Raw genomic sequence first — 144,179 nt, 5'->3', positions numbered from 1 at the left:
CTGCGCCACCTAGCTGCCCCCTGACCTCTTTTCTTTCTACTCACACAGCTACATCCCTTGTTCAGGTCTTGATTACCTCCCCACCTATTGCAACAGACTTCTCATTCATTTTCCTCCCCATTTTTCTTCTCTTTCCAATCCTTCCTCCTCAGAGCTGCCAAAATGATTTTTCCTAACCCACAGGTCTGATCATGTTACTCCCCTATACATTAAACTCCAGTGCCTCCCTATAGGGTGCAGGATCAGTTTGACTTTGAGAGCCATTTACAACTGGACCCCAACCTACCTTACCAGTGTTCTTACACATTACTGTGCTTCCTTTCCTTCACTCTACCATTAGGCCAAACTGGCCTTTCTGTTCCTCACACATAACACTCCTTCTCTGGTTTCTGTGTGTTTTCTCTCACTGTTACCCCTGTCTGCAATGTACTTCCTCCTCATCTGTGACCCTTATTTTTTTCAAAAGTCAATTTAAATGAGCCCTTCCCTGATGTCCCAGCTGCCAGTGCCCCCTCAAATCTTCCCTTACAATTATTTTGTATATAATTATATGTTAACTTCTTGAGAACAAGTACTGTTTCATTTTCAATTTTCTTCTTCCTAGACTAGCACATCACCAGGCACATAGTAAGTACTTAATCAATGCTTGTTGATTCATGGATAGAGTCAATATCTTCTCATAAAGAAATGAGGATGTGGAGGCTCAGAGAGGCTAAGTTTAATTATCATAGAATTATGGAATTTGAGAGTTGAATAGGACTTCAGAGGTATTAAATTCAATTCCATAAGACAACTGGAAATCTATTATCTAGACTTCTGTGCAGTAGAGTGAAAATAAGTGCTGACTCTGGAGCTTATGAGTCGAAGGTTCAAATCCTGACCCATAGCTTGCTAACAGTGTCACCTTGGGCAAGTCCTTTCATCATATCATTCAATAAATAATTGGTAAGAGGGCAGCTAGGTGGCAGTGGCTAAAGCACCCGCCCTGGATTCAAGAGGATCTGAGTTCAAATCTGACCTCAGACACTTGACACTTACCAGCTGTTTGACCCTGGGCCAGTCACTTAACCCACATTGCCCTGAGGGGAAAAAAACAATTAGTAAGAACTTTCTAAGTGTCTGGGACCTGTGCTGAGTGTTTGTGTCCTCTTTCCCCATCTATAAAATGAGATGATTAGACTGGGTGACCCCTGAGGGCCCTTCCATCTTTAAATCTATGATCCTTTGAAAGTTTCTCCACCTCTCCCTAACAAGGCATGTTTTAAAGAAAAAGATTGATTAAAAACACGTAAAAATCACTGACAAAGTTAGTTTTATGGGTGGAGGGCATGACATTTCTGTTTTAAGGAGGGCAGAAAGCAAACTTCAAACCATCTCTTTGGGCTTCAGCCACCAGACATGGGTGGAGATGTGTAGGGGAAATGTGACTGGGCAGATTGTGAACAGCTAGTAGCTACTTCCCCTAAGGTCAGACATAATAGTGACAGGACAAAGAAAAAACACAGAACTTGTGGTCTGCTTTCCAATGGATTAGGTGAAGGAAAAGAAGCAAGAATTCCATGTAAAAGCACCAGTCGCCAGTGATACCTCTTCTGTGGACAAATAGAAACCCAGCAACCCCAGAATTTATTTGCCCTGGCACATTTCCTTCCTGCTAAGGGAACTTGGGAATGAAAATGATAATGGGAAGGAAGGCTGGCTGATCCCACTGCAGACCAAACATGGGAAGACATCCTGATAGTGAAGTGTTGTGGTTTCTCTGTCAGAGTGGTGTCAGGGCCTTGTCTTTTTTCTTCTTCTTTTATATTGCCATGTCATATGCCACTGAAATAAAGGTTGGACTTTTGCTCAGAGCCGTGGGCAGCTGGATAAGCCTTCGCTCCATAACATTAATAACTCCCATTCTGATCATACTATCTATAAGGTCTCCCATCCATTTGGATTGAGAATAAGAGGAGAGACTCCAGACTTGTGTATTTCCAATCAGAAAGGGTAAAAAAGTAACCAGATGACTTCCAAATGCTTCCCTGTGTCATCTAAGAACCATTACTCACACTGCTCAGAATTAAGAATTTATTTGATATCTTGTTCAGATAAACAGTTATGCTGACTGAATAGGCCAGGGACTGGATGTTTCTCCTTCTATATTTCTTAAACCATGTCCACATATCAAATTGCACTCTTCTCTTCTTGGCAAAGAAAAGAGGGATTTGCCCAGAAATCCCTTAGTCCCCCTTCTGTAGCCTTCTCACAAGAAGATCAGGCAGCAGAGTGAAATGCCCAGATGAAATTGGTTGATGGCAAAGAGCAAAGTGGCCAGATCTGCTTTACTAACCTTACTTGTATTATTCCAGCAAAAGTTGTTCGGCTATCATTTATCTGAATAATTGCTATAGTGTGTGGCCTTGATTTGTTAGCATACAGAAATCCCTTCTCACAGGGATTTTACTTGGTGATTTTCTTTTTCAGGTCAGATACAGGAAGCCCCACATGGAATTAGGTTGCTCCAGATAGATCAGGAAGCCTGATAGCAAAGAATCTCAGGACTTCTTGGCCCCTAGCTATAGGGAGGGAGGGAGGGAAAGTGCCATTTCTAGCTCTCTTGGGAGAAGAAAGTAAAGCCTTATTAGGAGCATGTAGTTTAGTAGAAAGAGTCCAAGGGGGCAGCTAGGTGGTGCAGTGGATAAAGCACCAGCCCTGGACTCAGGAGGACCTGAGTTCAAATTTGACCTTAGACACTTGACACTTACTAGCTGTGTGACTCAGGGCAAGTCACTTAACTCTCATTGTCCTGCAAGGGGAAAAAAAAAGAGTTCTAGGCTTGGAGTCAGAGGATCTAGGTTCAAATTCCAGTTCTTCTGCTCCTTTCTGGGTCTGTTTTCTCATCTACAAAATGAGGGTAAATTATAGATGCTCAATCTACCTTGGTCAATGATTTGTATATTTAACAAGCATTAATTGATTACTATGTACCTGGAATTGTGCTAGGTGCATCATGTACTAAGGAAAAAACCAAAAATAGTCCCTTCTCTCAAGGAGCTTACATTCTAATAACTCTAGATGGGAAATGCCATGTACACTGACCTCACAAGGTTCTTATGTATGAGAATCAAATGAGATAATGTATGCAAAAGCTATTACTTTCCTGCCCTAGGGAAGAGAGTAAACTAGATTAGGGAGGCATTGTTCTACATATTTTATAAATGATAATTTACTCAACAAGTAATTGCTATTATTACCTGCTGTGTGCAGGGCATTGCATGAGGTCCTGTGAGGGAGAAAGAAGGGTGGAGAGATGGGAATAGAGAGTTGTAAAAGACTTGATCCTAACTCTTAGAGAGTATTCATCTCATAGTGTTGTAGGCAAAGAAGTTTGTAATCCTTAAAGTATTATATAATGTGAATTTGTATTTTTAGTGAGGGACTTAACGTCTTTTTTTATTTTGGAAGGTAGGGGTGTGGTGGGGAACAAATCTGTGACTTCATTGGTACCGAGCTCCCTAAGAGGAAAATCCTTCTAACGGTGGAGATCTCTACCTGTTCTGCAATCAATAATATTACTAAGAATAGCTAACATTTATATAGTCTTTTATTTGTAGTCTTATAGAGTTACCTTGGGCACCGAGAGGTAAAGTTACTAGCCTGGGGTCACACAGACAATAGGTTTCAAAGATCATATTCAGTCTCAAACCTCATTGACTCCAAAGCCAGCTCTCTATCTACTATGCCATGCTAGTTGGATCAGAAGTGACCTTAGAGGTTATATAGTCCAAATCTCCCTTCATTTTGTCACACCCAGGTCAGCCAGATGTGGGTCAGTGAACAATTAACAGCAGGGTCCCCAGCACTGAGAAGCTACTGAACAGCTGCAAAGGGCATGGGAGAGGCAAGGAACCCAGCAGGGAGAAGTAAGCAGCACACAATGAGCTAAGGAAGGGGTCGGAACCAGGGAGTCACAGTCAGTTGAAACACCATGCTGGACAAGATAGAAGACAGCCCGGGTCAGAAATTTTGATCTGGATCAGTGTAGGAGCCAAGAGGTCAAGATCTAGGCAAACAGAGCAATGCTCAGAAAGAACTTTCACTGACTATTTTCATACTCAGCATGCTCAGGCTATTTTCATACCCAGCATGCTCAGGCTACAAAACCCTGCATGTTCCCTTGTAATTTCGAAAAGGCAAATGTGATCAATTGGTGGATCCACATGTAAACTTTTGGTTTTATCTGTGGTCTCCAAAATTTTTTGATTACGTATCACTATCATTTATTTTCCTCATGGGTCTGCTGGGGGTTGGGGTGAAGCTGGGAGATTTTCTCAGTGACACCTACGTGGTTCCTGCTGTGGGTACCCACCCAGTGGGGTTAGGTTGTAACTGCCCTAAGGGGCCCACAATCAGTTCAGAAGGAAGAAGTTGTAGCTTGAATGGCAGTGGAAGGGTGTGAAATGGGGAATGTTAGATTGCAATGGGCAGAGGATAGATGTGGTTGTATTGGAGAGGAGCTCCATGATTGGCTGCAGCAGGGAGGGTGCGATGCAGCTGATTTTCCTGTCCTCTGCTTGGCTAATCACAGACAGTGGGGTCAAACAGATAGTACTTAATGGTCTTACTCTCCTCCACTTTGTTCTAAACTGTCCTTGACAGATTGCCACCCAATCTTCTGCATTAGTACTTCCAGAGACAAGAAGCAAACCATCATTTCTGTTGATAACTGATTATGAGAAAGGTCTTACTTATATTGGGCCCCAATCTAGTTTATTTGGATCCTACTTCTGACTTCTGGACACATATATAGAAATAAATCTAATACTTTTTTCATATGACTGCAATTCAAGTCCTTGAAGACCACTATCATATACCCTCAAGTCAGAACTCAACCTTTTTTGTGTCATGTATTCCTCTGGGTAAAACCCCTCAGAGTATCTCTGGGTACTCTCAGAATTTTTTTAAATGGATAAAATAAAAGTTTGGATTACAAAAGAAACCAATGGGGCAGCTAGGTGGCGCAGTGGATAGAGCACCGGCCCTGGAGTCAGGAGTACCTGAGTTCAAATCTGGCCTCAGACACTTAACACTTACTAGCTGTGTGATCCTGGGCAAGTCACTTAACCCCAATTGCCTCACTAAAAAAAAAAAAAAAAGGAAACCAATTATGTTAAAATGAAGTTATGAACATATACTTTCAAAAAATTAGTAGATACAAAGTTAAGAACCCTTGCCTCAAGTCCTTTCTTTTCCAGGCTAACATCTCTCATTCTTTCAACTATTCTCTAAAGAATTTTTCAGACCTTGTTTTCCTATTCTGGATATAGGGTTGTAACTAAGACAGGGTGATAAGGGGTTTGTTTCATTAACATCAGTGCAAGTGATGCTTCCTCCTTGTTGTGGTCCCTAGATTATAGCCCTATGCTTCATACCTTGAAGTCCTCCACTAGCCAATATTTCTGTGCATGCTGAGGAGGAAGTCAGGCCCCAAGAGATGGCAAGGGAGTGGGGTCACCAGTGGTTGACCATGAGAGAGTTTGAGGAGAAGATAGTCCATCCCCTCTGGCTACCACTATACCAGCACATTCCCCGGCTTGACTGAATTTGCCATAGGTTCTGAAATTCCTACTTTTAGTTCTGTCTGGAAATCACCAGTTTGTCATCATTCTTCTTAAATGTCTAGTTGAATACATGATACATCCTGCCTTGAATAAGCTCAGTTAGCCAGACTTAGGTGAGCAGGAAACTCTTAAGAATTCCTGGGGCATGGGAAGCTAGGTGGTACAGTGGATAGAGCACTGGCCTTGGAGTCAGAAGTACCTGAGTTCAAATCCGGCCTCAGACACTTAACACTTACTAGCTGTGTGACCCTGGGCAAGTCACTTAACCCCAATTGCCTCACTAAAAAACCAAAACAAAACAAACAAACAAAAAAGAATTCCTGGGGCAGCTAGGTGGCGCAGTGGATAAAGCACGGGCCCTGGATTCAGGAAGATCTGAGTTCAAATCCAGCCTCAGACACTTGATACTTACTAGCTGTGTGACCCTGGGCAAGTCACTTAACCCCCATTGCCCTGCAAAGAAGAAGAAGAAGAAGAAGAAGAAGAAGAAGAAGAAGAAGAAGAAGAAGAAGAAGAAGAAGTCCTGACCCAGCCTTATGGGTAGAGCCAGTCAACAGATGTTGGAGTTTGCAGTGAAGTATACTGGGAAAGGGCCAGCTAGATGGCTCAGTGGATAAAGCGCTAGGCCTGGAGTCAGGATAAAATTGAGTTTAAATCTGGCCTCAGACACTTATTAGTTATGTGACCCTGGCAAGTCACTTAACAGTGTTTGCCTCAGTTTCCTCATCTGTAAAATTTGTTGGAGAAGGAAATGGCAAACCACAACAGAATATTTGCCAAAAAAAAAAAAACCACCCTCTGACAGCATGGTCCATGGGGTAATGAAGAGTAAGACAAGAACAAATAGTGGATAAATAGTGTTGGATTTGAAGTCAGGAAAGACAGGTTGAAATCCTCCCTCTAGTATTTACTAGCTATAAGACCATGGAAGACAACTCAATCTCTCCAAGCCTCAGTTTTCTCATCTGAAATTCAGATTATAATACCTGCAGTATCTACTCCACAGGGCTGTTATCAATCTAAAGCACTTTATAAACCTCGAAGCACAATAGAACTAGTAATTATTGTTGTTCTTACTGCAATTTAGATTGGACTGGAGATGAAGGTTTAGACATGGGAGTTGTCAGCTAACTAAGGGTCAGAGCTGTAGGAGGTTTGCAGCCAAAAGAAAAGGAAACAGATGGTGTAGTGAAAAGAACACTGAATTTGGCATCAGAGGGCCTGAGTTAGCCCAGGTTTTGCCAGGTACAACCAGACTTGAAGGGTCACAGATGTATTTCTCTGTGCTTATGGTCTACTATTCTGCCCCCCCCTCCGCCCCCTTGTTATCTATTCTATTTAGCCTCAACCTATTCCCTAACCTAATATTCCAATTGTCTCCCTGAATGTCCCCCTACTCACCTATCCCTTCCAGGGAACTGGATCCATATTATTTCAGAGGATCATAGGATTTAGAGATGATATGAAGCTTAGAAATTACCTAGTCCAATCCCTTTATTTTATAGATGAGGAAATTGGGTTTTCAGATATATTAAGTGACTTGCTCAAAGTTAACACAGGAAGTAAGTTAGCAGAGCTGGAGTTACTGTTCTGGGGGAGCGGAATGTCTCATTTAGGCTGTGTTTAAGAAAGTCATTGAATGTGTGGCCAATTCTTTTATCACAGATGAATTGGCCTTAGTGATAAAAGAGTAGTCACCCAACACCCTAGGTTAGTAATTCCAACATAGCCCTGCACACACAATGTGCTTAAAGTGGCACTAAGATTTTTAGGACATCTTTAATACCTTTCAAGAAGTCCTCAGAGAGGCAGTGTGGTATAGAAGAAGGTGGCCAGCCTTGAAGTCAGGAACACTTGGGTTCAAGTTATACTTCTCATAGATGATAGCCATGTGATTATGGGCAAATAAATAATATAACTTCTTAGTGCCTTAGAAAATTCCCTGAATTTGAGTTACACATGAGCCCTTGATTTGCATAAAAGGAATTTTTACATCAGGACTTCCTCATCCAAAGAAATCAGAAGACTAGATTCATACACTCTCCCACTTTTCCTTAAAGTTGCCTCCCTTTCATGGTCTGTTAGTCAAGAAGCATTTATTAAGTGTTTTAGGAACTGTGCTAAATGCTGGGGATATAAAGTATGGAAGGCAAAAACAAAACAAACAAAAAAACCCAGTCCCTGTCCTCAAGAAGCATACATTCTAAAAGAGGCACCAACAGGTAAATATCGAGGTACATAGAAACTACATTCAGAGTAGATGAAGGTAATCTGAAAGAAGGAATTAGCATCATGGGAGTGGTTACTGGCATATATGTCTCCTGTATCCCCACACTGGTGTGCTAATCTGGTAGTCTCTGAAGGCCTCTCCTTTTGTGAACATTCATTCCATTCTAAAACAGGGATGAACTGAAATAGTTGGCAGAAATTCAGTAGCTGCACAACCAAAGTCAAATGACCACCCAGCTCAGCTGTATACTTATATAACATATATAAGCTCTGTCTAAATATAAAGATGGCTTGGCCTGCTATAGCATGAATAGCTGTCTGATTGGGGAACTGGCTCATCCCTCTCCAAAGTAGACTGGAATTTCTGCTTTTGTGAGTGGTGAGGGAAGAAAGTGGGAACTTGCATACCTCCAAGAAGGATACCGAGATAGAATTATATCTGTACATCACACCATAAACATTGGTTGCCCTGGAATACAACTTTTTTGGGGCGGGGCTGTAGGAAATAGATAGTAAACTTCTGAATCAAAGTAAATAATAAATAGCAATCAAGAGAAGTTATAAAGATTATGGTAGGCAATAAAATACACCAGGAATAAATGAGCTTTCAGCTTGAGAGCAAGATCAAAGTGTTTCAATTCAACCAAGCAGAGATGGTCTCACTGATCTTACTGGGGGGGGGGGTCCTGTTTTAGAATTCTTTAGGGTAGCAATTGCTGGAAGTAAAGGGACTTTTATAGACTGGCTCCCCACACATGTAGAACAACAAGCTGTAATTCAGAAGTGTGAACCCCACTCTTGATTTCTAAGTCTCTGAAGACTGTCCCTTAGTCAAGTAAGCAACCATCCTCTAAAACCTATTGGCAGGGGGGGCAGCTAGGTGGTACAGTGGATAAAACACCAGCCCTGGATTCAGGAGGACCTGAGTTCAAATCCAAACTCAAACACTTGACACTTATTAGCTGTGTGACCCTGGGAAAGCACTGAACCCTCATTGCCCTGTCAAATTTTTTTTAAATTAAAAAATAAAACCTATTGGCCAGGGGGCAGCTAGGTGGTACAGTGGATAAAGCACCAGCCCTGGATTCAGGAGGACCTGAGTTCAAATCCAGCCTCAGACACGTGACACTAGCTGTGTGACCTTGGGTAAGTCACTTTACCCTCATTGCCCCCCCCCAAAAGAGAATGTAATTGAGTATCTGTTTTAATAAGGTTTTTGACAAGAGGGAATCTGGCATTCCTTCCATCTAAGATTCTGAGAAACAGAATAGAATAGTAACTAATCAGCTATCATAGACACATTCTATTTAGAAATTAAGTATACTTTAAGTCTAAAGTCATGAGAGTATGTTAAATTTTTGTACTTTAAAGGTAAGTACAAAATGAAGTATTTTTTAAAAATCATTCAGGACTTTAAAACTCAGTTCAATTCCCCATGTTTGAATTGGTTCCAGTCTTTATTACCATCCACTTATTTTTTAAATGTATTTTATTTTTATTTATTGGATAAAACAAGCATTTTCATATATAATGAAAAAGATCACTTCACATGAAACTGCAAATCTACTATGTACAACTTGCTATTGCTTTTAAAAATACAACAAAGTTATCATGTAAATTTCTTTTCTTTTTCCTTTTTTTTCTTCCCCACCCCTAGAGATGGCCACCATTAGACACAAACAAGTATAAATATATAAAATTATTCTATCTATACTCATATTTATCGGTTGTTATTTTCTTATAGTTATCTCAATACCTTTTTGTTTCCGCCCGTATCAGTAGACATCTAAATGTCTGTAGCAAATATGGTCAACTGATTTTCACAATACACATTCTGAAAAGATGTTTAATTTTTTCTTGATGTTGCTGGGTATCTTTTATTGTCTTGGCTCCTCTGAGTCTTTGGGATACCTGGATCTATGCTAAATTCTATGGCCAACTTATAGAATTGTATCTTAATTCTGATCCTGGAAATGTTCTGGACATGTCCACTTCATCTAATTCAACTTCATCTACTCACTCCTATTAGAGAGGAAAGCTGGGTTTACTGGGTTACCCAATGCTAAACAAGTTCGGGCTAAGAATTTGAATTCTGGATGTGACATTAGTTTATTATTTTCCTTTGGGGTTCTCTGCTTCCTCAAATCTCAAACAGGTACAATTATTGCAGGGTGGTTGTTGGAATGAAAAGTAAGGATTGAAATGATTATAAAGCTGGGACACAGGGGCATGTGAGGTAAGAGGGGGAAAGAAATAAGGATAGAATAACAAAAAAAAAAAAGAAATTAAAGAGAGAGTAATGGGATATATGGCAACTTTTTAAAAAGCAGAAAAGGAAAGCTTAGAAAAAAAGGATAAGCAGGACATCTTTGAAAGTTATAGGTCGGGGCAGCTAAGTGGTGCAGTGGATAAAGCATCCTGGATTCAGGAGGACCTGAGTTCAAATCTGGTCTCACACACATGACACTTACACACATGACCCTGGGCAAGTCACTTAACCTTCATTACCTCGCAAGGAAGGAAGGAAGGAAGGAAGGAAGGAAGGAAGGAAGGAAGAAGGAAGGAAGGAAGGAAGGAAGGAAGGAAGGAAGGAAGGAAGAAGAAAGAAGAAAGAAAGAAAGAAAGAAAGAAGAAAGAAAGAAAGAAAAGGGACAAGAAAGAAAGAAGAAAGAAAAGACAAGAAAAGAAAGAAAGAAGAGAAAAAGAAAGTATAGGTTGAATTTATTATAAGCCTAAAAAGTAAATGATTTAAAATCTGAGGTTTCAAGAACAATCTTCTTTTCTATAATATAGTAGATTGTAGATCTTTATATTGACGTGGTCATTTTATTTTGTGTTTGTTATATTAAGGGAAAGTAGAATAAAGGAAGAAATCAATCAAAAAAATTGGCAGTGTGATATTAGGATGTTTAAGATTTATGGCATGGAAACTCAGCCTTAGTTGCATCTTCAATAGAGGCAAATCAAAGAAAGGTAGGGGCTAGAGGAGATTTTTGGAGCCCAGGACTCATCAAAAACCTGGGATGGTTCTGTCTCTCCCTTCTTCAATCTAACTTAGAAATCATAGTGTTGATTCCCTTCCTCAAATACAAATATCATCTCATCACTCTCATGCCTAGAAACCTTCAGGAACTCCCAAATACCAACTGTATCCAATCCTAACGCCCAAGATCGACCTTTATCCTTTACCACTTAATTGATCACGCTTTTAATACCACTCTGAGCATGACTTCAGGGGAAGGAGAAAATTGTGGACCTCTGCTCCAGAAGAATCCTGTCCTTCTATGGGAACCAGGTAGCTGGACAGTTCCATGGGAAGAATGAAAAAACAAACTGTTTCACCTTAACACACTTCAATGTGGAGGTGATCCTTAGGCACAGCAGTGTCTGACAAGCTGGAAAGACTTTGAATACTCCCGTGGAGTTGCTTACCCAAAGTCTAGACTAGCAATGGTTGGAAAGGCACATCATCAGAAAGATCCGCTATTGATTTATGATTGTTTTTCCAACAGTGATTCTAGATTCTCTGCTCAGACAAAGATGGCTTGTTACCTACCTTTCTTTGTGTCTCTGACACTTTAGCACAGTGCCTGGCTCAGAGTAGGCAGTTAATAAACATTAGGTGACTAACTGACTGCATGTTAGAGGGAGGACCCATATAAAACAAAATCAGAGACCCATGAAATATTGGAAGAGATAATAATTGACTGAAAGTTTGCAATATTTCATGGGAATAGGCAATTTTTTTCCATACTGATATTGAGCATAATGATAACAAATAAAGGTCTTTTTGCTCTGGCCTGTACTCTCTAGAGGGCCTGACTTAATTAGCCATAGATTACTTCACCAACAATTTGATGGATTTGTCTTTCAATTGCAGTTAGAAATTATAATGCAAACTTACAACCTGGATCAGAGTACATACAAATTCCATTTTCTTTTACATTGCCACCCCTCCCCCTCCCCCCCAAACCTGGCTCTTATTCCTCCAACATATGGAAGTAATCCTAAAGTGGTGCTGAGCAATGGAGGCTCAGGGTCAGTATCCATTGTCCTTACTGGGTATGAATTCTATATTTCGGCAATATTGTCATTTAGTCATTCTTGTATTATCCAGGCTTTGAGGATATTAATAAGTGCATTAGCTCCATAATGAGGCTGTGACATGTTGTCATCATATAATCAAGGAAAATTGACTTCCAATTCTAAACCAAGAGCCTCCCAAATCAGTATGCTGTTCCCAGTTTGAACTATCAGACTATCCAACCCTGGAGTTGGAGTCAGGAGGTATAAGGGATAAGACATAAGGGCTATGAAAGAAAAGATTTAACTGGTGAGAGGATAATGAATTATGACAGTCATTATTAAGAATAGTAATGGGGCAGCTAGGTGGTGCAGTGGATAGAGCACCGGCCCTGGAATCAGAAGGACCTGAGTTCAAATCCAGCCTCAGACACTTAACACTTACTAGCTGTTTGGCCCTGGGCAAGTCACTTAACCCCAATTGCCTCACCAAAAGAAAAAAAAAAAGAATAGTAAATAATATATAATAGTTACATTATATAGCACTTTAAGGTTTTCAAAGAGCTTTACATATGCTACCTCATTTAGTTTTCACAACAACTTTGTGATATAGGTGCTATTATTATCAACAGATTGAGAAAGGCTAAGTGCCTTGTCTGAGAGTCACAGAGCTGTAAATGTGTGATGATAATGGCAAAAATGTCTGAGGTGGAATGTGTGGAGACCAGGCTGTTCCTCCAAGTCTAAAGTAAGAGTTTCAGGGATTAATATTTAATAGTTTGAGAAGGCAGTAAATAATTTCTTTGACATATATTTACTCTAAAAGGATGCCAAAGTAATATTTAAACATGGAAGGAAAAAAGTTGAATACATGATACTCTAGATAGAATCCTTCCAATGTGACCTAGAGAATCACTAAGAGCCCTCCCAGCCCATCCCAATGAGAAGAAAAGTTCTGACTTCTGATTTTATTGGGCCTTTCTGATATTTTGTAGGCCTTGTGTATAGGGGATGTATGTTTATTGAAGAACTATGTTACTATTGTGTTTCAATTGGGGACAAATTGCCTTGAATCTAGGATATAAGGATAGTCCATTCTGTATGGAGGAGTTGAGAAGGGAAAAGGAACACATGTAGGTGTATAATAAGTTTAACCTTGTAGTGAACTTTCTAGTATGTGAGCCATTCCTGCATTTTGACTACCCACCTAAGGGTAAGTTTTCAAAGGGGTACAAGGAATTGACCAGTCATGACCCTCCAAAAAGGGTCTCAGAGCAGAAGTCCTTTGAAAATGAAACATATTATTTTATTGTGAGTAGATCTGGCAAATGCTCACCGGAGTCAATATATTGCTGTCTGGATTCCAACAGCAACACTTGCAGCCTGTGGTCAGCTCTTGGTCTCCTGACTACATTGGAGAATGGCATCAGATTCCACTAGAGGTACCCAGCTTTTGATTTTCTCCTGCCAGAAATCTAATAGGTCCCAACAAGAGCACTGGACAATTTAACATAACAGTGATTAAAACCACATTCTCTTTAAGAGTCTCTGGTGTCTGATAACTAAGGGAATGGAGTAGTAACACTTTAAAATCCACCCCCGTATGCTGTTTTCTGAGTAAGATCTTGCCTTCATCATTATATGCTCCTTGGCAGGTAGAGAAAGAGTATAAATGAAAGTCTGTCTTGATTCTGTCAGTCATACTTGCTTTTGATGTTTGCAATAATGTGAAGAGATCCCTTGAGAGATGGAGATACCTCCCTACTTTCAATAAACACCTTTGTAAAAGACTAGAGATTACTCTGTGAGCAAGAGCCAAATCCAATGACCTGACAATGATGTACTGCTCCCAGGAAGCATTAGTAGTTGGCAGGACTCCCCAGCAGAAGTAGCAGAGACCGCTCCAAGATGCCCTCATATCACCTCCAGATCTTAGTCAATATTATGACAGATTGGCAAAAGGTCTGTGATCTTGGAGGTTGGGCTTAAAAACAAAATCATATTCATGTAAGATTTTTAAAATTATAATAAAATTGTTGAGGTAACTAGTATTAGTATTGTCATTCCATTTTATAGATGAGATGAAAACGAGACTCACCGTGAAGGAACCTGCTCTGGGTCATAAAACTACTAGATGATGGAGCCTGGGTTTCAAACTCATGTCCCTTTTGACCACAGGTCTAAACGTTTTCCCCATTATACCATTTGACTCTACACTTCTTCCCTCTACCCCCCCCCGATCCCTTGAATTAGTCTTATAGAGATAAATCCTCTTTAATATATCCAATATGAAAGCAAATTGTAGATTGTCCTTGAATTTTTTAAAATTGAGCTTGGAGTTGGAAAGGAATTTGGAATACATCCACTTTCACACACCCTCATCTGTAAGATGAGGAAAACAAAACCCAGAGAAGTTAAATGATTTGGGCTCGATCTCACAAACTAAGTTAGCAGCAGAACATCCATATTACTTGAGTGCTGCAGCCATTGTTTCTCTCCACCATACTATTAAATAACTGAAATTGCAGATGCTGCTATATGCTGTTTAGCACAGTTATAACAGGGTTTCTAAACCCTGGAGTATGTCCCCTGAAACTGTGTATGAAGAAGAAGACTCCTAATCGGTGGAAGAGAATGTTGAACATGTAAAGTTGAGCACCTGTTTAGGGGTCGGGGGGTGGGGTGTGAATATTGGCTGCAAGAGCTTCTGGGAGAGACATTGTTCCAGGACACACTCTTCAGGACAGACATAAGAAGACTTTGGAAGCTGAAGGACATGGAGAGGAAACTGATTCTTCAACCATATACCTGGTATGTGGACATTCATGTTTTATATGGGCAGAGAGAAATTTTACAAAGTATAGGACAAGAAATTAATTTTAATCTAAGGCCAGGTGGATTTATCCTATGATTCCTATAGTCTTGAGGGGAAGAAATGTAAATATATTTATGATCATTGGCACTGGCTAATTCATTTTATGTTACTTCTGAGCTTTGATTTGGAACCTAACCACACTGGGATTAAATTCAATGCCACAATGATGTATTAAGCTCTTACTTATTAAGCATTAATATTAATTATTAATATTTCTTATTAAGCAAAGTAATGAGGAAATAAACAGTCTCAGCCCTCAAGAACTTATATTCTCCTGGCAGGTGGGGATGAGGAGGAGAAGAGGCAGGAGGCAGGGTAGAAGCGTGTAGACAGATAAGTAAATACAAAGAGGGAGAGGTCACCAACAACTTGGGGGATAAGGAAAGACATCACAAAAGAAGTGAAAAAATGGCAATGCATTGAAGGATGCCAGGGATTCTACCAATTAAAGGGGAATAAAGAGTATATTCTAGAAATAGAGGACCACCAATGGAAAATGGCTGAGGTTGGAGTAAGGGTGAGATAGAATTAATTCTGTTTTATACATGTAGTGTATGCTTCTGCGTTCATTTTACCAACCATATTCACACTAGCATATTGGGTCCCCAGAGCATTGTCCACTTGAGGGGCTTGATGTGTCTCTCACAAAACCTTATATAATATGTTTCCCCAATAAAATATGACTGGTTAACATCTCCCCAATATCAACTAACCAATTAACTCATTAATTATTATTAACAATTAATCAACTAATTAATCTATAGCCTTTACAAAGGGTTATTTCCTGTGAAGTTATATCAAGATCCCCAATGGAAAATAACATTCCAAACCAGGGGAACACTTTTCCCTCTACAAACCTTAGTCCCTGGGGAGAGTGGGCTCAAACTTAATGGGTTGCTACAAATAATTCTCCCATTGAGGATATTTCTGGGTGTGGCATAACTGATGGATGAGTTTCCTTTTTGAAGTACATGATGTCCTGACTGCCAAGCCAATTCAGTGTTAGACGGAAGTCAAGCAGATCACTTCTCAGGGCTCGGCTCTCATCAGACTGGTGCTACTGTTGATATTAGCTCTAAGAGTTGAGGGGGCCTTTGATGGCTACTCTGACCTTTTGAAGCTCACCAGGTTATAATTGATCCATTCTATCTCTAATATTTACCTAAGATAGGGAAAAGAATAAACACAAAGGAGAGAACAGAAGAAACAGAGCAACTTGCCTTTGTGCATGGAAGCCTGTACCAAGTTGGAGGATAAGACAGAGAGCAGCAGGCAGAAGTCAATGTGGGTTCTGTTGCTCCTAGTGCTTCCTCATTCCAGAAGTGCCACAGCAGTTATTGTCTAACTCGCCATCAGGGAAAAGAAAGTGGTTTTTGTCTATTCAGGCCTTTTGCATGCCTGTTAAGTTCTTGCTCAGCAGCTAAGTAAGAGGCTTGTTTTAAAAAATCACCATACAGTATGCCAGGAACAGGAAATTAAGAATACCTGTGCTTCTTCTGACAAAGTAAGAAAGGAAAGGACCCCTCCAACCATGCATTTCTGGAAATGAGATCATCTGGTATTCAGGCAGATCATGCAGCATGTAGAGCTCATGCCCAGCTCTAACGACTGGGCTTTCATTGGCCAGTCCTCCCACTATGGATATTTTAAGTCTGAGATACTGTAAGATATTCAGTAAAGTTATCTAGCAGACATTTCATAATTCAAAGATAGAATTCAAGAGTAGGGCGGAATATATAGATTTGAGAGTGATCTATACAGGAAAAAGAGTCTTTGGAAAGTTTCAATATTACAAGGAATTAATATGGAGAGAGACTAGAAAGGGATTCGGGAAAAGGCCTAGGGAAAATACTTAAGTAGGAGCACTACGGTGATCTAGCAAAAGAGACTAGAAGAAACTAGTGGAAGGTAGGAAGAAAATCAACGAGAGAACCAGTATCACGGAAGCCAAGTTAGGAGACAGTTCCAGAAGGACGAGGGTGATGGGCAGTGTCAAAGAAGCTGCCCAAAAAAAAAAGAAAGAAAGAAAAAGAAAGAAAGAAAGAAAGAAAAAGAAAGGAAGGAAGGAAGGAAGAAAGAAAGAAAGAAAGCTGCTAAGAAGTCAAGTAGAATGAGGACTGAGAAAAAGAGCATTGAAGCAAGCAGTTAAGAGATATTGATAAAACTAGGAGAGAGCTATTCAGTAGAGTAGAGGGACTGGAAGGTCAGATGTCAAAGGAATGAGAAATGAGGTGCAAGGTACCAGAAGCAGGGGCAACGGAGTATAGATGCTTCCTTTGGATATGAAAATTACATAGGATGGTAGCTTTAGTTGATAGCAGCAGGTCAAGTAAAGTTTATAACAAGACATATTAATCACAAGCATATTCATTATACTTACATATAAAACAAATGACTGGTATTATCAGCAGAAGAAAAAGTAACCTAACCAGTATTTGGGATATCTCTTTCCCACCTTATCTATGCCTGGAGATCTTGCTCTACTGTTTTTGCCATTGAATTTCATTCACTTCTGAGCTACCAAGATGAACTCTGCGCTCCCTCTTGTGGCCACATCTTTGAAGAAAACAATTGCAGAGATCATCCTTTTTGGGGAAGATTTGCTCTTTGAATAGAATTTAAATTCTCTTGGGACCCCAGATCTCTCTGAAAGTGGGTTGCTTCCATCCATATTTTTGGTACTTGTGTTTGTTTGTGTTTTTGGTGAGGCAATTGGGGTTAAGTGACTTGCCCGAGGGTCACACAGCTATAAGTGTCAATTGTTCCGAGGTCACATTTGAACTCAGTTACTCCTGACTCCAGGGCTGGTGCTCTATCCACTGCACCACCTAGCTGCCCCTGGTACTTGTGAAGAGTACCACGGCTCTGAATCCCTAGTATCCTTCAAAGGACTGTTCAGGTGCAAACCTCCTCCACAAGATCTTTCCCAATAACTCCCCCCTTCCAGGTGTTAGCGCTCTTTCTCTATTGATATCACTCTGTATCACCTTTGATGATTTACATCTCCATGTATATACATCACCTCCTCACACCTCACACCCCACATAATGGAGACTCCTAAAGGTAGAGAGATCTTTTGTTTTTGCCTTTGACTCCTCAGAACCTAGCTCAGTGCCTGACACATAAGCTTATGCTAAGTAAATGTTTGTTGAATGGAATTCCTTTTTGTTGAATTGTCAACTTTTACTCTCCAAGAACCCTCATGTGCTTATATTAAAAAAAAATGCCATCTGCTAAATACATCAGGGTTTTATTATTGGTTAGTTTAGTTGTAATTTCTCTTTTGTTCACAGCAAGGATTTATTTCTGAAGTTCTATTAGGTAATCTTTGGGTTTTTTATTTTTTAGTTTGTTTGTTTGTTTTTAGTGAGGCAATTGGGGTTAAGTGATTTGTCCAAGGTCACACAGCTAGTAAATGTTAAGTGTCTGAGGCCTGGATTTGAACTCAGGTTACTCCTGATCCCAGGCCCGTGCTCTATCCACTGCACCACCTAGCTACCTCCTCTATTAGGTATCTTAAAGAATATGAGGTAAGATAAACAAGTCAGGGGTTATTGGATTTGAACTGAATGTAAGTATAAAGAATGAAATAATCCCTACTCACAATAAGTTTCAATCATCGTGGGGGAGACAAGAAGTATATATATACATATATACATATATATGTGTGTGTGTGTGTGTGTGTGTGTGTGTGTATGTGTATGTGTATATATATATGTGTAAGCACACACATATTATATAGATAGATATGGGCATATTTATATATTTATTTATATAAATCTTATGCTACTATGATACTTTGTGTTGCCTAAGATTTTATGTGTATATTTCCATGGGTATAAGTATAGCTTAGTGTCAGATGGCACAGTGAATAGAGTGCCAAGCTTGGAGTCAGGAATACTTGAGTTCAAATTCAGTTTCAGACACTGGTTAGTTGTGTGATCTTAGCCCTATTTGCCTCAGTTTCTTCATCTGTAAAATGAGCTGGAGAAGGAAATGACAGACCACTCCAGTATCTTTACCATTTGTTCAATCTAATTCTTAGGCCTGGGAATGAAACTAGATGGAGTTCAATCAGTTCTCAGTCAATTGTGTTTACCAGAAGCTTGAACTCCTTTATTAGAATTGGAGGCCATATTTCCTTCTGTTGTTATTTCCCCTACCTGGCCATGTATCTCCAGGAGGTCAAAGGAAAGAAAGTCACCATATGTAAGAAAATATTCATAGAAACTTCCTATCACTCAACCAATAAACATTTCTTAAGTGCCTCCTATGTACCAGGGGGGGAGGTAGGTGGTAAAGTGGTTAGAGCACTGGCCCCAGATTCAGGAGAAACCTGAGTTCAAATCCAGCCTGAAACACTTGACACTTACTAGCTGCGTGACCCTGGGCAAGTCACTTAACCCTCTCATTGCCCCAGAAAAAAAAATGGAGGCTCTGGGAGGAACTCACCATTGGGAGGAAGGTGACTAAAGAGGAGAAGGGATCACCCAGTGTGAGAAGACCACAGTGGCAAAGTCTGGAGAACCAGGGGTAAGAAACAGGAGGAGGGGATCTGTAAACACCTGGAATCTGCAGGTCAGTAGCTCTAGGAAATAATGCCAGTTTCCCCCACTACACGAAAGGTTTGAGTTATCTAGACACACCCAGGCTATCAGAACCCTAAGTCTTAAAAGCATTGCTTGGCTTTGTTTACTTACACCCCACAAAGTTTCCTTAGTTCTTTGACCTCCAGTTCCCTTTTCAAAACACAATACTTCAATGGCTTTCCCCCCATTTCCATGTACTTTGGTAGATTTATAGTAGCAGCAGCACATTCTGGTCTATTTGATTCTATTTCCAGAAAGAACCAATAGCAACAAAAGAAATTCAAAGAAATCTGTTTCCTGCACTGGAATTCACAGAAAATTCACCAGGTGATTTTTTTCCCCCCATAGCAACTCTAAAGGACAATCTATTCTCTAATCTGAGTCAATAATGCTAGCCCTCAGACTAATGAAATCATGAGTCTTTGGAAGAGACCTCTATTGGATTGTCCCATCTAAAATGGAATTTGCCTGACTGGATGAATAGCTCTCCTTTGTCTAAGCCATGGGAAATAAGGCAGCCTGCCACAGTGTCTTCTTGAGGGCCTAGAAAGAAATATTTCTCAGAGAATGGAACCAAATTTTAATTTTTTAGGGTCACAGGATTTAGAGCTAGAAAGGAGCTTAGAAATCATCAAATTGTGGCTCATAGATTTAGCGATGAAAGGGGACCTTAGAGGCTATAAATCAACTCTCTCATTTTACAGAAGATGAAACTGAAGTTGAGAGAGGTGAAGTAAATGGCCCAGGGTCACACAGATAGAAAGGTCCAATTATCTCACTTTCTCAGACATTGTGGTGGTACTGGTTGGAATATTGGAATTAGAGTCAGGCAAATATGGGTTCAAGTCCAGCCTGAGGCAACAGTGATCTGTGTGACCTTGGCAAGTCACTTACCTCACAGTCACAGGTTTCTTCATCTGTAAAATGGGGGTGATATAGCATCTACCTCACAAGCTTGGTGTGTGTGTGTGTGTGTGTGTGTGTGAGTGAAATGAGATATTTGTAAAGCATGTTGTTGTATGCTGATGAGGGAAACTGAAACTCAGAGAGATTAAGGCAGCTAGGTCATGCAGTGGATAGAGTGATGGGCCTGAAGTGAGGGAGACCTGAGTTCAAATTTGACCTTAGATACTTACTAGTTGTGGGACCCTGGGCAAAATCACTTAACCTCTCTCAGCCTCAGTTTCCTCATTGTAAAATCGGGATAATAATAACACCTAAGCACTTAGCACTGTGCCTGACACATAATCCGTGCTGAAGAATGCTTATTCCTTTCTCTTCCTTTAAGTAACTTGACCAAGGTCACACACAGAAAATTAAGTAACAAAGTTGGTATTTAAAGCACTGATTCCAAATCCGAGTTCCCTTTTTCATGCCCTAAAGGTCAGGGGGCAAATTAATGTAGCATAACTTTAGGACTTATGCATACCTAGTTTACTTTTGCTTGCTTGATTCAATCCACATTTCTGAGCTTTCTGTGATTAATAGGGACAGGTATGAACCCCCACCATGACATGCCTTTTCTCTTCGATAAGTCCTGAAGAAAACCTTAAACTGAAAGACATATTAACTAGAGAATATTGTGAATCAAGCATTTGGTAAATTAAGAGGCTGTAATTCAAAGCCAGTGATGACAGTACCTATAGCAACCATCACAAACATAGGATCTCAAAACAGAAACTCAAACCATGGGATTCAATAAATGAGGACAAACTAGATTATATTAAAACTTTAATTAATCTATTTATTTAATGCAAACCACACCTAGTGAGTTGCTAAATGAAAAGCTGTCCAAATGCTTTTTTTTTTTTTTGCAGGGCAATGAGAGTTAAGTGACTTGCCTAGAGTCACACAGCTAGTAAGTGTCATGTGTTCAGCTGGATTTGAACTCAGGTCCTCTGAATCCAGGGCTGGTGCTTTATACACTGCACCACTTAGCTGCCCCCCCCTACCCCAAACGCATTTTGATATCATTTGGGCAAAGAGAAAATAAGTTGGCAAGAGACCTCATTAGAATCACCAGCTTTTTGGGAAACACATTTTTGAGGCCAGTACTTCTGATAAGGCCTCATCTCTAAAATATATAGGGAAACTAATCAAATTTATAAGACCCAAGTTCATTCCCCAATTGAGAAATGGTCAAAGGATATGAACAGGCCGTTTTCTGATGAAGAACCAAAAGCTATCTATTCCCATATGAAAAATGCTCTAAATCTCTAATGATTAGAGAGATGCAAATAAAAAACAACTTTGAGGTACCCACCCTGACACCTATCAGATGGCCTAAAATGACAAAAAAGAAAAATAATAAATGTTGGAGAAGCTGTGGGAAAATTGGAACACTAATGCATTGTTGGTGGAGCTGTGAACTGATCACAACCATTCTGGAGAGCAATTTGGAATTATGCCAAAGGGCGATAAAGCTGTGGCATACCCTTTGACCCCAGCAATACCACTTTTGGGTCTTTTTCCCAAAAGAGATCATGGAAGGGGGAAAGGGACCCACCATGTACAAAAATATTTATAGCTTGCTCTTTACGTGGTGGCAAAGAATTGGAAGTTGAGGGGGTGCCCATCAATTGGGGAATGGCCTGGACAAGTTTGTGGTATATGAATACAATGGAATACTATTGTGCTATAAGAAACGATGAGCAGGAGGAGTTCAGAGAAACCTGGAGGGTCTTGCATGGGCTGATGATGAGTGAGATGAGCAGAACTAGAAGAACATTATACACAGTAACATCAACATTGAGTGTTGATCTACTGTGATGGACTATATTCTTCTCACCAATGCAATGGCACAGAAGAGTTCCAGGGAACTCGTGATGGAAGAGGATCTCCAAATCCAGGAAAAAAAAAAAAAAAAGAACTGCGGAGTATAGATGCTAAATGAACCATACTATTTCTTTTGTTTTTGATGCTGTTTTTTTTTCTATTTTGAGGTTTTTCATCATTGCTCTGATTTTTTCTCTTATAACATGACTAATGCAGAAATAGGATTAATGTTATTATGTGTGTGTATATATATATATATATATATATATATATATAACATATATCAGATTACCTGCTGTCTAGGGGAGGGAGGGAGAAAAATCTGAAATTGTAAAGCTTGTATAAACAAAGGTTGAGAACTATATTGACATGTAACGGAAAAAAAAATACTTTATTAATTAAAAAAAAAAAGAATCACCAGCTTTTGAATTAATGCAAAGATGCTTCTTAGCTAAGACTTATTTCCAGCTGTAGTCTCCTGCTTCTGTGTCCCCTTGGTGAGTATTGTAGTTAGGCTTAGGGTATATGTATCCTATAGAAGAGGCCTGTCTCTAAGGATTGAGGTGGAGGAGAAAGGCATGCCTGGGTGGCTCAATTCCCTGCACTTTGCCTACCTCCTTAAAATGAGCTGAAAAAGTCTACTTAATTACCTACCTACCTACTTAGCTGCCTGCCTGCTCTCCTCTTGTGTTTTCAAAAGGAGCTACACTCTAGGTTTTGTTCTCTCTCCCTCAGCATATAGGGGTTGGCTGGTTGTTGGTCAGCCACATGGCTCTGAGAGGCTGCTGAGCCTCTCAGATCCACCACTCTGGCTTAAGTGGCAGCTGCAAATGATAATTTGGGTAATTTGGATGCTTATTTTTCAACATCCGTTGACTTATTTTAAATACCTTTTTTTTTTTTTTAGTGAGGCAATTGGGGTTAAGTGACTCACCCAGGGTCACACAGCTAGTAAGTGTTAAGTGTCTGAGGCCGGATTTGAACCCAGGTACTCCTGACTTCAGGGCCGGTGCTCTATCCACTGCACCACCTAGCTGCCCCAGACTTATTTTAAATACTACTCCTTCATTCTGCATGAAGAGCCAGTTGAGCTTAATTTTAAAGCCCCCGTCTGTATGGGAATAAATAACACAACTTTTCTACCCTTCCCTTAGAGGTTACGGAGGCTAGTAGATTCACATTGGGACATGAGAAGTGATGTACATGCAACCAAAAGAAGCTATGGATTGTTTTCTCCAAAGTGAATGCTAGGGACAATCACAGGCATAGAACTGTGCATACCCTTTGATCCAGCAATACCGCTGCTAGGTTTATATCCCAAAGACATCAAAAAGAGAAAAAGACCTATTTGTACAAAAAAATTTCTAGCAGCTCTTTTTGTGGTGGCTAAGAATTGGAAATCAAAGCCATGCCCGTCAATTGGGGAATGGCTAAACAAATTGTGGTATATGATGGTAATGGAATATTACTGTGCAGTAAGAAATGACAAACAGGATGACTTCAAAAAAGCTTGGAAAGATATGTATGAAATGATGTATCAGGAAGTGAGCACAACCAAGAAAACACTGTACACAGAGACAGCAATATTGTTCAATAAAGAACTATGAATGACTTGACTATTCTCAACAATACAATAATCCAAGACAATTCCAAAAGAATATTGGTGAAACATACTATCCACCTCCAGAGAAAGAACTGATATTGATGAAACAGACTGAAGCATGCTATTCTTCACACTCTTTCATTAAGTGACAAATATGGTGATATTTTGCATGATTATAAATGTATAGCCCCTAATAGATTGTTTGCTACCTCAGGAAGGGAGGAGGGGAGGGAGGGAAGAAGGGATAGAGATAGGAACAGAAAAATATAAATAAAAATGTTTAACCTGAAAAAAAAAAGAAGGTGGGGGAGGGGTGTGCTAGGAAGGGTACAGGATGTATATATGTATCTATATATACACATATAAATATATATAGTGCATATATGAGTTATTTAGGTCTTATTTATATAGTAATTATATTTAAACAAATTCGTCATAGATATTATTTATACGAATTGATATACATATGTTATTTATAAAACAGTTATTTACCTGTATAAAAAAACCTGCTTGTTTATTTTTTAAAAAGAAGGATTTAAAATACTAAATTAGGGGCAGCTAGATGGCGCAGTGGTAAAGGACTGGCCCTGGATTCAGGAGTACCTGGGTTCAAATCCGGCTTCAGACACTTGACACTTACTAGCTGTGTGACCCTGGGCAAGTCACTTCACCCTCATTGCCCTGCAAAAAAAAATACTAAAATAAGTGTACTAGAATATAGCTAGGTATATCTAAATGTAATAACATAGAAAATATCCATTATATATGTCATATGTGTACATGTATATATTATAGCTATGTTTTATATATGTATAAATTTTAATTATATATCACCAAAAAAAATAAATAAATAAATAAATGAATGAATGAATGAATAAATAAATGAATGAATGAATGAATAAACAAACAAACAAACAAATAAATTAATTAATTAATTAATTAATTAATTAATTAAGATGGTCGTGCAATACTCTCAAAATGTTTTTACCTCTTCCACATGTACTTTGGCCCATCTGCTCTTCCAGGTTTTGATGTTTGAATGTAACTTCTCTATATAGTAAGTGAGGGGTTGAATACAAATATGGTATTTTCACCATCAAGAATAAAAATAGGTTGTAATAGAAATATAAGCTGACAGAATAATTCCATTTTTCATCTGTTTGTTGTTCTCCCACTTTCATCTATAAATGTTTGGAATGTTCTAGCTTATTTGGATTTTATACTAACTTTTCTGCAGATTTATTTTGCTTTCCTTTGCTCTTCAATGTTTTGTGAGATGCTGCTACTCACAGTTTTCCCCCATTCCCCTTTGAAACATTGTGAAAATGATCCCTATATCTCACTGTTTAGAGATAAAATGATGTAGTAGTTTAAGTGCTAGATCTGGAGACAGGAAGACCTGAGTTCAAATTCCGACTAGCTTTTTACTAGCTGTTTATTAATTAGATGACTGGTTAAGTTACTTAACATTGCTGGGCCTCAGTTTCTTTACCTCTAAAATTGGGAATTATGATACATATATAGTATGTAGTTCACAGAGTTTTGAGGCTCATTTGATATAATATCTGTAAAGTGCTTTGCAAGACCTGAAGGATTATATAAATGACACATATACAAATTTTGGCAACAAGATCAAATGTTTCCATGTTGAGATGGTTTCTGGGCTCTTCTGGCCATAATGCTGTAATTAAAAAAAAATCAAGGGGGCAGCTAGATGGCACAGTGGTAAAGTACTGGCCCTGGATTCAGGAGTGCATGAGTTCAAATCCGCCCTCAGACACTTGACACTTACTAGCTGTGTGACCCTGGGCAAGTCACTTAACCCTCATTGCCCTGCAAAAAACAAAACAAAAACAAAAAAACAAACAAAAAAATCAATCATTTATTTATTTATTTTGCCAGGGTTTTTTCCTTTAATTTTTTTCCCCAAATTACAAGTAAAAACAATTTTAGCATCGATTTTTAAAACTTTGTGTTCCAAATTCTTTTCCTCCCTCCCGCCTCACCCCCACTTAAGAACACAAGCAATTTAATAGGTTATACATTTGTAGTTATGCAAAACATTTCCACATTAGTCTGGTTGTGAAAGAAAACAGACAAAAAAAAAACTTAAAAAAGAACTAAAAAAATTATGCTTCAATCTGTATTCAGGCACCATTAATTCTTTCTTTGGAGATGGATTGCATTTTTAATAAGTCCTTCAGAGTTGTCTTGGATCATTGTATTGCTGAAAATAGCTGTCATTCAAAGCTGATCATCTTACAATATTGCCGTTACTTTATATATAATACATCTCACCTTGTATCAGCTCATGTAAGTCTTTCCAGGTTTTTCTGATAGCATCCTTTTCATCATTTCTTATACATGCTGTGATTATTGCTCTGTATTTGTTGAATAAATATGTTGTCCCAGATCACAGAACTATTTCTTTTTTATTTTGCTGGCTAGAAATAAGCTAGCTAGAGCCAGTATCTATACTTGGATAAGATTTTTAAATGTCATAGGTTTCTCCTACTTCCCTCTTCTCCTACACTTCATCCAGACACACTGTAGCAGAGAGAAAAGGGAATTAACAAGGGGAGAGAGGAGAGGAACAGACAGAGACAGAAAAAGAAATGAGCAGGATATGATGGGGAGGTAGGAGTTGTTTGTCAAAAGCTAAAGCAAAAATTATATAAACTATAAATGGAAATGGACCTATTTGAAGAAGACTAGATAATTTTAAATTTGTAGCTGTTTATATATTAGTGATATTTTTTGTTTCTCCTTGAATGTGAAAAGTGAAAATTTTACAAAATGTACAGGACTTTTCCCTCTTCTTTTGTGGAGGAGTTATGAAAAAACAAAGAAATCATGAGATAAAGTCTGAGAATTATTCACTTGAGAAAGATGATCTTTAAGGTCACTTTCAGCAATGCATGTCTGTGAGCTTAACAGTACAATCTTAGGCATAGATTCAGACAGAGTAGGAACCAATCTGGGAACAAACAGATCTTTCATTGTCCACGTCCCTCCTTTCTGCCATTGTTGTTGTTGCGTTGTTTCATTTGTGTGTGACTTTTCCTGATTCCATTTGGGATTTTCTTGGCAGAGATACTGGAGTGGTTTGCCATTTCCTTCTCCAGCTCATTTTACAGATGAGGAAATGGAGGCAAACAGGATTCAGTGACTTACCCAGGGTCATGTAGCCAGTAAGTGTCTGAGGCCAGATTTGAATTCAGGAAGATGATTCTGCCTGAATCCAGGCCTGGCACTATATCCACTGAGCCACCTACTTCCCATCATTTCCCCCCCAATTCCATCTCCTTGCTACCATGCACACAACTAACTTATTTGAAACCTCCAGTGCCGATCATTTACTCATTCATGCAACAAATATTAATTTAGCACTTACCATGGTCAAGGGATCCTGGTGGGAACAAAGATAATGCCTTCAAAGAGCTTACAGTCTAATTAGGAAAAGTAAGACAAATGCATAAATACTTATAACCTGAAGAAGAATATAAGAGCCCTCAGAGAGGAACAGAAGTCTATAAAGATTCCAGAGAGGTAGAAGGGGAAGGGGGAGGGGAAGCAAATAAGTATTTATAAATAGCCTACTATGTGCCAGGCATTGTGCTAAGCACTTTTTACAAATATTATCTCATTTGATCCTCACGACAACCCTGCAAAGTAGGTGCTATTGAAGAAACTGAGGCAAAAGTTAAGGCTGTGTGTTGTCCACAGCTAGTAAGTATCTGAGACTGAATTTGAATTCGGGTCTTCTTGACTCCAGACCTTTCTACTACCTAACTGCAAAATTACATCTGTTTGGGGGGGTGAGATGAAAATCAGAGAAGGCTTCTTGATAGAGATGGCATTTGGAATGGATTTGGAGTGAAGGAAAGGTAGGATTTTCAACAGGTAGATGTGGGATATAGATATTCTAGATAGAAAGAACAGTATGATCAAAGGTGCAGAGGTGGAAATTTTCAGAGTATATATTCAGGGAATATATACTTCAATTTGGCTTCAGTCTGGAGGCACATATACATGAAGAATATGAGATAAAGCTTCAAAGATAGCTACCTAGAGCAAGGTAGGATTTTAATATGAGACTAAGGAGCTTGGACTTTATCAAATACGTAATTCACTGAAATTCATTGAAAATTTTTGAGCACGGGAATAGAATGATCACAGTAATAATAGTACTATATGTGATGTACATGTTATATATATTATATATGTATGTATATGTATACATATATATGAACTTATAAAATACCTTCATCATAATAACCCTGTAGTGTAGGTAGTATGATTAGTGCCATTCTCACTCTGAAGATTAGGAAACTGAGGCTTCTATTCATATAATCCTGACAGGACACTGGCTACCTGTTAGGTAGCTAAAAAGCTTCACCAGCTTACTGGGGGATGACTGAAATGCCACAGTCAGAACTTGCTTCCTTTAGTTTAAGAATGGTCACTGTTGGGGCAGCTAGGTGGCGCAGTGGATAGAGCACCGGCCCTGGAGTCAGGAGTACCTGAGTTCAAATCCGGCCTCAGACACTTAACACTTACTAGCTGTGTGACCCTGGGCAAGTCACTTAACCCCAATTGCCTCACTAAAAACAAAAAACAAAAAACAAAAAAAGAATGGTCACTGTTAAAATAGAGATTCCTCTGAGGATAACATTTTATTAGCAAGCATTTATACCTCAGTATAAAGCTGCTGAGGGAAAGATTGAGGATCAGAGAGAGCAACTTTTGGGGAAAAAAAGGCAAAAAGGTACTTAGTACTTGGCAAACAGTAGGGGGCATCTTAGGAGATGAAAAAGGGATGTCAAATACATAAAGTGTTCATGGGCAACTATCACAATGAACTAGAGTTTTTGAGGCAAGGGAGCAAATTTAAATTTGCAGATAGATATTACTGAGATTAGGTGGAAAGAGACATGATTAGAGTAAGATTCTGAAAGGGTATGATTTATTCAAAAGAAACAGAAATGGTTAAAAAAATGTGTGTGTGTGTGTGTGTGGGGGCAGATCAATGGAGTAGCTTGTGTATTAAGAAAATGAATCCATGGAAGGAACTGCAGGAATCAGAGGGGAAGTGTAGCATAGAACATTTTGGGGAAGAACATTGGTGGTAGGAACAGAAACAATTTTGTCATTGGGATAACTGACAGACCACCTATACAGAAAGAGGAAGTTGATAAGATCCAGAAACATCACAAGCCTGACTTAGGGGAATGATATTTTAGTGATGAGGGACTTTTATTATTCACGTATCTGCTTTAGTACTCTCTGCCAAAAGCAGAAGACTTAAAGATTTCTTGACTTCCCTTAATATTAATTGCATTCTTTCAAAGGTGGAGGAACCAACAATGGGAAATTCTATTCTGGGTCTGATTCTCAGCAACAAGGAACAGCTAGCTGCCGGTTGGGAATGATGGAAACCTTGGTGGAAGATGACTAGCCCATTTTAGGGTTTGTAATAAGAGAGAAGAAAGCTAAGAAAATTATGATAAGCATCCTAGGTTTGGGGAAAGGAGATTACAAAGGTTTGTATGGATTAAAATTCTATAAGATTGAATGAAATCCTGGGGGCAGCTAGGTGGCACAGTGGATAAAGCAACAGCCCTGGATTCAGGAGGACCTGAGTTCAAATCCAACCTCAGACACTTGACATTAGCTGTGTGACCCTGGGCAAGTCACTTAACCCTCATTGCCCCACAAAAAACCAAAACCAAAAAGAAAAAGAAAAAAGAATGAACTCCTGAAGAAAGAAAGGGATAAAATTCTGAAGAGGAAAAAGGAGAAATGCCTAAAGAGACCGATATGACTGTATAGGGAACTTACTAGCCAACTTAGAAGGGGAAAGGAAAAAACAACACCCTATAGAATGTGAAAGGAAGAACAGATAGTAAAGATGACAGATAGTTAAGAATTGTAGCAGGAGGGCAGCTAGGTGGGGCAGTGGATAAAGCACTGGCCCTAGATTCAGGAGGATCTCAGTTCAAATCTGGCTTTATACACTTGACGTTTACTAGCTGTGTGACCTTGGGCAAGTCACTTAACCTTTATTGCCCTGCACATTAAAAAAAAGAGAGAGAGAATTGTAGCAAGAAGGCTAAAGTGAAAAGAGAGAGGTCAGGTGCCAGAGAGCTGGTCTGGGAAAGATAACAACCATTTTCTGGAGAGTGGCAGAACAAAGCAAAGTGATTCCGGGAACGAATACAGGAGCAGAGTTCTGGAGAACAGTTGGACTTTGAGGAACTACAAGATATGGCAAACACCCATTGAGCTGCCGGGGGAAAGCACAATAGAGAACAGAGAGATTCCAGAGGAAGCACCAACTTAGAGGAGCACATGCCAGCCTCCCCTGTTGCTGGAAATACCATAAACCATGGAGTCTGTATGGTTCTCTGCACAGATAGGACTATCACTGGGGAAGGACCTCAGATAAGGTTCCTTTCTGTGCCCATTAACTTGTCAATAAAACTATGTTTTGAATGTTTGGAATGGGAGGTGGCAGTTGCCCTGCGGGGGAAATGCCAGATACTCGAATCCCCAGGTCATTTGGGTGGAAGCAATGATTTAGAGAACTGACAATAGTGTATCTGGACTTTTCATGTTGGGTATATACTCTGACACAAAGGTTAAAATAACAATGAATGAACAGTTCCATGGATACAGTTTATGTAGAAAGTCAACATGTTAGAGTGGAATGAGAGCTAGAATTGATGACAAAAGATCTGGATTTAAACGTAAGCTTTGCTATTTCTGCATTTGTAACTTAACCTCCTATGTGTCTGCTTCCTCAACTGTAAAATACAGGGGCTGGACTAGATTTTCTGTACTATTCCTTTAGACTTAAGAGCTTATGGTTTTTATACAGTCAAGCTTGTAGTCTAGCATGGGAAGCATTTTATTCAACATGTGAAATACAACTTCACATTCAGTTGTTTTTCAGTCCTGTCTGACTCTTTGTGACCCCATTTGAGATTTTATTGACAAAGATACTGCCATTTTCCTTTCTTGCTCATTTTAGAGATAAAGGACTGAGGCAAATAGGGTTAAGTGACTTGCCTAGGGTCACACAGCCAGTAAATGTTTGAGACCAGATTTGTATTCAGGAAGATGAATCTTCCTGACTCCAGCGCCTGGACTTTACCCCACTGTGACACATAGCTGCCCTTTAAATAAAACTTAGATCCCAGAATTATTCCCAGTTCTTCAATAACAATAGAAGTGATCTGCCCACCTAATGCTACTCAAGAGAATTTTGAAATAGCCACTTGGTTTTCACTTCTATGCCAGCGGGCTCTTATTCCTTATTCTTGGCATCAACCAAAAAATTATAATATCAGAGAAAAAACACTATTTAGTCTATCAGGCCTTACTGAGTACCTTTAGTCCAACTGATTGTAGTATTCCTGTTGGAGTAGGCATTCATTTGTTCCATTCACTCCTGCACTGTTAGCATAAGGGAAGGGAAAAGGAATGAGCATTTTTTGACTATACAATGTGCCAGGCACTGTGCTAAGCCTTTGCTAATATTACCTCATTTGAGACTCACAACAATTCTATGAGGTAGGTGTTATTATTATCCCCATATTAGAGTTGAGAAAACTGAGGCCAACAGAGATTAAGTGACTTCCAAGGGTCATATAGCTAGTGTCCAAGACTGGATTTGAATTCAGATCTTCTGACTCCTGGCCAACCCTTTATCAATTGCTCCATCTAGCTTCCTCTTAAGTACTTAAAACATGAAGAGATTAATTAAAAAGGTACCCTCATCATTATATTTCAGCTTAGGTCACCTCAATTGACAATTAATTTTCAGATGAATTGGCTTAGATGATTGGTCCCTGGCTTTATCAGTCTACAGGAGTTTTTGGTGTGTAGCCAAATGCAAGCAGATGTTATCAGCTGGCAAGCTGCCCTCCTCTAGAGTATTGAGGCCTACTCAGGAAGTGCATAGTATATTATTATTGACTCCTTCAGGGCTTGAGCTAGCAAACCCAACTGAGTTTTAGATGCAGCAGAAGGCCCCCCCCCTTTTTTTTGTTTAGTCATTTTTCATTTGATAACTCCATTTGGGGTTTTCTTGACAAAGATGCTGGAATGGTTTGCCATTTCCTTCATTTTACAGGTAAGGAAACTGAGGAAAACAGGATAAGTGACTTACCCAGGGTCACACAGCTAGTAAGTGTCTGAGGACAAATTTGAATTCAAGAATATGAATTTTCCTACCTTTAGTCCTGGCACTCTATCCACTGTGTCTAGCTGCCTTAGAATGCCCCTTATAGATGATTTGAGAGATTTCAGAAGACTTTTTGCCTCCAAATATCTTCTCTCTCCAGATGTGACTTCTCATTCCTTGTCATTTGAGTTAGTCTTCCCTGAAACTGTTCCGTCCTCTTCCTGTCTTTGTCGAGTCAGGGCCTAACAGTCTTCAAAGAATGGTTTCCTAGACAGACATCCAAATTTGGATGGAGAGGAATGTGAGGTATCTCAGAATGGAGATAACAGGGCATACCAGGAATCTGATTGTGTTTAACTCCATTTCCTAGCCACAAGTCTTATCTAATCAAAGAGACAGCCAGAGTGGGGGGCAGCTAGGTGGTACAGGCCCTAGATTCAGGAGGACCTGAGTTCAAATCTGACCTCAGACACTTGACAATTACTAGCTGTGTGACCCTGGGCAAGTCACTTAACCCTCATTGCCCCCCCGCAAAAAAAAAAAAGAGGCTGTCAGAGTAAGCAGTTGGCTGCAAGCATCTGTTTCAGACATGGAGTGGATATCCTATGGGGTTTACGTCAGTACTGTCTATGTATGTACTGACAAAACCTGCAGAAGCAGGCTGAGGGCCTGTATTCTTAGAACAAAAGGCAAACAAAAAGTTCAAGGGCAGTTTCTACCAAGGGATACCTGCCTTCTAAAGAGGGGGTGTACTATGAAATAGTAAAAGCTTCAAACCAGAGATCTTGGGCTTCTGTGGGGAAGCTGATTGAAAATTTCTTATAATAAAGTTAATTGTCTCAGATGATGGAATACCATCTTAGAAGAATGTTATCCAGTGAGGAATTCACTGAACTTGTCTTTTCCAGTCACAGAGCTGGTCCACAAAGGATACAGTAGGGGCTTTATCCCTGCAGTTTTATATGCTTACAGAAATGAGATTTATTTCATTCTATTTTGCAGAAACAGAATCCCCCCTCCCCCCACCCCAACTAAAATCATGAAGTAGATAAAATCTGCCTCCTGTAAATTCCAATAGTCCCTTTTAATAACCACTCCCCTCTCCTTTCCCTTCCACCCTTCCCCCAAACTCTCTCATTCACTTGTCCTCCTTCTAGCCATGATTTTTTACTGCAGTTCTCCACACAGCCCAGTTCTCTTCAGACAGGGTCCCTTCCCTCACATGGTCCTACTTCCCTGAGTCCTTTTCCCTCCCAGTCACCGAATCAGTATATTGGAGCTGAATTGACCTGAGAGGCTGTTTAGTGCAGGGGAAAGTGCACTGGCTGATTCTGGAGTACGATGTCTGGAGTTCCAAACCCCACCTCTGATGCTTATTTGGATAATCTTGGACAAATCACTTCACCTTGTTCCTCAGTATCATCCTCTGAAAAATGAGGGGGGTTGATGACATGGCTTCTGAGATCCAGCTCCAGATCAATGATTTAATCCAAACCCTCCATTTCTTTGATATATCAGGCATATAGGTAGGCTCCTCACCTCCTTATTCTTTTGGATATGTCAGGGCACATATTCAAGAAGAGATCTGCTTTCTGACATGAGTGGAAAAACATGGACCACAAGAAGAGGCAGTGATCCTGACCTATGTCAGACCTAAAGAGATGCCAGGAATATACTGGCAAATGTTTAACGAGGACCTGAGATGTAGGGCCACATTACCCACAACTCAGAACAAAAATTTGATTGTAATAATAAAACAACCACCAAAAAGAAGTAAGGAAAGGAAAAAAAAACCCAAACCCATATAGCTACTTTGTTATAAAGATCTGGGTCCATAGTCAAGAGGAAGATAGTGAGGTAAAACAGAAAAAGAACAAATGTGCTCATAACAAACTTTTAATTTTGCTCTGAAACTGTTAACATTTTCTCTACTACTTTCTTAAACCCAGACAATCAAAAAACTCTAAATCAAGCCACAATTTATAGTGTCTGCTAATTTCTAAGGTGTGAATGATCACACTGGAAATTTAACAATGGACTCTACAGGGTAAGAGTTGGTTCCAGAACACTCCCAAGGGAGGCCTATTTGGCCGTATTGGTTTTATAGAGGTGCAGTAAGCATATTATTATTTTATTAATATAAAATATTAGTAAAAGATTGATGATGGCATGTCTCCCTAACTTCTTATGGTCTCAGGCCATCAGACCTATGCTGTCTTAAGAGGGAGGGCCAAGCCAAGAAAGAGTCTGTGTCAAGTACTAGCTGAGAGAGAGAGGGAGAGAGAGAGAGAGAGAGAGAGAGAGAGAGAGAGAGAGAGAGAGAGAGAGAGAGAGAGAGGGAGCTCCTCCAATTTTTATTCTATTTTGATAGATGCAGGTCATTATACACTGATCAAAGTGAATTGCTTAGCATCATTCCATTCCACTGGTTGACATGACTTGAGGGTGATCTAAATTAAAATGAACAGATGATAAAGGTACCAAGCTATCAACTTCTCCATAACACAAGGAAATCACAGAGCAGAACTTGCAGCTAAATCAGCTGCCAGGTCCGTTCACCTGTCTGTCCTAGCCCTGGCTCCCTTGCATCCTCCTGTGCCCCCAAATATCTCCCCTTGCTATACCAAGGAGGAGACTAAACAGACTAAAATTCAAGGTTTTGCTCCTGAGGAAACAATATGGTGGTACTCTGCATCTGGTTTGCTGTTTCCCTCCAGGAATATGACATGGAAATTTGCAATGGACCTCCACAATTCCACTCATCTGGGCAGGGAAGCTCTAACCACTTTAGAAAAGTCTCTCTTTATGGGCAAAGACATCTCTAAGACCATCTGAGATGTCTGCAATTCCTGTGCCCTCTGCACCCAAACTAATACCATCAAGACCCCTCAAACCTCTACCCTTTCCTAAAGACAATCCAAAGATGAGGGGAACTACTAGGGGAGGATTGGCAGGAACCTTAACACCCAGCCAAGTCAGGGAACCTAGTGTTTCTGAAAACATGGAAAACTGAGGGACAGAAACAACTAGTGCCTCTCTGAGAGAGTCCCCATTCAGTCATCCTATCAAAACCCACAGCTATAAAGCTTAAGGGGCAGAATACATGTACTCATGCTTCTCACATTAAACCCTTCATCCCTTCAGAATCAAACAGTGGGAAAAAGAAGGACATGTATTCCTGTGAACTGGTGGAGGATCTCAAAGTTTCTCTTCTGGACAGACAAGGTGGAATGAGTATTCCTTCTCTCTTCTTTATACCCTCATTTTAAATTTTTGACCCTTCTGTTCCTTGTGCCTATTCTACCCAGCCAGCTGGCTCAGGGACTGAATCATCCCACCTATGTGTATGTGCAACAGTGACTACTTCCACCCCCCAAACCCTAACTGCCTGAAAACCAAATAGGGAATATTTTACTTTTGATGTAGGAGGCAAAAAAAAGTGTTAACAGACAAATTTAAGGCTCTGATTTAGATCTGAGTTCTAAGAGGGATTCAGACCCCAGCTCCAAAAGGGATTCATGGATGACTTAAGACTTGTGCATTCATTAATAAAAGTCAGGGCCTAGGTTCTTGTTAACTGGTACCTGGAGGTCTGGCTCCTATTAATTATCCCCATTAATCACCACTCATAACAAAACCATAAAGAGTCAGGTCATAGAGACCTTAGCTACAACAAAAACATAAAGAGACAGGTTATAGATACCCAGAAACTAGGCCTGAGAATGAAAAACACAGAGACACTCTGACCTTGGCAAGTTGAAGTAACATGGCCAGAAAAGGCCAAATTTGTCCCCAGTTCATGTTATGATGTGTAAAACCCCAAAATACACCTCCTCAGAAAAAGGTACCCGGCTCAGGGGTTGGCTTAAGCCCCCAGGAACTCCAAATTAGGATAAGCCCTCCCCTGTACCTCCCTAAGGTGGAGATGATTATAATAAGACTGATAATCAGTTTATGCATACTATAAATATAACTGTCTTTTCTTTCCCTATTCGAGAGACACTTCCATGGTGCTCTCCCTGTGGTCAACAGTCTTTCAATAAAACTTGGAAAACTGAGTCACTGAGTCTTTTAATTCTTTGGGATGCCTTGCAATCAATTTGATCAATTAAACCCATCCCATATCACTTTCTTTCTTTCTTTTTTTTTTTTTTGCGGGGCAATGGGGGTTAAGTGACTTGCCCGGGGTCACACAGCTAGTAAGTGCCATATCACTTTCACTCAGGGTTCTCTGGGACCCTTAATGGTGCTTGGGGAGAGTGGTCTAGGTTTTAGGGAATCCCTGCACCTCAGTTCCATTTAACCACTAATAGTCGGATTAACTTTTACAAAAGAATATTTATTTTAAAGGCATAACAGGAACGAACATTACAAACATCACCCCCTCTCCCATCACCTGGATTGGCATAAGCTTTCCTTGTACCATCTCAGGTTCTGGGCAGGGGAAGAGGATTAGGTTTATACCATAACTCAATTCCTATATAGCACAGCTCACCAAGTTCCAAGTCCAAAGACCCCCTTGGACTGGAATCCTGGGCACCCCGGCTTCTCAGGGATTTCCTTCTAGTTTGGCTACAACATCTGGCCTAGAATCCTACCTCTGTGGTTTCCCTGGCTCATGTCCTGTTCTACCTCCCATGCTAGAACCAAAGAGGACAAAATGAAAGAGATCAAGACCCCAAGCCAGATTCTTGGGGACACAAGGCCTAAAGGAAGGAGAGAGGAAGGTAAACTTTTGGTTAATGTAGCTCAGTTCATGATGCCTGTGAGGTGTGAACAGGACCTTCACCCCTTGGTACCCAGTTGGAAAGAGAGCAAGATTATCCCCATCTGGTCATGTTAAAGAAACAGCGTGTTCTGGTTACACAGCCAATACAAAGAGGTTGCTTCCACCTTTCTATGTGGCAGGGAAACAAGGAAGGTCTTCTCTCAGAAGTAGGTCCTTCCAGCTTAGGTGAACTGGGCATGTACAAATGTAATGGGATAATATTGGGCTATAAAAAATAATAAAAGTGATGAATTCAGAGAAACCTGGGAAGACCCGCGTGGACTGTTGCCGAGTGAAGTGAACAGAACCGGGAGGATATTTATATCATACTAACACCACCAGAAAGACATATAGCTCTGTTAGACAATGAATCTCAGTTCAATGTAGTTGTATAGATCAATGCAGGTCCACAAGGATTCCAGAGGACTGATGAGGAACTATGTTACCTACCTCCTAACAGAGAGGTGATAGATTTGGGATGTAGAAAGAGATATACATTGCTGGAGACAGGCAATGTGGATCGAGCATATTTGTTAGAAGAGTTTTCTTTTTCTTTTTTCTTCTAAGGTGGTAGAGGGAGTGAAAGGGAGAATATATATATATATATATATATATATATATATATATATATAGAGAGAGAGAGAGAGAGAGAGAGAGAGAGAGAGAGAGAGAGATTCTATTACTATTGAGCTCTAGTTGCAATAGGGGATATAAAAAAGTTAGAATCCCTTAAGGAGGATTATCCCAAGGTGGTAGACAAGCAATTTTTTGATGTGTAGATGTGAACAGAGTTTGTGCACACAAAGATACATTTGGTGGGAATTCAAATAGCAGAAGATCATCAAAAGTTAGGGTTAGTCAGGAAGGGCTTTAAGGAAGAGGTGAATGTGGAACTCTGCCTCTAAGAAAATTGAGGATTTGGTTTGATGGAGAAGACAGGAAGGGCACATATCACAGGTAGCGATAACAGGATGGATGAAGGCACAGAGATGAAAAAGAACAGGGAGCATTTGAGGGACAGCATGAAGATCAGCTTAGTTTCATCACACTTATAAAGCTGCCTCGAAGTTTCTATTTTTTCTTGCTTCTCCAAAACATCTCTTATTTTTATTAAAGCCCCTTACTTGGTTTCCACGCAAAAAAGACCCTTGACCTGGGTGTGGGTATTACCTTTGTCCTACGTGACCCAATGTCCCCTATGCAAAGATGCACGGAGCAAGTTCCTTCTTGAGGTTTGTTCCAGGAAAGTTTGTCTCTGGAGACAAATGTCTGTTTTCTTCTCTAAGACAATGATGGAATTTGACGTGCTTCCCTTTTTGCCTTAGCTGCCAAGAAACTTAGAGCTAAATTCAACGTAAGAAACTTACTATAAAGCTACATGCAGTGCCTGATTGTAGTAATTATCAACTAGTTATCTAAGAAGTATAGTAATTTCTATTTCCTCTGCTTTTTTAATGGTTAATTATATTTACAGAGCCACAGAACTTCAATCAATCTGCTTGATCATGTATCTGAACAGAAATCATAATGGAGACAGCGTATGTCATTTTTATTTCCTTGGCATAGAGAACTCATTAATGAGGAAATTCTTCCACCAACATGGATTAACATTTCATCTGAAATTCATAGTCTAGAGCAGGGGTTATTTTGAGTACCTGCATACAATACTACCAGAAATAATGTAACATGGTTTACCCCATATTTATTCATATTTGTTTATTTTTTGGCAGGGCAATGAGGGTTAAGTGACTTGCCAGGGTCACACAGCTAGTGTCAAAGTATCTGAGGCCAAATTCGAACTCAGGTCTCCTGAATCAAGGGCTGGTGCTTTATCCACTGCGCCACCTAGCTGCCCCTACTTTATTCGTATTTGGAAGAGAACTGCACTTACCAATTGACTTGTGCTTTGTTATTGAAAATAATAGAGGACAAATGGAAAAATCATAGCCATATATGTCCACTTACAAGGATAGGCTAAAAGAGGCTTATAGTCAAGCCATGGCCTCGCCCAGAAAAAAATTCAGTAGAACTACACATCTTGTACAGTGCCCAAGTCTGGTTTTAAGATCTTCATATAGATAAAGAGTTCTGTTAAGGAAACTCGGTGCAAGTGGAACATATAAGACAGCTAGCTGAATGGAAGGTTATGCCCTACTACCTTCTAGAGAGATGGGGCAACTGGCTAATTTACAAAATAATCCCAAAGAATGGTTAAGGTCCTACAAAGACAATACAGTGGCACCATCCTATTAGGAAGTTAATTGAGCTTATGAACTATTAGATTCATGGACAGATAGATTCAGAGCAAAGGGCACATACATCTATGATGAAGACTGACAGAGATAGAGACCTCAGAAAATGACTAAAACTGATGAGGATGAGTTATGTATTATTCTCCCCCAGAGAATGCAATCAAATATATCTCCGTTAAAGGGGAATGCTAATTCAGATGATGAGGAAAGATTAAACCAGAGAACAACCCATAGGGGTAATAACATATCATTATTGAATTTATCCTTCATTCTAATCTCTCATATATAATAAATTTATGCTTTAGTGTATAAGGATGGCCCTGGAATCAGGAAAGCCGGGTTCAAGTTCTTGCCTCTGACACATATTGGAGATTCAAACTGCAGCAAGTATTTGGCTTCATGGTGCCCTAAACAACCCTCTGTACAGCAGCCCACATGTATTCTGTTTGTTTGTTTGTTTTTGGTACAGTGAGCTAAAATGTTTTTTAGATCTTTAAAATTTTTATATATTAAACATATATATATATATTATATTTAACATATATATATAATATAATAAAATTTTATTTATTAACATAAAAGCCATTTTATGCTCTGAGGGCCTATCAATCAAGAGGCTAACCACATTTGATTGTCATGTATTGCCATGTTTTATTTAATCTGCTCTATGAATTGTCATTCAAAAGGGTTTGGTCAATTACTAAAAAAAAAATACTAAATGTGAACTATTATTATAATTCTATTGATCTTATTCTGATTCTAGTTATCTAGAAGTGCCCTTTCTAGAACTATTGGCTTGGCTCAAGAATGCTGATTCAGCTATTGAAGGCCATCAAACTTCCAGGTACTTCACAGGGAACTTACCTGTTCCCATGTTTTATCCTTTATTCTATTTCTCTCTAGCCTTGCCCTGGTCCCTCACTGTTTTACTGTTCATCCAACTCTCTGCTACCTTGATATTAACATGAAATGAACAGCTATCAAAATAAAAGTTTTACTCTACAATCCAGTAGTATTTTGCCTAACTAGGCTTGCTCGACCTGCTTAATTCCAAGATCAGATGAGATTAGGTACATTCAGAGTGGTTCTATTCTGACCAGAGCCTCTAGAGAATCTTCCCCTCCCAGACTGATTCTTTTAACTAGGCCATCTTTTGCCTCAATTTTACCTACCCTTTAATTACGAATGGGAGCTGCCTCAGACAAACTGAAACCTGGGAAAGACCCTTAGCTTAAAAAGGCCAAGGTCTCCCATACATCTAGGGCTATCTCCATTTAACTTATTGTCTTGCCACTGGAATCCAGTGACTCTGGAGGAACGAAGGAGGCTGATGACTTTGCCTCACTTAAATCCAAGTCACTTCCAGTCAAGACATCATCTACTGATGTCATTGGGTCTCTTCAGGAATGAAGGGACAAACACTACCACCACCACTGAGTAGTGATTTGTATAATGAATAACTTTCCTGAGTGTCACAATGATGGTTTTCTGATCTTTTTGAGTAAGAGAAGATCTTTTAATAAAAACAAACACACAAACAAACAAACAAAAGCAGGGGAAAAAACACTTCACAAAAAATCCCACTTGGAGATAGTTGTGATATTAATTCTTGGCATGCATGTGGATTCAAAGGACTTGTGGTTTACAGGTTGCGGAATCGTAATGCAGGAGAGTTTGGCTAGGTGCGAAGAAACTTAACGTCATCAAATCTAATCACCTCATTTTTAAGATGAGGAAATATCATTTTAAGAAGACTTTATTACTACTCACAAGGGGTGGAGGAGAACACGATGGCCACAGGGAACAGCATGGTATGTGGCTCCCAATGCCCCTCAGCTACAGGCAGCACACACTGGGGTGTTGGGGGGAGGTCTTCCAGATGTGGAACCAGCAATGGCTTTGATAGTCTGGTTCAAACGCCCTGAACTCCTCAGTGCTCAGAACTTATAAAGAGTTTCAGAAAAGAGTCATCATAACACCACCAGGAGACTGCTCTAATATTCATAGGAATATTGCTGGCATAAGTGAAATGAGGGTATTTTTGAAAATTGTCTGTTAAAGATTTAGGAATGAGGGATCAGTATGTGCACAACTTAACTCTGTGTCATCCAGTAAGAGTTTGGTGGAGAGTTGAAGGTTATGTACAATCTCTGATGAGCTGGAGCCATAACAACGTCAAACTGGTTTTCCACTGGTTCATAGAATTAAATTATATCTAAAGTTCTTTCAGCTCTTGTATTTTGTACTTCTATGTAACTAGGACTTCTTACTCCTGGAGCAAAATTTGGCTTGTGTGGAAAAGTCCAAGAAGATATAGGCACAGACAAGAAAGACTTTCTCACAGTCTCAAGTTGTACCCTGGAGGCATTGATGATGGTTCTTCAATCCCTAGAAGAGGTAGTGAGGTATGTCAACTCGGGAATTAGTTCTAGAAAAAAGAAAGCCATAGGAATGGTCTCCTTGGGATGGAGAACCAGTCATGATCAGCAAGAACACCCACCATGGGGAGGAAATATAGTACCCTGGTACAAAGCCCCAAATGTTGTGACTGTAGTTATAACTGTGCAAAAGACTCGTAGCAACCAGGGCCATGTACTAATTAAATCAGAAGGATTCATTTTTGGGACTATTTATTGGGTGCCTCCAGTGAGCCCTTGAAAGAATAGCTACTACCAGGTGTGATACATGGGAACCTTTTTGTTTTTGTTTGGTTTGGGTTTTTTTGTGGGGCAATGAGGGTTAAGTGACTTGCCCAGGGTCACACAGCTAGTAAGTGTCAAGTGTCTGAGGCTGGATTCGAACTCAGGTCTCTTGAATCCAGGGCCGGTGCTGCACCCACCTAGCTGCCCTGAACCCTTTTTTTTTTCTTTTAATGGATTTTTATTGATATCTTTTGATTTTATATTTCCTAGATTTCCCCTTATGGGAATAATTTTTAGAAGACTTATTAGATGAAGGAAATATTTAGGAAAGCAGTTTAATAAACATCTATTAGTTTTTGCTCTTTTTCCCCATTGTCTATACTACCAGGAACTAGGAAAAGGCTAGTTCTCCAAGTTTATTGCTTTAAATTCCACTCCATCTTGGAAAGTATTTGGCAATGTGGCTTTCTAGGAATGCCCCCTAATCATATTTTGAAGATTGTTTATGAACAAATCAAAGACTTTCTCACAGAGAGTCTCAATTGTATACTGGAGACATGGATGATAGTCCTTAATCCTTGGCAGAGATAGAAGTGTATATAACTAGGGAAATAGTTCTAGGGGAAAAAAAACAATAACAAAGTCCCAGAGTAGCATACTACAGTAGAGAGAATTTTGGAGATGAGATCCTGGCCCTGTCACTTATTCCCTGCATGACTTGGGCAAGTAAGTCCCTTATTATTTTGAGAACTTTGTTCCTTATCTGTAAATGAGGGGGGGGTTAGGATCTCTGAAGTCTATTTCATCTCTAATTCCTAAGCATCCTTCCCAACTCTCTCCTGGTTGATTCCCCACTACTTTCCGGAAAGAGAAAATGACAAGGCATTTGACAGATCGTCTTATACTTTAAGTATCACATTTAAGATACACAATTAACGGGGGCAGCTAGGTGGTGCCGTGTATAAAGCACAAGCCCTGCATTCGGGAGGTCCTGAGTTCAAGTTTGACCTCAGACTCTTACTAGCTGTTGTGACCCTGGGCAAGTCACTTAACCCCTCATTGCTGTGGGGGGGTGGGGAGATAGACATTAAGATCACAGGTAACTAGAGTGAGAAGAAACTTTACATGTCATCAAATCTAATCACCTCATTTTAGAGATGTGGAAACTGACACACAGAACTTTGAAATGACTTCCTAACATTGTAGTAGTAAATGGAAGAGCAAGTTTTTGAACCCAGATCCCTTTGACTTCAAATCTAGTATTCTTTCTACTATACCTATTAGATATGGAGAAGACTCTAGTCACATAGCCATTAGGCTTTGATCTCCTTCTTATACACAGCTCCTCCTCAGTGAACTTCTAGGAGTATCTGCTGATGCCTTTGTTCCAGAGTGGAACGCCATTCTAGACAGTTGGCTGACCTTGGTTAAATGAATGAAGAATAGTAGCCATAGTAAACTTGTAAATAAGATTTTATTTTCAAGTTTCAGAAAGGAACAAGTCACCAACAAGATAAAAATAGCTAAATGTTAAAAAAAAAAAGGATGAATAAATAAATGTCAATGATTCCAGCAATCTTTTGAGGAGGCATTGTTAAGTTTTATTTCTATAAGGGTTGTAACAAATAGGACTGAACATGCTTCCCAGGGGCTTGAAATGAGTCATCCAGAATGCCTTTGGCTGCCTTTGTTTCCAGTTTGGCCACAAAGTCAATGGAATATCACAGATTTGATGAAAGTATTGTGAGTAACTTTTACAGGCAAAGAACAACATCTCTCATTTCTGTCACATATTCACTTGGCTGATAAGCCAGTTTAGGCCCTCTATCACTTTGTGCCTGGGACTATGTAACAGCCTCCTTTATAACTGGAATTCCAGCTTCCAGTCTCTTCTCCCCTCTAATCCATTTTTTTACACAGTCAGCCAAAACAAAATAAAAAACTATCAAAAGCATAAGTCTAACTATGTCTTTTCTTTGCTTAAAGAAAAACCCATTGGAGTTATATCTACAAAAAATATATATAGCATTTCTTTTTGTGGTAGCAAAAATTGGCGATTGAGAAGATGACCATCAATTGGGGAATGAGTGAACAAATTGCAGTATACAATTGAGAATGGAATACTATTGCCACTGTTAGAAATGACAAAAGGGTATGGTTTCAGAAAAACTTTGGGAAGACTTTTATAACTGATGCAGAAGTGAAGTGAACAGAACCAGGAGAACATTGTATATAGTAGCCGCAATATTGCAATGATAATCAATTGTGAAAGACATAGCTACTCTGATCAATACAATGATCCATGACAATTCCAAGAACTCATGATGAAAAATACTATCCATCTCCAGCGAGAGAACTCCGAGTGTAGATTGAAGCATATTATTCAGTTCTCACTCCTATGATCCATGAAGTTTCTCAGTTTATAATAACCAGCAGTAGCTAATTCATTCATATTTGAAATTAAGTACAAGATGAGTTGGTTTTATCAGTTCAACTTTCCATTTAAATAGGCTTGAATGTCCCCTACCATTTATCAGGCAAGTGTAGCTATAGCCTAGCTACAATATGAATTCCTTTATCCTTTATTCTGACTTGATTAGCTGTGTGACAGATTACTCAGACGTGGGTGACTTTCACAGGACCTCCAGGAATCCACAAACACATAATTTGTAACAAAATGTAAGAACAGATTAAATGTTTATTGAGACTTTATCAAGAAATGGAACACATATGACTGCTGTTGTTCAGTCATATCAACTCTTTGTGACCCTACTTGTGGGTTTTCTTGGCAAAGATATTAGAGTGGTTTGCCAATTTCCTTCTCCAGCTCTTTTTACAAATGAAGAAACTGAGGCAAACAGGGTTAAATGATTTTCCCATGGTCACATAGTAGTAAGTGTCTGAGTCTGGATTTGAACTCAGGTCTTCCTAACTTTAGCCCTGGCATTTTATCTGCTGCCACCTGGTTGCCCAACATATGGACTAGAGGACATCAAATGACCCTTCAAGCAATTGTTTTGAAGGCATTATGAGTTACAAGTAGGCTTTTGTTCAAACTTCTCATTTTGCTCCATTTTTCTCAGATTGTCTACTGTCAGTATTTTAGACCATTCAGTATTACTTTGTCTCCAACCACATAGATAGTGCTTGGTCACTTTGGTCCTAACTTCCCTAGGGGGAGTCTGTCCTATTCTTAGGGAAAGGCTACAGATTTGGAGTCTGGACGACCTGAAGTTCAAATTTTGCCTCAGATGTTTACTATGTGACCTTGAACAAGTCACTAACCCTCTTAACTTCAGTTTTTTTCTTTTATAAAATGGGGATATCTGTAAAGTGCTTGCAAGCCATTAAAGCACTGTATCAATAGTAACTATTATTCCTGTGATCCGTGGTATATATCTGAGAAATGAAGGACCATGGTGGGGAACAGAGGGCTGAAGACAAATAATGGAATATGAAGGATGTCAGTCTGTACAAGACTAGATGTTGACTTCATTAACATCATGTTTAACCCACTTTTCAACAACAGACCAGAGATTGAGTTGGAAACTCGGATTTAAAATTAACTTCTAGTGTTAAGCACTATACATCCAGGAGGTTACTCAGACTAGCAAACTGAGGCTTCAAAAGAGGGAGTGACTTGCCTGAAGTTACACCACTAGGAAATGATTCAGCCAGGCCTCAATGTCAGTCTTCCAGGACCCCAAGAATGGTATTCTATCCACTAGTGATGGCAGTATGATATGGACTCACAGAATTAGAACTAGCAGGGACGTTCAGACGGTTGTGTGATGGAGTCAGTTTACATAGCGTCATAAAAGCTGATTGTTAAATTTTCAGGGTGAGCATTTTTCATATCAGAACTTGGCAAATGCTACAAATTGGGGCTTAATTTGTTGATTTTGTTGTTGATTTCTAGACTTGAAAAGTGTTAGAGAATGTTAATAATGCTCTGTTTTTCCCCTAGAGAGTTGATTTTTTGGTTGGTGGTTGTGGGAGCAAACAAGACAAAGGTTTTTTCGGGGCAGTTTGTCCTGTGGCCTCGGCTGCATAGCTGTTTTTATTGACGCTATGGACCCCAGGTGGTGAGTTAATACACTAGCCGAGCCCTTTGAAATTAGCTGAGCAGGAAGTGAGTTCGGGGATTGTATAGGCTTTTGTTAGGGTTAGGGGGGTTATCCAATTTTCTTTTCTCCCTCTTCCCTTATCTTTTCTTTCTTTCTTTTTAAAAAATTTAATTAAATTTAATTTTTTAGCAACAAGCATTTATTTTTATTTTTTCTAGTTACATGTAAGGTTAGTTTTCAAACATCATTTTCAAAGATTTAGAGTTCCAAATTTTTCTCCCCTCCCTCCCTCCCTTTCCCTCCCCCTCCACAAGATCTCAACCAGGTTATATATGTTATATCCACAAGTGTTCTTTTGAACAGTTCCTTCTATTGCAAGTGCATAGTAAGCTTCCTCATTAGTTCTTGGGATTGTCTTGATCATTGCATTGCTGAGAGTAGTTAAATCATTCACAATTGTCAATGAACAATACTGCTGTCACTATGCACAATGTTCTCCCAGCTCTGTTCATTAGTCTTTCCAGGTTTTTGGGGGATCATCCAGTTTGTCATTTCCTGTAGCACAAGACCATTTCACTACAATCATATAGTACAGTTTTTTCCATCATTCCTCAATTGATGGACATTCCTTGATTTTCAATTCTTAGCCTCACCAAGAGTTGCTATAAATATTTTTTGTACAATTTTCCCCCTTTTCCTTTTTCATGATTATTATTGTTAACTGTTTCCCTTCATCCTATTCCCTTCCCCCATGATATTTATTCTCATTATCCATCTTCTTTCATCCTATCACTCTTCAAAAGGCATTTGTTCTGTCTGTCCCTTCCCCCACTCTGCCCTTCCTTCTTTTGCCCCTCTCTCTTTATCCCCTTCCCCCTCCTATTTTCCTGCATGGTTAGAGAGATTACTCCACCCATTTGATAGTGTACATAATTCCCTCCTTGAGCCAATTCTGATGAGATTGAGGTCTTTGAGCCTTTTCTGATGGAGTGTAAAATTCATTTACTGCCCTGTTCCTCTTCCATCTCTTCTCCCCATGCATAAGCCTTTTCCTGTTTCTTTCATGTAGGCTTTCACCTCTGCTCTTCCCCCTCCCCCAGTGCATTCTCTTCACCCCTCAATTTAACCCTAAAGGTGTCATCACCCAGCTAGGTGACACAGTGGACAAAGCATCACCCCTGGACCCAGGGGGATCCCAGCCAAAAACCGGCCTCAGACACAAGACAGTTGCCATGTATGACCCCAGGTATGTCCCCCAGCTCCAATTTTTTATGGTTCTCTAGGGTCTTGTATTTGAACGTCAAATTTGCCATTCAGTTCAGGTCTTTTCATCACCAAATATCTGAACAGTCTTCTTTTTAATTAAAGTCCCATCTTTTTCTGCTGAAAGATAATGCTGAGTTTTGCTGGGTAGGTGATTCTTGGTTGTAATCCCATTTCCTTTGCCCCTTTGGAATATCATATTCCATGCCCTCCCGATCCTTTAATGTAGAAGCTGCTAGATCTTGTGCTATCCGGACTGGGGCTCCACAGTACTTGAATTCTTTCGTTTTGTCAGCTTGCAATATTTTCTCCTTGACCTTAGAGCTCCGGAATTTGGCTATCATCTTCCTAGGAGTTTTACTTATTCCCTTATCTTTGATTTTGTTAATTTCACCTTTACTGTATATTTTATTCCCATTAATAAACCTGATTCATTTGTGGGAAAAGAGGCTGTTAGGCTCCCTTTTTCTTATCGGCCTGGGAGAAATATCTAAAAGGCAGTTCAGAGGGGAGGGAGTTTTGGACCTAGAGGTCCCTCATTATATTTTGTCCTTTTTTGCATATTGATCTAAATAAATCACAGACTGATATACATGTAAAGGCATGTCTGGTCATTTAAAAAAAAAAATCATCTCTTGAAAAACATTATCCAAGAAAGCTAAGTACAAGAAGTGGTTTTTTAAAAAGATGTTTGTTTTATCCATTAAGAAGGAAGTAATGTTAAGATTGAAGGTTGAGGCAAAAATCAGCTGGGCCTTAGGGACAATTCACATCCTCTGTATGCAGCTTTTTCATATAAGTTCTGTGGGTAACAGAGAAAGAACATTATATATAAGTTTCTGTGGTTTGAAATAAAATTATGTGGTTCAAAATTTCCATCTGGATTAGGGAAAAACCAAGGAGCGTAATATAAGCAGTATTCTTCCCTCCCCTTTCCCTCCTAGTACTGTTTTTATTTAAGGAAAAAGGTCTCACAGTCAAATAATTACCTCAAATTAATCAATTGGTTCAGCACATTTAATATACCCATGCCCCAAGTAAAACTTTTGAAAAAAGTCTGCTCTTTTAAGTCACAGGCCTCCTTTTTTTTTTGTTTTGTTTTGTCTTGTGGGGCCATGGGGGTTAAGTGACTTGCCCAGGGTACACAGCTGGTAAGTGTCAAGTGTCTGAGGCCGGATTTGAACTCAGGTACTCCTGAATCCAGGGCCGGTGACTTTATCCACTGCGCACCTAGCCGCCCCCATCACAGGATCCTTGTAAATTATTTTTTTTCAATGATCAACTTTTTTTTTTTTGGTCGTAGTCACAAAAGAATTAGAAACTTTTGGATCCCATCCAATTGGGGAATATCTAACAAAGACATATGAATGTAATGAAATACTATTTTACAGTAAACTAAATGAAGAAAGAACTTTCATAGAAACCTAGGAAGACTTGGACAGAAACTAATTCACTGTAAAGGGAGCAGAACCAGAAGAAAGTGCTACAGAAATGTGAGTTGTATTTTTTCTAACACAACCTCCTGTTGTGGGCTCTTAAGCTAGGAAATACTCTGGCTAATAGTTATGCCCATGAATTGGTTTCTCTAATCAGTTTACTTATTATAAAGTGGGGACTAACTTCAGAGAAGTCCATATATGAGTTAGGAGAATCCATTCAGAGGGATATATTTGTGAGTGCAGGTGCTTTGAAGTTATTAATAGAGATAGCTCAAGTTATTTATACTATATTTTGATTGCTTTACCTCTTCTGACATACCATACAAACATTAGCTAATTAAACACATAGCACCTCCCTAATTCCTGGGCGACATTTCCCCATTTGAAGGAACCTGTGACAAGTTGCTTTTCTGTCTACGGAGGTCTGTGACCGAGAAGGTAGGATAAAAAAAGGATGCATTACTATATGGGTGTTCCTTGACCACACCTATTTATCTGAAAGTTTATATTCTATAACAGACCAGATTCTGTCTCCACACCCTTTGCTTATTGCATTCCTTCATCCTTTGGATGTACTTTAAATCAAAGCATCTTAAACTGTGGGTTGTGACCCCAATATATGGGAGTCACAAAAAATTTGGCAACAGTAAAAGGTTATCTATACCTAATTTTATATACTTATAAACCCCAGAGTCAGGTAAAAAAAAAATTCAGGTGAAAAGGGGTCACAAATGGAAAAAGTTTAAGAAGCCCTCGCTCTTAAATAGTGAGGAGAAAGTCTGTAAGTGGCCACGGGAGGCAACTCAGATTTTTGAATGGAAAACAGAATACCTCCCTGGACCTGCAGATAGTAAGAACCAGCCCTCCGCAGGTCCCTTCATTTCTATCACATGTAACCCTTCAGACTGCTAAAAACAGACTCTCTTCAGTGAGATAATTCACTCTTTCCTTCATAGAACCTGAGATCATATCTCACTATCTAGCTAATGATCTTCTTTACTCTTGTGTATACTTTGGTCAATTATAATCTGTATATAGAGGGCAGCTAGGTGGCATAGTGGAATAGAACACGGACCTGGACTTCAGAAAGACCTGAGTTCAATCTGGCCTCAGACCACCTGGAATTTACTAACTGTATGACCTAGGCAAGTCACTTAACCCTCACTGCCCCACCAAAAAAAAAAAATAAAAGCAAATGAGATCATTATGGGGCAAACTAGGTGGTGCAGTGGATAAAGCAATGGCCCTGGAGTCAGGATGACCTGAAGTTCAACATCTGGCCTCAGACACTTTACACTTGCTAGCTGTGTGACCTTGGGCAAGTCACTTAACCCTCATTGCCCCTGCCAAAAAAAAAAGGGAAAAAAGAAAAGAAAAATTATAAATTGTAATCCCCCAATTTCTGTTTGCTGTTAACCTCAATAAAGAGAAATATTATTTGATGATCTTTCGTGTAACCAGTGTTCTGTGGGAAGGGGTTTAAGCTAAAAATTATCCTCCCTTTAAGAGCAATCAGGAAAATGGGTGTTTATATTCAGTCCCAAAATATTATATCCTTAGACTACCAATAATTGAGGTTTAGTAGATAAATATAATTGTGGTCTAATACCTCTCTTGGAGATAGGTGAGGAAAAAAATCAAATAACGAAACGAACCTTCCTCTGGGACAGCTAGGTGGAACAATGGATAGAACACTGGGCTAGGAATCAGGAACACTCATCTTCATGAGTTCAAATGTGACCTTGGACACTAGCTATGTGACCCTGGGCAAGTCACTTGATCCTGTTTGCCTCAGTTTCTTCATCTATAAAATGAGCTAGAGAAGGAAATGGTAAACCATGCTAGTATCTTTGCCAAGAAAACCCCAAATGGGGTCAGAAAGAGTAAAACACAACTGAAATGGCTGAAGAACAACAGCTTTTCATCCTGTTCCACACAAAAACAGAAATCAGTCTCTCTTGGAGAGGGATAGTTCAACCCAAATACTGATTCTGTATATTTTTTGAATATTTAGTATTTCTTAGTTTCTCATCTGCTCTTTGATCAGCAGGAGGAGCATTACTCATTTTTGTTTAGCATGTTTCCAGAGCCAGACAATGCCTTTGTATACTGTATACTAGATATCATTAAAGCCTATTAGCAAACTGACCATCAATGTCTTATTTATCTTTGAGGGAATAATTCAGGCAAAGGCTTGAGAGTTTTGCAGTGAAGAGGGTTTTATTAGTCCATACCATGTTTAAATTTTCTGTATTTATTTCAGTCATTCAACAAGCATTTTATTAAGCACCTACTATGTGTTAGGCACTGTGCTGAGCACTGGAGATACAAAGAAAAAATAGTCCCAGCCCTCAAGGAGCTCACAGTCTAATGAGAAGACAACATGCAAAGAAATATGTACAAACAAGCTATCTACAGGATAAATAAGGAATCATTAATGGAGGGAAGGCACTAGGATTAAGAAGGTTTGAGAAAGGCTTCCTGTAGAAGGCAGGATTTTATTTGGAACTTGAGGGAAACCAGGGAAGCCAGGAAGAAGAGTTGAGAAGGGAGAGGATTCGGGGTATGGGAGACAGTCAGGGAAAATGCCCAGAAAGAGAGGTGGAGTGCCTTGTTCTTGTAACAACAAGAGGCAGGTGTCAAGAGTATGTACATTTGTGGGGAGGTATGAGGTGTAAGAAGACCAGAAAGGAAGGACTTTGAATGCCAGAAGAGAGGATTATCAGAATAGAAGAAAAGAAACCACCATTTTTACAGCAATAAGGCCAGAATTAATTTCTATTCTCTCTCACAGTGATCCCTTTAGAGTCGCTCTTGCTTGCAGTGGATTTTCATGAATTGCTGAGATGCGCCATGAGGGTAACCAGACTTCTTGTCTGAGTCCCAACTTTACAAAGTAACTCAAGGTTATAGGAACATGGGATTTAAGCCTGGAAGGAATTTTAGAGATCACTTAGTCCAGCTTCCTCAATTTATATGGGTAGGAATGCATAGAAAATCACTCTCAGGGCAGGTTTGATGCTAGTTTTGCTCCTCTTCAACCTGCCTTCCCCTTTGGACATTTTGCATCAATGGAAGAAAGATGGGATATGGAAAGACAACTAGAAAGAGAGAGGGGAGTAAGCCTCAGAAGTCTAAGACTAAATGGAAGGTGCTGATATGAGATATTGAGAAATGACCCAGGTGGAGAGCAGGGAGAAAGGGGAAAGAAGGTAGCAAATGAGCCCAAGAAGGAGGTGTTCTTTCAGCAATCTGAAAAAACTCCATTTGTGCGGAAGGAGGATGGCAGGGTTGTGAGATCCTAGGAATGAAAAGAAAATAAGTTCTTGATTGATATCCAATTTCTGCCAGACTGCTTTCCAGTTTTCTCAATAATTTTTATGATATAGTGAATTCTTATTCCAAAAACTTAAGTCTTTACACTTGTCAAATACAAAGTTATTATATTCCTTTGCTGCTGTCCATTGTATGTTGACTCTGTTGCATCGATCTACTTTTCTATTTCTTAGCTAGTACCAGGTAGTTTTAATCATTACTGCTACATAATATAGTGTAAGATCTGGTACTGGTAAACCTCCTTCCTTTACATTTTTTTATTAGTTACTCCAATATTCTTGACTTTTTATTCTTCCAGATGAATTGTGTTACTATTTTTTCTAATTCAGTAAAATATATTTTTAGAATTTAGTTGGAAAGGCATTGCATATATAAATCAGTTTAGATAAAATCGTCATTTTTATTATATTTCCCTGCCTACCCACGAACAATTAATATTTCTCCAATTATTTAAATCTGATTTTATTTGTATAATTTTTATATAATGTATTTGTAAAATTTTTAATAATATTGTTTATATAGTTCCTGAGTTTGTTTTGGCAGTTATATTCCCATGTATTTTATACTGTTTAGAGTTAGTTTAAATGGAGTACCTACCCCTTATTAACAGGCAGTTTTCTGATGAAGAAATCAAAACAATTTATAGTCATGTAAAAATGCTCCAAACCATTATTTATTAGAGAAATACAAATTAAAACAACCTTGAGATATCATGATTGAAGGGGAAAATGACAAATGTTGGAGGGGATGTGGAAGAATTGGGACACTAATTCACTGTTAGTGAAGTTGTGAACTGATTCAACCATTTTGGGGAATAATCTGGAATTATACCCAAGGAGTTATTAAACTACCTATACCCTTTGACCCAGCAATACCACTATTAGGTCTATTTCCAAAGATGACTAGGAGTAAAAGAATCTATATGTTCTAAAATGTTTATAGCAGCTCTCTTTGTGGTGGCAAAGAACTAGAAATTGCAGGGATGCCCATCAATTGGGGAATGGCTGAATAAGTTGTGGTATAGGATCATGATGGAATATAACTGTGCTATAAGAAATGATGAGCTCAATGATATTAGAAAATCATGTAAAGACTGGCATTAAATGATGAAGAAAGAAATGAACAGAACCATGAGAACATTAAATAAATTTAAAAACATAAAAAAAGAAAGAACAAATTTTTAAAAGACCAGAGACAATCTGGCCTGAAGAGGTAAAAGAAGTGTAACATTGTTATCCGGGGCAGCAGGATAAATTCTCCTAGGACACATTAGGTCCTAGAGAACTGGTTCCTTAGAAGATAGCAAGAATTGTAAGCAAGAAGAGAACTAATTGGTGACTAGCAGTAGAGTTTATTGTCAGGAGGACCCATGAACTGAGTAGAACTGAAAAAAACAGAGCACTGTGATTCAGACAAAAGAACATGTGAATGTTGGCAAGAAGTTGGAACAAACTCTCGCCTTTCCTGCTTGTTGAGGCCCCAGCCAGGATAATACTGTAAGTCATAAAAACCAAACAGATTTCTAGGAAACAGTTGCCCACTGTGTGTGTATGTGTGTGTGTGTGTGTGTGTGTGTGTGTGTGTGTGTGTGAATGACTGAATAAGTTGTGGTGTATCAATGTAATGGAATACTATTGTGTTATAAGAAATAAACAGGCTGATTTCAGAAAAACCTGGACTTACATGAACTGATGCTGAGTGGTGAAGTGTGTGTGTGTTGGAGTATGTCTCTTGACACTTAGGGTTCAATGAAATAATGTGGTACAATGGAAAAATGTAGTGAGAATTAATTCAAATATCTTAATATAATTTGTCAACTTAGCATAACAGATTCCTTTTTTTTTTTTTCAGGGCAATGAGGATTAAGTGACTTCTTGCCCAGGGTCACACAGCTAGTACACCTCAAGTATCTGAGGCCGGATTTGAACTCAGGTCCTCCTGAATCCAGGGCTGGTGCTTTATCCACTGCACCACCTAGCTGCCCCAGATTCTATTTTTTTAAGTCTCAGGTTAACAAAATCACATGGTTCGAGGAGCCCTCATCTCAATAAGGTCCACTCCTGAGTTATGCCCATACAAGGAAGAGGGGTGGGAATACTGCATTCCGATTAGCTAGTTTTTGCACATAGATTGTAACCCTTGAGTAATTGGACCAGTGATGAAAAAGGGGAGGGACTAGCATATAAAACAGGGCCTGAAAGTCCCCTTTCTTTGCACCCACTAGCTGCATACTAGGGTGCCTACTTCTCACAAGAAGGTAACGAGCCTTTGACACATCCCTGCTGAGTTCCTGAGAATTATTGAGAAGAGGATGTTTTTTTTCCCCTCACAGTATGACATGACAAGCAGCATGTATATTCTTAAGCAGCTAATAAATATGTAGACCTTCTGATTAGCCAGACCACCAATGAAAAAATATAAGTAACTTTATCAGTAGCAAAGTGCCTGGCACATAGTTGGCATTTAATGAAATTTTATTGACCAACAATTGATAGTAGATTATGTTATGGGGAAATTGGGGGGTTTGAAGGTAGGGGTTCTTAGGAATTCCTCTTTAAAGAATTATACCCTCTTGCACACAAATCCAATTAGAATAAAATAATGGCTTATTTAGGATCCTAGGGAAAGGAAACCAAGAGAGAACTCTTTAGACTTCTCTTGGGGAGAAGACATGGTACAGAGGCATGGCTCTGAGATACCTATCTTCACTAGCAGAAGACAGGCAGATGCTTTTATAGAGGACCATGGCAGTCCAATGAGGTGATCATCTGACTGTGGAAAGTTCCCTTATTAGGGGAGGACCATCCCCCACTGGTGGAGGCTGGGGGAGTTGGGTGAAGGGTGGCTTCAGATCTTTCAAGTCATCTCTCTCCTCCACATGCCACAAAGGCAGCAGCCACACCTAATCTTATCTCCCCAGGGGTGGGGAAGACTGGAATGAAGGGTGGTGTTCCTAGAGTTAACTCAGATCCTACGTCCCTTATCTCTTTAGGTTTGTCTGTCCTTTGATTTAGTTTCTCAAGGAGAAGATTCTTTTGATTTACCCCACAAAACTTCTGGGGTACCCAGGACCATTCAAATGAGGTACCCAGGCCCATAACATTCCCCACTTCTCTATATATAAGGAAAAGGGGTGAAGAGTCTTTTTCTGTAACTGCTTCAAGTGAGCGGGGTCAAAGAAATCGGGGTGGGAGGGGGGGTTGTAGTGGGGGTGGTAGAGAAGGCCTGGTCCAGAGAGTGCAAGGAGATGCGAGGTCCAGAGGGTGGGAGGAGATGTATAGACACATGCTGTAGTTGCCATGAAATTGAAGCCTTGAGCCTTGATGGAATAGACTTTTAAAATAATTTAAAAGAGACCAGGGCAAAAAATCAAAAAGGACTTAAGGTGACAAGAGTACATGTCAAATAAGTTGTACTTAGGGTATTTCTGATTCAGTTTTTTTTTTTTTTTAGTGAGGCAATTGGGGTTAAGTGACTTGCCCAGGGTCACACAGCTAGTAAGTATTAAGTGGCTGAGGCCAGATTTGAACTCAGGTATTCCTGACTTCAGGGCCGGTGCTCTATCCACTGCGCCACCTAGCTGCCCCTCTGATTCAGTTTTAAAATGCATAACTAATAGCAGACAGATGACAATGCCTGATTCTTATAGTAGAATTTCTATATCTGCATTTTACTATTATTCAGATATAAAAGAAATTGCTTTTCCATCATAGTTGATACAACTGTTCACTAATTTATACATTATAAGAAAATTTAGAAACATAATACCTTAAAACAATATTAGGAATTTTAAAAACTTGAAATAAAACCAATCAATCACCAATCAGATGTTCCCAATTCAATCAAATGTGCTTTACTCCATACACAAAACTTTCTGCCCATACCTCAGAAACTTATTAGATAAGGAGTTAAAGTGTAGCTGCTTTTTTCCAGTGGCTTTTCTTCAGTAGAGGCCAACAAGGCTTAATGCAAGACAAGGCATGACCTGCTTTACCAGAGTTAAGTAATCAAACCAAAACCAAAATAAAGTAAACTATTAATCAAATTATGTGGTAAATAACTTTTTGTTGTTCAGTCTTTTTCAGTCATGTCCAACTCTTCATGACCCCATTTTGAATTTTCTTGGCAAAGGTACTGGAGTAATTTGCCATTTCCTTCTCTGACTCATTTTTATAGATGAGGAAACTGAGGCAAACAGGGTTAAGTGACTAATTCAGGGTTAAAGAGCTAATAAGTGTCTGTGGTCACATTTTAACTCAAGAAGATAAGTATTCCTGATTTCAGGCCTGGTTTTCTAGCCACGGTGCCACCTTGCTGCCCCTCATAAATAACTTAGGAACACCTATGACTAAAAAAAATCCCAAAAAACCAAACCAAAACAAAACCACCAGAGGACCCAGTCTTCATCATTTTCCTAAGGATGCATCTAGGACTGCTCCTGCATAGAGGCTCAAGTATCCCATGTTGACTTGAAGGCAGTGCTGATTAACAGAGATATGCCAAATCACCACCTCCAGGGAGAGACACAGCCTCTGGCCTAGTAGAGAGGGAAATTTATGAGCCCCCTCTTAAAGAAACAATAAGTGTTAGTGATGTGTGCTTTAAAGGGTATTGTCTGCATGTTTTGCTTAATAAAGTTTGAATGCATGCATTGAGAAGCATAAGTCTAGGGTTTCCATCCCCTGACACATCCCATGCATTACAAACAAACCAACAACAACAACAACAAACCTGCCCCTGGAGACAGTGGGTGTGGGATCAAATCCCTGCTTTGGTGCTTACTACCTCAGTGACTTTGGGCTAGTCACTTAATTCTCCTGAGTCTCATTTGTAAAATATAAAATCTATTGTTGCTATTTATTTAAAGATATAAAAAGATGGAGTTGGACCTTTGAGGTCTCTTGAAGCTCTGGATCTATGGCCCTCTGTAAGTCTTTTATTGTTCATTCAACAAGCATTTACTAACTTTCTAGTACATGCAAAGCACTGTGCTGGAATCTGAGACTACAAAGACAAAATGAAAAATAACCTCTGCCCTCAAGGAGCTTACATTCTATTGACTTAAAGTATAAATAAAAGTGTCACATGTTTTGAATCTTGGTCAGCCTGAGTGACTGTTTGGAGAAGCTGGGGGAGTGCCAATACTGAAGGCCAGGGGTTCTATCTGGATGGGAGCAATGATCCAGATTAGTCCAATATCCATTCCTAAAATGCACTAGGCCCTTCCTGTCATGGCAAAAGATTATATATAGAGGAGGAAACAAGCTCAAGTTGAAGCAACTTGCTCAAAATTACTTCATTAGTAGTGGAGAAGGATTTGAACTCAGGTCATTTGATTGCTAATCTAAGTCTCTTTCTACTGCATGACACTATTACAGGAGGAGAGGGGCAGCTCTGCCTCCCACCTCAGGAATGGTACACTGGTACCATTAATATGCAAGATATGGATGGGTGCTGCATATCTTACTGGATGCCCTTCCCTCCCTGTTGTCTGGAAAAAATACAAAAGAACAGTCTTCTCCTACTCCAGCAGGACCATCACCAAGGTGATCTGTTCCCTGGCCATATTTCTCTCTCCTAATAAATCTCTTTTTATTTTACAAGATTCATGATGAGTCTCCAAATCTTTGTGCGAACCAGCCCCCAAACAACCCTACTGTGAAATTTAGCAGGATCCAAGAGGGTCAGTATTCCTGAGTATGGGTTCCTGAAGTCAGGGGTCATATAATAGCTGTAAGGAGTCAATTAAGAATGAAGCGGGGGCAGCTAGGTGGCACGGTGGATAGAGCAAAAGCCCTGGATTCAGGAGTACCTGAGTTCAAATCTGGTCTCAGACACTTGACACTTACTAGCTATGTGACCCTGGGCAAGTCACTTAACCCCCATTTTCCCGCAAAAAAAAAAAAAAGAATGAAGCAAGAAGCCTTTTGTTCTGGCCAGCTGAGGTAGATACCAAGGTGGAAGGCATCCACCAGGAGCATGGCATAGCATGTTCTTTATATACAAATGGCGGGGTGGGGTGGGCAGCATTCATAAGCTAAGCATTTTTCAATGTATCATTGTGGGAAACAAAGAAAAGAAAGATGGCTATTCATAAAACAAAGACAGTTATACAAAAAAAGAATAGTGTACTTGTTAAAGAAAATGTATATTATTAATTACAGGAGACAGATAAAAGAGTTATCACCTTGGTATAACTAGTTTCACTAAGTTAAAGAAAACTGCCCATCAGGTCAGACAGGGACAACTTTCCCATGACTCTGGTAACCTTCACCTTCAGCAGTTAAGTCTTTTTATACCAATAAAAGGAGAAAAGGAGACCCTGAAAAACATGAGCTACTGAATCTGGTCTTATAGTTCAATAGGGTCATTTATGGCTGATACAGAACAGGATTGAGTCAGGTTTATGGGGTGTTCAAGGAAGACTAGCACCTCTGGTGTGAGGACGGCCAAGACCTTTTCAGGGCTGTTCATCTACCTTTGGCGTTCACCTTAACCCAACTCTCACCTGTAGCTCCAAGAAGCTGTAGCATGTATAGTGGCCATACCTGGTAAACCATCTCTGCAAAAGGGCTAAATCATGTTGAGGATAACCCATGGGCTACCAACCCATTGGTGAGTTAGGAAAGTGTCTACCCCAAGCATGTGAAGACTTCCCTGGGTGGAATGGGTGGATAAGAATAATTTGTTCCAAAGGCCACGAAGGTGGCTGAAGCAGGTTGCTGTGGAGTACTTAGAGCTTGATCAGACATCAAAGATGCCAAGGTCATCCACTACATGCTGGGTCGTCACCAGTCATCCTGACTTTTGTCTTGCCTCTTGACTTCAATGGCTCTAGAAGAGAAATTAAAGCTGATGACTGTGAGACTCTGCCTCACTTAAATCCAATTTATACACGAGTCAAGGCATCACCCTGTGATGTCATAGATCCTGAAAGAAATTAATATTATACTACTATATTAATTATTAACGTGCAATCCACCCTTTTCTTCCTATTTCTGTTAAGGTCCAACTCCTAAAAAGGACAGACCACCGCTGAAGAGCATAGCTGACTGATGAGATTCTCCTAGCCCTCAAAGCACATGTTTGTTCATTGAGTGGGACCCCACTCAATTGGGAGGCCTAATTTCTGTTTAGAATATAAGCAGAATCCAGTTTGGGCAAGTCTTTGCCTGAGGGAAGAACCCCTTGTCCTTGGTCCCCTCCATTAGAGTTTAGGGAAATCTACTCATGAAGGAGAAAACTAGCCAGAGAGGTCCTGATGGAGATGGCTTCCCGTTGCCAAGATGCCATGAGACTGCTGGGTCTCATGATCAAGCCACCTCAGCAGGAGGAGCTGAAGACTTTTAGCACACCTTCTCATTAAATGTCCACTAATCAAGGTCAAGTTTCCCTTCTCAAAGGAGTTGTCTTTTAGAAGGGATTTAAAGTGTTTCAGGGTTCCCCTTGGTGTCTTTTGGTTACCAAGAGACACCACTGACCATCAATTTACTGATTGCCAGTTAGCCTAATTAATAAAGTAATTATTAATTATCCAGAAACTCTGTCTCTCAGAGTTTTCATTTGTCACAGTTCTCTTCAAAAACAAAGGACATGGTCAGTTAGGTGGCAAAGTGGATAAAGCACTGGCTCTGGATTCAGGAGAACCTGAGTTCAAATCCAGCCTTAGACACTTGACACTTATTAGCTGTGTGACCCTGGGCAAGTCACTTAACCCTCATGCCCCACCAAAAAAACCAAAACCAAAAAACAAGCAAACAACAAAAAAAGGACAAACAGCAAACCTGATGTCTATTTCTAAGGAGGAGAGGGATTTATGTGTTAAATAAACCTGTCAGGGAAGTTTATGGTACAATAAATAACAGGAGGTATGATAAAGGATATTAAGGCAAGGGTATGAAGGAGGCTCACTGGAAGCTGTCAGCCTCAAGAAATTTGCTGAAGACAGTCTCTGGAGATTACTTGGGGAATATAATTTTGTCCATTTTTCCCACATCCTACAGATCCAGGTTTCAGATACAGCCCCCGCAGAAAATCAGTTGACAAAATGTTCTTGATATTTCATCTCTATATAAGAACACCATAAAAAATCACTCTGTCCTCTATAAGGCTGAACTTTTAGAGAGAATCCTAGTCAGTGATAAGTTCCAGGGGCAAGGAATCATTCTTTTTTTTTTTTTCCAAACAGCAAAAATTAAGGTCTTTACTTCAAAATCTGATTATGGTCAACCCTTTTGTTGAGTGTCAATGGTCACTTGCCCCATACACACCAAGTTGTCCGTGTATCCAGCAAATAGAGTCTGAAGAGGCTACACTCAACACATCCTTGCTGTGACCAACAAAGCGCCTGGTGGTAGTGCCAGTTGTAAAATCCCACAGTTTTAGTGTGCCATCCCAGGAGCCTGAGAGTACAAACTATCCATCAGAGGAAACGACCACATCACCAACAAAATGTGAGTGACCCCTAAGGACATGCTGGGGAATCCCATAGTTTGTTTCATCTCTGGTAAGCTTCCACATGATAATGGCCTTATTTTGGGGAATGACAGGATCATGTCTGGGAACTGGGGAGTCATAACAATCTGGGCCACCAAGCCATTGTGGCCTTTAAGGGTACCCTGAAGGGTCACCTGTTCAGTCACGATGACAAGACCTTGGGGGACTGCTCCAGGAGGAAGGATGGATCAAGATTGCATGGAGAGAGACCAGACAGCACCCCTACATGTCAGGAGCCCAGCAAGAAAAGGACAGAATCATTCTTCAAGAAAAAAAAAAAAAGGCTGTGATCCTAATCATCCTGGGTTTGGTTGACCTCATCTCTATTGAAAGGGTTAAATTATAAATAGAGGAGGCAGGGCAGCTAGGTGGCACAATGGAGTCAGGAGTACCTGAGTTCAAATCTGACCTCAAACACTTAACACTTACTAGCTGTGTGACCCTGGGCAAGTCACTTAACCCCAATTGTCTCACTAAAAATAAATAAATAAATAGAGGAGGCCCTTGATTTAGTACTGATATAATAATAATAATAATAATAATAATAGCAACAACAACAATAATACATAATATGTTAAAAGAATTTGTCTCCAACTAATTCAGGTAGGAAATTCTTAGGCTCTTTCCTGAGAACAGGTCCAGAACACCTAAGGAGAGTCGTAGATATCTGGAAGACCTAGAAAAGCATCCAACTAGTAATATCCCATTCCTGGGATTGTTGATACAGAGCAGTGTCAAGCTGCTGGGCTGGAGATTGGCAATCACCTCTAGCTGGGAGGAATGGGACCATATGAGGATCTAAAGAAGTAGAAGGCAGAAAACCAGACCAGGTCCACATCAGAGAGACAGTATATAGTGGATAATGCTGGACTTGGAATTAGGACTTCCCATCCTGCCTGAGACACTAATCTGTGAGACTCTGGGAAGTCACTTAACCTCTCTAACCTTCAGTTTCCTCATCTATGAAATGGGAATCAAAATATCATCTGTTTCATAGTTATTGTGAGGACCAAATGAGATGTTTGTAAAGCACTTTGAAATGCAGTGCCTGCCATATAATGGACTTTAATAAATGTGTGTTTAGTTAAATCATGGTTTCTTTGGAGAACCAAAATGTAGTACATGGAGGCAGAAATGGTTCCAGGCATGGAGATTTGGGTCTTAATCAGGAATCCAGATAAAGAAAGTACCAAGGAACTGACTACCTGTCTGGCAGCCCATCTCCTCAGAGATCTGACTTTTTATGGTAACTGTATGCATTTCCTGCCCATGCCCTGTGGCAATGTGTTAGGGTGATCATAGGCCAGATCTACTGTGCCTCCTCCTGTCTCTGCCATATCATTATATCTTAGAATACAGTTCTACATGGCCCTGGAAGCATCAAACATCCTGTGGCCTCCTATTGCCAGGGCTAGGGCCAGTGTACAGTAGCTTCCTGGAGGGTGACTCATACCAGAGATGCTATGGTGGGTAATCCAAAATTGGCTTATATTATTGGAGCATGCAGCATTCATGATCAGGTTATACCAGGGAGTGTATACTGTTAACCATCTGAGAGTAGTGCATACTATTCACAATCACTATATTGCATTAACTGATGCCAATCAAGGGCTGACATATTCATCAGGTTGTTGGCAATAGTCTTAAAGCTAGTGTGTGTGTGTGTTTGGGGAGGGTCATATGTCATTTGGCCTATCACCTGATTGGTATCACAAGACACAGATCTGGCCATGTCATTCCCTTACTCAAATATCTTTAATGACTCCCTATTGCTTCTGGTATAGAATACAAAATCCTTAGCCTGGAATTTAAGTTCTTCCACAGTCTGGTTCTCACCTACCTTTCTGGTCTTATTTTGTATAATAGTCTTTTATATACTCTCTTTCCCATCTATACTGGACTACTAGCTGTTTTCTATACATGATATTCTATTCACTACCTGTCTGCATTTGTACATGGTCCCCATGTAATCAACATGTCTGGAATATACTCTCTCCTCAACTCTACTTGGCTCTGTTAAGAATCAACTAGGTATGTATCTGAGGTTTTTTCTTGATCCTCCCAGTTAATTAAAAGGTACTAATTAATGCCAATTCCCTCTGGAAATTACTTCACATTTACTTCTATGTGCATGTTGAGTTCTTCCAGTAAAATGTAAGCTACTTGAGACAGAGGCCATTTTGTTTTTGTCATCTAGCACACTAACTTACACATGGAAGGTACTTTATAAATGAGTGCTTTATTTAATTAGACTGAATTAAATGGAGTTCCCTATTTATTGTTGTTAGAAATTTATTTTTTTCAATAGCATGTGGCCATTGAGCTTGGAACTGGGAGAGTAAAGGCTTTTCAATAAGGCCCATTTCCTGGGTTTTGAGGAGGGGATTTGAGATTTCCCAAAAGGAACCTGGGCTAGGCCTTTCATGTCACAGGTGTTACAAAGCTGACTACTAGGCTTCCTTCTCTAGAGATAGGAAATTGGGAGTAGGCTCCTCTGGTTCAGTTTAGGCCACAGCTAACTACTGAGTACAGATGTTTCCTCCTCTGACAAATGAGAAGTTGGACTAGACAAGCTGAAAGATCCCTTCCTGCACTTAATCCTGTAACCCACTTCCCTAAATCCAGTGCATGCTGAAGCAGCACAAGCCACATCCTTGGACCAGCACAGCCATCCCCTATGGCCGACAATAAGAACCCAAGGCAAAGAGATTCAGGTTCATTTAAACACCATGAGCACTACAGCAGAACTTGACCTTCCATTCTAAATACATTTTTTTGTCTATACCCTTTCTCCTGACTCTCACTATACTATTTTTCACCAAGTACAGACCAGTTTAATCCAAGATAGATCAGAGCAGTTCCCAATATGCAGAAGTCCCATTGTAGTCAGCTGTCCCTGAAACCAGCTGTTTCCTGTATTTCTAGTGTTTCAGGGAGCATCCCAAGGCAACTTCTCCTGTGCAATGCCAAAGGCCACTCACATTTCATTTTCTTTCATGACCATGTCTCACAGAGTCCTATTTTCCCAACTACACAGGCAACAGGTCCCTCTGACATGAGGTACAGTTATTAAAAAAAGCTCACATGTGAACCTGATTTGTAAGCTATAGAGCTTCTCATTTGTGAAGGAAAAAAGGGACACACCACAGAGGTTTAAGTCCTCATGTGAAAGCAGGCTTCTCTAGAAAGTGATAGTTCAAAGCATTGAGTTAGATCTTGGAATAAAAATTAAAATACCATAAGAAGGCAGACACACATATCTACTGATTTTGTTTTTTCAGCATAATATAAGTGAGCTTTCAATACTTCAACTTTTAAAAGAAGAAAGTGATAGTTTATATTTCAGCAGAGACAACTAGGTGATGTAGCAGATAGAACATTACACTTGGAGTGAGAAAGACCTCAGTTTGAGTTTGAATCCTAACCCAGACTTAGGTAAGTCTGGGCAAATCACTTCCCCTCTCTCAGACTCAGTTTCCTCTTCTGTAAAACAGGAATAGTAAGAGTAGCACCTCACTCATGAGGTTGTTGTGAGGATTAATGAGACAATATGTGTAAAGTGCTTGGCATATAAAATGCTAACTATTATTGTTTCAATTAATATTTATTTACTTCTTCATAGATTGTTGGGGATGGAGTTGAATGAAGTCCTCTAGTAACTGACAAACAGACTGAATTGAATGATGTCAGGAGTGAACAGGGAATAGAGCAAGTCCTTCCTTCCTCCTTCTTTCCTACCCCAATTTTCAGACTGCGGGTGGCATATATTTTCTTTTAAATGATGACTCCCACCACCACAGAACCCATTCTCACCTCCTTCCTCTCAACTTCCATTTTTTCCTACTTGGGCTGTTAGCCTCTATCCCAGGATATTTGTAGGTATAAATGAAATATTGTAAAAATATCCCTCCCTTCTCCTTCCCACCATTTATGTGGGAACAGTGTCAGTAAAAGGAAAGAGGGAGAGAGTTTTGACATTACTACTGAGATTATCCATTGACAAAGAAAAACTCAAGTATAAAAATAGCTTCCTGTGGTGACTAATGACTGATCATCAGTAGCAAAGTTCTTTGACTACAAATAGCAATATTTCTTCCAAACCACATAGTAGAAACAATAGGCAAATGTTCACTATAAACCGATAAAAGAGGAAAAAGAATATATTTGATTGATAGATATAAAAATAAATATTTGGATATTATTATAGGACCCTCATTTTTGTTTGCTTTTTAAAAATTCTTTTTTATTATTAGGAACTTGGAAGGAAACAAGAATGACTAAGTGCCTACCATAGGTCAGGCACTGAGCCAAATATTTTTACAAATTATAATCTCCTTTGATCCTTATAACAACCCTAGCACCTAGGTACTATTATTATCATTCCCATTTTACAGATGAGGAAACTGAAACAGACAGGGGTTAAGTGACTTGCCCAGGGATACATAGCTAATAAATGTCTGAGACTAGATTTGAATTCACCATTCTGTGGCAACTAGTATCAGACTTCAAATTTGCCTACCTCCTTTCAGAGGAGGGGGAGCTGAAAGAAAGCAGAAGCAAGTTTTGTTTTGTTTTTTTTCCTGAGGTGGAAGTGCATTGGAGCAGCATTTAATTAGACAACTAAAGAACAGAGGGAACTGGGATAATGTGGCAGCACAGGTGTGGGACTGCACCAAACCTGAGGGAAAGGAGACTGGTATATAGCTGGGTCCAGTTCTGTCCCCAAATAAGTTACTGGAGGGTAAGGACTGAGTCCATATAAAAATTAATCCCCCAGCATAGGAAGAGGTTGAGATAACTTTGAAGTTCTGCCTTCAGGGGATCACCAACAAAGCAGGAGAAATAAGAAAGTAAGTAATAAAGGAATATAAAGGGAAGAAGATTATAATTACCAAAGATTTCAGGAAGAAGAAAACCATTAAAAACCATGAGTACAATCAGACAAATTAACAGAGAAGATATTAAAATAGAAAAGGAGATGGCAAGCAACCTATCTAAATAGGCTCAAAAATCTCTGAATACACATTGCAAAACATAGGAAACTGAATTACCTGATAAGGCAGGGGACCCTTTTAGATTTCTAAAGGAGCATGGAACCACAACATGATATTCCTGGATGGCTCAAGAGAAAAATAAGAATCCTGAGAGTAGAATTTATGGCTTGCACAGCAGAAAATATTTGGCAGAATAGAAACATTTCTATAGTAGTGAGTCTCTCCAATGAAGTAAAAGAGAAACTAATTGGGATTATATATATATATGAAGGACAGTCAGGAAGAAGAAAAGCAAAAAGCAACAATGTTAGAAGAATATATAATTTCTAAATAAGCAGGACATTGATCTTTATGACCAGATATGAAGAAACAATTTATAGGTCTCCTAGAAGAATACAAGTTAAAAACAAAACTGAACACCATAATGAAAGAAATAATATAAGAAAATATCACTATAGTGAGATGCAGGTATAGAAATAATAGTCCTTTTAGGTTCTAAACAACTAAAGTGTATAAGAATCTGGCTTTGTCACCTGTCTGCTATTAGTTATGCATTTTAAAATTGATTTTGATTTTTTGTGGGGCAATGAGGGTTAAGTGATTTGCCTAGGGTCACACAGCTAGTAAGTGTCAAGTGTCTGAGGTAGGATTTGAACTTAGGTCTTCCTGAATCCAGGGCTGGTGCTTTATCCACTGAGCCACCTAGCTGCCCCCTGCATTTTTTTTTTTGTTTGTTTGCAGGGCAATGAGGGTTAAGTGACTTGCCTAGGGTCACACAGCTAGTAAGTGTCAAGTGTCTGAGGCTGTATTTGAACTCAGGTCCTCCTGAGTCCAGAGCAGGTGCTTTATCCACTGTGCCATCTAGCTGCCCCTCCCCCTGTATTTTAAAATTGAATCAGAAACACCTTAAGTACAACTTATTTGACATGCAGTCTTGTCACCTTAAGTCCTTTTGGTTTTTGCCCTGACCTCTTTAACCTCTTGTTAAAGTCTGTTCCATCCAGGCTCAAGGCTTCAACCTCATGGCAGCTGCAGCTTGTGCCTATACATCTCCTCTCACACTCCAGACCAGGCCCCTCCCCACCCTTGTGATTTCTTTGACTCCATTCAGTTTGAAGCAATTACAGAAGAATCTTCACCCCCTTTCCCTTTCCATATAGAAAAGTGGGGAATGATGGGGTTGGGACATATCAAGGAATTTGGGACTATTAAGGCTTAAACTGGCCTACTAGCTAAAGGATGAACACACCTTGAGAAGAGAGATAAACCTATTAGGCGTGGCTGTTGCCTGATTGTGGCCAGGGACAGAGATAACTTCAGAAGTCAGGACCACTACCTCTCATTCAAGCCCTCCCCCACCCTCAAAGGGTGGTTATCACCCCATCTACCATCTATAAAAGCTTTTGCCTTCCTCCTGTTCAAGGAGATAGGTATCTCAGAGAATCAAGTCTCTGAACTATCTCCCCTTGAGAGAAGTCTATCTCTCTTGGTTACTTTCTCTAGCACCCAAATAAAAGATGACTTTATTCTAATTTGATTTGTTTGTGAAAGAGTGTAATTCTTTAAAGAGGAATAACTAAGAGTCCCCTCCCCCCCAAACCAATTTTTACATAATGGAACCACAAAGTTGACTGAAAAATTGAAACAACTGAGTTTATTCAAGATAAGAAGCCTGATGGATCATTTAGTCATTCTTCATTCTTTTTCAGATTGTAAGAACTCTGTAGACCAGGACTCTTTTGTTATATTCAGTTGTATATTTCCCATCTTCAGGGCCAAGTATAATTTCTTATATTCAACAGCTCTTAGTGGTGATTTAGTTGAATGGAATTAGTAACATTCTAGTAGAGAAAAGAATTTCTTCCTAATAAGTGAGCAGTTGTTACTTGTCTTTACTAAAGTAATATACAACTAGAAGTGGAGGAAGTAGCTTTAATTTGCTGCCTTTTCTTTAGATATAAACAATATGTTACTGACCATAAGAGTTAGTAACTGTGGCCAAATGTCTTTGAAAATGTACCTCATTCTCCCATGTTGGGTGGTCTATGGGCGGACCCCCGCCTCCATTCAAGGGCATCTGAATTCAGGGGAAGATGCCTGATGACCTCTCAGAATCTCTTTGAATCATGTGAGTGTGTTATCACAAGATGCTTGCATTGCATCATTTGCCACCCAAACAGGGAAGTTCGATTTAGGACAACAACACTGATGTTTCAATAAATGCTAAATATATTGAATATTTTCGAAACAACCCAAATTTATAACCATTGAGAAAGTAATACTCCCCACATAAGCAGAACAAGGTCCAAATGGGTATACAGCCTAAATATAAAATGTCATGTCACAAATCATTAGAGAAGAATAGAAGGCAGTACCTTGCAAGACTATGCATGACGGGGAGAATTCTCTTTTCCTTTCTTAAATTTTTAGAATTTAATTTTTTCCCCCAAATTATATGTAAAAACAAATTTTGACATCAATTTTTAAAACTTTGTGTTCCAGGGGGCAGCTAGGTGGTGCAGTGGATACAGCACCAGCCCTGGATTCAGGGAAGACCTGAGTTCAAATCTGGCCTCAGACACTTGACACGTACTACCTGTGTGACCCTGGACAAGTCACTTAACCCTCATTTCCCCACCAAAACAAACGAACAAAATAAATTTTAAAAAACCCAAAAACCCAAAACTTTGTGTTCCAAATTCTCTTCCTCTCCCTCCCTCAATGGGGAGAATTATTAACTAAACAATGGATAGTGATTGCAAAAGATAAAACATTCCATTTCAAGTGAATAAAATTGAAAATATTTTATATGAACAAAATCAACACAGAGTCAGAAGAGAAGTAGTTAATTAGGAAAAATCTTCACAGAAAATATCTCTGATTTAGAATAGGTGAGAAATGAGGTATACATTGTTAGATTTGGCCAATGCCAATGATTTGTTTTGGTACATTGTATTTATTACAAGGAGGGTTCTGTGGGGGTGGTTGATGGATTGGTTGGAAAATGATAGTGATATAAAAAATAAAAGAGCCCCACTAAAACAAAGAAAAAAAAGTTATGTATACCAATGTTGTCTCTCATTCTGGCTTCATGATTGGCTTATTTTCTTTTCCTGTATGTCATATATACCTTTTATACGATTTTCTACACATGAACCTTGATTTCTAATAAGCTACAGCCATCTGACATCCATTGCATGTCTTTCCATTGCCTTTTCATAGTTTGTAAAAAAAAGAAAAAAGCATAGGAGTTAGTGATTTCTTATCAAGATGAAAACAGAATTTCCAAAATACCATCATTAATCTGAAGAAAATAAAAATTTGCTGCAATAAGGAATTTATATTCTAAATTCTCTTTTAATTCAATATCTCATCTCTTAAACAGAGCTATTGGAACTACCATAAAAGCCTCAACTTGAGCTTTCTCAGACAAAAGTCAAACACCCTTTCCTTATCTCCAACCCACTGAACTGCAGGTGGATGATAATATCTGAGCATCAGAAGCAATGTCTCAAATGTCAGCATGAAAAGGAAATGAAGCTTGTCTTAATTCTTCTGCCAAAATACCATTTAGAGAAGAAGTTTTAATTCACTTTTAAATAATTTTGAACACTGATGAAAATAATAAAAAATAATATTTACTAATAACAGAGATGGAAATGGAATTTCTTAATAATTGAAGACATACGCAACGATGATAGCCAATTTTTCAAGACAAATTAAATGTTCATATACTGACCTACTCTAATACTCTGTTAAACATAAGACTTCATCCACGGAGATCTCTGATTAAGGTTTTTGGCACTGGAGGAAGATTTTGTTTTTTCATTTCAAAAAAATTAGTTCTCAGAACTGAAAATGAACTCATAGAATGAGGGCACACAATGACTGTCACCTCTTCTCTGGTTCTTTTTCATCGTTGATCAGATATTTTGGTTATAGAAATTTTCTTTAATTTTTTTTCTTCCCTTTCAATTAACATATTTTTTTTCTTCTTCCCCTTCACGGGGCTGGAAGCTGGAAACTTGTAACAAATATGTACAGTGAAGCAAAAACAAATTTCCAAATTGTCCATCTCCAAAAATATATGTCTTATTTTGTAACTTGAGTCTATCACCCGTCAGTTCATGGGCAACATTCTTCATCATTGGTCATCTGGGATCATGGCTGGTCATAGCATTGATCAGCATTCTTAAGTCTTTCAAAATTGTTTGCCTTTATACTGTTGTTGCTCTTGTATAAGTTGTTTTCCTGGTTGTACTAACTTCACTTTGCTATCAGTTCATAAGTCTTTCTAGGTTTCTCTGAAACTATCCTTTTTGACATTTCTTAAGGCAAAATAATAATCCATTACATTCATATACCATAATTTGTTCAGCCATTCCCCAATTGGTAGACATTCCTTAAGTTTCTAATTCTTTGCCATGACAAAAAGAGTTTCTATAAATATGTTTTTTGTACATAGGGGTCATTTTCCTTTTTCTTTTGATGTAGGAGGCAGAAAAGGGATTAACAGAAAAACCTAAGACCCAAGCTCTAATTCAGATATGAGTTCTAAAAGGGATTCAGACCCCTGTTAATGGATAACTTAAGACTTGAGCCTTCATTAATACAAGTCAGGGCCTAGGTTCTCTGTTACCCACAATAATCAGTAATCATAACAAGAACATAAAGAGGCAAGTGATAGAGACCTTAACTATAATAATGATACACAGACAAGGCATAGAAATTCAAACTGGAAATAAATGATAAATGAAGATATTTTGAAACGAAGCATGGGAATCAAAAAGTGACATGCGCAGAAAAGGCCAAACAAATTGGTCCCCAGATTTACCTTATGACATGTAAACCCCCAAAACACACCTCCACAGAAAAAGGTACCCACCTCGGGGGTTGGCTTAGGACCCCAGGAACTCCAAATTAGGATAAGCCCTCTCCTGTACCTCTCTAAGGTGGAGATTATTATAATGAGGCTGATAATCAATTTATCCATACTATAAATATAACTATGGAGGCAGCTGGGTGGCGCAGTGGATGGAGCACTGGTTCTGGATTCAGGAGGATCTGAGTTCAAGTCCAGCCTCAGACACTTGACACTTGCTAGCTGTGTGAACCTGGGCAAGTCACTTAACCCCCATTGCCCCACAAAAATAAATAAATAAATATAACTGTCTTTTCTTTCCCTATTTGAGAGACACTTCCATGATGCTCTTCCTGTGATCACTCACAGTATTGCAATAAAAGTTGGGAAACTGAGTCACTGAGTCTTGTAATTTTTTGGGGACGACTCATGATCAATTTGACCCTAATTCCATCCCACATCACTTTGAAGTATAGACCCATTACTGGAATGGCTGGATCAAAGGATCTAGACAGTTTTGTAACTTTGGGGCAGAGAATTTTTCAAGTATTTTCTTTCTTTCTTTTTTTTTGTTTTTTGTTTTTTTGCAAGGCAGTTGGGGTTAAGTGACTTGCCCAGAGTCACACAGCTAGTAAGTGTTAAGTGTCTGAGGCCGGATTTGAACTCAGGTCCTCCTGAATCCAGGGCTTGTGCTCTAACCACTGCGCCACCTAGCTGCCCCAAGTATTTTCTACTAAGTTATAAAGGAGATATGAAAAGAAGGGCATGCTTACATACAGGAAATAGTTAAACCGTTAAGTACTGAACTAACATTTTGCTGTTGTTTTTAAATAAGAAGCTCTTAGCCTTCAGGTCGTAATACAAGTATTATATATTTTATTATATATAGCATTATAATATACATTTATTATATATGGTAATATAATATATGCTATATAATGCACATTACATATAGCATGTTATATGTAATATATTACATATACAATGCACATTATATATGGATTTACCACTATTTTCTCAGATTTTGAAAAAAGTACTATTTGATAATGCTGATATGCTCTGAAGCTTTTACATAATTTATTTTCAAAAGCTACATATTAAGTGGGTTCTTAGGACTGAGGCAGTTAGTCCAAGGCCATACAGTTTGAGTTATGAAGATTATAGGATCATAGGTTTAGAGTTGGAAGGAGTCCCAGAAGACTCTCTAGTACAACCTCTTGCTTTTTCAGATCAGGAAAGTGAGTCCATGGGAGGAAAAATGACTTGTCCACAGTTGCACAGTTAGTAAACATTAGAGATAGAACATTCTGTGGTGAGAAGGCCATATGGATAGTTGGATGCTCCAGGGCTAGGGGGAGACAGAAGCTGAGGCATGGTTTTGAAATTTGGAAAGTCAGAGGAATTAAGATTGGCTTATATCGGGGCAGCTAGGTGACACAGTGGATAGAGCACTGGCCCTGGAGTCAAGAGTACCGGAGTTCAAATCCGGCTTCAGACACTTAACACTTACTAGCTGTGTGACCCTGGGCAAGTCACTTAACCCCAATTGCCTCACTAAAAAACAAAACAAACAACAACAACAAAATGATTGGCCTATATCCCTCCCTAAAATGAAGGCTCCATAAGAAATTCACCAATGGGAGAAGCAGGTCAGCATGGCAGAAGGCTATTCCAGAGTGAGAAGCTAACCACAGATGGGATGTATAGTAATTATACCAGCAATTTGATATTATTACTTTGAATTTATTAATACTTTGTTTTTTGGCTCAGACACCCAATAACCTTCCCTTACAAAGTACATCACTTGGAGGAAAAATTGATTGTTTTTTGTTTTCTGGGTTGTTTTTTTTTTTTTGTGAGGCAATTGGGGTTAAGTGACTTGCCCAGGGTCACACAGCTAGTAAGTGTTAAGTGTCTGAGGCTGGACTTGAACTCAGGTGTTCCTGACTCTAGGGCTGGTGCTCTATCCACTGTGCCACCTAGCAGCCCCAGAAGAGTTGATTAAGAGAAGAGAATACTATCCCCTTTAGATTCTAACAGTGACCATAATCTTTTATCAGAATTTTTTTTGCTTCTCAGTACACACTTTCAATACACACTCTGTAGTGGCAGAGGGAGGAACCAGCTAAGGAACTATAACGAGGTCCAGAGTACGAACAGTGATGATCTGGGGCTTTTCTTTTTTCTTTTTTCTTTTTTTTTTTGTGGGGCAATGAGGGCTAAGTGACTTGCCCAGGGTCACACAACTAGTAAGTGTCAAGTGTCTGAGGCCAGATTTCAACTCAGATCCTCCTGAATCCAGGGCTGGTACTCTATCCACTGCTCTACCTAGCTTCCCCTGTGGGCCTTTTCTTAAATGGAGGTTCCAACAATTCACCAATGCAAGAAGGTGACTGAAGGTGCAGATAGAAGAGAAAGGGAATCAATTGTTGGTTACTTAAAATTTAATATAAAAACTAATGTTATAAAGCAAACAACAAAATTTGGATTTCTTTTTTTAGATATACTGAGATTTTGGGGGAGCTAGGTGGCACAGTGGATAAAGCACTGGCCCTGGATTCAGGAGGACCTGAGTTCAAATCTGACCTCAGACATTTGATGCTTACTAGCTGTATGTCACAGGGCAAGTCACTTAACTCCAAATGCCTCAGCTAAAAAAAAAAAAAAGATATACTGAAATTTTTATATATGGCAGTGTTATATTCTATTGCACCAAAATTTTAAAATATGAGTAATTTATCCCTGCAAATCTGGTTTATTTTTTCAATAGAAGGTTATATAGAAATATAGCAAATTGGCAAATAGTGACTTCTACCATAATCTATTTCCTAATGGGGTATATTAATGTGAAATAATATGTTTCTTCCTAAGCCCTGCCACCACATAAATAGAGAGGTCTCTTCCTAGAGAGGATGTAGAACTCAGATTGAATCATATCATTGAATCATATAAAATAGTCTTTCATCCCACAGTCTTTAAGGGGAAAAGGACAAGAGATGACATAAAGGGGTGTGTGTGTGTGTGTGTGTGTGTGTGTGTGTGTGTGTGTGTGTGTGTGTGTGTGTATTGTTTCCACTGTGAGCTTATGTTAATGGAAACACCAATGGAGAGGTGTCCATAGCTTAAGGTCATGGAAAAAAAAATCAAAGTGGTTGATGGAATTAAGACGAGTTACTCTTAAACACTAGGTTTTACAACAGCAGTGGTATGAACTTTGTTCTGAGCTATTCAAATTTGGTCAATGTAATGGGGGAAATGGGGTACGGGGTTGGGGTTCTTAGGAATTCCTCTTTAAAGAATTACACCCTCTTGCACACAAAAGTAGAGATTGTGAGGAGTGTGGGATGACTCCTCAGTTACAATACTGAGGTACTGGAGCATGATGTTACCCTCTATAGTAATAGAGGAAGGGTGGGGAAAAGCTAAAGAGTTCTCTTCTGGACATATTGAGTTTAAGATGTCTACTGACATCCCTTTAGAGATGTCTGAAAAGTAAGGAAAATAAATGAGTATTTGTTTCAGGAAGATCAGAGTCACTGCACACTTTCTCAAATTGCTTCTCTTTTGCTTGTATTTCCATCTGAACCCAGTGTATCCATCTATAATATAACGTCTATACAAGATACTTATGCTCATAGACCAGCTCTATGAGATGTCCATACACATGCATACCATAACCTGAACAATAGTAACTTTTCATTCACGTGACTTTCTCTCTGTGGATTGTTAGGTTAAAGTGTTTTTAATGATCACAGCTGTCATTTAGAAGGCTCTGCAATATGCAGGGGACTCGAGGAAATCAGTGCAAAGTGATCTGCAAAAAAGAGAACATTTTGATAACTCCAAATCTCTAGGAAATCTCTCTTCCATTTGGATTCTGAGCTAGTCATCCTCCATTATGGCGTCAAATAATATTGGTGTTTCTCTGTTGTTGCATCTTCTTGTATCTTCTAAGGGATCAAAAATGATTTTAACATACGCATGGGAGATACTGTTGGAGGAGAGCCTTTAAGGTAGGATTCTACTTTACCCTATCAAATAATTAAAACAACAACGACTAGTCAACAAACAATAAGCAAATCATGCATTTGATGCACCTTTTAGTCAACTGTGTGACTGTAAAAATTGTGGCCTGCCTTAGAATATTTTTCCCGAAGTCTGATAGTTCTACTCTTTTATTTTCATCAAAGATGCCTTCAATAAGTGAATGGATTATTTTCACGCAGATTTCATAGAGATGAGAAAGCAGAAATGTGGGTTGATAATTATTTATGTTGTTTCAATTGTCTTTTTTTAGCAGTAAGAATATCTGATTTTTTTTCAGTCATTCTGCAACTTCCCCTTTCAGATAATTTAAGAATTGAGTCCTCAACAATGTCAACATTTCAACACAAGATCTGTGTGTACTTAGGTCCAGCTGCTCTTTCTGTCTGTTTTTCTTTAGTACCCATTTCTACTTCCTCAAAATGTGGTAAATCAACTGTAACTAAGGAGAAAATAGGTCAGTGGATTGTGTTTGATTGTTAGGAGTCAGGATACAGTGTTCAACTATTCTAAAATTACTTTTTTGTTAGTTGTGCAATCTTAATTTTTGAAATTAATTTTAATTTTGGTAAGTTTACCAATATATTTCATTACATATTAAAATTAAATTTTCTTGATTGCAAACAAAAAAGTATAGATATATTTAATAATGCTTAATTTTATGCAGTACCAGCAAATATTATTACTGATAATGCACCTTCTTAGGGTGCTAAAAGATTACCCAAGTAGCTTGAAAATAAGTTTACATCTTCAGATGTAAACATTGTCCCTAGAGAGGTTCTGGGCTTAGATATCTTGATTGACCTTTCCCACCCTCAACATTTTTTATGGGGGAAATGAGGCTTAAAGGACTGTAATGTCTAGGATGATAAGCAAATGGGTGAAAAAAAACCCATAGGATAATAGATTTAGATTTAGAAGGGACCTTGAAAGTTATCCAGCTACACCTGCTCATTTCACAAATGAGAGATTAAGTTACTTGATCAGGTTCATACAGTGAGTTTCTGAAATTGGGATTTGAACACAGATTTTCCTGATTCTAAGTGCAGTGCTCCATCTGATGTACCAAGGAGTCCTATCCCTAAGCTTTGGCCATCAATGGGGGAAATATGTGATGAGTGTATGGATATACTACTTTAGGCATTCTAGGGTGAGCAGTAAGAATCACATTTTCTCTTCTCCTGCCAGCCATCACTACCTAGTCACTAGCATCAGAGCCTGGCCAAGCAGTCTGAACTGCAAAGAGTGGCCTACTCCCTATAATACGACAGTAGAATGAATGTTTGGCTAAGACCTAGCATGACTTCTTCTGCCAAAAGAGGAAAAAAAGAGAATCCTGAGAATATTTACTTGTATCAGTTGGAGGGTTGCATTTAATTCCAGCATGACTTTTCTTCCATAACTTATTTTATTGTAGTTCTTTAAATATTTTCCATTTTGTTTTTGAGGGGGAAAGGTCAGATTATTATTTTTTTTATGGCTTAATCCTTTCCTAGACAGTTGAGGCACATTATACTCCAAGTGGAACACATATTTTTCAGCTTATTTCCATTGCTGATATTACCATGGCCCTAAATTCCTATAAACATAGAGCCACAAGAGACCTTAGAGATCATCTAGTCCGGCCCTGTTATTTTTAAGGTGAAGAAATTGAGGCCCAAGAGAATATATGACTCCCAAAGATCATAGATCTAGGTCAAGTTGTTGTTCAGACGCGTCCAGCTATTCCTAACCCCATCTGGGTTTTTCTTGGCAAAGATACTGGAATGGTTTGCCATTTCCTTCTCCAGTTCATTTTATAGATGAGAAAACTGAGGCAAACAGGGTTAAGTGACTTGCCTAGGGTTACACAGTTAGTAAGTGTCTGAGGTTAGATTTCCACTCAGGCCTTCCTGACTCCAGACCAGGCTCTCTATCCACTGTGCTACCTAGCTGCCCTAGGGGCCAAGCACAACTTGAACCCAGGTTCCCTGACTCCCACTTCCACTCCAAGTTGAGGAAGATGAGGCAAACAAAAAGGCTGCATAGCTGGTGTCTGAGGTTGGATTTGAACCGAGGTCTTCCTGACTCCAGGCCCAGTTCTCTATCCACTGTATCACCTCAACTCAAGTCCCCTGCCCCCCCACCCCCAGTCTAGTATTTATTCAACCACCTCACACTGCCTCCCTATACCATATGTCCTTATTTGCTCAGTTTCTTTCATTTATATTAGCTTCTCTTCATGGGTATAGTGAAATTTTTGTTTTAAGCAGAATTTTGAAGAAGTTTCTCAGGAGGCTAATCAGTCAGTTGCCTTTGGAGGCACATATTGTCATTGATTCACTCTTCATTAGCAAAGTGATTTTTCTTTTCTATTCATGACACAAAGCTGTGATCCCAAGCATCTGAAGCTAGCTTGAAGCTTTCAGTACAAACAGTTGTGCATCCCTACAAGCTCCTACATGCTATCTCTGAGGCATGACTTGTCCTATGTGGAAGCTAAAATTTGTCATGTGATATATTTCAATTTTTTTTTCAATAGGCACAGAACAGGAATACTATCAGCCTTAAGTAGTGCTGCTAAGGATGTCTCTTGAGAAGATCAGACAGAAGCCAATTCATGAAAAGAGGGAAGAGAAAAACTAAGGAGCAAGGCTAACTTTTTATGTCAGACAAGTAGCACTTGTGCTATCACATCATTTCTATGCTGAAAAGATTGAGCCCTGGTATTTGCAAGGTGAAGACCCAGTCAGGTATTCTTAGACTGGAGTTCAATAAAGTTTTCTCCTGGATAAACAAACTTTTTTTTTTCCTACAAAAATCATTAAATGTACCCACAATGCAAATCTTCTACTACAAAATTGTCTTGGACAAAATATCACAGGTCTAGAGGACAAAGGAACCCGTTAGAGATTATCTTGTCCAATCCCCTCCATTTACAGTGGAGGACACTGAGGCCCTGAAAGGTCATATAGCTAGGGTCAAAGCCAGAAAAAGAATCATGGAATTTAAGAAATCATCTAGCTCAACCCCCTTATTTTTTCCAGATGAATAAATTGAGGAGACCCAGAGACAGATACTAACCTAGTAAAGCAAGGATTAGATCTTATAACTTTTAATTTAGGGCTCTTTCCACCGCACTATTGTTTCATTAGCTGAACTTCTTAGCCAGTTAGGTACATCAGTTTCTCAGCTATGCCCTGCCACTCCACCTATCTTCGGAATAGGCACAATTTTAATTGCTTATGGGAAAGAGAAGTTGTCCAGATGGAGCAACTTACTACCCAACCAAACCACCTTTTGCTGGCCTATCACCACAAAGATGGATTCCTTTTAGGGCTTACAGTAAATACTCTCTTGGTTGGAGATAAAGACCATGGATTTAGAGACATTAGAGGTAATTAAGCCCAACCCATTCTTACAGACGATAGAACCAAGACCCAGAAAGTCAGTCAACAAGCAATTATTATTAAGTTCCTACAGTGTGCCAAGCATTGCACTTAGAAGTGAAGATGGAGAGGAGCAAAAGACGGTGCCTTTTCTCAAGGAGTACACAGTCTAATAGAGGAGACAAGATATAAACTATACACAAAGTGAATTTAAAATAATCAATAAAATAATTACTTGTCCAGACAAGTAATTAGTGGGAGGAAAATAAATAAGCATTTATTTAACACCTACTATGTGCCAGGCATTTCACAAATATTATCTCATTGGATTCTCACAACAGGTAGGTGAGGTAGGTGTTCTCATTTTATAACCAAGGAAACTGAGGCAGAGGGAGGTTAGACGACTTGCCTAGTGTCACAGCTACTAAGGGTTGGTTCAGATCTTCCTAACTCCAGGTATGATTCTCTAACAAGGAGACCACCTAGAACTAGGATTTGAACTTAATTCCTTTGCTACCCAGAGGATCTTAGACTGGTAGGGAGAATGGCCAGATTAGGTCACAAGCCAAATGGAACTTTGCTGCTTTCAATGACAATAATGCAGATGTTCTTCCTTCTCTCTATGACCACACCCTGGCTTCTCACTTGGCCATTGCCCGGTATTGCGATGATTCCTTTCTGGCGTTACAATCCGGGTACCCTCCTCCTTCGCTTGCTTGCTCGCCTCTCACTTCCTTCCCCTTTTTTGCCCACATCGATTTCCCCGATGCTGACTCTGTCATCCAAGTTCGCCAGCAGGTCAGGGCTCTGCTCCCGCCTTACTCATTCTCACTTACAGACTCGCTTTTTGTGAAGTTGGCTCGGGATCTGGTCTGGCAGTTGCTTGCCTTTTATTCCTCTCCAGGGCCGGCTCTGATCACAATGGGGCTCCCTCTATGCTTTAATAGGCATTTGGACGCAAGCCTTTCTGGACTAAAGTGGTAAGTTATTTGAAAAAGCTATTACTTCTGTGGCGCCTTCTATATGTCAAAAGTTCTGGTGACCTTGATCCTTAACCTTCTCCACTTAAAAAAAAAATCCTTTGATGGAAACTAAGAATCTTTTCTTAGGGATGATGAACCAAAATTAAAAGGAACAAATCTGCTCCTATCAGAAATTCTTTACCTGGTGACCTTGAAATTGTCATTGTTTTAATTTTTGATAACTATATTTCAATATAGTTTTCCTTTTAATCCTGTATATTGTGTTTATTCATTAAAAAAAAATTAAGAAAGGATTAATAGACTTCAACAGATTGCCAAAAGGTTCATGTCCCCCAAACAGTTAAGAATTCTTTAAAAATCCTGGAAATACAAGTTTATTTGTAAGTAGTCTTTCATTTATTAAATTCCCTTGAAATTTCTTTTCTATTTCAATGACCCTCATTCTGGGAATTAGTAATTTCTATGGACTCCTGGTTCTGGATTTTGGGCGTCAAATCTGAAGCTTTGGGGAATGCCAGAGAGGATGAGAATCTGGTCCCTGCCCTTCACTGGATTACAGTGTATTTTCATGAGAGAAAAATACTGGACTGTATGTAATTTAATCAAACTAGCTGGAAGGAAACTCTTCAAGGTAGGTTGTGGACTAGGAGGCCATTAAAGTTCTATTCAATTTGGAGATGTTGTGTGTAACTGGAAAGAGCATGGGAGTTATATAGATAGTAGACTTGGGTTTCCAATCTCCATAGCTGTGTGTTCCTGGGCTGATCACTTTATGACTGAACCTTAATTTCCTCATTTGTAATACAGGAATAATAATGCCTGCTCAGTCTTCTTCACCAGGCTGTGAAGGAGGACTAAATGAGATAATTTATTCAGTCAGTCCACAAGAACTTATTAAGCATTTACTATATACCTGGCACTGTTATTAAGCACTCAACTGAAGAATGTTCTATTGTATTGGTACCTGGGATGAACTTCATTTATCAATGTAGATCAGCAAATGTCCTGCAATTTAAAGTCCTAGAGTTGTCTGAAATAGAGTTTAAATGATTTACCCAGATTCCCATGGCCAGTATGTCAGAGGCAGAACTTTAATCAAGCTATCCTAACTCCTAGACTCTGTGAATCTGTCTGTTCTGTCATGATGGTGACACAATACATACATACACATGCACATGTATGTGTATGTATAAAATATATCTAATATATCTACTATCTAGTTTAATAGGATATATAATGTTAACTTCTTGAGGGCAGAAAAAAATTGTCTCTTCCTTGGTTTAGATGCTTATTAAGTGCCTGTGAAATGAATGAAAAATAGTGTCTGTCATGAAAGGAGCTTACCATTCTAGTAGGGATAGCTGTAAATAGAGGGATGCTCAATTTTGTAGGGTAATCAACTCCTGAATTAAAGACGAAAAAAGAGGCTCAGAGGTGACTTTCCTTAAGGTCGTTTATATGAAGTATTTTAAAAGGTTAAAATCCTTTTTAATATTGCTACCCAAATCGTCCATCCTTGCTATCATTAATGGTATCATTATTATTATGTACTTTTAATTACCGGATGTTCAGAAAGGGAGTCTATGTAACTTATGGAAGTCAGCAAGACTATGGAGGAGTAGGGGTGAAGAAGGCCTTATGGGACAGAATTCATGTCTGGCCAGCCTGAATCCCGATTTCGCTGTTCAAATGGGGTCTGTAAATGGTAGAGCAAAAATAAATTTATTCCCAATCAACTATTAATGTCTACTCTTCTTTCTTCACAATGCTTTCAGCAAGTTGTAATTATTATATTCCTTTCATAGCTAAGGAAACCGCGGCTCGGAGGATGCTAAAGGACTTGCCTCCTATCCCAGAGATGTTGAAGTGTTGGAAGCGGAGTTTGCACTCAGGTCTGTTACACTTTAGCTTAATCTAGTAGAGGGGGCCGTCCCTCACCTGCAGCGCCGCCCCTTACCTGGACACGCCAAGCACTGCCCCGTAGCCGTACCATGAACGAGTAGGAGCCTGCAGTTGCACTTCATTCTCTGGACTGCGTTGTGGTGGAAAAGGGCCCTAGTAGGAAGCTTCTTCCGCGCCGTAAAAGCTGGCAAAGGTGGGGCGCAGTGGGTGCCCCGTGGCTGTTGGTTCCTCCGCTGCTGGGGAGAGGATCGCTGCGGCTCCGCCCTCTTCGCTTTCCTCGGCCGCAGCTCCCTGCTTCTGCCCTTTTCTGCCTCAGAGTTCTTGGCTTCCCCCAGGCCCCTCGAACCCGGCGCTGTGAGCCGGTTTCGCCACCGCTGGCAGTTCCTGGCCTTCTGTAAGGTACGGCCGTAGCAGCTGTCCTGGGAACAGGCAGCTAGGGAGGAGTATGGAGAGCTTTTTTGGAGGATGCACGGAGGCGGAGGTGGGCACGGATGGACTTTTCAGAGGAAGAGGTTTGGGTGAGGCAGAGGCAACCCCAAGGCGGGTGTCAGAGTGACCAGTTATTTAACCCTGGGTGAGAAATAGGTTACAAGCGCCTAAAGTCACGGGTTCGTAGAGTTGGAAGGGACCTTAAAGATTATTTGAGCTAATCCTCTCATTTCAGGAAATGGAAACAGGTCAATCTAGGGCTAGTGACTTGCTCGAGGTCACAAAGCAGAAGAATTGTCTGGAAGGTGAGGGAAGCCAGGTATCTAGGCAAATTATGTGTGGACAGCGCTCCTGGGCTGGAATGGTGGATTTGGATGAATATGTATGTATTTATATATACACACACACACATCAAAGGACATTTCAGCAAACAATTATCCACCACATAATATGTGTCTAGAACAGTTCTAGTTTCACTCCCTTCCCATCTCTGTATTTCTCTTATTTCCCTCAAACTCAAACATATTGAAAAATGAAGCATCTGAGTGGGGAAGAATCACGTGGTGTGGAAATTCCCTAAGACACAAATCAAGCTGTCCGGTAACACGAAGCTACTATTAGTGGGGCAGGTTGTTTGCTTATTTCTTTAGCCCAGATCTATAACAAATGGATATGTCTGGGGTGGTTGCATTGCAGGAAAATTGATCCTGAACAAGGTTTGTAGTGAAGCAGCTCAGAGGCACCTCATTTTATTTGGAATTCCCTCCCCTTCCCTCTTCTACTTCAGTGTGGCTGTCAGATCTAATTTTTTTTTTTTTAAAGACTCAGGCTTCTCCTTTCAAAGTTGTCTGACAACTTCTGGATTAGTTGGGAAATTAAGTATATCACCAGAGAGGATGAGGAATAAAAGCACCTGCTTACTGGTTATTTAACCTGTAAGGATTTAGGGCTTCTTTACTTCTTCTTCTACTTTTTTTTTTTTGCAGGGCAATGAGGGTCAAGTGACTTGCCCAGGGTCACACAGCTAGTAAGTGTCAAGTGTCTGAGGCTGGATTAGGTTCTCCTGAATCCAGGGTCAGTGCTACCCATTTGAAGCAATGTTATGCTCTAGATATGTAGCAGCGATAAGGGTGAGTAGGCTTTCATGGACTTGAAATAGATTTTCTACTTATAACATAGGAAAGTTTCACTTTGTCACATGTGGCTTGTGCTAAATCTCAGAAGGCAAACCCCATTAAAAAAAAGTTCTCACTTTATAGTGAACATCTTGTGAGCTTAAGTGGCTTATTTGTAATGACTGGTTTTCATTTGAAAATCACACAAAGATTTCTAAAGAGTCACAGGGTGTAGGGAAAAGAGTCTTGCACTTGCAGAAAGAAGACCTGGGTTTGAAACTCAGCCAGGGTGCTTTCTAACCAATCACCAAACCTCTCTGAGGTTCAGGTTCTTCATCTAAAATGGGGAAGAGAGTAATAATACTTGTATTACTTACTCCTGGGAAAACATATTGTGAAAGGCTAATATTCATGAAAGCTATGTGCTGGAGCTAGCTTTAGCTAGCTTGCAAGAGCTGGAGCTTAAATTGTCACTGTATTTCCACCTCAGAAATTGGCAGTCACTACAAATCAGGACTTGGTTTATTGCTTGTTGATTATCTAGAGGTAATAAAGTATTAATAATGCAGATTCAACTTGAAAGTATATCTGCATTCATTTTTTTTCCTGTTCTGGAAAACCCAGTTGCTAAACATTTACCAGCACACTCATGATACTCTATAGACAATGAGCTCAGCAAAAGTGCAATAGATGGCTCAAGGAATGTGGTTATCACCAGACTGGAGGCCTAGTGATTGTAGGCTAATAACAATATAACTGGCATTATATAGCAATTTAAGTCTCACCACACCCCTGTCTATGAGATAGTATAAGGGCATTGGTCTTTTCTCTCCAGTATTTTCATAAGCTTCATAAAGAATGTTTTCCCATTTTAATGAAAGATATTTTCCACAATAGACAGGTATAAGTCACGGGATAGGGAAATAAGACCCGCATTTCCTGAATTGTGGTGTCCTGTTTTGAAAATATGACTTCTATCTTTGAGCTTTTATGTTCTATTTGATTTCTCCTTGGGGAGAGTGGCATAATGAATAGTATTCTGGTTGGGTTTGAATCCCATCTCTGACACTTGCTATATGGCAAGTCACTTAACTGAGCTGAGCCTCAGTTTCCTCATCTGTAAAAAGGGGATAAGAATATGTACCTATAAGAGCTGTTCTGAGGCTGAAATGAAATAATATATGGAATCTCATTGCAAAACTCATAATGCTATAATAAATGGAAGCTATGAGTATAACTAATTTTCAAATATGTGTTTTTTAAGGGCAACTGCTTTTATAACTGGACTATTTACTCTTGCTAACTACTCAATGAAACTTGAAGTATATGCTTTGTATTTGGTGTCAAGTTTGTTTCTTTTTTGGTGGGGCAATGAGGGCTAAGTGACTTACCCAAGGTCACACAGCTAATAAGTGTAAAGTGTCTGAGGCTGGATTTGAACTCAGGTCCTCCGGAATCCAGGACTGGTGCTTTATCCACTGCAGCCTCTAGCTGCCCCTGTGTTTAGTGCCAATTTGAAATAATATCTTTTAAAAAAGGATATTTCAGATAGAAAAGAGGGAAAATTGTAAAAATGAACAATGTTCTGCCAGTGATGTGCTTATTTATTAAGATATTGAAATGATGATGTAAATATGCTTATTGAAAACATTATTTTATCCTTAGCTCCAAATTTATTGAGAGAGATGACGTTTAGACTTCAGAAAACGATAGCAAGAAAAGTGCAAAATAATGCTGTTGCCTTCCTTCTGAGATTCTGCCCAATTCATTCTGTAGATCTTTTGTTTGTTCATGGTTGTTCAAATGCTGTCTACCCTTTTAGACCATGAGCTCCTTAAAGATAGTTTTTCCCCTTCTTTGTATTCCCAGAATTTAGCAAAATGCCTGGCACATAGTAAGTGCTTAATAAATGCTTCTTGACTTGACTTGAAAATCACCCAATAGTATCATATTCTTTGTAATTGCCTTCAGGTGGTAAAGAGGGAAAACATCAAGACTTTCCCATTATCTCTCCCTTCAGTCATTACTGCTAGCAACCTACAACCAAGTAACAAACCAACTGAGACCTCCAAGTGTATGTAAAGCATGTTCTTCTTCTTTCTTCACTTATAAATCCTCTTCTAGATCTAACTAGAGAGGAGGATATTCCCAATTTAAAAAATTTTCTGGTTGCTAGGGATAATTCCCTGTCCCTACCCCACCCTACCCCAGGAAAGATGTGATTTAAATTCTCAGCTTGTTTGAGTTACATTGTAATTTTTGTCTACTGTTTTGCCAGGCTTGATTTATGAAATTCTTGGAAGCAGGCAGAAAAAATGTTTAGATTCATGTGCTTAAAAAGTTGCTTTTTTCTCTCCTCCCCACCTATTGTCCTCAGACCTCAGAAAAGAACTCTATTTTAGTAATAGGACAGCTTTGCACTTAGAGAGAGAGCTCATGAGACATTGGTCCTTAATAATAACAAATCATTATTTTAATTCAGGATATCTTTCTTCCATAAGTGGCTCAACAGAAAAAAGTTTTTTGATTAAGGTTCTACTTAAAAAGTCTGCCTATTGATATTAAGATTTTTATGGTGTGTTTTCTTTATGTCAAACTTCCATTTTCTTAAACAATTTCCTCATTAAGAGTTTTGCTCCCACTTCCCTCCACCTCTTTGTCATTGCCAATAATAAGCTAAGAAGTTGGCTGATTATTTATTATTATTTTTTGGTAATTTGGAAAGCAAATTGCATGGTTTTCTGGCATATTCTTCATCACTTGGTACTGGTTAGAGATAAGAGAAAGTATATAAGGACCAAAAGGGAAATAATATTAGAAGGACTTGATGTGCTTATAATTCTGAAGGTGGAGCTCCTCCCTAAGCCTGGCCTCTCTAAGGTGTAGTGGTCTCTTTTCATTTATTTTGATGGCTAGCTTTCTTTTCTTTGTCACTAAGTTGGATGAAAGAGCTTTCCAACCTGTTTTGGAGACATGAGAAAATCCATTTCCCTTCCTTCTTTGCAGAGGTGAGGTTCTGGCTGTAGAATTTGCACATAACATCAGATACATTGGTATAGGTTGGTTGGTTGCTAAACTGCTTTTTCTCCTTTTCTATTGAAGGGGTGGGATCATTGGGTAGGGAAGTGGTCATTTTGGAAATGAGGTGATATAAGAACAAAGGACATCAATATCGTTTTTTAAAAAAGAAAAATTTTTACATTTGCATCTCACAAGGGTAAAATACTGCTGAAAATATTCTAGAGAAAGTTGAACCAGGTGTGAAAAATCACTCTTAAAATTTTCAAAATTCTTACCTTAGAAAAACCCAGTGAGGTAAATTGAGGTAGATTCATAGTGAAAAGGTTATCATCTTCATTTTCAGATTGCGCAACTTGAGGCTCAGAGAGGAACAAAACATTTTTTTTCATTCCTAGTTGTAGTCCATTGACAAAACTATATCTATACACCACATAGGAGGGTAATGGAGAGAATGCTTCCACACAGCTATTTCCTCTCCTCTTCTTCCTCCTCCTCCTCCTCCTTCTCTACTCTTCTTCTTCTTCTTCTTCCTTCTTCTTCATCTTCTAATTGGGGTTCAGTGACTTGCCCAGGGTCACACATATTAATTTCTACTTCTCAAAACTTAAAGTGGAACTATAAAAAACCAACAGATTTACTATAGCAAAAGTCTGAAAGTCTGTGTCTAACCCAGATTTCGGTTTAACTTCTCAAGCTCAATGCATGTTGTCTATGGGCTGAATTCTTTTATTGCAATCTGAGTGAGTTATCTGCATACCCTGAACAGAAATAAAATAAGTATGATTGTCTAATGGGAACCTGTGTGTTCAAACAACCTTTGTTTCAGTAGTCTAATGCAAGTTCTGTTACTGTTCTCATCTTTCATAACAAACTGCTTTCATTTGCTCCTTGGACAATGAATTCTTTGGGGCTAGATGAAGGAGTCCAGACTGATACAGTGAATGAGAAGAGGGAATTTCTTGTTTTTACCTTCTGTATGCTCATTAGCAGTGTGTATTCCTGAGGAGAGTAAATGTTATTTGAATGAGGCTTTACACTTGTGAAATTCAGAGTGCATCAAGGCTTTTATTAACTGTTCAGGTCTCTGCTCTAAAGGTTAGTTACTTAACTATAACCCCCCATAAAAACATGACCTTACTATGATGTCTTTGGGTTTAACAACAACACAACAACAAACAACAACAACAACAACACTGAGTGTTCCCTGTGACACAAATCCCTTCCATCATTGGGATTTCTTCTAGCTCTACATAATCCTAAATAACTATGTATTGTCTGATATCTATTTTTGCAAAATTTTCTCCCAGTTCAACAGAACTACAGATTATGAGTTGTAGTCTCTTATTTCTTTCTTTCCTTCTCTCTCTTCTTTCTTTTTTTCTTTCTTTCTTCTATCTATCTATCCATCTATCCATCCATCCATCTTCAATTTCTATCCTTACAGCTGATACAGCAGAAGCAAAACTAAATCTGTGTGAAATCGTGAATTCAGGACATATTCCTCCTTCTCACACCTCATCAAGGACTAGCTGTCTTGCTCCAGTGGCCTCAAGTCTCCCTTAAGTCAGGTATGAAACTTCCAGTTTACCCATGTTCAGATCTGACTTCAGATACTTTCTAGCTGTGTGACTCTGAGCCAAATCACTTAGCCTCTGTCTTACTTCAGTTCCTCACTATAAAATGGGGGTAATGATAACGTCTACTTTTACCGGGTTATTGTGAGGAACAAATTAGGTATATTTGTAAACTGCTGAGCATCTTGCCTGGCACATAGTAGGTGCTATATAAAATGCTTATTTCCCTCCTCTTCCCCCTTCTCATGACTAGTCAAGATGAACCTAAAGCTATCAGTCTAGCCTATGAATATTCCCTTTAGTTAGGAAAAGCTAACTTGTCGCCATTGTTGCCCTCTCTTCCCCCCCCCCCCCCCCCCCCGGCAATTGGGGTTAAGTGACTTGCCAGGGTCACACAACTAGTAAGTGTCAAGTGTCTGAGACCGAATTTGAACTCAGGTCCTCCTGGATATCCAGGGCTGGTGTTTATCCACTGCAACCACCTAGCTGCCCCCTGCTCCCTCTTTTTTGGAAGATCTTTTTTGAGGCACTTAACCAGTTTTTGAAACTTTAAGATTTCATTTGTATTTTTGCCTTTGCTTACTGGTAGTTAAGGCGAACACTATGTGTATTATAGTGATCTCATCACTTTTGCAATGCTATATGCCATTCTAATGCCAATTGGGGAAGATACTAGCACCATCTTTTAAAAATTAGAAGGCACTTGAAAGAATTCTGTATGGAGCATTCTTGGATTTAGAAATAACTTAATATCTTGGATTTTCTCATTTTTTTTAATCTGATACTTATTTCTTACTTTTAAGGCACCCCTTCACACTTCTTTTTAAAAAAATTTTAAAAAGCAACTGGAGGCAGCTAGGTGGTGCAGTGGATAAAACACCAGCCTGGATTCAGGAGGACTGAGTTCACATCTGACCTCAGACACTTGATACTTACAAGCTGTGTGACCCTGGGAAAGTCATTTAACCTCATTGGCCCAGAAAAAAAAAATAAAAAGCAACCTTCCTTAGGGATATTGAAACTTTCTCTTCATTGTTGTTCACTCCCTCTTTCAGACATCTTTGCTAGTACATCCTGGACATGTTCACTTGTCCGTCCTTGTTTCCTTTACTACATTCATTTATTCCATTTCACCCTTCATTTGATCATTCTATTGCTTCTATGAAGAAGTGTGGTTTAGAGAACGAACACTACAGTTGGAGGTAGGTGGCGATCTGTGTCGTTGACGTCACATCTCTGATACTTACTAGCTGTGTTAACCTCTCAGAACCTTTGTTTCCTCATTCATTAGACAATAACACCCAACCTTCAGGGTTATCTTGAAGATTGAAGTCATTTGTAACGCATAAAGTAGGTATGATTTCAGCTATTATAAATTAGCTTCTATTCTCTATGTCCTTTTTTTGTTTCTGGTGGGCAAGTGAGGGTTAAGTGACTTGCCACCAGGGTCACACAGAAGTATCAAGTGTCTGAGTCCAGATTTGAACTCAGGTCCTCCTGAATCCAGGGCTGTCTTTATCCACTGTGCCACGTAGCCTACCCCCTCTATGTCTTTTTCAATGTTGTGCTCACACCCACTACAGCTTCCTCCACATCCCAACGATGGTCATTCTTTCATCATTCAAGAAATTCTTGAAATCCCACATTATCTCTCTTGCCTTACTGAACTAATTGGAGGAAGTGACAACTTTTTCATATCACATCTTATCCACAAATGAAACTCTGGCCACCCTTTCAACTCAAGTCCATTTGTCCTTGTATACAAAGTAGATATCTAGTTTGATTCATTTTTGTAATTGTTCCATGTCTTATTCAGTTGCCTGGTCACTTTCTCTTCATCTGAAGCAATACCTGTCTTAGGTATCCATCTTTGAAATGTATATTTTACTATGAACTGCTCTGTATAAAGTTGAATCTAGGGGCAGCTAGGTGGCACAGTAGATAAAGCACCAGCCCTGGATTCAGGAGGACCTTAGTTCAAATCTGGATTCAGACACTTGACACTTACTAGCTAGGTGACCCTGGGCCAAGTGACTTAACTCTCATTGTCCCGCAGAAACAAAAACAACCCCCCCCCAATAATGTTGAGTCTAAAACTAAAATGATGAAGATAAAAAATTAATTTTTCATACTGTGTGTCTCTGGAAAATAGTTAAGGTTTTGTTTTGGTATACTGCAACCAAAAGTTCAAATGCTGGCCACTTGTTGTATAACCTTTGACATTTCTGAATCTCCCTCCAGTTTTTCAGGCTTCCTCTATTCCTATCTGCTGGCTTTCTTCATCACCCCTCTGATGGTGGATTGTTGAAATTGTAGAACTGCAGAGAATAGTGTCTAGTCATTGTCTTAGGCTAATGTTATTTCCTTCCTGGTGCTTAGGTTTGGGGGACAAATAGGGTAATATTTTCTAAAGTAGGGCAACTTTATGCAAAAGGTAAGAAGCTACACTAAGTGGATGCAAGTTTGGGGAACAGTTTGAAAAGGGGAAAAATCTCACTTGGGAATTAAAGGGTTTTTCTCAAATGATGATGCTCCTAACCAATCCACTGGATTCAATAGGCTTTTTAGGGTTGTGACTTTCGATACCTTTGAGGATACCATCCTTTCTATTCCCTTAAATACTGTGATGTATTCAATCCTTGCTGAGCACCCTGAGAGAGTGAGCCCTATTTCCTGTCAGTTCTGATGTGACTGGTCATATTTACATCAAGAGTTAGTGATTTTTATCAGTACACATATCCTCCCACTGACACCAGTTGAAAGCCCTTCTTGTCTTAGTGGATAGGTTGTAGTGGTAGATTTGGCTAAAAATAGTCTCCCGGTGGTCAGTTCTTCGGTGCCTTCATCACTCTCAGCTTAGTTAAGCTATTCTTGGCCAGCAGATAACATGGATTGTAATTGAAGAGGCCTTACCTGTGATTTCATTAATATAGGGAGCTCCCAAAAAGGTTTTGATTGTTGTTCAGGGGTTTTCAGTCATGTCCAACTCTCATGACTCCATTTGAGATTTTCTTGGTAAAGATACTGGAGTGGTTTGCCATTTCCTTCTCCAGCTCATTTTACAGATAAGGAAACCGAGGCAAACAGGGTTAAGTGACTTGCCTAAGGTTACACAAATAGTCAGTGTCTGAGTCTGGATTTGAACTCTGGAAGATGAGTCTTCTTGACTCCAGGCCCTGTGCTCTATTTACTTTGTCATCTAGTTGTCCTCCCAAAGAGACCCATTTCCTCTTATGATGAAGTTAAGTGACAGTGTTTAAAAATCTCCTGCCAGACCTCTGCTAGCTGTGTGACTTGAGGATACCTCTATGCCATTTGGTTTAATGCCAATGCCAATATGATTCAGGGTTATGAAGAATTCTAGAGCAATATAATATTGTAAACATATTAAGTGCCTGCTGTGTATATCAAATTACTGGTGGTGCTGGTAGGGGGATATAGATTCTTTTTTTTTTTTCCAGGCAATGAGGGTTAAGTGACTTGCCAGGGTCACACTGCTAGTAAGTGTCAAGTGTCTGTGGACGGATTTGAACTCATGTCCTCCTGAATCAGGGTCGATGCCTTTTCCACTGTGCCACCTAGCTGCCCCCTTTTTTCTTTTCTTTCTTTCTTTCTTTTTTTTTGATATAAAATTTCAGTGAGATATGGTCCTTGTCCTGATGGAACTTAATGTCTTGGTATGAATTGATGAGATACAAATATACGCAATAAACAGTATTTCATGTTAAATGTATATAGCATTATATTTTCAAGGTTTTTTCAGTAGCATGCCCAATTCATTGATCTGCTTTTTCTCTATTTTGTTGATATAAGCAATTAGTGATATAAATTTTCCCCTTGGTACTTCTTTGGCTACATCCCATAAATTTTGATGTGTTGCTCATTGTTGTAATTTTCTTTAATGAAATTTTCAATTGTTTCTATGATTTGTTCTTTGACCCATTTTAGGATTATATTATTTAATTTTCAACTAATTTTAATCTCTCCATTGTCCATTATCAATTGCAATTTTATTGTATTATTATCTGAAAAGGTTGTGTTTACTATTTCTGCTTTCTCTGCATTTGGTGTGAGGTTTTTATGTTCTAGTGCATGGTCAGTTTTTGTGTAGCTGCCATATTCTGCCTGAGAAAAAGGTATTTTCCTTTATATTCTCATTCAGTTTTCTCCAAAGATCTATTATATTTAACTTTTCCAGAATTTTATTTACCTCCTTAACTTCTTTCTTTTTAATTTTTTTGGTTAGATTTATCCAGTTCTGAGAAGTGAAGATTAAGGTCCCCCATTAGTATATATTTTATCAAATATTTTCTTCTGTAACTCATTTAGCGTTTCCTTCAAAAATTTAGATGCTATACCATTTGGTGCATATATGTTAACTATTGATATGACTTATTGTCTATAGTACCTTTCTTCAAGATATAGTTTCCTTCTTTATCTCTTTTAATTAGATCTATTTTTGCTTTTGCTTTTGCTCTGTCTGAAATCATGATTGCTACCCCTGCCTTTCTTTGCTTCCACTGAAGCATAATAGATTCTACTCCATCCCCTTACCTTTATCCTGTGTGTATCTTTCTGCTTCAAATGTGTTTCTTGTAAGCGTAAGATAGATTTCTATATTCAATTCTGTGTGTGTTATTCCCTCTCTGAACCAATTTGATGAGAGTAAGTTTTAAGCTTTGCCCCCTCCCTACTTTCCCCTCCGTTATAATAGTTCTTTTATGTAGGATAATTTACCCCCAATCAATCTCTCCCTCCTTCTTCTTCCAGTGCAATTTCTTTTGTACTTCCTTTTTATTTGGCTAATTCTGTTTTTTAGGGAATTATTTTCCTTGGTAGATTTTCATATACCTTTCCCCATGCTATTGATTCTTTTTTTCCCTCATGATTCTCTTAAATTACTCTCATTTCTTTTCCCAATTTTTATTCTACTTTGTAATTTGGTTTTTAAAATCCCCTTTAAGCACTTCCAGCAATTCTTTTTGGGTCTGAGACCAAATTACATTTTTCTTTGATGCAGCCATTTTGGCACTATTGTCCTCTTCTAAATTTATGCCTTGTTCACTCCTCAGCATATTAACTTACTATAGTCAAGGGTTTTTTGTTTTGTTTTGTTTTGTTTTTCTCATTTTTCTGTCTTTTTTGGTGACTTGGTATTTTATGTGAAAGTTGGGCTCTGGTCCTGCTGTCCCAAGTGTTTGTACTAGAGCTCTGGGTATTACTGCTGGCTTTCACTGGGCTTCAGGGCTTAAATGATTGCTTTCTTTCTAGGGTGGGCTTCCCTTCTGGCTTGGGGTGGGGGGAGTAGATGCTTCCTGTTGGCCTCCCCTGGGTGTGGGGTTTAGTAGTTGGCCTGCCTCAGGGGTAGGGCCTTGCTACTAAGTTGCTATAGTAACAGAATCGTTTTGGTGACTGCCCCTGGAGGAGGGATCTTGTTGCAGGTCTGCCCAGGGTTGATGCCCCTGCTGCTGGGTTGGAAATAGTATCTTTACTGGTTGGCCTTAGGGGCCAATATCACAGTTGGCAAGCCTCAGGGTGTTCTGCAGACTTCTGTTCTGCAGTGGAGTTAAGGCCTCCCTCATGGCTTGTGCTAGAGGTGGAGTCACTGAGGGAGGGCCTTGCTGTGCAGCTCAGACTGCTCACTTGCTCAGGGGCTACTGGTTTGCAGGAGGGTGAGGCCTTACTGGTAGATTGCCCCAGGTTTAGAGCCTTGCTGCATGCCCCTTGCTATGAGGCTGAATGCTGTTGCTGCTACTGCTGCTCTTGGACCTTGTGCCCCTCTTATCTCAGTAAGACAGACTTTTCCTGCCAGGCTGGTAAGCTGTTTTCCTGCTCCTGGATCGAATCTGAGGTGGTTTTCTAATTGTTTAGAAGGGAATTTGGGAGGGATTCAGAGGGTTCCTTTCTCATTCCACCATCTTAGCACCAGAAACCTTCTATTATAGCATTATAAAACATATTTGAGTGAGGTCTGAGAGGGAAGGGGATCAAGGAAGGCTTTTAGGAGGAGGAAGCAAATGAAAAGATAAGCCAAAATTCTAGGACTGCATTCTCCCTTGTTGCTTACACTGTCAGAGAGTGTATAAAGTAAAATGATTTTGCTCTTGTTTAAACCACTCCATAGTACTATGCCTTTACAATCTGTTTTGGGAAATAAGATTAATCTGGAAGAGAGAGCTGGTCTAGCAAGCAGTATAGCAGCTAGGAGTCTTGGGTATTTGCAGCTGGTTTTTATTTTATTTTATTTTTTATTTTGAGCACTGGACTCATGAACATGGTTGATGTAAAGTTTATCTTCATTTTTATAAAAATAGAGAATAGCTTTTAATCTATGTTGTCTATAACTTGGTAAATTTAATGCACGTGAGTGGTTTTGAAATCTACCTCTAAACTGTCTTGTTTCATGACTCCAATCCAGTAAACCTTATTCAGTACCTACTATGTGCTAGGCACCATGCTAAGCACCGGGGATACACTTAATAAAAAGATGGTCCCTGCACAAGGTGATGAGAGGAGATAAGTTTGGAAAGGTAAATTGGTTCCAGTTGTGGAGGGCCTTGAATGCCGAGCATTTTCTGAAGAGGCAGGCAGTTGGGAGCCCCTGATGATTTAGAGCTGAGAGATCATCTGGTACAACTGAGAGATAATCTAGTATGACTCCTTCATGTTACATATATGGAGAGGGGAAGCAGGCCTGTGAAAGCAAACTCTACCCTTAGGACATTCTCTCTAAGTGGTGCTAAGGATTGTTATTAGATCCAGTGTCTGCCAGGTAAATATGGAGGTATGAGAAGACTGGTTTGATATATTGATCAGTGACCATGTCACTATTTCATTCCACTGATGGGAATCATCTCAGTAGTAGGCTACAGCTGAAATAGCTCTGACGAGTCTAGGAGCCTGAATAAGTTGGTCTGATAATGAAGGCTAGGTTCATGAGAACAATTGTCTGATGGCTGGGCAGCTAGGTGGCACCCTGGATTCAGGAGCACCTGAATTCAAATCTCGGCCTCAAACATTTGACGCTTACTAGCTGTGTGACCCTGGGCAAGTCACTTAACCCTCATTGCCTGAAAACAAACAACCATTGTCTAATGGCCACAAAGAAATCTTTTCTATTATTCTTGTCTTCATTTTTGTGTATTTAGATGTGCTGATACATTATAATTAAAGCAGGTCTCTTGGAAACAATTCTCTCTGAGTTAATGAAACTTTAATTTTTTTACAATAAACAATAGAAACATTGGCAATTTTTTTTTTTTTGGTGAGGCAATTGGGGTTAAGTGACTTGCCCAGGGTCCCACAGCTAGTAAGTGTCAAGTGTCTGAGGTCAGATATTTGAAGGTCAGGTCCCTCCTGAATCCGGGCCAGTGCTTTATCCACTGTTCCACCCTAGCTGCCCCAACATTGGCAATTTTAAATTAGTTGCAATATTAGTTATGGTAATGAGGAAAATGCCTCTACCTGTTATTAATTTAAATGAATGCTGCTATGTACTGAATGCTGGCTCTCTAGGAGGAAGGGTTCTTCCACCTTTCTGCTGATGGCCCATACAAGCACTGCTTTGTGGACATGGATAGAGTGATTCTGGGCAGCTGGATGGCACAATGGATAGAGCACTGGCCCTGGAGTCAAGAAGACCTGAGTTCAAATGTCACCTTAGATACTTACTAGCTGTGTAACCCTGGGCAAGTTACTTAGCCCCAATTGCCTTAAACATCCGGGGTCATCTCCGGTCTTATATCTTGCCATTGAACCCACATGGTTAAATCTAATTCCGTGTAAGTCATGACATCATCCTGATGCCATGGTCCTCTTTGGAAAAAAACCCAAAAAACCAAAAACAAAATGAAGGATGAACAAGAAGAGTGAATTCTGGTTAATAAAGGACACAGGTGTGTCCATAGATGCCCATCCAATGAATAGTCATTCTCATTCACCTTTTCTTGAAAAGACTTCTCTTTCCTGAACTCTTTTTCACTGTGCTGTTCTATTTCTGACCCAGACTTTCCATGATTAAGAATGGATGTTAAAGTAAAGTGATGAGGACCTTGGTGATGTTCTCACCCCAGAACTGAAAGGCAGACTGCAGATAGGTAGGCCATTACAGACGTAGGCCAGAGCACTCAGAACCCAGAACAGCTCTTTTGGAGAGGGGATTTTTGCTCAGATATGAATTGGACAAGATGACTTTTGAGGTCCCTTTCAGCTTTAGGATTATGCAATTCTTTCATCAGGGGAAAAAAGAAAAAGAAAAATTACTCTAAAATGCTTACCACTTCAAATCACCAACAGAAACAGGAGGAAAACAAAGGCTAGATTTTATTAATAATATCACATTTTGTTTAAAAATAATTATAATTGAAGGAATACAGCCATTTAAGGGCTGTTGGGCAGCTAAGCGGCACAGTGGACAGAGCTCTAGGCCTGAAGTCAGGAAAACCTGTGTCACTTAGCTGCCCAATTTCTTTGTACTACCTCAGGTTTCTGTTTCATTGTAAGACCTATAAAGCACAGTCCTAATTATAACCCCACGAGGTAGGTGAGGCAGGGGTTATGACCCATTTTATAGATCAAGAAACTGAGTTTCGCAGGTGGAGTGTCTTGCCCATGGTCACATAGCCAGTAACTCCCAGAGTTGGAACTTAAGTCTTGATCCTCTAACTCTCAACTGTTGTTCTCTTTTCACCACAATAAACATTTGTTCTGTAAACCAGAGAGTAATTCAGCACAAAGCTTTGAAACAAAATTTGGATCTAACATCAATTTTTCTGTCTGGCTAAGTTCTTTAAAATGTGATCCTTACTCTCATATAGTTTCAAGGTTTGCCAGGAAGTTAATCTTGGCCCCATTTTACTGATAAGGAAATGAGAGGTATAAGCTTGTGACTTTATCTTAGGTCAGGCTCCTCCAGTAAATGAAACAAAGGCTTTGCCTTGGGTCAGAGGTATGTTAAAGGGTAATGAACTATGTGTCATGGCTTGTATTTTCTTGTGGTATATAAAGATGGAATTTGAAGGGAGTGGACCATCAAGATTACTGTGGGATAAGGGTAGGGCTAAGGATTTTTCACTCTACAGGCACACAGGTTTTTGTTTCTAGCCTTTCACCTACCTCTTGCTGCTAAAGCCATGATTGCCATAGGATTAGAGCTAGAAAAGACCAATCTAATTGTCCAATCCCTTCATTTAAAAAAACAAAAACAAAAACCATAGGTCCAGTAAAGTGTGCCCAAAGTCATACAGATAATAAGTGACAGGGTTGGGATGCTGCTCTGTCCTTTGACTCCAAAATCTAGGCCTCTTTTCACTTTACAACAGTGTACATTCAGGCTTATAAATCAAGGGATCAATCAACAAATATTTGTTAAGTACCCACTGTATCCCTATTATGTGCTAGGTGCTGGGGATAAAAAACAAACACATGAGAATGAGCTTCTATTTTAAGGGAGAAATTCTACATTTGGAATAGGTGTTTTTAAAAAGCAGTTTAAATGTGTTTGATGTTTACTTGTAATGACTCTGAGAAACCCAACATCTCTTTCCATAGATCAACTCTCCACGCCAGTAGTCGCTGGACATGACGGGAGCACCAGTTCCCATCCAAATGGTGTAACCATCAGAGAAATCCTCCTGTCTGTTTTGAACTTGTCCTCATCGAAACTACACTCAAGTCCTGGAAACATGGTGTCACAAGCTACTGGACGGCAGGAGTCTCTTGTACATTCTTGGAAGGGTAATAGTAATGAATCTGGAGACACAGAGGAAGGACTCAGCCGGTCTAACACTGCTCTTCCTCTTGGCCAAGTCGATATCAGGTTCACGAGGCACAAGGCTGCCTGGATTAACCCACAGTGTACCGAAGAGGGACAGCTTCAGTTGTCGGATTTGTCCACCCCTGTGTCAGTATGTGAAAACAACAAGGCCCATTCAATAACCAACCACAGACCCTTTTCTTTGGGATGTTCACCTATTCCCCCGGGTGACTCCCTCACAGAAACCCTGTTGCTGGGAGATAGTATTGATACAATGGGTAACTCCCTCACTTGTTCAGAAGAGAAGGATATGCCCTTGTCTGTGTCTTCATCAGAACAGCATGTTATGCTCCCAGAGAGCCCGACTCCATTAGCCAGTTTAACAAGGTCTAAGATTCTGGCCCTTTCTCCATTTCCTGTGGACGGCAGTACTTCCCACCAGCCCCTCAGGCTGATGACCCCTACTGAAGAAGGTATTGTTGTTACTTTTGTTTATGTAAATGATTTTCCTTGGTTATATATAAACCTTGTCTTTTGTTGTTGTTCATTAAGTTGTGTCTGACTTTTCATAACCCCCTGGACCATATTGTGCATGGTATTTTCTTGGGAAAGATATTGGAATGGTTTGCCATTTCCTTTTCTAGTAGATTAAGGCAAATAGACGTTAAACAATTTCCCCAGGGTCACACAGCTAGGCTAGATTTGAACTTAGGTGTCCTTGACTCCAGGCCCAATACTCTACCTATTCTAGCTTTTCTCTTGCTGTTTATAATCAATTATTAGGTGCCTACTGTGTACCAGGCATTGTCCTAGGAGCAGAGGATAAAGAAAGCAAATAAAACAAACAACTAAATTCCCTGCTTTTGAGGAGTTTACATATAAGTATCAACAGAATATATATATAAAATGATTGCATAGTTGTTAAAATGGGGGTTTCCCTAGCATGAATTAAGGTCATTAGCTTTTCCTTTTGCCTGAAAAACAAATTATTAGCTCATTTATCAACTTTTGGGTCTTCCTTCCAGGTGAACAGTCAGTGAAAGTCAAAATCTCTCCCTTTTTTTGGTCCTATGACAAAAGCACTGATTTTCGTGATTAGGGGAATATCCCTTCTACTGCTTCACCTTTTAAAGACCCAACCCTCAGTTAGTTAACAAGCATTTACTATGTTCCAGGCAGCATGAGGATAAGAAAGAGATTTATTGAGTAATAATAGCTGAGAAGCTAATGGAGACCTCTGGGTCGAATCTAGCTTCTGATGTCTCTGTGACAATGACAAGCCATTCCTTGGTGCCCCCAGGCAACTAACGCCAGAGTTTTTAACTATTTTTGTATCAGGGACCCCTTTGGCACTCTAGCGAAGCCTACAGATGCCTTCTCAGAACAATGTCTTTAAATGTATATACTACATAAGAGGGAAACTAATTCTATTGGAATGAAGTTAACAAAATATTGAAAAGTTCAGGGAACTCAGCTTAAGAACCCTGTTCTAAGATTATAAATTGCAAAGAGGTACTGATTTGCACTAAAAGAGGAAGTTCCTCATTAGGAACTTACCGCACCAATGAAATAAGTTTGGCAAAAAAAAAGAAAACACACACACATACACACGTACGCACACACACATGCACGCACATACACACACATATACAGAGTCCCAAAAGTCTTAGTGCACGTTTAAGCTTTCATAGCATATATATGTCTATATACACCTATACTATCCTAATATGTCCATATATGTATCTAGACTAGATGTCCACATGCATATTACACACATGTATTATTCTGTATATGTCCCATGTCTATATGACATATACGTAAGTGTGTATTCCCAGCTGGTTTTTTATGGCACCTCAACATTTGCAAACCCTTTATATACATTATCTCATTTGAGCCTTTTAACAACCCTGTGAGGTAGGTTAGCAATTATTTAAATAAATTAATTTAATTATTTAATTATTTAAATAAATAAATATTATTTTCCCCATTAAACAGATGAGGAAATTGAGAGAAGTTAAGTAACTTGTTCATGGCCACATAGCTATTAAATGTGAGGCTGGATTAAAACCGACATCTAGCATTTGATCCTCTATGCCATATTGCCTTTTAACCTCTAGTTACCTAGCAGCACTATACTGGGCACTGTGGAGGGATTAACAGAATATAAAACATATGACTCCTCTTCAAGGAGCATAATATCTAGTTAGATTTATTTGTGAAGGAGGAGCAGGAATATTTCTGGACAGTGAAAGGTAGATGTATAATGCTAGTGACACAAATGTGAGAATTCATTTCAGTCCAATAAGTATTGCCAGCACTGTGTTAGGCCCTAGGGATGCAAAGGTAAAAATGAAAAATGAAAGCTTCTTCTTACAGAAGTTCACATTCTACTGCAGGAATGGGGAAGAATACCACATCCACCAAAAAAAAAAAAAAAAGCAAAATATATATATATATACATCTTCCTAATCCCACAATCCCTATAGATGGGATATGACACTTTAATGATACAGATTTTTTTTTTTTAACAGAAATGCATCAGAATTCTTGAGCCTAGGCCAACACTGTCCTTCAAAGAACTCTTTAGGGAAGCTTTACACTTATTCTGTTAATGCTTTAATTGTTCCAGAAGGCTTCCTTTGAAATTGCCTTTGTATCTTATTTATCAGCTATTTAAGAGAATTTGCCTTATTTCTTTACAATCAAAACTCATTGTTGACCCCAGATTGGCCTTGTCCACTGCCACCACCAAGGGTTCTGAAGCCATTTCCAAAAGAAGGTGTTATGTATGACTTGAGCAGTGTTTCTAAACAATCAATACATCATTGGAATAAATGATTAAGCTCCCCAGGTGACTGATTACTTGTGAAAGTACTTTGACAGGTGTAAAATGATGTCCAAAGCTGACAGTTGCCTTCATTATCATTATTATTCTTATTTTTAAGGGGAAAGTACTCACGTGAATATACAAATTCTTGCATGCTTTTAAAAATACATTTTATTTACATATTTTGTTTTTACATGACATTCCTGCTATATCTCCTCCACCCCACCAGAGAATCATACTATATAACAAAGAAAAAAAAAAAGAGGAAGAAGAGAAAAGTCAACAAAACCAATTAATACACCCCCCCAATCAACAATATATGTAATGTTTCACATCTGTGGATGCCCCCACTTTCCCCTAAAAAGGACTATGGGAGGTGTTCTTTTGTATATCCTCTTTGGGGCCATGCTTGTTCTTTGTAATTTTGCAGGTTATTTTTGATTGTTTTCTGGTTGCCCTTTTCACATTGTGTAGTCATGGCAAATATTGTTTACTTGGCCCTACTTACTTCAATCTGTATCACTTATATAAGTCATTTGATATTTCTCTTATCCTAGTTATTATTTCTTCCAGCAGAGTACTATTCTAGTACAGCAGAGTAGCAGTATATTCATGTACAATTTGGTTAACCATTCTCCAATCAGTGGGCATCTACTTTGCATCCAGTTATTTTGGTGTATGTAAGAACTTTGCTTTTATCACAGATTTCCTTTGTTTTGTTTTGTTTTTGTTTTCTTTTAAGTCAGAATCATTATTTTAGAGTTTGATCTTAGAGCCACTCTTCAAATGGCTCGTTTTTCTTATTTGATTTAAAACAATTCTAAAACCTGAAATAGGGAAGCAGAAAAATTCCCTTGACTCATGATGAATGAAGTTTATTTGTTCTATTTGGGATATGTGGTAGTGCTCTCACAGCAGACTGGCATATAAAGATACGTATTTGATTTGTAGAAAAAAGGAAGCAGCCAGTTCTGCACATATTGGTGGTTGGCTCATGATTAACGGAGACACCTGGCAGTATTTATTGACTTTTTTCATCTGTTTTGAACTTTTTCGGTATTGAAGAGTGATTTTTAAATTTGGTGGTCATCAGATGATTGATATTTATTTATTTAGAGATGATTGCTTTCTAATGAGAATGCAAACCTATCACTTTATAAGAGAAAGAAGGAAAGGAAGGGAAGAGGCCCCTTCCCTCACTTATAGACTATGAAATGGAAGTAATACTTTCTTTCAATCTGTCAAACTTATAAAACCTGCAGTGGTTTACAAATAGCACTGAACTTGGAATGCTGGACTTGGCTTCAAATTTGAATACTGACCCTACCACTTATTAGGTGACCTCTGAGGTTCCTTCTTTTTCCATTGAAAGGATGACCTCAAATTTCATTGTGTGATTTTTAAATCAACCTGTAGCAGTTCACTTTCCCTTCAATTGAGAAGTTTCTGTCTCAGTTTCCCTCAACTGAGAAGCAGATGCTAGAGCTTTCCAAGTCCAACAAAGGCCCAAGGATCTTTGCTAAAGTTCCATATTAACCCCTCTCCAAGTGTTTTAAGATAATCTCCCAACTCCTTTCTGCTGTAAATCCTTCTCTGGGATGGAGGTGTATAACGACCAGGCTTGGGAATTTTCTGTTTTCTTTTTTGCCTGCTAGAGATTTGAAGACATGAAACAAATGACTTTAACTTTCTGTTCCATATCCCATGATAGCTATAGGAACTTCCTTCTTACTTGGGTGATGGTGAGTTGAGGAGACAAAAAGAGCAATACACATCCCCAACAACTAGGGTATTGTATTACTATGCCAAGAGAACCAAATTTCTATTGAAAAACCAGGAGAAGCTACAAAATACCTAACTCCTGTTTCCTTACTAATGATGTAGTTGAGTTTAATAATTTCTGTGCCTCTGCTTACATCTCTTTTGTATCTTCAGAATGGCAGAATAATGGACAAAGGGCATCATTCGGTCTGCACTGAGTGAACTCTGCCTTCATGTAATTGGTTCCTGTTCTCTTATCTCCTCTTTCCTGGCCTTGGGCCCCCAAGTAAATGGTTTTCACATGAAAATCATAGATCTCTTATTGAAGAGCTTAAAATGCTTACTTAAGTCCAGCCAGCTTGGGAAATCACATGATAGATGTAAAACAGTGTGTTACATTTGTGGCCACTGACATTACTCATAATTGTAATTTTAGTTCCTAAAGCTTTTAGTGTCAGGAACAGAATGCTGGAGTCAACAGAATGCATTTTCTCCAGGTTTTCCTTGTTTTAGGTCAGAGAGAAGCTATATATGGCTCCCTTTCCGTGTTAAAGCAGTTTTGTAATCAGTAGAAGTCAAGAAAAGGATATTTTTTAAACCAACGTTGTCTCTGGAGCTGAGAAAATACACTTCCCTCCCCTCTGCAGAAGTGAGGGCGTATGACTTTCAAATATTACATAGACTGCCACACATATGTGTTGGTTGGTTTTGCTGAACTGCAAATTGCAAAACTGATTCCAAATCAGGCTAGTTTAACAATGTCTTTAAACCACTCCCTGCGAAAATCTAAACAGGTGTTTCTAATTTTATGTTGGCAGGTACCATCCCAGCCAGCAGAAAAGTCCTTCCTCTGAATAGCTTCTCACCAGAAACATTGATGCTTCCTGCCGATGTAGAAAAGGTGAAAAGAATCTCCATCTTTTGTTAAACATGATTTTTTAGATTCCTTTAGACTCTATTACTCTGCCTTACACTGATTTTGGGTCATATACATCCACTCATCTAGTCCTTAAACACTGTGTTTTTAAACTCCATGGTCAATGCCTCAGCTGAATAATTGAATGTTTTGAAGGTTGTTGATTCATAGGTACATCACTATGGGTATGGGTAATTGATGTAGATTACTATCCATGCCTTAGAAGACAATTTTCACAAATTTCTATGTCCTTCCGAACTTCCACCTCATCTTCTATCTCTGCTCCACCACCAACAACTGCTCAGACATAATTCTCTGGCCTGTGAGAATTAGAGCGCTACCAACATGCTGAGAAAGATATTACAGGGAATCTCTGCCATGAGGAGAAAGCATGTGACTTGGCATCCACCTGTGACTCAGCATTTGGAAGTTACCACCTGTTAGTTGTGTCAATCAAAGTTACCAGCCAATTAGCTTGGAGCTGTGTGCAAGGACTGCCCAGCTTCCTGTTGGACAGGGGGCTTCTGGGAGAAGGGGGAGGATCTCGGCTTTTCGCATCCGGACTTGGGCAGCAGGGACAGGCAGAATAGGGATACTTTATCCACATATTTCTCTTTAATAACCCCAATATACTTTAATTAATACTTAATGCTTAAAGATTCGTGCTGTATGTTTTCTAATTTAAGGCGACCACTCATTAGATTTTAGACATCATAGCTAGAATTTTAGCCCCTTACAGGCCAAATCTCTGATGATGAGCTTCTCAAAATTTAGGTAGGCTGGACTCGGACAACAGATCCAGTCCTTCAGTGGGACTGTGAACAAAGCCTCTGCAGACCCTGGGTTCTGATGTTAGCCTTTGGCAATCCAGTATTGCCTCTCTGCCCAGGATGTAGCATCAGAAAAGAACTATAGTAAGAGACTTATTTTGAATAAGCTTAGAGCTTTATTCAATTTCCTCCCCCTAGTTAAATATACCTACTTGGATTTTTTTTAAGGCTATCTCTTCTTGAATTAACACATGTGGTTAAGTTGGGAGTATTTAAACTCTTATGTGCTTTTCTGCAGGAGAATGCCCACTTTTATGTTGCAGATATTATCATATCTGCAATGGAAACAATGAAGTACAACCTCCTGAATCAGCAGCAAGGAGAGATCTGGGAAGGTTTGGAAATGAGTGGCTCCCTTGGAAGTGATCAAGGTGACTTTGAGAGGGGCTTTTATATACCTGGGAAGCAAAATTCTTCATCTGCTACTTCATCTGACAGTGGCTATGAAGGCAAGTTGGCAGACTGTGGGAGCCTTTAATGACTTGTTCTTCCTGCAATATATTTTTAAACCCATGGTATAAAATTTCTCAGAAGAGCCGACCGCACGTGCTTCTTTAACATTTATTTGTTTCTTAACCCTTTGACAGCTGGCTTTTGTACATGTCAGTGTACTGAAACGATACTTTTGAAAATTACCAGTAACTTCAGTGGATACAGCAACTGGCCCTGGAGTCAGGATGCCATGAGTTCAAATCTGGCCTCAGACACCTACTGGCTCTGTGACTCTGGGCAAGCTACTTAACCCTGTTTGCCTCAAAAAAAAAAATTACCAGTAACAACCCAATCTTTCAAACAGTGGCTTTTTTCTACATGCCCATCTTTCACTTTTCTGCAGCATTTTTAAACTGCTCACCCCTTCCTCTTAATTCTTTTCTCCTATTACCTCTCTTACTTTCCTTTTCTGTCCTCACTGACTCCTTTTCTTCCCTTAATCCTGTAAACATAGTTATTCCTCAAAGATTTATCCCCAGCTGTCTTTAGAAGCAGTCAGTCAACAAGCATTTATTAAGTACCTTTAGATGTGCCAGGCAATGGGGCACAGTGGAAACAGCTCTGGATTCAGGCAGGAGAGAACTAGGTTCACTTCCTGCTTCTGACACAAACTCTGAACAAGCACCATGGGAAAATCACTTAAGCTCTTTAAACCTCAGTTTCCTCCTCTATCAAATGACACTTACTTCCCAGGGTTTGTGTGAGGATCAAATGAAATAATCTATGTAACAACACTTTACAAATCCTACAGCCCCATACATATATCAACTATTAATAATAAGAATGATGATAACATGCAAATCCAGATTTTGACCCTAGCTCTATGTTACATGATATCTGTAGATTTCGTTTCATCATCTGCATCTGTTAAATGCGGATAATATTGTTCCCTCCTACATCATATAATTGTTGTGAGGAAAATGCTTTGTGTACCTTAGCATTCAAACTAGACTGTGCTTTAATCAGTACCTAGACCATTTCAACTGTGAGGCTGTGGGCAACTTTCTCATCCCAAGCTGTGCTGAGTACTACCTGATACCAAAGGGCATTCGAATAATTGCTAATGGCTCTCTGACTTTTAGAGAACTGGTCACCTCTTTCTAGTTAGCTCTGCCCTTGTTGTGGGTGACCAGTCTACTCTCTTTAATCCAAGAATATGTAGATCAGTTCACCTTGAGGTGGATTAATCCATTTGGGTTTTTTATGATTCCACTAGGAAAAACGCCTCTCCTCATTCCCTGCTGTGTGCTTCATTGTTTAACTTCCCACTCTAGAATATATCATGATAAACTCTTTAATAGGAATAAACCCACGGTAAACTAAACAGAAAGTATCAGCAAGTGATATATATTAACATTAACTCCCAGGACCTCTGTTCCTATCAAGATAGAAATCGTTTGGGGGATGGAATCTGTTATTCCCAGTTAGCAGTTGATTATATATTCACACATTTGGAATATCCAAAGTCAGCTTTCCTGTTGATTTTGTTGTTCTTGTTATTAGGTCATTTCATTTGTGTCCCTGGGATTTTCTTGCAGAGATACTGGCATGGTTTGTCATTGTATTTTCCATTTCATTTTACAGATGAGGAAATGGAGGCAATCAGGGTTGTGACTTGCCCAGGGTCACACTGCTAGTAAGTGTCTAAGGCCAGATTTGAATTCAGGAAGATGACTCTTCCTGAGTCCAGGCCTGACACTTTATTGCTGTGCCATTTAGTTGCATGTTCAAATTATAAGTTATTATTACATTTATTTCGATAATTATTACTATATTATTATTGCTCTCTTCCTTGGCAATCTCCTCTATTACCATAGCCTCAATCATCACTTCTTTGTTGATTATTCCTCAAACTGTATAGCCTCAATCTTTTCCCCTAAGCTTTAGGGGATCAATAGGGGGGACAATAGGGGATCAATAATAACATTTATTATTATTAATTATACTAACAACTCATATTTACATGGTCCTTAAACAATTTCAAAGTTCTTTCTGTACAATATCTTATTTAAGAGAGGCAGCATGATGTAGTGGATAGAGAGATGGTCTCAGAGCCAGGAAGTCCTGAGTTCAGATCCTACTTTTGTCATATCCTAGCTTTGTGACTCTGGCTGGGAAAGTCATTTAACCTCCCAGAGTTCCAGGTAACTAAGTTGTAGAGAAGGTGACTGCCTGCATCAGTAGGGCGAGTTTCTTCATATAAGAATTCCCTTTACTATTGAAATGGTAGGTCCAGGATCTATCCCTCTTCTGTAAGCCTTACAACAACCTTAAAAGGTAGTTACTACAGGAATCAGCCTCATTTTATATATGGAGAAACTGAGGCTCAGAGCTCTTAAGTGACTTGAATATGGTCACATAACTAATAAATGTCAGTAAGGAATGAAGTCCATATCTTCATTCTATCATTCCATCCGTAAAGTGACATGTATTTGTTATTCATCTCTGTGTTAGGCACTGAGGATATAAGTACAAAGAATAATCTCCACCCAGTTATCCTTTAGCCACCTCAGTCAGATTCAACACGTCAAGGGCCAAATTTATCTGATTCTTGTCCCAAACTTCCCTCTCCTTCTGACTTCACTGTTTTTTAATTGTTCACCCTTTCTTCCAGTCAGTCAGGCTCAAAACCTCACAATCATCTTTACTTCCTCCCTTTCCTTTTCCCTCTGTCTGTATTCAACCAGTCATCAGATTTTCTTAATTCTTTCTTTACAATGTACCAAATTAATTTCTTCTTTTATAATCTGACTATTCTCATTTTGTACCCAGTGCTATTTAATTTTTGCCTGGATTATTCTACGAGTCTTCTGATTTCTGTCCCAGCCTCTAGTTTTTCCTATCCAGAAGTCTATTCTTCATGTTTCTGCCAAATTAAGATTGACAAAAACATGATTTCAATCTCATTGACCATATTATTTTAATAATTAAATAGTGATACTTGAAAAGAAATAATAATAATAGCTTGCATTTATGTGGTACTTTAAGGTTTGTGAAGTACATTACAAAAAATTATTTCATTTGATCCTCACAACAACTCATCACCATTTTACAGATGAGAAAACTGAGGTAGACAGAGGTGGTGTCTTGTCTCACATCACACAGCTAATAAGAATCTAAGGTCACTTTGAACTCAGGTCTTCTTGACTCCAGGTCTAATACTCTATCCACCTCATGACCTAGCTTCTCTATCTCCAACCCCAATTCTAGGTGAAAAAGTTTAGCATCCCTGATTGCCCCCAATCTGGTTTCAGCTTACCCTTCAGGATATTCTAGTTTTAAAAATTAGATTACTATCTATTTTCTGAACAGGCCTGGAAGTTGCCCATCTGTGAACCTTTTGGTTAAGCAGTGCCCTTCTCCTGAAGTGTTTTCTGTTTTACCCCCTTATTCACCTGTTGAAATCTTCATTGTCCTTGAAGGCCCGACTCAGATGCTGCTTTCTCCACCAAGTGTTTCTGACTTTACCCAACCTCCATAAAAGTGATTTTTTTATCTCCTCAAAACTTTTGTGGTTCTTTTCATTTATCATAGGGAATGGTGCACATTCCGGCCACGTAGCATACTTCTTTGGTCCATGCTTTATCTCCCTTGCTACACTATAAGTACCTTGAACGTCATTGATTGTGCCTTATTCATCTTCCTACCTTTGTGTCTGACCCATCTTTCTGTAGCTAGCCAAGACATGCTTATTGAATACATAGGCCTAAGATAGACCTAAAGCCATAGGCTTTTTTTTTTAAAACAAAATACTACTTAAATAAAATCTATTCTCTTACTTATTTCTGTTTTGTTGAGAGTACAGAGAAGTGTCAATTCTTGTTTCCCCACTTAAACTTTAATAAAAACCTTTTTTTTCCCTTTCTAGGTTGTTCTGCATTACAAGTAAACCCAGTAGCTGAAACATCTATTCATCAAAACAGCCTGAAGGAGCTCTGTGAATGTGACTCTGATGATTTTGTCATTGTGGGTAAGAGCTGATAATTCATATGATGTTTGTGCCAATGTGTTTGGGGAAAGATCAGGGGACCATTGTTCTAACTGGCTATGTGATGTTGGGTAAATTGGTTTGCTTCCCTGCCTCAGTTTTCTCATCTGTGAAGTGAGGGGTTTACATTAGATGGTTAGGTCTCTTCCAGCTCTGAAATTTTCTATGATTTTGATACTTTGTCTTTGTGGATATTATTGTTACTTGTGGAAAGGGCAAGGAAAAGTAGATATATGTTTTAGTGATCAGTGCAGAAGAAATAATTTCATTTTGTTCACTGACACTTCCTTTCTGTATGTGGCATCACAATAATTATGACAAAGTTTCAGTTGTGGATTAAAAAAACACTTTCCTTTTTTATTAAATTGTTATTGATATCTATTATTTTCACATCACTACCATTTCCCAATATAGCCATTCCCCTATCTCCCAGAGAGCTATTCTTATAACAATTAAAAAAAGAGAGAGAGCTCCTTCCCCAGTGCCCTAATTAGCACATCTAATCACCAGATCAGACATATGCCATCTTGCATACACATAGTCTCCGACCTCTGCAAAGAAGGGAAGAAGATGTATTATCGTATCTCTTCTCTGGGGCCAAGCTTGGTAGTTATAATTTATTTCTTAAAAATAGATTTTGTTGATATCTTTTGTTTTTATGTCACTTTAATTTCCCTCTTAATTCCTCCCTCTACCCCGTCCAAGAGAGCTATCCTTTATAACAAAGAATGTTTTTGGAAAATAGTTGAAAAACGAGGAAGAAGAAAAAGCATTCCTTTTCACTTGTTTGATGGTGGCTCTTTCCAGATACATTGTTGTAGTTGTATATTTTGTTTTTCCCAGTTTCTGCTTAATTTCATTTCACATAAATTCATATAAGCTTTTCCAGGCTTCCTCTGTATTCATCATATTCATTATTTCTTGAAGCACAATAATATTCCATAGCATTCATGCTAATTTATTTAGCCATTCCCTAAATGATGAGCATCTACTTGTTTCCAGTTTTTTGCTAACACAAAAAGGGCTGCTATAATTATTTCAGTGTACATGGAGCCTTTTCTTTTTACCATTGGCTTCCTTGGGCATACATGCCTAGCATTGGGTCAATGGTTTATGGGCATTTCAGTCACTTTCTTTGTATAATTCCAAAATTTTTAAAAGCCTCATCCTGTGTGTATATGTATGTGCATAGGTATGTGTGTATGTACATATACTTATATTTGCATATATTTCATATGCATGCATATTAGCTTTGCATACACATATATCCATATATCCACATACCCATATGTGTCTATATGCTCATGTATACTTCTATGCATATATGTATATGTATATCTATACATACATATATAGTCATATAGATATAGGCATCTTGCAGGTACTGAAGTGACTATCTTTTGTGGAGTTGTTTTTTAAAACACTGTCCGGGGAGTTATCTCTACTTTTATTTTAAAAAAAGGAATTTAGAGACATCCAGGAATGTAGAATGATTTGACTTCTTTAATTGTAGAGCGTCAATTCCCAGTATAAAGTCTGAGGAAGTTAACTTGACATCCCTTTAATGTGGTCTGTGATTGCATGAATTTTATGGTTTTTTTCCCTTGTCTTCCTAAAGAACTTGAAGACTTTGATAAAATCATGGAAACTTGTGGATGTTTCCAGGACTTGAACAAAAGGTAACTCCCTTACCTTTGGGTCCACTGGTCATGGGGCATTACCAGGGTTTTCATTGGAAAGGGAAACCTGAATCTTCAGCCTTCAATAACATGGGCTGAGTTCAGCTGGGTGGGAAAATGGGGATTCTGCCTTAGGTGAGGTACCCCAGTATATGGTTTCTAATTCAGGGAATGGAGAAATTTCATGATAAACAGCAGCCATGGCCAACTTACGCTAAAACACGTCATAGCAACTTTCCTTCTGTTGATACACTGTCTTTTTTCACTTCTGCTTCCTTGACAAATATGGGAGGGATAACAAAGGAACCTGGAGAATTGGGAGGAAGCCAATATATCTAGCAGTGGGGAAGGTCAGAGAGGCAGCACAGAACAGTGAAAGGAATGAAGAAGTTGGAATCAGAGGAACTGAGTTCAAATATTGTCTCTGCCATTAATCTCTTGTATGACTTTGGACAACTAACTTAAAAATTCTTGACCTTAGTTTCCCTATCTGGAAAATGAGAAGGGGTATCCTAGATGATCACAAAGGTCCCATCCAGCTCTGGATTCTTGATCTGGTGGTCATACTTAGAAAATTAATATAGTTTGGATCTTTATTTATCTGACTTTCAGATGCATTGATGAACCAGGCTTCAACACAGCTGAACTGATAGCGAAGGACCTATATCGAGCTTTCTGCAGACACTATAAGTTGGCACACCTGTCAGGCTCTCTCCAGGCAGATGGGTCAATGGTAAGTATCTGGGCCAAAATAAGTGGACTTTTCCTTGAAAGCTTCCTAATATCTTTACCTGACTGCTTTGTTTTTTGTTTTTTTTTTTATAAAAGTATATCAAGAGGGGCAGCTAGGTGGCTCAGTGGATAAAGCACCAGCCCTGGATTCAGGAAGACCTGAGTTCAAATCCAACATCAGACACTTGATACTTACTAGCTGTGTGACCCTGGGCAAGTCACTTAACCCTCATTGCCCCACCCAAAAAAAAAAAGTATATCAAGTGAAAATGACTAAAAATACCAAAAAAGGAGAATTTCAAGCTGTAATAGACTCATGGGAGGAGGGAAGAATTTAGGCACTTGGCCCACTCCATTTAAGGGGAAACTTTGCAGGGAACTTTAGATATATTTGAGGTTGTTCACTTTTGTCTTTGTCCAGAGCCTAGCATAGCTCCTGGTACATAGTAACCATTTAATAAATGATTACTAACACCACTTTTTTCCCCAAAGGCAAAATATTTTTGTCAGGAAAATAGATAATGAATTTTTGCCAATTTGTAAAGTGTTTTTCCATTTGTAGCTAATCCTAAATTTCTTGCTACACTGTAATTTAAGTTGATACTCAAGTCTCTCTCTTCTGTTTCCCAGGCTGTAAATGAAGACAGTCTTCGAAAAGATTTTCAGTCCAGTTTGGATGTAGTCGAGGATATAAAGTTTAAGTCCAGAATTAGGGGGACTAAAGAATGGGCTCCACCTAGATTTGAAATAATATTTAATATTCATCCACCACTCAAGTAAGTTGAGTTGCTATATTGACCTCTTAACTCTTCTTGCATTTTCACCAACCAATATTTAGCAAGTTGGAGATAGTTGGAAACTAATACCACCAAAAAGAGACATTGAAGTGTTTAGGTTTTTTTTTTTTTTTAAAGCCGAAAAGGCTTGTTGCTGCCCTGTTATCATGAGAGTTTTGATTTCCAAATGGACAGAAAAATGAAAGTTTTCTTTGCCACATTAATCTTTACTTAGTTTTGGAGCATTCATATGAAGAAATTGAAAATATTTAACCTTGATCAGGCTCATTCTAGTCCTTTTGTACCCTACCATGGCTAGACTGTATTGGGTCATGTTTGGTTCTCAGTGCCCCATTTTTAGGAAGGAAAATGATAAAACAGAGAATATCCAGGAGAAGTTGTACCAGCATGGTGAAGGAAAAGGGAAATAGCTTGGGGAAGAAAAGACTTTTAGGGAGGGGAGGAAGGTGAATAAGAACTGTGTTTGGGTGTGTAATGATTGGAATGATGCCACCTGCTGGAGAGTTACTGTAGGAAAGCTCCACCATGAGGAGAAGGCATCTGAGGGCAAGCCATGTGGTCAGGTTCTTGGCGTCAGGAAGTGACGTTTGCTCATGGGTACTGTCGATCAAAGCTATCAGCCAATTAGCTTGGAGCTGTGTGTGTGGGGACAGGACATTCCAGTTTTCATAGGAGGCTTGTGGGGTAAAAAAGGGGTGGTTCTCGCTCTTTCACGAGGACTCTTGTGGGGAGTGGAGCAGCAGAATTGTAGCTCCCCGAGATAGATAGCTGAATCTAGGCCTTTCTCTCTCTCTTCACCAAATTCTTATTCTCCTTAATAAATGCTTAAAAGTCTAAGCTCTTGCTAAAGCTTCTAATTTAATGGTGACTACTCATTAGATATTTTAGACAGTATAGCTAGAATTTTAGCCCCTTACAGGTGTTTGAAGGACTCTCATGTATAAGAAAGACATTCTGCTTGACTCCAGAAGGCAGAACTAGGAGCACCGGGTGGAAGTTTGAAAGAGGCTAATTTGTGAATAATTTGGGGAAAAACTTCCTAGCAATTGGACCTATGCAAATATGGCATGGGCTTCTTTTAGAGGTACTGGATTCTCTCTCACCTGAGGTCTTTAAGTAAAAATTGGATGACCACCTCTCAATTATGTCAGAGAGGGAACTCCTTTTTTAAGAATGTGTCAGAGGGGCAGCTAGGTGGCGCAGTGGATAAAGCACCGGCCCTGGATTCAGGAACACCTGAGTTCAAATTTGGTCTCAGACACTTGACACTTACTAGCTGGGTGACCCTGGGCAAGTCACTTAACCCTCACTGCCCCACGGGGAAAAAAAAAAAGAAAAAAAGAAAAAGAATGTGTTGGACTAGATGGCTTCTGAGGCTCCCTTTTCCAACTCTGAGATTCTATGAAGAGGCTCTAGATGGTTTCTGAGGTAATTCGTGTGTAGGGTGAATTAATGAACCTTATTTGAAGAATGAATGGCTATCTCTAGGATCCAAAGATAAAGTTTTTCTATGGGAAGGGGAGGGGCATAGGGCTATGAAAGGGCACCATATTTTTATGGGGGTCATTTCTGCCAGTAATTGAACCCTAGCCTTCAATAAGCTTTATAACACCCCAGAGCTCTGTCGGACACAGCTCAATAAAACACAATGATCCTTCCCTGCCTGGAAATTTTGGTTAGTTCTGACTTTTTGTCCCATTGAGTATCTTTGGGTAAATATTTCATATGCATAACTTTTGTGTATGTGTGTGCATGCGTGTTGTTTCTAAGGTCCCTTAGAATGTAGTCACTGCATGATGAGCCTTATTTCATACTTCTGCTTTTATTCCTTTTTATCTTGAGAAGTTCCTTAAAGAAGATCTATCGTAGTTTCATAATCGAATCATACTGACTTCTCCCCAGGGTGTTGGAAAATTTGTAATATTACTTCTTATAAAGGCAAACATTTTCAATGTTGGCAGAGTCTGGTCTCTGGGCTCTACAGGTATTTATTTCTGTGATAAGTCCAGTTGCAGCTGTTTCAGAAAGTCTCTGGTCATTGGTGGTCAGGTATATACAGTGGGAACAATGTTTCAAATTTCGGCCAGGACATATAAGTGCCTTTACTAAATCCAATCTCTTCATTATTTCTTCTTCTAAAGACCAAATCACCCTAAACCATGAAAACAGTCACTTTTATTCTATCCCTACCCATTCTCTTTGAATTTAACTATTCTCGTTCTCTGTCACAGGAGGGATTTTGTGGTCTCTGCCCAAAACTTTGCCTGCGCTGGCTGTGGAACACCAATAGAACAGAGTAAGTCTAGTTCAGCATAACTGATTTGTTCAAAATTAATTGTGAATAACAACAATAAGCTGCGGTTGAGGTTCTCCGGGAATGTTTTTTTAATATAACAAATACTGGTTTTTGAGTAATATATATATATATATATATATATATTTTTTTTTTGGTGAGGCAGTTGGAGTTAAGTGACTTGCCCAGGGTCACTGAACAGCTAGTAAATGTCAAGTGTCTGAGGCCAGATTTGAACTCATGAGTAAAAATTTTCTAAGGGAGCTCTTTTTTCTTCTTTTCCCTCTATCCCCCAAGTCTAGTAGACACAGTACTTACTTAGTGATTTATGCACATTTGCCCCTCTTGATATCATTCACATATGTAAAAAATAAGCCTGGCAGCATTTTCATGCTAAGGACTATGCCTACCTTAAGGCTTGGGGCAGTTAGGTGGCACAGTGCTTAGAACACTGGGCCTGGAGTCAGGAAGACTTGAGTTCGAATCTGTCCTCAGATACTTAAGTTGCTATGTGACTCTGGGCAAGTCACTTCACCTGTTTGCTTCAGTTTCCTCAACTGTAAAATGGGGATAATAATTGCAACTCCCTCCCAGAGTTGTTGTGAGGTCCAACTGAGATAATAATTGTAAAGTCCTTATCATAGTTCCTGGCCCATAATAAATGCTATATAAATGTTAGCTATTAAGCAATATTAGCTATTTTAGTAGGCAACTGCCTCTGTGGCATATATGAAAGGATGAGCACAAAATAGCTTCCAATCCCCCTAGTACTTGTCTTGTTGGATCTGACATTCCCACCATTTGAGTGTTATTGCCTTGACATTTAAGATCCCTATAGAGACCATAGGATTTTTAGCTGAGAGATACTTTTAGAGATTATATGTTTCAGCGTCCTCATATTACAGATGAGCAAATTTGAGACCTAGAGTAATTTCCAAGCTCCACATAATAAGTGGCAGAGTCAAATCTGGCTTAGGTGGTAGGATGTGGGCATGATGCCCTAATGTCACCATAGTTAATTAATTGATCACATTAGCTAACCAGTCACTTAGTCTGACCTGAAGAAATGAGATGCAAGTCGCTAAAGTTTTCTTAGGGGTCTGGTGCATGGGCATTGCTTGGAAAAGTAGGTTCTATCCTCAGGCAAGGAAAAAGACAACCCAAGAGGACGATGGTGGGTAGGGTGGGGTAGTAGTTGGAATTTAAGGAAAATGAAGGAGCTCTAGAAGAAAAATAACTTTGTGACACTTACCAGCTGTGGGACCCTGGGCAAGTCACTTAACCCTCATTGACTAGCCAAAAAAAGAAAGAAAGAAAGAAAAAGAAAAAGAACTTTGTCTACTCCATGATTCTGCCTGGGTTGTCTTGAATGTTACCTTTTTTTGTTTTGGTGAGGCAGTTGGGGTTAAGTGACTTGCCCAGGGTCACACAGCTACTAAGTGTTAAGTGGCTGAGGCCGGATTTGAACTCGGGTCCTTCTGACTCCAGGGCCGGTGCTCTATCCACTGCACCACCTAGCTGCCCCTTGAATGTTACCTTGACCTTTAGAAATATTTTATTGACTGAACCTTCCCAGTGACTCAGATCTACTCCTCTTTCTCCTCTTTCCCTTCTCTCACATCACCCTCCCTTCAATTAGAACCCTCCTTGGCTACAAAGAAATATAGCTAAGGAAAAGATATCAACAGATTCATTCAGTCCACACTTGTGCTAGATCTCGCTCATATTCCAATGGGGGAAACATGTACGTGTACCAATATAAACAAGTTAGTTTGGGGAGGGAATGCACCTGCTAATGGGGGAACAAGAAAGGGTTCATGTAGTGGGTGGAGCTTGAGTTGAATTTTAGAGGAAGTAAGGGATTCCGTGAAGTGTAAGAGAGGAGGGATCGAATTCCAGGAATTGGAGAACAACTAGTGCAAAGTCAGGGAGACAGGATGAAGTGTCAGGTACAAGGAATAGCAAGAAGACAACTCTGGCTGGACTATAGAATCTAGCAATGAGAGAAATATATGATAATCAGAGAGGTAGTTTGAAGCCATATTGTTAAGATCTTTAAAAGTCAGACAGAGGGAAGTTATTCTTTATCCTAGATGCAATTGGGTATTACTATAGTTTGAGTAAAGTCAGTGAGGGGCCACAGTGGAAAGAGGGCTGGGCCTGAAGTGAGGAAGACTCATCTTCCTGAGTTCAAATTTGGCCTCAGACACTTACCAGCTGTGTGACCTTGGGCAAATCACTTAACCCTGTTTGCCTCAGTTTTCTCATCTGTATAATGAGCTGGAGAAGGAAATGGCAAAACCACTCCAGTATCTTTGGCAAGAAAACCCCAAATGGGGTCACCAAGAGTCAGACATGACCGAAATGACTGAACAACAACAAAATAGCTTGAATAACGGAGTGATGTAGTAAGATCTTAAGGAACTTGTTGAGCTTCTTGGGCAGTGTAGGTTGTTAATTTTTACTGATGGTCCCCCACCTCCCCACTGGAAAGAGTGAGGCTTGGTACACTGTCTATTCACTGAAGTCACAATGGCCATTGCTTTGAGGTTTTCTGGTGGTGAGACTGGCTGTCTTGACTCACTGCTCATATCCAATACCTTCGTAACATTTCTCCTATACATATTCTTTTCTCACACCCTGGTACAGAACCTTATTACCTCTCCCCTGGACAATTGAACTAGGCTTCTAGTTGGTCTCTCTACCAACCAAGCAACCTACCAAAATTGCTCTTCCCAATCCAATCCATCCTTCACATAACTATCAAAGTAATTTTCCTAAAGCATAAGTCTGTCCATGTTACCCAACTTGGTAAACTCTAGTGGCTCCCTGTTACCTCCAAGATCAGATTTAAAGCTCTTCCCAACCTGAGCCCCTCCTACTTTTTTATTCTTGTTATACTTTTTTCAGTCATTTCAGTTGTGTCCAACTCTTCATAACCCTATTTGGGGTTTTCTTGGCAAAGATCCTGGAGTTTGTCATTTCCTTCTCCAGCTCATTTTACAGATAAGGAAACTGAGGCAGACAGAGTTAATGCTAATGAGCATTTGAGGCTAGATTTGAACTCAGGAAGATGATTCTGGCACTCTATCTATTTTACCACCTGGTGGCTGCAGCTGCTGTTATAATCTCCATTTTATAGATGAGAAAACAGGTCAAGGGAATTTAAGGGACTTGCCCAGGATTATCTAGCTAATAAGTTCCTAAGGCAGGATTTGAACATGGGACTTCCTAACTCTAAGTCCAATACTCTATCTACTGTGCCAACTAACTGCCTTTCTATTCTGGTAGAAAATAGCATTTCTCTGCAGATTGAACCATACTATTTCTATTTTTTTTTTGTTTTTCCCTTTTGTTCTGGTTCTTCTTTCACAGCATGACTAATGCAGAAATATGTTTAATGTGATTGTACATATATAACCTATAGCAGATTGCTTTCTGTCTTGGGGAGGAGGGAGGGAGGGAAAGGAGGGAGAAAAATTTGGAACTGGAAATCTTATAAAAACTAATGTTGAAAACTATCTCTACATGTAACTAGAAAATAAAAATAATAAAATACAAAAAAATAGCATCTCTCAAACTGTTCAGGAGAATCATGGTCTTTTGAATGAAATAATTCCTCTGGTCTTTTTCTTTTTTTTTGTTTGTTTGTTTTGCTTTTTGGAGGCAGTTGGGTTCAAGTGATTTGCCCAGGGGCACATAGCTAGTAAGTATCTGAGGTTGGATTTGAACTCAGATCCTCTTGACTCCAGAGCTGGTACTTGATCCGCTGTGCCACCTAGTTGCCCCTGGAAATAATATCTCTGTGAGAGAATTTTGATACAGCATTTTCCCCTTGAAAATATTAAATGTAAACTTGCATATCAAAAAATGAGGGACAATTTTTGGGTTGAAAATGTACTTAGTTTTCCCTTGTTTTGCTCTAAAATTTTCCTGTCTCACCTTTAACTCAAGGGTTTTCTTGCAGTCTCTCCCTTCCTTACCCACTCTGTCCCTCATTTATTTATTGTTAGTAGTAAAAAAAAAAAAAGTAGCTAGCATTTCTATAGTACTTTGAGGTTTGCAAAACATTTTCCTTATATCATCTCATTTAAGCAACCATTGTATAGATGACGAAACTGAGGCTTGGCAAATCAAGTGGCTTGCCGAGGGCCCCATAGTTAAGTGCTTGAGGCAGGATTTCAACTCCGATCTTACTGGTTCCAAGTCTAGCACTCTATCTACGGTGATATCTATTTACCTCAATTTATGTGCTCTATCATATATTGGAAAATATTCTATGGCAAAACTCCCGGCAAATGCTGGTACAGCATGTGTGCATTCTAAATCAGGCTGTTGTCAGAGTGTTGAACTTTTGGGGGAATCATTTTGACACCCAGCATTTATTTACCTTAAAAAAAAAACAAAAACATGAGAGACAGAGATCGGCAAACTGAGTTATCAAAGACCTGGGTTTGAACAGAACCTTGGATACTCTGGCTATGTTACCCTGTGTAAGACACTTCATCTTTGTGAGGTTCCGTTTGCCTCGTCTATAAAATGAGGAGATGAATACCCAGGGTACCTACCTCACAGGGCTGTTGTGCTGATCAAATGAAATAGTATACATAAAGTACTTTGCCAGCCCTAAAGTACTGTATAAATGCCAGCCATTTCTTATTTTTTGCCTTGCTGGAGCCAGGCTTCAGGACTTCCTTCCTGTGTTAGACTTGCCTTCTCTCAATGTCTTAAGGTCATGTTCCTCACTTCACTTTCCCAGCTATCAGCTTGGATTACAGCTTCTCTGAGGCCAAAAAGCAGCCTTAAATATGTGGAAAGCCTCCTTTGTTGGCCATGTGAGTCCAAAGACTTACATTGAGTAACAGTTGAAGAAGAATGCAGACTTTGAGATTATTGCTATTTCATGTGTGTGTATGGGCCAAATTTTAATTGGCTCGCTGCAATATTGGGGCAAGGAAGGAGACCAACAGCCTCCTTCAAAAACAGAACAGGGTTTATTAACAAGAACGAACTTAAAAACACAAGCAAGATCAGTAGAATTAAGGGAAAGAAAAAAAAATGGGTGAAGAGAAACAATACAACCTGAATAACACCACCGCCCAGGGATCAGCTGAGAACACAGGGCTGTGTCCTGTCACTTTCCAGCTTCAAGCTAGAATAGCAAAACTCCTCCCTTTTCCTTCCCAGCAGAACCCAGGCTGACCACACACACAGCCCCAAGCCAATTGGCCAGCAGCCCTGACTGACAGTCACATGACTGCCCTCACTGGGCTTCCAGTCATTATAATTTTGCCAGGCCCATGTTGGTGTTGGCGAATGGTGATGACGTGAGGTGCCAGTGCCATGGCGATGGCTACAACCAGTGGGTGGAGTACTGTGCCATTTGTGGAGGCGCTGGCCTGAGCCCCAGGCCAGTGCACACACTGGAGTTTTAAAAATTCCAGCTAAAAGATGGGGTCATAAAACCCTCAAATAACAATTAATTCTTTACATGTCATAATAACAGTCTTGGTTTACACATTGCTTGATAATTAAAAAGCTAGCTGGCACAGTCAGGAAGATCTAAATTCAAATCAGACCTCAGATACCCACTAAAGGTGTGACTGGACAAATCACTTAATTTCTGTTTGCCTCAGTTTCCTCATCTATATAATGGGGAATCTGTATAATGAGGATCATAATAGAACCTACATCTCGGAGTTGTTGTAAAACCCAAATGAGATAATAAACTGTGTTTAGCACTGTCTGGCACATAGTAAGTGCTAGATAAATGTCAGCAGTTATTATCTCGTTTTATCCGAGAGGTAGGTAATGTAAGTAGCATTCTTTCCATTTTGCAGGTGAAGAAACTGAGGCCCAGATAAAGGGATTTACCTAGGGCCACGCATCTTGTAAGTTTCACAGGTAGTACCTCCAACTCCAAGTTCACTGTTTTTTCTTCCACACTGTACTGTGCCCTCTCTGAGTCTTAGCTTATTCTCATGTGTCCTTTTCAGAGTATATTAAGAGACTCCGCTATTGTGATTACCTGGGGAAGTATTTCTGTGACTGCTGCCACAGTTACGCAGAGTCGTACATCCCCGCCCGGATCCTCATGAAGTGGGACTTCTGCAAATACCCTGTCAGCAAATTTTCCAAGCACCTCTTGGACAGCATATGGCATCAACCCTTGTTCAATTTGTTGTACATCAGCCAAAACCTCTATACCAAAGCCAAGGAATTGGATCGAGTCAGGGTAAGCTTTCAAATAAGAAGATGGACCTTTGAAAGCTGCCGAAGGCTTCGGAGACTGAGGATGGAGTGGTTTTAGGCCTTGGATTTTCTTCCTCTTCTGTGAATCTCCCTTCCATTCCCTTCTCTCCATTCCCACAGTTAACCGACCACCCTAGCTCAGGCCTACATCATCCTTCCCCTGGCCTACTGCAGTAGCCTCCTGAGGAGGTTCCCATCTCCCAACCTCCTGAGTATCCCGCATAGCTGTCAAAACAGCCTTTGGGAAGCACAGGGCTAATTACTCAGAAACCTTAAGTGGTTTCCCACTGGTTTCAGCATAAGATACAAATTCCTTAGCCTGGCATTGAAGGTGCTCAGCATCCTTATGTTTTCAGCCTTATTTTATATCACTGGATTTCTGCAGTTTATATTCCAGCTAAATAGGCAGAATGCCAGACCTGGAGTCAGGAAGAGAATTGAGTTCAAATTCAGCTTCAGACACAACTAGTTGTATGTTCCTGGGCAAGTCACTTCTGTTTGCTTCAGTTTCCTTATCTTTAAAATGGGTGTAATAGCATCTACCTCCCAGGGTTATGTGAGGATCAAATAAGATAATCATTATAAAAAGCTGGACATAGTAAGTGCTATTAAAATATTATTTTATATATTTATTTATATTCACGTATTATATTTATATATAATCATATTTCACATATTATTTATATGTGATTTATATATGATATATCATATTTACATAATATAATCGGATATAGTACATATAACACAGTAATATATATATATATATATAACATATATATATATTTTTTTTTTGTTTGTGTGTGGGGAAATGGGGGTTAAGTAACTTGCCCAGGGTCACACAGCCAGTAAGTGTCAAGTGTCTGAGGCCGGATTTGAACTCAGGAACTCCTGAATCCAGGGCTGGTGCTTTATCCACTGCACCACCTAGCCACCCCACAGTAATATATTTTTATATCAAATATATGTGTATATAAATACATACATATATATGATATTTATACACACACATATACTGAGCTGTTTCTCAAACGTAGTGATTCTTTCCCCAGCTCCTTGTGCAGTCTGTCTTCCATAACCTGGAAAAAACTTTCAGAAACCTTGTTTTTTATCAAGGTCCAAGTTGGGTGCCCCCTCCTCTATAAAACCTTCCTTGATTCCCCAACCCCTCATGCCCAAACCTTCAACTCCACCCCACTTGTGGTCTATCTAATTAACTTTATTTATTTATTTGTTCATAAGTTGTAGCCCTCTAGTAAAATGTATGATCTTTGGGGGCAGGGACTGCTCTTATTTTTATTTCCTCAGTACCTTACACAGTAGGTACTTAATAAACATTTATTTAGAATTGACATTCTAACTTTTCAGAGCTTTTGACTGTAATAATAGCTAATATTCACATAGCACTCTACATATATGTTCACTTTTTGATCCCCCATGGCAATCCTGTGAGGTGAGTATTATTCTTCTTCCCATTTTACAAATGAGGAAACTGAGCCTAAGAGAAATTAAGTGCCCTCCTCAGGGTCACACAGCTGCTAAGTGCCTGAAGCATGATTTCAACTTGGGAACTGAACAATCTGACCTTCTGTGCCACCTATATGACAATGAAAAGTGAATGCATTTAAGTAGGCAAGGAAGCATCAAGGTTGACTTTTCAATTGTAGTGCTTTGCAGCATGTGCTTACCGTGTGTAATTTTCCCCCACTACATTTAGTAATAATGCCTTTGTTGTTTTGGACCATAGGAAATCCAAGAGAAGCTTGTTCAGATTAAGAAGCTATTAAAGACCTGCAGATTTGCTGAAAGGTACTATTTTGAGTAGAATATTCTCAGGAATGTGAGGTAGGGAGACTTAATGATGGTTGCTTCCCTTTAGCTGGTCTTTGATCTCATTCTGTCCAATCTATTCATGATTCATTCTTTTTGTTTGTTTTTTTTTATTAAATTTTTTTGATCATTCTTTCAAAAAACATTGAAATGCCTACCATACAAGGCACTGTGTAGAATGCAAGGGGTGGGATGGGGCTGAGGATATAGACAGTTTACAATGTAGTAGGGAGAGAGAAGATATGGACCTAAACAAGAATGATACAATGAGGAAGATTTCAATAGGTGGATATGGGATAAAGGCATTCTAGTCCTAGAGAATAGTAAAGGTTCAGAGGTGGGAAGAGTGCAGGATTTCAGGGGACACTGAGTAGTCTTGTTTGGTTGCAGGTGGCATATAGGCATTTACATAACACCTCTACGAGCACTTTACAAATATCTCATTTAAGCCTTACAACAACCCTGTGAGGTAGGTGTTGTTATTAGCCCTATTTTACAGTTGAAGAAACTGAGGCAAACAGAAGTTAAGTGATTTGCTCTGAGTCACATAGCTAGTAAATATCTGAGGGCAGATTTGAACTCAGGCCTTCCTGACTCCAGACTCAGCACCTAGCTCTACCCAAAGCACAGGGTATATATAGGAAAGAATGTGAGGAAAGGCTAAAAAAGGTAGCTCAAAGACTCTTTTCCACTGCTTCTATCAAACTAGGAAAATATGGAAACTTACGGGAAGTGTTTTTCTTTAGTTAGTGTGTATCTCATACAAAGGATTTCTTATCCTATTTCCTCGAGTATCCACATCAATGCTTTGGCAAGATTGACTTGAGGGTAAAATATCGGTCCCTTTCCCAGCCATTGCTCTCCATTTTGGTTTGCCCTCCTTGGAGGGATGGTCTGGCCTGACTCACCACTCTTAATTGCTTCCTTTAGCTCTGCTGACTTCTCAACCAAACAAATAATGTGGGTCACCAAAGTGATTTTAGGGATTAGTATAGAAGTTTTATTTTGCACTTGGACCACACATTGTCTTTTCTCTTTGATGCTTTTCTTTGGCAGACATTTGGATTGATTCGCTAGAATGCCTTCATTATTGTTTCTGTTAGTCCTATGCATCAAATTTGAGGGTCAATATTGTTATTCGAATAATTTTTCTTCTTCTTCTTTTTTTTTTGCCGGGCAATGAGGATTAAGTGACTTGCCCAGGGTCACACAGCTAGTAAGTGTCAAGTGTCTGAGGCTGGATTTGAAGTCAGGTCCTCCTGAATCCAGGGCTGGTGCTTTATCCACTGCACCACCTAGCTGCCCCACAAATAATTCTTTTATAAAGTAAACCTTCCACAGTATACTTTTGTGACATTTGAGTTTCTTTATATCATTTATTTGTATCTGTCTCTGGGTCTCCCTTTGTACCTTTGTCTCTGTCTCTTGTCTCTGTTTCTTGTCTCTGTCTCTCTGTCTTGTCTCTGCCTCTGTGTCTTGTCTCTGCCTCTCTATGTCTTGTCTCTGCTTCTGTGTGTCTTGTCTCTGCTTCTGTGTGTCTTGTCTTTGTCTCTGAGTCTTTCTTTGTGTCTCCATGTCTCTCTCTGTCTTTACACATAATTAATGTACTGTCTACTGTCTGCCTGGGTCACTATATTAGGGAATTTGAAGGGTGAATCATAGCAGTACAAGAAAAACTAGGATTTTTCTCTGCTTCTTATTATGTAGAAAACTAAACTGATTTGTAAAATGACCTGGAATTCTGTGCTTTGTTTCCTCCCCATTCCCACCAGGATATTAAAAGATTTTGAGCAGGTTCCAGGACACTTGACAAATGAACTCCACCTGTTCTCTTTGGATGACCTCGTCAAGATCAAAAAGGGACAATTGGCTCCTGTTCTAAGAGTACTTTTGAAAGCCTCCCTTGTTCATGTGGACAGCTGTGAAGTAAGGAAAACCACCTCCACTTGCTAATATCCAGAGCTCCAGGGCAGTCTGACTAAGGGCATAGGGCTTTACCTTCCTTTAAACAGGAGAGGCAGAATGGGGTGTGGAGAAAGTAAGGACTCAGCTAAAGGAATCTTGGTTCAAATCTCACCCTTCATACTTGCTAGGTGTGTGTTCCTTGACATCAAGAAGTCATTTAGTATTTCTGAACCTTAGTTTCCTCATCTGTGAAATGTAGAACCTTCCTCACGGTGCTGTAAGACTCAAATGAGATTGTGGATATAAAAGGTTTGTGCAGATTTTAGGAGGCATATCTTACCTATTTAGTATTGATAATCTAATTTTTCTTTAATTTTTTAAACAGAATTGATAGAGATTGTGCCAGGGACAAGTCCTTATCCTGCTATAATTATTATTATTTTTTTAAAAAAATCTTTAATGTTCCATTAGCTATTGAACAGGTAGATAAATAATTGTACTTTTTTTGGTAATTAAATAAAAGTTTTGGGATATAAGCTCTTTTCTTGTAGGTTTTTTTTTTTGAACTGAAAGTACTTTTGGGATGACTCCAATAGTAGACAGGCTGGTGGGGATTAAATATGGCTTTTCCTGTTCCCGTAGAGTTTTGATTTCATCAGCAATGTCTTTACTTTGAAAGATTTTCTTTTACTTGGAAAAATGTAGCTTGGAAATTCTGAGTATTTGTTTGGGTGAGGCTGACTAAAGTTAAGCCAACTTCAGATCAAAAACATCAGGAGGTTCCATAAGAACCTAAATTGGAAAAAAAAAAAAACTTCTCTGTCCAAACAGGGAAAAATTCTTGCCAAAAAAAAAGTGCTTCTCTGATTCCTTAAGCTACCTTGTTGTTCTTAAGGATCATGGATTTAGAGCTAGCAGAGACTTAAGAGGTTAGTGAAATTGACCTCATCACTTTAAAGGTAGGAAATAGATACAGGTTAAATGAATTGCTCAACACTACATTGGTAGAAAGTGACAGGTAGGACTTGAATGTAAGTCCTCTGTCTCCAAAGCCAGATTCTTTTCATGATATCCCATTGCCCATCTCCTTGGGGATGGTGGAGCCAATTCTTTTAATGTCCTGCCATCGGAGGGCAGGAAAACAGGTTGTTTTCAAAATGATCTTCATCACTCCTTTTCATAGTGAGACCAGTGAATAGCTACAAAGTTTCTGGATCTCAAAATAGCATCAGAAATGAGAATGGTAGCTCACTGAGTCCTTCTCTTCCAGCTTTGTCAAGGAAAAGGGTTCATTTGTGAATTTTGTCAGAGCACAGCTGTCATCTTCCCATTCCAGACGACAATATGCAAAAAATGCCCAGGTATCTTTGAACTCATGGCTCTTTTAAAAAATGTGAACAGTGATTTCTGTAAAATGTAACACAGTAATTTCAGGCTTTGCCCATTTGTGCTAGGCTATTGGAAATAAAATATTTGGGTTAAATGTGGGTTAGATTGTTTTGGAATGCAATGAACTCAGGATTTATATGAGGTTGAAACAACACAAACAGTAGCTTGCTTCTGGGATCAATTCTTTTTAAGATTGAGTTTTAACAAAGGGGAAGTAAGTTTGTGCTTCATCCTTTTGAAAATTATTTTATTTCATTTTTTCAATTACATGTAAAGATAGTTTTCAACATTTATTTCTGTATGATTTTGAGTTCCAAATTTTTCTCCTTTCCTATCCCCTCCAAAGCCAGCAAACAATCTGATACAGGTTATACATTACAGTCATGTTAAACATATTTCCAAGACCCCAAAAAACCAAACAGCAATAAACATATTTCCACATTAGTCATGTTATAAGAGAAGAATCAGAACAAAAGGGAAAAACCAAAAGGAAGAAGAAACAAACAAAAACAACAAAAAAAGTAAAAAATAGTATGCTTTAATCTGCATTCAGACTACATAGTTCTTTTTTCTGGATGTGGAGAGTTTTCCATCATGAGTTTTTTGGAATTATCCTGGATCATTGTATTACTGAGAAGAGTTAAATCTATCACAGTTGATCATGATTACAATATTGCTGTCACTGTGTACAGTGTTCTCTTGGTTCTGCTCACTTCACTCACTATTAGTTTGTGTAAGTTTTCCAGGTTTTTCTGAAATCTTCTTGTTCATTATTACTTTTTTTAAAACAGTTTTTTTGGTTTTGTTTTTTGTGGGACAATGAGGGTACAGTGACTTGCCCAGGGTCACACAACTAGTAAGTGTCAAGTGTCTGAGTCCAGATTTGAACTCAGGTCCTCCTGAATCCAGGGCCAGTGTTTGGTCCACTTTGCCACCTAGATGCCCCACCCCCATTCATAATTTCTTACAGTACAATAGTATTCCATTACATTCATATACCATAACTTGTTCAGCCATTCCCCAATTGATGAGCATCCTCTCAATTTCCAATTCTTTGCCACCACAAAAAGAGCTGCTGTAAATGTTTTTGTACATGTGGATCCTTTCCCCTTTTGTATGACTTCTTTGGGATATATACCTAATAGTGATATTGCTGGGTGAGGGCACTTCTATAGGCAGGCTCTTAGGCTGGATTCTCCCTTCATCTTAGACTTTTCTTGGGTGCGCCTTTGGGATCTTCTAATTGTTCTTTGTCTTCAAATGGAATTGGCCAGGAGGGAGGGGGGGAATGTTCCTATGCTCCTCTGGACTTCCCTTTCCTAGAGCATTTGAGGATCATGTTGTTATTGGGGTGGGAAATGTATTTCAATGATTTTTTACTATGCTTTTTGGTTTCCTTAAGAATCTCAATGGATGCTTCACATATAATCTATTGATGACCTTTTTCATATTTACAGCATGCAAATCCTGCTTTCATAAACAATGCTTCAGATTGGAAGACTGCCCCAAGTGCTTGAGGATCCAAGCTCGAAGGAAGCTTTTGCAGAGTTTTCCCTCTGTGACAACTTGAAATCAAAAGTATTGTCAGGATGATGGCAACTCCCCACATATATTAGGGAAGCTATTGGGCTTGCCTACCACTGGTAATGTTGTTTTAGACATTGTATGTTGTACATAAAGAAATGAACTTGCTAAGCACTGTATTCCTTTGTATGTATTTAATTTTTAAAAAAACGATACAGATACTTGGCTATCCAAGACGGGGCTTTGTTACTACTTGGTTTAAAAAATTAATGTTTGGAAGAATTTCAGATGGTATTGACTTTTTTGCTGCTAAAAGGTTTTTAGAGTGTTTTGATACTTCTTAAATTGTATTTGGACAATTCTAGTTTTGCTGTTTATACAAAGTACAGTTTCAAAATGATTGGGTCTATTTTTTTTTAAAGCAAGTTTTAAGTGTTGGGATAAATTGCTGAGTTTCTCTTCCTTAAAAACTTGATTATGTGGAACTGACTAAATACTGTACTTTCATTAAAGTAAATGCAACATTAGAGCCTGTTGTTTGTAATTGTCATCATCATTGCCATCATTGTCATCATTATTGATCATTGTTAGGATTTGGAATAAACTCTAAGACCTGGCTTCTACATATAATTCCTATACTTGATAGGATCTAAGTTTGAATTCCATTTCCCTTACCTGTAACTCTGGACAGCTCACATGAGTTTTAGAACTCAGTTTCCTTATCTCTAAAATAAGAGGGCACAATAGATGATCTCCACTATTTCTTCTAGATCATAATCAATACTCCTTTGACTTTTATTTCGTGTCTGGATGAGACATGTCTGAAAGTGATGTGAATGTTTTCTTTAATCCAGGCTTTCAGAATGTAGTGAATCCCACACCCAGTCCCCCAGTATTCCTGATATCCAGCTACCCAGCCAGCCCTCCAAGGGGCAATGGAAACCCTGCACATTTGTCCGTAATTTGAAGCAGTTACCACAAGATGGCACTCTTTTTATTATTAGTAGCCCAGATCAGTAGCCTGGATTTATTCACTTAAATGGATAGAGAATATAATTAGAAAGAGAATAACATAAACTGAAAGAAGGCAATGTCTAGTGAATTATCATAATCATAGGACTCATTTTATCATTTTATTCACATAAAGTCTTATTCTTATATCTCATCCAAACACTGAAGTGAGCCTGGATATGATAATAAATGACATTTACTTGATGTTTGAAATTTAGTGGATCACAATAATTTATCACATTTGAACCTCAAAAATATGATATAGGATCTATCTCCTACTTCTTTTTTTGTGTGTTTTGGGTTTTTTTCCAGGGTGGGATGGAGGTCTGTACACGTGATTGTATCAATATGGGCAGAAACTGATGCTTGCTTCTTGAAATTAGGGACTATTTAATTTTGGCCTTAATAGGCTTCCCCCATCTCCTTCCCCCCGCCCCCGATTTTGACATGCAATCTCAGATTGTTGCTTGGGGATAGAGTAGCTGTGAACTGTCATAGGCAGTATGATAGAAGTCAGACTGGAACCCAGGTCTACCCAATTTAGGACCAGCCATCTATCCATTATATCATGAATACCATTCCAATTCTACAGATGAGGAAATGGCGATGCAGAAAGGTTACATGAATTATCCCATGATCACATAGCTTAGTCAAGTTAAATCAACAATCATTTATTAAGAGTCTACTATGGGGGCAGCTAGGTGGCACAGTGGATAAAGTACCAGCCCTGGATTCAGGAGGACTTGAGTTCAAATCTGGCCTCAGACATTTGTCCTTGGGGAAGTCTCTTAACCCTCATTGCCCTGCAAAAAAAACATGGTGGAGGCAACATGAAAACAATTCTGTACAAACCAGACATATACAGATTAAAACAGATAATCACAGGTGGAAGAAGACACTAGGGGGAAAGACTTCTTGCAAAAGGTGGGGTTTTAGTTGAGACTTGAAGGGAGCCAAGAGACGGAGAACATTCCAGGCACACATTACAGCCAGTGAAAATAAACAGTTGGGACATAGAGAGTCTCAGCAAGGAAGTTGGTGACATTGTATCCTAGAGTATTCAGAGGGGAAGAAGGTATAAAAAGATTGGACAAGTCAGAAGGAGCCAAGTTATAAAGGGCTTTGAATGCCAAAGAGGATTTTATATTTGATCATGGAAGTACTGGGGAACCATAGGAGTTTATTGAATCAGAGGATGTTGAGAACATTTTCTATCATGAGTTCTTTGGAAATGTCTTGGATCACTGCTGAGAAGAGCCAAGTCTATCACCATTGTTCATCACACAGTGTTACAGTTACTGTGTACAATGTTCCCCTGGTTCTGCTCCTCTCAGTCAGCATCAGTTCATGTAAGTCCTTCCACGTTTCTCTGAATTCCTCCTGCTCATCATTTCTTACAGCACAATAGTATTCCATTACATTCATATACCACAACTTGTTTAGCCATTCCCCTATTGATGGGCATGCCCTCAATTTCCAATTCTTTGCCAGAGGTGATTAAACTGAAACAATGGGAAGTGATGAGATATCATGGCAAAATGGTATGAGAGAAGACTAGAAGAGGAACAAAGACAGAACCTTGGGGGGGTGGTACACCTACAGTTAGTGTTGATGAACTGGGTGAATATTTATCAAAAGAGATTGAGAAGTATTTAGACAAGAAGAAAATCAAGGGATAGCAGTGTAACAAGAGTCTAGATAGAAGAGAATATAAAAGAGAAGAGAATGCAATGGTGTCAAAGTCTGAAGAGAGGTCAAGAAGGATGACTGAGAAAAGGCCATTAGATTTGTCAACTAAGAGATCATTGGAGAGAACAGTTTCAGTTGAATGTTGAAATAGGAAGTCACACTCCAGAGTTGAGAGTTGGAGGAAGGAAAGTGGAGACACTGACTGTATATAGCTTTCTCAGAGAATTTGACCACAAAAGGGAATGAAAGAAATAGAGCTATAGGGGATGGATGTGTCCATTCATCCCCTGGGTTTTTTGAAGATGGGAACAACATGGGTTTGTTTGTTGGTTGTAGAGAAGTAGCCAGTAGACAGGAAGAGATTGAAGATGAATGAGAGTGAGGATGAGAGAGATAATAATCTGCTGGAGATGATAGGATGAAATCACTTGTGCACATATCCTGGCAAGGAGGACTACCTCTTCATGTGAGATGGGTGAAGGAGAATATAGTGGTGGAAGGCTTCTGGGTGATATGAGATGAAGAGGGGGAAAGAGGGACCTTTTGGTTATGGTCTCAATTTTTTTTCTGTGAAATATGAAGCTGAAGGGGAGAAGGGGAGTCATGGGAGCTAGTAAGTATCAGATGTATAATTTAGCCCCAGGTCTCCTTGTTCCAAGTCTGTTCCTCTATTAACTGTATTAAAATGCTTCTGGGTTCTCACTCAGAGTTAGCAGATGGCCAGCTCTGGTAGGTTCTACCAAGCCGGATATCATTTGAGGTTCATCTCAGTCTACAACTCTTGAAATATTTCTGGTTTAGAGGAATGAGAGGTTTAGAGGCTCAGCTTACCCTTTCCAACTTAGTCCCTCTCCACTAAATACTAGTTACACAAAAGACCATCACATATAGTGAATAGCGAGTAAACCCATTTCATCCAAGGGGAGGTCATCTCTCAATTGTCTCTAGAGTTTTAAGCCCTGAAAGTCAGAAGACCTGATAGAGTCAGCTCCTCTACACATTTGTGACCCAAAGGGCTCTAATCTTTCATTCAAAAGTCTCTCTTTACTACCTTCAAGGAGGTTTTTTTTCTATATACATCCCAGATAAGTCTGGAAGTAACTCAAATAAGTGCCTTATGCAGCTATGAAGAGCTGGGCTTAGCATTCTTTCAACTGTCAGTAGTCACAAAGTATAAGGCTCTTTCCCTTCCTGCCTCCACCTTGCTTAGGTGACACTGTTATACAATTATATGTGTTATACAGTCTTTAATCTCTTTCCACTAATGATATTTATATAACAATGAGTTTTTAGATTGATCCACATTCATGGGAGAAAGATAGCATATGAATTTCTTGAATAGAAAATACATTAAGAGAAATATAATGGGAGATTATTTAATACTTTAAAGCTCACCAAAGGGGGCAGCTAGGTGGTAGAGTTGATGAAGCACCAGCCCTGGATTCAGGAGGACCTGAGTTCAAATCTAGCCTCAGACACTTGACACTTACTAGCTGTGTGACCCTGGGCAAGTCACTTAACGCTCATTGCCCTGCAAATAAAAGAAAATAAATAAATAAAGCTCACCAAAGTTCTTTACAAATATTCCCTCATTTGGTCCACACAACAACCCAATGAGGTAGTTTGGGCAAATAGTAGTATTTCCATTTTACCAATGAAAAACTCTAAGAAAAGAGAAATGAGTTACCTAAGGTCATATAACCTTTAAGTGATATTTAAATTCAACAAACATTTATACATACTCTCAGTGTTGGTAGAGGTACAAAATTTAGGTAAAACATTGCCCCTAAGATATGGTCACAAAGCTTTCAGTCCTAGTCTAATAAATAGCTAGGATTTGAATCCAGGTCTTCTGACTCAAAAAATCTAGTGACTGTTTAATCATATCATAGTGACTTTTTCATTAATTGTCTTGTCCTGTTACTGATGCCAATCAAACAAATGAACCCAGACAAACAGGAAATTTAGAAATCCACATTTCTTCTCCTATTCCTGCTCCTGTCTATTCTTTTCCTCACAGGTGGAACTCAGGAATAATGTATTTTGATACACACAAGACATTTTATCAACCTGTTCAGCTTTTATGGAAGCTGTAAGTTGGCTACTCATGGGAACTGTTTAAAAATTGTTTCTTTAAAATAGCTTTGAACAAAGAGAAGGGAGCCAAAGCAGTTCTTATACAAATAACCTGATGGATCTCTTCTCCTTTTCTGCTCCCTCCCATCCCAAATACTACACATGTCTTCTGGGTAGTGATCCTGGATGATTGGCAGCATACAGAGGTTTGTGTATTTCCTCACTAATGATGATTTCAGGGCCAGTTTATGAAGTATTACGTGAGTATAAGATTTATGGTAAGGCTGGTGGGTTTTTTTTGAGATCTCTAATAGATCATGTATGTGGCTTTTACTTAAAAATGAGGATGAGCACACGTCAATTAGAAAAAAATGATGCATTAACTGCCCTTATTTTATGAGGAAGAGAGTCACTTGTGCAATTGTTTTGACAGCTCTGGGAAGACTCAGTTCCTCTCTATTCTCAGTTCTAAAATCTTCTTCCCCAATATGGCATAGAGGTAACTTCTGGCACTAGGTCAGAACCTTTAAAGAAAGTAACTAGCTCCAAGCAACAAGGTTTTTACCATATACAACAGTTTTCCTGAGCCTTACCTATTCTTACCTGGACTCATGACAGCACAATTTGATTGGCAGGTTGGCATAAGATTGACATTGGTTTGACATTTTATTGGCATGAGGTGAGTTCTTAGGCTGATGGATTTCACTGGTTAATCTTTAGTAGGAGTTCTCTTCTAGAAGTCAGCCCCTCCCAGCAGCCAGTGCCCTAATGCAGCTAGCCACTGCCTTTCTTCCTTTATCTCTTTTTTTCTTTATCTCTTGATCACTGATTACATCAGGTGACATTCCTTTTTTTTTTTTTTTAGGGAGGCAATTGGGGTTAAGTGACTTGCCCAGGGTCACACAGCTAGTAAGTGTTAAGTGTCTGAGGCCAGATTTGAGCTCAGGTAGTCCTGACTCCAGGGCCGGTGCTCTATCCACTGCGCCACCTAGCTGCCCCTCATCAGGTGACATTCCTAATCAAACAATCACCAAGTACTTATTACTGTGTCCCAGGAACTGCATGGGGATGCAAGGACAAAGTATTACAAAATCTCCACTTGGAATGAATTTACATTTTAATGGAGAATTTAGTAATCAATATCCACCAATGAAAAGAGTTTTATGCAGATGTCTTTGAGATCAGATTACATGTATATGAAATTTTCATTTGGCCTTAGAGTTTGCCAAAGGGCTTTACATAAAGAAAAAAAACCTGAAAAGGGGGCTGACTGGCCACAAAACTCTCAGGGATTGTAGTTCTTACCAGTTTGTGAAGAGAGTAAAGTAACTGGAGATAAACACTTGGGTACTGTAGCAGTAGATTTGGGGGACTCACAAGAAGGGAGCCACACCAAGGCGTAGCAGCTAGTATCTGCTACATCTGCAGTTTCCTTTTGTAAGACCATCAGAGATGGCCTTCTCATTGGGCAAGCTGGGAGGTAAATGTGCCTGTGGCTATCTTCTCTCTCACATTTGTTGCTGAGAAAAACAAGTCAGTCAAGAGAGGAACATGGGAAGACCCTACCTTGCCTCAGTCTTCCATTTGTGTTTTTCTTAAATTTATTTTGTTAGCACATTTGTTGGTTTCTCGTAACCATTTGTGGGTGACCTTGTCCTTATGCTGTTGGGTATCCCTTGTTTGCAGCATGAGGGCTTGATGGGAACCACATGAGAAAGGGACCTTTCCTAGCCCAGAACTGGGAGCTCAATCCCCAGCCCATTGTTAGAGAATTTTGCTCTCTAGCTGGGGACATAAGCATGAGCCATCTCATAGCTACCCTTCTTCATGCAGAATTGCTATGAATATGGACCGTATCTTATAAATCTGCTTCTTTGAAATGTCATCTCATTGGAGTCTTTGAACAGCATTTTCAGGTAATCATAATCATTTTATCTCCTTATAGCATCATTAGAGGTTCAAGCCCTCATTACCTCTCACCTGAGCTATCAGAATACCTTCTTAACGGGTTTTCATGCCTCTAGAAGCTGAGGTTCTTAACCATTTTTTTGTGTGTCATGGATGCTTTTCTAATCTGGCGAAGCCTATGGTGTTTTTTTGTTTGTTTGTTTTGCTGGGCAATGAGGGTTAAGTGACTTGCCCAGGGTCACACAGCTAGTAAGTGTCAAGTGTCTTAGGCCAGATTTGAACTTAGGTCCTCCTGAATCTAGGGCCAGTGCTTTATCCACTGCACCACCTAGCTGCCCCCAAAGCCTATGTTTTTAAATGCATAAAATATGATACATAGGATTGATTACAAAGGAAACCAAAGGTTAGTGTAAATAAAGATGTAATTTTTTTCCCCATGCAAGTTTAGGTTCCCTAAAATCTATCCATGAATTCCTTCAGTAGACATGGTGTCTAAGATCTGCTATATGGTTGAGGAAGTATTGGTGTTTTTTAAAAATGTATATATGTATATATTTATACCATATATAAACCAAAAATGACAAATGTTTATTAAGCCCCTATTGTGTCCAATGTACTGTGATAGCCACAAGGATAGAGATAAGACACTGTACTCAAGAAGATTACAGTCTAGCAGAGGGATGTGGCCATAATAGAACCTTTTCACCCTTACTTCACATTAACCAACCAAACTGGGCTACTCTCATACCCTCTCAAGAATCTGTGTATTTGTATTCAATGTCCTGCATGTCTGGAATGAATCTCACCTATATACCTCCCTCTTGAAACCCTTCTCTCTTTCAAGGCTTAGCTTGAACATCATCTTTTCCATGTAGTGTTCTTTGATCTGAACATAGGAGATCCTCCAAGGCTTTGCCTTAGTCCTCTTCTCTTCTTCTATTATATTTTACTTGGTGATCTCATCAGATGATTCTCTCTGCAGATCATTCTTAGATCTAATTACCTAGCTTTAAGCTCTCCTGACATTTATTCCCACATCTCTAACAGCCTATTAGACATCTTGAACTAGATGTCTGGTAGATAGCTTAAACCAAACATATTGAAAACTGAACTCATCATCTTCCCCTACCCTATCATCAACACTTCTCTTTTCCTAACTTCTGTATTACTATTGAAAGTTTCACCATTTTCCTAGTCACCTAGTCTCACAACTCAATGTCATTCTCAATTCCTCATTCTGTGTCACCCTTCCATAGTTTATTGATTTTACTTTCATGACATCCGTTGTATTTTCCCCTTTCCCTTCTCTGACATTGCCACCACCACGGTGTGGACGTTCATTATCTTGTGTCTAGACTATTGCAGTAACCTTCTTGTTGGTCTCCCTCCTTCAAGTCTCTCCCCACTGTAGTCCATTCTCTACTCAGCTGCCAAATTGTCTTCTTAAAATTCAGATTGCACCATCTCAATAAATTCCTTTATTCAGTAAATTTTAGTGGCTCCCTATTACTTCCATGGATGAATATAATATCTTGTCTGGCCTTTAAATCCAGTTATCACCTGGCCCCTTCCTATTTTTCTACTCTTTTTATACATTCCTCCCCACCCTCTACTTTAGGACCCAATGACATTGCCCTCGCTGTTCCTCAAAACCACACTCCACATTCACTCACTGTCTGATGTGGCTGGAGTTCTCTCCCTCCTCATTTCTGCCTCCTAACTTCTCTAGCTTCCTTCAAAGTCTCAGCTTCTTCAAGAAGATTTTCCCATGTCTCCTTTTTTTTGGGGGGGGCAATGAGGGTTAAGTGACTTGCCCAGGGTCACACAGCTAGTAAGTGTCAAGTGTCTGAAGCTAGATTTGAACTCAGGTCCTCCTGAATCCAGGGCTGGTGCTCTATCCACTGCTCCACCTAGCTGCCCCTGGGTTTTGTTTTTCAAAGGAGAAGAGATACTATTTTAGGAAAGAGTACCTCTTTTCATACATCATGTGTAACCTAAATTTCACAGCCCATTGGTACGGGATTCTCTTCTCACTGGTATCAATGTTCTGCATCTGTGTGAAGGACAGAATGTAGTTTTTTGAGAGAGAAGAACCCTTCAGTTTTCTTCAAGTTTTGCTTTGAGTCTCTGAGTCTCTTTGGGCTTTGAGCACTACTGGCTTCCAGATTTGAGAGAGAAGATGGATGACACTAGCCCCACTTGAGGTTCAAGGAAAAGACTCAGCATAAGAGGAGCTGGCAAGCTCCATAGTGGCTCTATATCTCAAGCTTGTTAAATGAGACTTATGGGAACTTTCCTTTGGGTGAGATCTAGGGCTCTCTTGGATGAACTTAATTACCTCACTCATAATAGAACTTCTTCAGTCTATATGTGTGGTGTGCATTTTCCTATGTGTTTACTTTGATTTCTTCCAGAGGAGGGAGGATCCCATCTGTAGCCCTGGAGGAGTTATTCAGTGACAGTATAGTTCTCAGCAATAGTCCTTATCTTTCTGAGCTTCAACTCTTACTCCTAACTTCTGGTAAATCATGTCATGGTTCCAGTTATTGCAAAAAATCCCAGGCCTCATCACCACATCACCACCATCTGCCTCTTTGTAGATGACTCCCACCTCTATAAATAGCTTAGTTTCACTCCTGACTTCCAGTCCAAATTCACCAACTGCCTATTGGATTTTCCAAACTGGATATCCTGGAGACATCTCAAACTCAACCTGACCAAAAAAGAGCTCATTTTATTGTGGTCCCAGTTATGGGAAGGCTGGGGAGAAACCTAGGTTCTAAGGAACTATAAGGTAATTGTTTCTATTCTTGCATTCTGCTTCACTATGAAGATCTGACTCACAAGTCTGTGAGGAAGCTGGTTTGAGGGAATCAAATGAGAATGTAGAGTTGAATGGGGAAATAAATTATCTGAGACATGTCTATTTATAATGAGTGGAGAGTAGGTTTTCTAACTAGAGGTACCTTACCACCTCACACCATCAGATTGGCTAATATGACAGAAAAGGGAAATGATAAGTATTGGAGAAGATGTGGGAAAACTGGGACACTGATGCATTGTTGGTGGAGCTGTGAAACAATCGAACCATTCTGGAGAACAATTTGGAACTATATACAAAGTACAATCAAACTGTGCATACCTTTTTATCCAGCAATACCATTTTCATGGACTCAGGATGCTGCCTTCAATAATGACAGTTCCAGCCTGACCTGGTCCAAAAGACTAAATGCTTTACAGGAGATTAAACAGAAACTTCTCTCCACAATGTCAGTCAGCCCCTTTCAGTCTTGTTCCTGGGATGATTTGCAGGGATTCAGGCCAGTGACTAGGATTGTGATAGGACTTATAAAGAATTTTCTGCCCATAATTAAAATAAGATAATTATCATTAGATAGTAGATAAGGAGCTCACCCAGAGCCAGGATGACCTCAGTTCAAGCTCTGCCTCTGACAGGTTCATGCTGCCTTTGTGACTCAGAATAAGTTACTTGATGTCTCACTACCCTGGCAAACTTTAAGACAAGTACTTCAGAACTGTTTTCATTTGCATTGGTAGAGGGAATTTCTTCACTGGGAGTTCTTTATACTAATGAAATCACAGGTCCTTTGTAGTTCATTTGGGTATTTATACAGAGAAAGAACTGATAAATAGAAGCACGTATAGAATGATTATATATATATATATATATACATATACACACATATATTTTATATATAAATAAATCTCTCTATATACATATACATATTTATGTCTAATGGTAACCATCTCTAGGGTGAGGGAGGGAGAGAAAAAAAGAAAAAAAGAAGTTACATGATAACATATATATATATATGTATATATACATATGTATATATATTTTTTTTCTGGGGCAATGAGGGTTAAGTGACTTGCCCAGGGTCACACAGCTAATAAGTGTCAAGTGTCTGAGTCTGGATTTGAACTCAGGTCCTCCTGAATCCAAGGCTGGTGCTGTATCCACTGTGCCACCTAGCTTCCCCCTCAATATATATTTCAAAGGAATAACAAGTTGTACTTAATAGATTTAGAGTTTCTTGTGCAATCATCTTTTTCTCCCCATTCTACTGTTATAGAAAGGCTCATTTTATTTCCTAAGTTCAGAATAAAAACAATGACAATGACAACAAAAAGAAATCACAAGTACACTTCAAAAAAAGAAAAAAATCAAATTAGAATTTAGACTGAGGTAGTTTGAGAAGCAGCAGATTAGACCAGTTCCAAAGACAGACTTCAATGCCTGTGGGTACCCTCAGCTAACTAGCTGGGCATGGGTTCTTGGGTAGCTAGATCATGAAAGATGAAACATTTCCTCACAGGAGTCCTCTCCCAGCCCATATTGCAAAGCTATGAACTAAAAAACTAAAGCCTTTAGTAGCAATAGCTGTGGTCAAGCAGAAAGTCACAAAGAGCAGAACAATGCAGATACTAGTAGAAAGCAGCTCAACACACGTCAACTCTCAGTAGAAGAACATCACCAAGAGAACATAGCTGGCTCTGTGGTGAAGTAAGCAGCATCATAAGAGCCAGAAAGGTATTCTAGCAAGGATGCTGCCCAAAAGAACATGAATCACCTTGGTCACACATGTTCCCTTTGCACATGTCCCCTCTCCCACTATGCATATGTCCCCTCCTTTCCTTCAGGCGCCCCTTCTCCCTCCAGTAGGATTGTTACATGTGGGAATGTGCATCTCTCTTGGAGAGTATGAGGATAAATGGGAGGTAAGGATGTTTCTCATCACATATTTTGTTTTGCTTTTTAATTCTATGTCTTTTTTTTTTTGAACTATTATGTTCTCTGAGTGGGTTGGTAAGAGAAGAATGTTGATATGGGTGCTTGTTTCAAGTGGATCCTGTCTTATAATATTCCTTGAACCTGTTAGAAGAATTCACATAGGGAGGAGAAGCACACATATTACATTTTTCTGAAAGGTGGAACATTTGCCCTTCTCCACTTCAGTGCTCCTCTCCTGATCTCCAAGATCTTGTAAAGATCACTGGACTCAAAACTTACATTTGATGCCTCTGAGAAATAGTTTGTTTGGGTCAAGTCAAAGCTGCGTGATCATCTCAATTATTTTGGATTCCCATTTTCTACTAACCATTTTTGTTTGATCCATCCCAACTCAATTTCCTTAGGAGAGAAAATCAGCAAAATACCAATTTAAGAGTGTTGCCTTCTTTTAGTCATCTAATAATTATTATTCCATTCATCCCAAGTTGTGATGCCCTCTTTGACTCTCTTCTTGTTTCCAATATAGCTTTTAAAAATCCTCAAAACCATTTTTTAATCTAGTATTTATCACCAGCCTCAGTGGTCCTAGGACATTTCTTATGAGACCACCCTATTCTTTAGCATTCATCTCCAGGTACTTGTCCTTACTTCTATCTTTTATACATACATATTTAAAATCGGAGCTAGTTGATTAATTCCCTGTATATTCACACCCATCTCTTTAGGAATTCTTTATCCTCCTTAACATAGATTCACAGATTTGGAGGTAGAAAAAATTTTGGGATGATTTTAGTCCAAATCTTTATTTTATAGTTGAGGAAACTGAGGTAGAGAGGTCATTTGCTTGAGGCAATTAATAGAGCTGAAATTTGAACCCAAGTCCTGTGACTCCAAATACAGTTCTCTTCCCCATAAACTATATTCTGCTTTTGGCCTGCTTGTGCCTATTATAAAGATAAATGGTCTTTGAAGTGAGGAAGCCCATGGGGGTGGGGGAGGCTGCAGTCCATGGCATCATCCCAAGAGGTGCATGATCAACCAATATTAGGGTGAGAAGATGGGTGTCATGCCACCCTCCAGCAAAATAGATACTTCTGGGGCCTTCATGCAACATAGGTATTTCCCTCCTCCTCTCATTCTCTGCACCGTCTCCCCACTCCCACCCCAAACTCCAGTTCTCATAAATAAGTTTTTGCTTTATCTTGACTGCTCAGGCCTCCACACCACTTCCTGATCATCTCCTCATCATTCCTTTCAGTGGATACTCTTCCCCCCATTCTAATTTCCAGTATCCCTTTATGTGTTGCCTTTTCCCATTAGATGTAAACCCCTAGAGGGCAGGGACTTTCTTGCTTATTTGTATTTGTATCCCCTGTACTTAGCCCACTGCCTGGTAAATAGTAGGTGCTTAATAAATGCTCACTCATCTATCTATCTATCTATCTATGGAAATTTAAAAAAATACATCTCTTACTATTCTTATTCCATTTTCTGGTCCTCAGCTTCATCATTGAGCATAACTGTATAGAAGTTACTAGCCAAACTGCTCGGTGATGGCAGTCTGTGGCTTCCATCAGTCTTAAGGATGTGGGACTGAAAGCTAAGAAGGAAGTGGGAGGCTAGGCAGTTATATTGGTCTGGAAGAATTATGGGGGTTGGGGGTAAAGGGAGGCGGATGCAGAAGAATGAGAGATGACTCATTTTCTCCACTTAGCCAGTGGTGAGCTGTTGGGTGATGCTAATTTACTTCTTCTTTCATTTAACCCTTTGTCTGCCCTGGCAAAAATGAAGCATATTTAGCTTTCTATGGGAAAAGTGTTTCCTCATGGAAGAATTCAGTTACATTAAAAAAAAAAAGTTAAGGAAAACTGTTCTAGTCTTATCTTTGTCTCAGGCTATGAAACTAACCCATGATTTTATAGCTCCTGGAAAGCCTAACCACTGGGTAAAATTAAAAAAAAGAAAGAAAGAAGATAGAAATGTAATCTCAGAAGAAAAAACTTCCTAATCAAAATGAAGAAAAAATATGTAGAAAAATGTTCAAAGTCATATATATACTTTGCATTCTCAACTAATTCAAGGGCTCCTTAAGGACAGTAAGAAGAGTTGGCAACTTCTGTTTCTTTTGTCTCTGTCCCAGTACCTACTGTGATACAGAACACATAGTAGGGACTCAAAAGATTATTGAATGAATGAATGATTGACATTTCATGTTCTATCTTTTGAGAAAAACTCTTGAAAACCTTTAGGTGGCATAGACAATCAGACTCTTTCATTGGCAGTGGTCTCTTCTCTCCATTCTCAGCAGTGGTTCTAACCTTTCTTTGTTCCTTCTCTTTTTTTCTGATATAACTTAAAAAAAAAATAACTCCAAACCTCTTTTTGTTGTATTTAGTGTTCACCCCCAGCTTCAGCTCATCCTAAGCTTTTGTTCTTCTGATAGTATTCTTAGAGGACCATGCCACACCTCTGTATTTATCTTTAACACCTTTCTTTGCTTCTGCCCACTGAGCATATTTTTAAAAAATCGATTTATATTCATATACATTTGTACATTCTTATGTACATGGGTATATATATATATATATATATATATACATATTGTATATATAGTCTTTAAATTACCTATTTTTTCCAGCATAACCCTAATTCTCTCCTTCCCAAAGAGCCATCCTTTATGACAAAGAATAAAAAAATAACAAAATAATTTGGAAGAACCAACCAATACATCAAAAAAAGTCTGACCTTATATGTAGTTGTCCACACTCATAGTCCTTCATCTATGTAAAGAAGTTGGGGATATATTTTCTTATATTCCTTCAGTTTTTATTTATTTTTTGTTCTGACCATTAAAAAAAAACCTCGTATTGTTGATAGCCATATTGTTTAATTTATCAACCAGTAAGTATTTATTAAACATCTACTGTGTACCAGATATGTATAAGGCTCTGAGTATACAAAAACAAAAATGAAATAGTCTCTGCCCTCAAAGATCTTAGAGTATTTTGAGGGGAGTGAAGTGCACATATATATGTATATGAAATTAATACAAAGTGGTTTAGGTGGGGAGAGACAGTACTGGGTAGGGGTAATGGGAACAGCTTCATATAGATGGTAGTGCTTGAGCAGAGGTGACAACCTCCCTTTTAAAATTTAATTTTTTTAACAGAATTTATTATCTCTCCTCCCTCTCCACTCCCCCCCCCACCTCAGTGAATGAAAATGAAAACAAAACCCCACATCAACAAATATGCATCGTACAGACCAAACAAATTTCCACATTGGCCATGTCCAACAATGTGTGTCTGATTCTACATTTTAAATCCCTCACCTCTCTGATGGGAGGTGGTGGGTGTGCTTCATCATCAGTCCCTTGGAATCATAGTGTTACATGATACATTCAGCAAAGTTCTAATGTCTTTCAAAGTTGCCTTTCTTTATTATGTACTGTCATTGTATAAATTCCTCTCCTAATTCTGCTCACTTCACTCTGGATCAATTCATAGAGGTCCGACAACCCCTTTTTCCTGTACATCAGAATAGATTCTCTTTGGGTCTTAAGCATTTCATTCAAGGGGAGATTGCAATCCTTCCTAGGCCATTTTTCCAATAGAATTTTGGGGCATAGACTCCTACCTGTCCTTTCAACCCTGTTGACCCCCTCTTATAAAATCTATGATATGTATTAGATTATGTCCAGATTTCCTCTCCTTCATCACCACTTCTCTCTAAAATTCTTATAAGTTCTACTTCAACAGCTAGCTCCTCCTTGAGGATCCCATTTAGATAACAATTTTTTTTTGAGAATAATATCCATACTGACTATGTCTCTGTTGTTTCTTCCACCTTTTGTGGGATGAAATTATAATTAAAGCAAGACTAAGAATGTATTGGCTACTCTACTTATGGTGGAGGGTTTGAGATATCCTCAAAGCTGAAGGATCTTGGGTCACCAGACAGTGGAGAAGTTTGGATTGTTTTCTTTGTATGCCCTTCAATGATGCCTTTTTTTTTTGGTGAGGCAGTTGGGGTTAAGTGACTTGCCCAGGGTCACACAGCTAGTAAGTGTTAAATGTCTGAGGCTGGATTTGAACTCGGGTCCTCCTGCATCCAGGGCCAGTGCTCTATCCACTGCACCACCTAGCTGCCCCTATGCCTTCTTTTTTTCAAGGCATTTTTGACTTGGCTTCTATCTTCCAGACAGAACCTTCTTTACCTTTGGAACGATCTTCGGAGAAAAGCAGCATTATCTTCTTAATATACTACTCACCCCTCCATCCCCCTTACCTATACTGTTTCTTTTGGATCAAGTTTATCATTCTAGAACCATATTCTCATCATGGTTCTTCTGTCACCAAGTATCAATGATCTCTATGAGATGAAATTTGCTTCCTTGCTTTAAAATCTCTACCTTCCTTAGTACTGTCAAACAGGCAACCACAATTTCACAAAACTTACATAAAAACTAAATTTATTACAAGAGAAATGAACATGTGCATGGAACCCAAATAGTTTACAATCCATACAGAAGTTTGCATATTTATGATATCAGGACAAAGGACAAAGGGTTGTGGCAGGGGAGGGGGAAAGATGCAGTAAAGGTAGGAAAGTGACAAAACCCCTCTGGAGGGGAGGAGCAAGGTCATAGCAAAAAAAAAAAGTATTCCTTTCCTTTGGGAGCTGCTAGACTATGAAGATAGAAGGGTCTGTTTATCTACATGACTCCCAGCTGGCACCAGTCTTGACTCCCAAGGACACACAGGAAGTCCAGCTTGGATGCAAAAAACAAATTATGTCAGCTCAGGGAGGGCTTTGTCCTTGACACATTCAAGGCTCCAGCATGCTCTGGATCCAGTGTTTCTGGAAAATATGGCAACTCAACAAGTTCAGGGGACTGCTCAACAGTTCTTAATAGTACTATTTTATAAATATTCAATCAGTTGTCAACAAATGTCAAGTGTACCTCCACAATTCTCAAATTTGTTGCTTTCTCTGGACATACCACATGGTCTCGCTAATTCAGGTCCACATTCTGTCTTTGGTGGACTATTGCAATAACCTCTCTGCTTTGTTTTTCCACTCTCTGATCTATCTTCTACATAAGCACCAAGCTGATATTCCTAAAACACAGTTCTGCAAACTAATGACATTCTAATGAAAATTTGTTTTGCTGGGAAAGGAAATCAGAGAAACTAACTCTTGGGTCTCCCCATCACACCTTGGTATTAATAGGTTACAATTTCAGAATCGAAGATAATCCTGAAGATTTCCAGTGACTTGGAGCATATTGCCTCCTGAAGCAACTCATTTAATTGCACTTATATAAAGCTCAGGCATGCCCAGTTCACCTAACATGGAGGTGTCCTTGAGGAGCCTTTGGAACAAGATTAGATTAGATTTTGTTGTTGTTTAGTCACGTCCAACTCTTTGTAATGCCATTCTTGGCAGAGATATTAGAGTAGTTTGCCATTTCTTCTCCAGTTCATTTTATAGATGAAGAAGCAGAGGCAAACAGTGTTAAATGACTTGCCCAGGGTCACATGCTAGTAAGTGTCAGAGCTAAGATTTGAATTTAGATCTTCCTGACTCCAGGCCCAGTGCTCTATCCATTGCACAACCTTTCTTTCTACAGTTCTCTAATCAGCTGAGTCCAGAAGGTAAAGATCCAAGTTCACCCATAGTGAGGATGCCATGAATTCAACTGATTTGAGGGGAATTACTTTCCTTCCTCTGTTCTCTCTCTCTCTTTTACCTGAGCTCTGAGAAACAGACCTGGGGAACATTTGTTTCTGTTCTGGGTAGTTTGTTGTTCTCAGTTTCAAGTGGAGTTTGAGCCATGTAGAACTTGAAGCCAGGATTACAGCTAGGGTGGTACAACATCCAATTGGCCTGGAATGGGAGTCCTGAGAAGCCAGGGTGCCTGTGTCCTGAGCCCAAGGTGGGTTTTGGACTTGGAACTGGGACTTCTGCTCTTTGAGAACTGAGCTAAGTTATGAATTTGGCTCCCTTCCCCTCCCCAGAGGCAGGACAAAGGGATAGGAGGATGTGTTGAGGGAATAAATTTATATATTTGTGGTTATACCTTTTGAAATAAATATTCCTGTATAAAAACGAATCAAAGTGGCTAAATAGAATGGGGTTGAAAGGAATTGACCTCCTACAATTGGAGGAATACCACCACTGGGGGGCAGGCTAAACCCCCTTAAAGAGACTGGAAAATCCTGGGAGAAGAGTGGTCTTTGGGAAGTTGGGGCCAGAGTAGACAGTTACACTTATATTGACAGAAAAATCTATGGTGAAAGAGAACCACGCATAAGAACACCAGAGTGTGTGCTTTGGCAGAAGGAAAGCAAGGAGAGAAAATTGAAAAGTGAGGAAGAAAAGGGACCAGGCAAAATAAACTTTCTGGACACGATGCTGTCCTGGCCTTCCCTGGCCTGCTGTTTCCCTGATGCAGAGGCTCCGGTCTAGATACTTTCAGAAACGTTCCCTTTTTGTTTTCTTTTGTAACCAAATATAAATAAAGACAGCAAAAGTTCTTAAGGTGAGAAGACTAGGTCTTCCAGAACTAAATGAGCCTTTCTGAAAACAGCTTCTGAAATTTTGCTTCTCCCCCTTCCTCTGGCAAAGCTGTTGAGATGGCATTGATCAGTAGGGAGACTGGTCCCACTGAGACAAAAGGACCCGACTACTTGCTGAAGCCTGGGATATTGTGGTAAGAAGGTCAGCCAGTAGCCAGTAAGACAATATGACAGGGCCAGAAGGGGCATACTGGCTCTTGCCAAGGGAAAGCTGCTGACACTGAGTCAGCTAGCTAAGTGCTGACAGTTACTTTATCGGTCCTGATAATGTCTTACATTTGCACTTTATATTTTACAAAGTGATTTCACATTTTATCTTTTCATTTAATCTTTATAACAGCCCTGTGAGCCAGACTAGCAGGTGGTGCTATTGCCATTTTACAGATGAGGAAACTGAGGCTCAGAGATGGATTGCCCATGGCTACATGGACAGGAATAGAACCCAGGTCTTATGACCCTGAAATTTCTGCCACAACACTGCCTTTGGTAGAGGTTGCTTGCATCGTTTTTAGGATTTCTAAGTTTATTTTTCATGGCAAGTGAACACTTCTCTGACTTTGGAAAGATTTCTTTGTTACTGTATAACAAACCCCATTTGAATTCATTATTTCAACTCACACAGGCAAAGTTTGGATTCCCAAGGGGGCAGCTGACTTCACTCAGGATTCTAGGAGTAACCCTGAAGGGATTCATCCTCAACTACCATAGTTCCTGAGCTTCCATTAGTGTCTTTGCTGTTATCCATCAACCACT

At 39.2% G+C, this 144,179-nt stretch overlaps 1 protein-coding gene across 2 annotated transcripts; it reads left to right on the top strand.

Annotated features, from left to right (window-relative positions):
• The first annotated feature begins 80,222 nt into the window (after positions 1–80,222).
• RUBCNL (rubicon like autophagy enhancer) lies at positions 80,223–125,935 on the top strand. Of its 2 annotated transcripts, XM_043996000.1 has the most exons (14): positions 80,223–80,293; positions 95,992–96,669; positions 101,603–101,685; positions 102,769–102,979; positions 106,891–106,992; positions 108,629–108,689; positions 109,302–109,422; positions 110,052–110,197; positions 112,450–112,514; positions 118,508–118,746; positions 120,508–120,569; positions 122,363–122,516; positions 123,766–123,856; positions 125,342–125,935. In XM_043996000.1, the coding sequence occupies exons 1-14, from the start codon at positions 80,230–80,232 to the stop codon at positions 125,452–125,454; spliced, it is 2,190 nt and encodes a 729-aa protein (XP_043851935.1). In that variant the 5' UTR covers positions 80,223–80,229; the 3' UTR covers positions 125,455–125,935. The 2 variants fall into 2 exon arrangements, with proteins under 2 accessions (XP_043851935.1, XP_043851936.1); XM_043996001.1 differs by lacking the exon at positions 123,766–123,856.
• Positions 125,936–144,179: the final 18,244 nt, after the last annotated feature.

The sequence above is a fragment of the Dromiciops gliroides genome, chromosome 3, assembly GCF_019393635.1.
Source record: "Dromiciops gliroides isolate mDroGli1 chromosome 3, mDroGli1.pri, whole genome shotgun sequence".
Lineage (NCBI taxonomy): Eukaryota > Metazoa > Chordata > Mammalia > Microbiotheria > Microbiotheriidae > Dromiciops > Dromiciops gliroides.
The sequence above is the reverse complement of the archived record's forward strand: the minus strand, read 5'-3'. Positions and strand labels throughout refer to the sequence as shown.

Bases quoted from the DNA above. Each gene is read 5' to 3' on its own strand.
- RUBCNL (XM_043996000.1), top strand. From the start codon at position 80,230: ATGCTAAAGGACTTGCCTCCTATCCCAGAGATGTTGAAGTGTTGGAAG. The intron at 96,670-101,602 runs GTATTGTTGTTA...TTATGTTGGCAG, and splicing joins GATGACCCCTACTGAAGAAG to GTACCATCCCAGCCAGCAGA. The intron at 106,993-108,628 runs GTAAGAGCTGAT...GTCTTCCTAAAG, and splicing joins TGATGATTTTGTCATTGTGG to AACTTGAAGACTTTGATAAA.